Consider the following 144179-nt stretch of genomic DNA (forward strand, 5'->3'; position numbering starts at 1 on the left):
GATAAGATCTTTCTTCTCCAAGATTCTTATTGTTAAATCTGCTCAGTGTTCCGTGTTTTATTTTGCTCAATGGAATTTATAAGGATCTGTCGAATGCGAGGGAAAATAACAAATCTCTTGTATTGTTTTATGGAAAACATTTATTAAAAATATGATCCAATGGAAGGTGTAAAGGTGTCAACATATATGATCTAACGGAATTAAACGAGTTTCTAATTTATAAACTTATGAAAACAACAACTGTTAACATGAATAGATCTTATTTCAGTTATTAGCACACCAAATTACATTTTTAATAGTTACATAAAAAGCTCATATCTGAAGGGTTTCTGTTTATATGTTTGCATTGGTTATTTTGTCAATATTTTAGCCAAAAATTGCCCTTGGTAAAAATTTATTAACAATCTTTGAGTCCAAGTAATACTTATCAAAAATATCATTTAAACAAATGATGCACATATAAAAAATAGCCCTTCCTTTGCGGAAAAATTCACACGAAAATGTTTTGACGCGTAGTATTATCCTTACATACTAAATATGGTTCACTAAAAAGTAACTAAGAGTTATGCATATAAATGGCTGAATTGCGGTGAAGAATAATCGAATCATCCCACCGCTAAGGTACTACTCAGATTACCTTATTAACTAAAGCTTATAGCATTTTGATCTTAAATAAAAATAGTTTAAACAAAAATACAATGATATATTATTTACACATAGACATTCGCAAACATAAATTATACAATAAATTGTACCATGTAATAAGTAGATTTATACTGTTAAATTTAAGTGTTTTCAAAAAGCACAATATTCTACCAAATATAAGACGTATTTTGGTCACAACACCTCCAGCTAGCACATCTATATCAAATTCTTACGAGTATATACAGGGTGTCTCACAAATAAGTGCAAGTATTTTAAGAGTGGGAAGATCAGTAGTAGTCAAAAGAAGCATCTTTTTTATTTACCATTTTTAAAATAAATTAAAAAACCGCTGGCTACAATCGGTTATCAGCCACAATTACCCGGATCAAAATATATAGACTTTGCCAGGATATTATGTAGGTGGTCGCCGGAGGAATAATTCCTACCCATAGCTGCTATTTTGCGCATGAGGTCTGACTATCAATAGACACGAAGTTACACGAAAGAGTTTTGATTGCGTTGGTTTCCACTTTTTTGAATACTTTCAACATTTTTTTTGCATAAAAACCTCATGGAAGTGTTTCTGGGGTCAAACTATACTACGAGTTAAAATACTTGCACTTATTTCTGAGACACCCTGTATAGTGTAATACATTTGTTAGATATATTTCTAATAAATTATAACTATACTGCTTAAGGAGGCGTATTTTAATGGAAAGAAGAGTAATTCTGACCAAAATAGCTTATATACAGATAGCTACAAACAACGAAAGATAAATATGTATTTTTTGTATATGTATTTGGCATACTGAAATTAACAAATATATATATTTTTTAAATTTTAATTAACACATGTATATATATAGAGTAATAGTTCTTCACATAAAGAATTATTTTTTTCAATAACTATATACACAGAAACTGACTGACAAAAAATTATTCATGATACAAAAAATATAGCTAAAAATGGTGTATAAACTAAACAAAGAAAAAAATTAATTACTAAATTATTCGGATTTTGGTCACGTTATTGTTATTTGAAAGCAACGCATATCTAATTTAAACTAATTAATAAAATTTATATTTATTTATTGTAATTGACTACTATATTATGAGTATGTAACGTATGCACGTTGAGAAACAATAATAACTTCAAGTGTAACCACTAGAAAATTCCATTATATGATGTACTTTGAATTTTTTAGTGATTTTTTTTAAGGACTTCTTCAAAGTTATTTTAAAGACCTTGGTTTAAATAAGTTTAACCGGACTATTTGAGATTATATAAATATATTACATACAGTTTATCAATAAAATCATACTTTTAAATACTCGCTTTGTCAAATAGAAGACTTTACGATTTTTCAAGGTATCTCTTCAAAATAAAGTTATAGTATTGATCAGCAAAATATAATGGCAAGATAAATATTAATTATAACACCTCATGAAGATATTATATTTTGCATTATAAGATATACTTGGCTTTCATCATCAAACATAAACCATATAACACTGGTGTATCTTAGAGACAAAAACAGAAATTGTAGATTTCCACATCAGATCTATATTAAGTATATTACCCAGGCAATATTTTTCTAGAAAACTACATCTTTTATGCTTGATTATACAATTAGTAACTTCAGTTTAAAAAGTATTTAAAAATGTAATAACGATAAAAAAATCAATCTGTGAATTTGTTATTTTCAGCAAAAAATTTAAACTTCTTAACCTCTTGACTCTTGACAACTTGAAAATATTATCACAGATTATAATCTTTGTTTTTTCTTTATTGTTTTTCGTGGTTCCAATTTTCGGAATCGGGCACTAGTTAGGTGACTAGTTTGCGCACATAGCACGCCCACTTATGGCCTGTAAAATTGTGCACAGCGCCTGACCGGCACAGTTATTAGAGAGATATCGGAAAACCGAATAGCGTCATCCAGTATTTACGCGTACCTTATCATGGTTACGATATGCGAGAGTCAACGCAACACCCGCTAATAACGTTACCGCCTGACGTAATTTGCGGATCAATTACACCAAGCGCTCTTTCTAAATAACCTCTGATAACGTTTAAAAATTGCTTAAATGGGCATATGCGGATATTTGACAATCGGAGCCGGCCGGCGAGATCTTTTATTTTAGGTTATGTTTGAATTGTTTTGAATTATTGCTTTAGTTTTATTAGGTAATTTTTGATATTTAAGTAGCTGGGATTAGTTTTAATTAAATAAATATGTCCCAAAATATGGATTCCACCTCTTCCAATACTAAAGAACCTATAAAAAGTCTTAGGTTTACAGCAGATGACGACTTAGCTCTTCTAAGAGAATTTGTTGCTTGTTGTCCTAAACCTATTGGCAGACGTTGAACAATAAAGCACTGGAAATAAGCACTTTAGCCCTTTAGTTTTAAAATACCTAGTAAACAAAACAATTTCAAAGTTTTAAATTCAAAGTTAAGTTTAAATAGTGGACGCGACGCGGTCAGAATTCTTTCCGATAATATATATGAATAACGATAACTATAAATGAAGACAGTTAATACCACCTCACGTAAAGGAAATAACACCTGGCCTTTTACTTATTATATATATTATATTAACGTCCATGCACGCTATTCGGTTTAGCGATATCTCTCTATTACTCTGTTTACTGCTATTTTACGCGAGTTTATTTTTGCGCACAGGAAATTTGACTCGTTTGCACATCGTCATAAAAAACAATTTTCCTACCACGAATTAGGGACAAGATTTTTATCTGTATACTTATAGGATACCTAATCTGTGATATTATTTCATCAAGGTAAATAGATAAAATATAGTTGCAAATAAGTATATGAGAGGATGTATATCTAAGCACCTGGTGTATATCAATCATATATACGTATGTTAATAAAATATAAAGAACTATAAAAATAAATAATACTAATAATATACCACGAGCTTTATGCACTTCTACAAACATATAAAGAAATATATATCTATATGATTCAAGTAAACATAATTTTCAGTCTGTGAATATAGCCTTAAGAATAAAAATAAGGCAACTCATATACCATGTCCGGTAATAACACGAAGAATAAGACTGAATACAATACATTCTTATTCAAAAAATACCAATTGACAGTACTGTAAAATATACGGTGATATGTTGGGAAATACCGTATGGTTATAGATAAAGAAAATTAAGTAGGCTCTGGTATCACAATTCTATATCAATTTTAAATCAGTACTCATAGCTCAATGCCTGCTTAATTGTATTTATTTACAATCAACATTTTCAGCTAGTTTCATTTAGGTGGTGGTTATTAGTGGACTATATTTCCTTTCATCAAAACAGCTGGATCAAAATAAACGGTTCTTCTATTTCCGATCGTAACAACTCTTCTACTCGGTGTAAATCTAGGCATTGAATAATAATGATCATTTTGTGGGGCCGAAACTCATATGGTCTTATTTATCTTCGCCGAAGATAAACAGTTATTTGCGGGTGTTGTGTCACAAGCGGTGGTCTCTTTGAAGCTCAAAGCTAGCACGTCAGATCGGCGGAAAACTTTGACGGATCTCGGACTGGTCAACTTATCCTTCTCTAAAATTAAGGCCCGCTTCACACGTTTCACGTTCTGTTTGTCGTCGATTTTCAACGAGTAACCGTTTTTAAGAAAGCCGTTATACCGATTTATATTAATTATTTTTGTGGGTCGCTTGTCGTTTAGTTGCAAATTGGTCGATATGATTGGCGCAGTCAGTTTTCTTGTAGTGGTGAATTTCCTCACTGGGGTGTCTTTCACCTCGATTCTGTTAACAAACGCAAATTGGATAGAATGTGAAGAGACAAAACGACGCGTGCATCTTAACCTGTGTGCAATAACGGAAACATCAACCAACCACTTAAACCAAGCCACAGTAGCATGCGATAATTTCCAGTCCTATGCTAATATAACAAGACCATGATTAGCTCTACAACCTCAGTATATACAGTCACAACATGAATCAAGAAATCAAGACGAAATATTCAATTAATACTAAGAAACAGAATATACTAAGGAGAGTACCATATATTGAGGTTTGTCAAAATTTCAATTATTTTTTTGAATTTGCAATTTTATTGCCTAGAAGCAAAAATTAAAACGCGACGCATAAAGCTGAAGTATGAAGACAAATAAAATTAAAGCATTAATAAGTTCAGGGTTATGCTTCTCAGTACATATTTTTTACTACAAAATAAACATTAACGTAATGAAAAAAGGTACACATATAACCCAACCCAAAGATTTCTTAATGGGGAGGCATACAATATTAACCTGGGAAATTCCAAAAAATTTTGGAGTTTTGAACTAAATTCCTTACTATCTAAAAATGTACTTAATATCTAAGCACTAGAATTTAGATTTTTAAATTTAACAATGACTAAATTTTGCCTTTAAGTAACTTAAGGCATTAAAATTTTTATTCAAGGCAGTAAATTCATTGAAAAATTTGACTATGAAAATTTAGTTTCTTTTTAAGACACCTAAATTTAAACATCGATTTTTTCTTAAAAAAAAGAAGAAAATTATGAATGCTTTCAGAAAGCCTAAAAACTAGGATAAAACTATCTGCAAATATCTACAATTAAAATACTAAACACAGCTACAAAAAATAGCTCTGATGCATTTTTTAGGGTGCATTTATTGAATGCAGGTACTGATTAAATGCACTCTAATAAACTGCAACAGAATTAGACACATGCAAAAAACAAAAAAAAATAAAAAAAACTTCTCTGCAAGCCATGCCTAAAGTAGTATGACTAAAGCAAAAAATGACTGGCTAAACCAACCTTTTGGTCACCACACGGCTACTACTAGATCCAGTGATTCTAGTGGCTGCATTGACCATTTTTCCGCCTTTTAGTACGGTTTGGTTGTTAGTTGTTGTTGTGGTTGTTGTCACGTGGACACGACGCATTTTCTCTCTGTCAGGTCTAATAAAAAAATAAAAATTATATAACATCACTTCAGTCATATATAATTTACAACTTACAGAACAGGTCTGTTTAATTTAAGCCTGCTCCTTTGAGCTTTGATTTCATTCAGTTTGTCTCCTTGTGTCTCTTTAGTTTCCTCAAATTCCGGATGGTCTGTGGGATCATTGATTTCCATGCAATCAACTTTCCTCACTATTCCTGTTACATTATCCTGGCTCTTTTTTCTTTTCAGCTCCGAGAGGCAATATATGCCGACTGGACATTTTTCTGGTTCTGACATATAATTTACTTTTCTATACAACTCCCCTGCTTCCCACATTTGTTTCTGTTTCCTATAATTTTTCCATTTTAGAATATATTTAAAAATATTCATAAAAAAGATAAAGAACTTACTCTTGCAGCCAAACTTGTTGGTGTCCAATAATTGATCCAGGCCTACATATTCTGATCCAGGCAATTGCCTCTTCTGCAGTAAATTTCCAGTGTTTCATAATATAGCAAGCAATTAAAGACCCAGTTCTTCCCAGACCAGCTACAAGTACAATATATAATAAAACAACAAACACTTTCAATATTCTAAATAAATACCTTTACAATGTACAGCAATAGCACCAATAGAATTTTCACAAACATATAAAAACTGATGCAATATTCTATCATTAGGGATTCCCCCATCAACAAAATACAAATCTCTATGATCAAACCCTGCTTGGATAAATTTGTTTGCATCATAGGCCTTCTTATTTAAACGTATAACTGTACGGACTTTATGCCTTCTGAAATAGGCAAAGTATGTCTCTGGGGAATGTACGGGATAGCCAAAATTGGAAATCCTAGATCTGTTCTGAGGTCCACAGAAAGCTATAAACTTGTTAGGTACAATCCAGTTAAAGTCACCATTTTCAACTCTTTCATAGTGTTCATATTCAAGAAAGTCAAAGTTTTCAAAATTGAAGAAGCCATAAGTAAGAGCTTTTTTAATAGCTCTTAAACATTCCAATAGAGAAAGAGTATATAATGCTTCAGTTTTAGAAGCATCACGGAATTCCATATAATCCCTTGTAGAATCATGATTTAGAACTTCATAGGCTTTTTCTGGATCATAATTCAAATAAATTATCTAGAAAAAATATTTTATAGTTAGTTACTAAAGGTAAAATGCTTCAAAAATCATACAGAATATGCTCCAATTAAATATGCAGCATTGACCCTTTTGTGGACATCTGATCCAGTACAGTGCACAATTTTCTTATTTAAAAATGCCGGGTTATTAAGTTTCCGTCTCAGTTTAACACAATAATGATAAAGCATGGCTAAATTAAGAGGGCCAAAATCCAAATAAAAACTTTCATAACAGAGCTCATTGTCTATCGAGAAATAATGCACTGATAGAGTCGATTTTGGCTTGATATTTGTATTTACAGATACAAAAAACAGACGACCTAAAATAGAAATATTAACAATAATTTTTGTAATAAATGTTGGCATACAAATTATTCAGAATTATAATTACTAAACTGAATAACTAATTTGCAGTTTCATTCATGGTCATAATAGAAACTTATAATTCTCAGAAATATTTAGCTAATAATTAAATAACAATATATTATAATCTATGTACTCACCTTTGATAAATTCTGAAGCATTTAATAAAACATTATCAAAAGTTTCCATATTTAACAAACTTTGCCTTTTCCTTTTTAATGGTGAGCTAAAAAATTGCGTCTAACAATAATATTTCCATAAACAATTCTTTAGTTTATTATACACCTAACCTAATCCCACTTGTTTAAGTAGGTAGGTGATCATAGCATGTAGGCGTATATTAGAAAGATCTATTTGATTGATCATCTGATCAAAGTTTTTTAAAAGAACTATTAGTTTTTGTTAGTAACACAACTATAACAAAAATGCATTATTCCTAATTATTAGTTGTGTTAAAAATAAACAAAACATCAGACATCTTTTTACAAATTCTATACTAATTTTTGATATAATATAATACTACTTACGTCTTGAACATGACAGTTTATGCTTTATCATAATTTTCGTTTTTCAAATATTGTTTCTTTTATATTAAACAATTATTTTATTCAATCACAAAACACAAAACAAAAAGCCATTTATTATTTATTGATACAAGATGGCCGACCTGACATGTGAATACTACCAACCGTATTAACTGCATATGTTACCAACCATAATGAAAAAACTATGGCTATGGGATTTGGCTATGGGTTTCCATAGTTTCCATATGGTTTCCATCTTCCATGGTTTCCCCTCATATATTTATAAAGTTTTCTTCTGTAAAAATACAGACTGAACGTGGACTGAACAATCTAAGGACTGAACCAATGCTGAACATATGAGTGAACCGTTAAGCAACCAAACATACGCTCTATAGGTATATTAAACAATATTAAAATTAAATCATGGTATTAAAAAATTATTTTCAATAACAGCTATTTATTAAAGTGTGTCCTGTATATAATATTAACAAATACAAGCTTAGTTCTTTACATAATTAGAAATAGGCTGTTTATACATATTTATTTGTGTAAATTGTTCTTTCCACAGAAGTAAATTTGGTTTTGGTACTCTATTACAAGCTATTTCCATATTATTTTTCGTTGTTTTTTTCATGACAAAAGGGAGAATTGTCGTTAAATTATCTGCATTATCGCAGATTATTCCAGCTAAAGTAGTCTTTCGAATTTCGTTTAACTGGTTTATGGAAAATCCTTGCGGCATTTTAGCATTTTCATACCAATATCTATCCCCAAATTTAAGTCTTATAAATTGATCCAGTATTAAACAAGTAAAAGTTGGGCCTAAAATAGTTCCTCTAATAGGTTTTTCGCTCAAAGCCCCAGTATATACGTCGATATCTTCAACATTTCTGAAAATATATGGGTTGAGGTAAAATTTTAGGTAAAATGACAATACTGAACCATACTTGTAAATAGCTCTAATACTCTGTAAAGCCGATGATTCCATAACACCTTGCAAGTCATCAAAACTTCTGGTTTTCATTAAGCCGCAGTGCTCTCTCCAAAAAATATACCCAGGCAACGCATGATCTCTACCCCTTTGTATATTCAGAGAAACCAAATCTAATCCACATACATGGCTTGTATTACTTCTAGCTTCTTCAAATAAGTGAGACTTGACTTCGTTAGAAAAATAAGGATCAGATGCTTCAATATTAGTATACATCGCCCCTTTCAGTGCTTTGTTTAGCTCACCATCTTCGTACAATTTGAAGGGATCAAAAAGCATTTTATGCATTCGAACATATTCGGGAGTTGACGTTTTATTTTCTAATAGTTTTACTAAAGTCGGTATTAAGGAATGAGCAAAACGGAAAGCGGATGTGGAAAAAACATTTGCTATAGTTGGATCCATCGTAGGATTATACTTATAAGAGTATCCGTATTTTTCAGGGGATAACTGGTATTTATACATAACATTTTCTCCTAAAAAGTTAATATATAGTTTAAGTAAATATATTTTTTATTTTGTGTTTTTTTCCGACCTAAAAGGATAGGTAAAAATTCATTATAAGTTATATGCTGCATCTGCGCTCCCAAGATGCGTCTAGATTCTTGAAAAATCACCTCGTCGCTCCAATGAGGATTTATAATAAGTAATTGACTAGCCAAATTGTTATGTTGTCTCGCCCATATCAGATGCATACTAGTTAAGTGCAAATTTTCATTTGCTCTAGAATCTCCTATAACACAACCGCATTAAAAAAAAATCAAATAGTATTTAATAAAAAATCACCCGACAAAAAGCAATATCTTCCTTTAAGTTTTTCTTCCTCCCTATTACATCCGTCATTCATGTCTTCAGACACAGGAAGTAAGCTCCTATTTTCCTTGGTAATATACATTTTTAAAAGTCCGTTTTTCATAGACCTTAAGGAATATACAGCGCTATCATCAATACCGTAAACTACCGAACCATCAATAAAAGCTGTGGCTTGATTCATTTGCTCCCTTGCACCTTACATTATAAATAATAGTTTAATATTAATATGTTATTAATATTTCTTATTAAATATACCTAAACAACACGTGGGTGCTGGGGCAGACCTTACAAACTCCATACAAGAGACATTATGTTTGGAATAAGGGTCATCTTTAGGTAGAACAACAGGAAAACACTCAGAAGGCAAAGTATTATTTTGACAACAGGAAATACTTTCACCGTTTTTCTTCTGGTTCAAAGCTGTGGCAGTTATGTCGTGATCTAAAAACTGGCCCCACACTGCTAACATTACAGAAAATTTGGAATCGTCTCTGTAATAAGGCCTGTGGACTTCTAAACTGACAGTTCGCGCAGAAGGTAGGCTTTCCCCAGTCTTAGATCTACGTGGTTTACTGATACCTAAAGAAAACTAATGAAATACTTTACAGTAAATTTTTTCACAATAAGTCACCGTCGGCATAATCAGGAGGTAAGGATCTTCGAAAAGGTCTGTAAGCCACTCCAAATGTCGTAGGATGGTTTAAATTATTGCACGAACCATTATAAGAACGATACTTATGAAAAATATTGCAGCTGATTGTAACGAAACATAAATCCAACAACATCGGATCAGTTATATTAGTGAAACAAATTTTATTAATGGAACTAGGATTGTAATGTGTGCTGAAACAAATCTTTATAATATTTCTGTGCTATTTAAATACCAATAAATGATTTTACTTGTAAAAATATCTTGTGGCACCTTCAAATTCATAAGCTTTGCGAGAAAAATTTCTAGCTTTCTCATTAGTTGCCATTACTTTTTGATGTTTAAAACTGGGACTGTTCAACTTCAGAGGAGAATTATATTCTTCAGAAGCGTCCTTTTCTTGTAAATATTTCTGACCTTCTGATATAGATTCATTTAAATCACTGTGTAGTATAAATTTTGCTGGCTCTGAGTTATCCTCAATTGGCCAGGGTAACACTTCAAATAGTTTTAAGAAAAGATCTGAAGGTATAGAATTATTAGTAGATATATTTGAATTATCGTTTGAAAGGGTTTCATTTGACTCCTCTGGAGATAAATTGATATAAGAAACAGCTACTACTAAAGCTGTAATAATTATTATGCTACAATATTAAAAGAAAATTTTTATACAAATTAAACAACTTATTTAAGTACTTACATGAAGCTAGTACATATACAACACTGAAATTGTTCGACTCTACGCGTTCTTTCTTTAATTACATTAGATTGCAAAATGTACTGATTTTGACTGGGTTGTAGAAGTCTTGTTCGTTCATTAGACATTTTTTAAAAATAATATGCACCTTCAATAAAATATATTGTTAATGAAGGGACATATTTTATTGTATTTTAACAATGAGAAAAATGAAATAGAATATAACAAGGTAACCGAATATGAAGAAACCAATGAAGTAGAAATGAAACCTTACGCTAGTATGCCGTTTCAGAGATTAAAATGTAGGTATTTAGGAAAATCAACAGCACGAAAATTAAATAAATATTTAAACATTGTACATTGTTGTTGCATAAAACAAGTATCTTGACGAGATAACTTTGGTTTAGAATTGTAAGGATATTTAAAGAGTTTTGGATGGTATTTTAAATAAAACAACTATAATATTGCAGAAACTGGATTTATTATAAATCCAATACACAAAGAGTTATAGAGAATATGAATTGGGTATGGTATATGGTATTTGTAAAAAAGAATCACCTTCTAGGCCATACATAAATTTTAGCCTTCATATAGTAAGAATACTGCAAATTGTCAATACGAATTCCTTTAATACAGCATAAAGTTGAACTGTATATTATATGTGGTTGCTCATGAAAACTTAATCGAAAAATGCCAAGCTATAATAATTCCTTATTTAAAACGACTTAATATAAAAAATATAGTGTGTACACTACACAACATAAAACTATTTACAATGGCTTACGTATAATCCAGTAGGCCACGCGTATCTCATTCAACAGACAAAGTCAAAAACTTAAAAATGCCACGGCTAATAAATATTTCGAATAAAAAAAATATATATACCACCTGAAAATTCTAAAACAAATTAACATTTACTCCTTTGAGCTGTACGCTTTAAAAATAATAAGTCCTAACTTTCGTCGCTACTAAACTTCCACTACAAACTACTGCAGTCTTATCAGCTCCTGAAATCTTCAATATATTGTTTTTGTATAATAATAAATGAATAAATGGACATACTGTTTATCTATAGGTCATTATAGAAACAGAAACGAAAAATACAGTACCATAAAGAAGAAAACAATAATAAAAGTGATTTTTTTATTTTTAAAATATAGATTCTTAAAAGGGCTCGACTAAATATCACATACATTATTGTATTCTGTTTTTGTTTTGTTAATTTTAGTATTTGAAGTTTGCATTAAATATACTAAAAGATACATCGCTCCCAGCACTGTCTGCGTAATAAACACACCTTTCGCAAAAGTATTTCGGGCATTGTCCAAGCCAGGCATGCTGTATCTTATCTATATTTAATTCAAAGACTTATTGAAGTGTCAATATGAGAAGGTAAAATTGTTTCCCATTTTTGAATGGTACTGTATAAGATTAAAAAAACACATATATTAACAGTAACTATAAAAAATATATATTTCACAAAGCCTGTTTGTTAAGTTTCTTGGCCTAATAAAATAGACGAATAATTAAAAAACTTAACAGACTGGATAAATTTGTTCTGTTTTTATTTGACTCATTCCTACAATGTAGCCAGATCTAAGTTGCATAAATCTATTGCACCCTAAGCATGGTCAGTCGATGTTGTCGTTCGAAAATCAAATTATTTTAAAGATGAGTACACAAGGATTTGCAAAACAAACATGGTTTTTAAGTAAACTTTATAAAAAATATGAATCTCATTCTCCAGTTAGAAACGTGAGCAAGTTTCGTTTACGGAGGAAGTTCCGATTCCTTGTTACAAACCATTTCTATGGACACTGATCGTAAAGGTACGGAAAATACAGGTTTTTTGAGCACCATGGGTTTGGCTTTTGTAGGGGGCTTAAAAGTAGAGGTCGAAGTCGCTGCGCCGAGCGTTGCGTACTTCCTGTTTGGCACTGGGCTAGTGATGGTCATGAATTCGTCGTCCAGCAGAATTTTCGTATTCTTTTTTAAAGTACATTGGTTTTGTTTGGCGAATGTTTCGGCTGCTGTGGTCATTTCGGGGCTTTCGACTTCTTGCGGAGGCTTTTCTACATTGTTCGTGTCTTCAGGCGAGCTGTTCAGGCACAAATTTGAAAAAACTGACACTGAACTGGCTAGTGGTAAGTCCATGACCAGGTCCGGAGTGTGGCTTTGTCTGTGAACAAAAGGTTCTGACAGTCTTTGGGCTTTGATTAGAGGCGAGGATGCTGCTTCAATATTAGCCCTCCTCTGCCACAAATCTCGACTCTGCGAAAAATTAACGTTCGACTCGTCGATTTCCGATTTTTCTTTACGTACGGTTTGAGAATCTTCACTAATATTTTCTTTTTCCTGCTCTGTGGTATTAGAGTTTGTCGTTTTACTGACGGGTAAATCTTTTTTTAGCACCTTCTGAATCGCTAAGCCTATTTCTTCTTTTGAAATCACTGCCTCATCTGCAGGGATATGCTGCAAAGAAAATTTAAGTTGACATCTAAATATACTGAGAAATCACGATCTCAAATGCAAAATGAGTAAAAAGTTGTGAAACTATGATGGGTTAGTTTTAAACAGTAAGTGCATGCAGTGCAAAGTGTTCTTACCTTTACCAAGCCGCTTATTTATCGATTTATATTTTTGTTTTAAAAAAGAATAAAAATAAAAAAAACCTTTAGGAAAATGTTATAAAATTATTTTTGTATCAAACTTAGACAAAATGGGTTTAACTGTTAAATATTTTGATGAAATAAGCCAAGAGAACGAATTTGAAACATGCAAATGTTGAAATCAGTTATTATGCTCACCTTTTATGTAATGATGACCCGAGGCTGTTTAATTATTTCTAGGAAATCAACAAAAAATAAAATTGTAAAAATACTTCTACACTCTTAGGCTAAAAAAAAAACAAAAGCAACACTATCGCTCAAATAATATATATTTTTTAAAGCTCGGCATGGCATTCGAACAAAAAACAACAAACAAAAGCAGTTTTTTTACAGATTGCAACATTTTTTTTAAATATTCAGGATTTTGAAATATAATAATGAATATGTATCAGGTGCTTATTTGATCCTTTTATTTCAAATATATATACGAGACATATTACTAGACAGCTGTAACTTATAAAAAAAAAATTGACTAATCTTATTAATTTAAAATAGAAAAAATATATACTCTGTATCTAGACAAATACAACTACAGTGAGACATTAATATAATATGATAAACCTTAAAAGAGTTTTTATTTATTAAAAATTGTGAGTTTATCATATTTTATTAAGAACACAAAAAAAAACATGCACATGCACATCTAATTAAAAAAAATCCACAATAAAAAAAAGGCATGCAAAATTTAGCCAACCAGTCTCTAAGGGTTGGTGTCGAAAAACACCAGCGACACCTCTAGCGCGTTGTGCGATTCGTTACGGAACACAGCCAAATGTCACAACGTCACAGAACGGTTTACGTCACAAATTAATACTAAACAGTTGTCTCTAGTACCTCTGAGCTGGGCCACACCGGCCCGCCACTAGACGATAAATTGTTATGCGCATCGGTTAATATTTCGGATTCGTTGGAACTGGACGTTCTGCGCAGCACCGATTCCTCCGACGAGCTGGCCTTTAGATTACTGGCCTTGTCCCTATCGCGCTCGTCATCTCTGCAAGAAGAAAAATATATTTATACCTATTTTACAGTATCTACAGGAGTCCCCCGTTTCGCTACGAGTTTAATATTTATTAAGATATATACAGGATGGCCTATTAGTGCGAAGTCCAATATCCTCGTTGACAAAGATATGAAAAAAAAAGGTCCATATAAATATGGCATGGTTTATAATGGTGCATATCACAAAAATATTTTGTTGTATACAGGATGGATAAATCCACGAAGGAAAATTGATATTATCTAAATTTCTTTTAAAAATTCCAATTTTTTTTTAAATTTCAAATTTCCAATTTTTTTCCGCGAAAAAATCTCATAATCATATTTGTGGGGTCGAAATATACTACCCTTAAAAATATGTAAGACTCACCATGTATAGTATGTTAATATTTCCTATATAATATAGAATTAATAAACCCGCGTAAAACGAAGAACTCCTGTACAATTCAATTCCTAAAAGACATACTTAATTTTCAATGAGATATATTTATCAGGAACAAGGCCCTCTTGACCGTTAACAGCACCTCTCCACCAATCGTTTGACACTTGCGAGTATAAAGTCACATTATCCCCCCTTTTTAACGATAGCTCCCTATTTGATCTTGCGATAAAGTCGAATTGCGCTGTGGCTTCAATATTTTCTGAATCTAAAATAAAGAAAATATATAAACATTTATTTTATTTTTTCGAAAAAGAAAAAAAAATTACCATCTTCTGAAGGACATACTTCCGAATCTATGTCATCTTGAGTTTGATCTGAAGGTGAATCCCCTACATCCCTAAAAAAATATCTGATAAAATTAACTGTTTTTATTTGAAATATAAACAACATACTGATCGTCGGTGTTTGGAGAAATATATTTTTCGTAAACCGGCCCACCATCATTAGGAAAGATTTCGTCATGGTATATGATGATGTTCTTGATAAGCTCGTTGACCTGGTTCTGGTATTGCACCTGATCTTTATCGTCTGGAACTGGAACTAAAGTTGGGCCGAAACATATAGCCAGGTTATAAGGGTCCATCATGTTTTCATCGGCAAATTCGGAAAGGTGGTTCAAAAATGCAAAGAGATAACGCAAAACAATCATCACTGGTCGGGGAAGGCTCTTGACCACCTCACGCATCTTGGAAATGAAGTCCCTTTTGTTTTCTAATTCTAAATCGAAATCAAGTTACCGAACGATATTTTAAAATTACTTTTAAGCTTACGTGCTAGCTCCATAAATTGTTCAAAGTAAATGATAGGAAACAAAGGTTCTCTCAGTTCTCTGAGGTAAAGCTTGAACACTCCAGCAACGCTGTTTATGTCAGACGCATCTGTCATGTCTGCCAGAGGATCTTCCCCCCTTTCAAACCATTCCCTGAAGTTATTTATTTCGACTTGAGAACCCGACACTCTAAAGATACCTTGATGGTGTAAACCTGTAAGAAATTATTTTATGAAGCCTAGTAACAGTAGACTAAATATAGTACTATACCATATAAATTAATAACCCTAATGCAAGACCTAAGAATTAAGGGAATTTCTTGATTTGTGGCTTCTTGGTATTCTTCTATGGACCCGCCAAATAATTTTGGTTGTCCGCTTAATTGCAGTCGGCCTATTCGTTTCCTTTTGGGTGTTTTGGCGACCGGTCTGATTGTTTGGCACAGTTCTGGAGCCTCGGCTACCAAAGATTGTCGAAGGTACTCTTGTTTCGCGTCCAGTCTTGCTATTTTGGACGAGCCTAATAAATATTCCCGGAATTTCTAAAAAATAAAATAAGTCTATAATACATTAAAAAGAAAGTGTAATCTTACAGTTAAATAGAATTCTTCGGTCTCTTGTCGATCAGATCTTGCTTTGATTGAGACAGTTTCGGGAGGTTTACTCAAGGGTTGCGCATTATCGCCAAAATACCCACTGCAATCATAATCTTTCGCGCTTAACATATCCAAAAGCGTCGTTTCTGCAGTTTCCAAAGTTTTCCACACCTCTTCAGACTCAGCCCTTAAAGACGTGACCCTTTGTTGCAGCTGAGTAAGCCTGCTTTCCATTTCTCGGTGCAGTAAGTTTTGGATTTCTGGTTCTGCTGGCTCTTCAGTTTTGTGTCCTTGGAATTCTAGCTTCTTCGGGATCATAAATGCACTGTGATTGTACTCCAGGAATCTTTGTTTATCAAATCGTGAGTCCAGGGAGTTTATACAGGCTGAGAGAGTGTCCAAACCATTTTGGACAGATTTCTGTCTACCTTCTTCGGCAGTAACGTGCATTAGTAGTGCGCGAGAGATGCAGTTGTGAAAACCAAAGTCCATGCACTGAAATATTTAAGTGTTATTAAAATGAAGTTCGCATATAAGTAATATTTTCTTACATCAATGAGATCAGATAAGTCGTCAACAAAATACTTATGAATAGTGGTATTGGACGCCTCGAGACATAAAATATATTCATTTCTAGCTTTTAAAGCCTTTAATTTTGCATCGTTGTACTTATTCCTCCTCTAAAATATATACATTTTATTTTAAGAAATGTCAGTTTGAAAGAAATAACTATAGTTTACTTTGGCAACTTCTTTTTCCATGAGTTTATATTTTTTGGAACGTTCCAGTTTGTCTTGGGACAGAGAGACCTCAAGTTTACTCCTTTGTATCTCCGCTGTCCTGAGTTTGGTCTCCGTTTGTCTCAGTTCGGCCTGATAGCTGTGATATGTTTTCATTGTTGTGTGAAGTTCGTGTAAAACTCTGAGAATTTCCTCGTGCGTCTCATATCCAATTTCGCGACACTGGAGAAAAACGAAAGTGTAAACAAAGCTTTCAAATGGAAATTATGCAATTAGCGAGATAATGTTTGCTTTTACTACGTCGGTAAACAAATAAACGTACTCTTTTGTATATTCGCTGTACGTCCTCCATGACCTGCGACAATCTAGATACTAAGTGGGTTGAATATACTTCGGATAAAGCTACGTGGTCCCTGCTCAAATTTTTCGTCTGTGATACTAGTTGTTGCCAGCATGCATAGCTCGAAAATAATGGCCATTGTTCCCTTCTAGATTGATATAAACATAGTTGTTAATACGACACGTCTAGATTTACTAGTTTCATAAAATTATATGAAACTAGTAATTAAGCTACTATACTAGTAAGTTTTTAATATAACGAAACTATAGTAAATTTACTAGTATCATATTTGTATGAAACTAGTAAAATGATAAAATGTTTCTAATATAATGAGACCATTAAATCTAAATATAACGAAACTAGTAAATTTACTAGTATGATATTTTTATGAAACTAGTAAAATGATAAAATGTATCTAATATAATGAGACTATTAAATCTAACTGTTTTGGAAATATAAGATTTATTAGAAAATTTTAAAATCCCACATTTACTAGTTTCTAGGTTATTCTGATCTATTAAATTTACTAATTTGTTAAGATTATAAACTTACTAGTAATTTATTAGTCTCATAATTTATGAAACTAGTAAGTTTTAATATTACAAAATAAGTATATCTTCTAGTTTCATAAAACTTACCGAAACTAGTAAATATTACGAATTTTTATGATAATTAAAACACACTAAAAATATTCTGAAAAGGAATCTGATATGAACGCACTTTTGTTTCTGTTCTTTATGTCTAAGTTGTAAACTTTTGGCTAATTTATCCAAATTCTTCGAGTAATCCAACTCCAGTTCGCCTCTTCGTCGAAAAAAATCCTGGAGTTCTGTTAACAGAGCCACTTGGGCTTCCATGCGCATATCCAGACATCGTAATTGTTCGTTCAATTGAAGCCTTATATCTAAAAATGAAATACTACGTGAATCAAGTATTTTGTAGCCAAAATACCGAAGGTTTCCTTTTGTGTAAGGTTTACTTGTTTAATATACAGAGATTTTTACAATCCTGGATGATTCTAGGGTGTAGTATATAACGTATGAAGTTTCCAGTTGACAAACTAAGTATATTTCGCCATTAAATATTATTTCGATTCAAACGAAATGCATAATAATTAAGAAAAATATATTTCGCACTCGAAGAATATATAAATATACCTCTAAAACGGCTTACATGTGAGATAGCTCAATAAATAACTGCAGACAGGCTTGGAGATAAGGTCTGAGAACAGGTAGAACAGAGCAGTAATTACAAAACCCAATTTAAAGTCTCAAAATTGATGTAACCAACGAAGCCTATAATGAGAACGTTTAAAGCTAGATTAATTTTGAGATAAAAACCATTTTTGTACAGCTCGCAAATAGCATATAGGGTGTTAATAATACAGCAGTACATTTATTACACCTACACCGAAAAAGAAATTTTGACACATATTTTTTATATTTAGACCTACACTGAAAAAAAAAGTTTTATACAATTTTTTATATTCACTGGCCAAGTACTTACGTAATTATACAGGTTGGTTCGAATTGTATTGTGGAAACTTCGGCAGCATGTTCTATAAAAATAAGTAAAAAAGTTCGTATGTCCTAAATTGTTTAGTTTCGTAGATTTTTCCAAATAATTTCTGAATTAACGTCGATATTTGGATAAAAATTCGTGTCTGGTTGTTTTTTGACATGAGAAATTTTATTTTGATGTCAATATGACTCTTACTTGTAGGGGCGTCATCTACATGTTTTTTAACTGATTTGAAGAGTAGTAACTTTTCGTCCGTTCGTAAGCAAAAAAAATTTTCGTTCGTCCGTAAATAAAGCTACTGAGTAAAAAATATACAGTTCCGTAATTTATTACGTAAAAAATGTCTCTTTGTAAAAATTGCTACGCTTAAGCCGGGACCCCATTAGGCCACACGCCACGCTATCCCACGTGTTGCGATGTGGGAAAGAGTGTACACATGAGATCTGGGACAGACGACACATGTGTGATAGCGTGGGATGGCGTGACGTGGGGTGGCGTGTTGCCTAGTGCGTACGCAATACATGTAATTAAATGGAAAAACATAAGCACACATCTTCATGCCGTGGGGTGGCATGGCGTGGCGTGTTGGCTAATGGGGTCCCGGCATTAAGCTAGCATTACTTTTTCAAGATATTTGAGATGGAATTAGTCAATACTTGTCATTATATTGACAACATGTTGACTAGATAGTTATTTGACTAAAATTATTAATTTGGGAACTTTTTTATTTTTTTAAGCTAATCATGATTTTTTCTAGAAAAAAAATACGATAAAACAGTATCTGTTGAATCTTTGGCAAAAAAACATTTCAAATTTATTACTTCAGACTAATAACTATCCAGTCAACATGTATAATTTTTGCCATGTATAAATTATGACATGAATTGACTATTTCAATAAACTCGTAGCGATTTTTACTAAGAGATTTTTTTACGTAATAAATTACAAAAATGTATATTTTTTCGCTCAGTACTGTAATACAGGTGCGGACGAAAAGTTATCAATCTTTAAAGCAGCTAAAAATTATGTAGGTGGCGCTTCCTAAAAGTAGGAGTCATATTGACATCGAAATCGAATATTTCATTTCAAAAAACAGCCAGACACCAATTTTTATCCAAATATCGGCGTTCGAAACTCAAAATTTATTTGGAAAAAATCGAAATAAAAATCAAATTTCTACACCCTGTATCTCAGAAACAAAGCCATTTTAGGGCATACTTTTTTACTTATTGTTATCTGCAGAATATACTGCCGAAGTTTCCCGAGTACAATTCCGACCACCCTGTATATATTCTTATATCAATCTCATATATCCTATTTTCAGAGTGTATGTGATTGTAAATATAATTATATATAAAAGACATAAATATACTTCTTTAGAATGTGAGTCATGGGAAATGCAGCATTCCGTTTTAGTAGAACTGTATGTATTTTTCATGCACTTTACGAATTTTCTTGTAAGCTTTTTGAGAATTGGGCCTGTCTGAGACCATGCTAAGACGATCATTTGATGCATAACAAAATAATCAAGACAATGACTAAATATGAAGTTGGTTTCTTTTCAATATAGAGTTAACTTCATAATTCGACAAGCGGATAATGTTTCATCAGACAGTCGTCGTCCCTTGTTGAACTCATAAACAACTATAAAATACAATAAGCTAATGATGTGCCAATTGAATTTTATAAAATCACTTGCGGAGTTCGAACCTGAAGGTGACTGGTCAGTTTGAACCTGATTCTCGTTATTTTTAGTCGATTCTATAGGTAGATTTTTTTTGTTTGAGCCAAGAAAATAAGGCTGCTTTTTGTTAAGCTTTAACATACCTTTACCTGTTTCATTAGGCTGAATTGTTTTCAGTAAACATACAGCTATGTGTAAGTGTTTAAATATTTACAGATTCGGAATGTACATAACATTAAATTTTCTACGAATGCTGTCATTTTCAAAATTTTATGGATCTATATACTATTTTTTCTAGCATCTTTGTAAACGTGAATAAAATAGTTCAAAGATCGTTCAAAAAGTTCATTTCTTTCCATATATGTTACCTAGTTTCTTTACTCCATTATGTATCTAGTCATGAAAATTGCTGTTATTTACTAATAGTTGTAGAATAAGAAAATAAAGATCATTGCAGTTTTACATGAACAGTAATGGATGTAGAAGAAGTTTTAACCATCATCAATAGCAAAAAAACGGTTCAAAAAATTAATTTTCTCACAAAACCAAGGTATCTAAGCCTGCAAAGGTGGATATTATAATCTGATTATACATAAAATTTTCTACAAATACTGAAATTTTGATAACTTTATAACTATGTTTACTATGTTTCTAAGGTTTTTGAAAATGTATAAAAAATAGCCAAACATTGGCATTTTTTCGACTTTTTCCCAAACATAATATAGTCATGAAAATTAACAAATTTCGCCGATTTTGTTAAAACTGTTGTTATTTACTAACTAAAAGGTGTAGAATAATAAAATATAGGTTATTGTAGTCTTACAAGAACAGTAATGGATCTAGTAAAAGTTTTAACCATCATCAAAAATAGCTAAAAAACAATGGTTGAAAAAAAATATTTTCTCACAAAACCAGGGTTCTATCTATCTAAGCCTTCAAAGGTTCTTTATATATTCTGAATCTACATAAAATTTCCTATAAATACTGAAATTTTCATAATATTATGACTACTTTTACTTTGTTTCTAGGGTCTTTGAAAATGTGCAAAAAATAACAATGAGCATTTTTTCGACTTTTACCATACATAAGCTTCAATTTTTTTGACCACGACTACTAATTTTATAAGAGCCTTGAAGTCGTGTGACAGATAAAATATAATTATTCTAACGATTAAAATAAAACAATATAACTCAAAACCAATTTACTACAAACCATAGTAAATACTAAATACCAATGGTGCCATACGCCTCCATTTTGTAATTCAAATGGCGCTTAATGCTAGAAATTTAAATATAGTGTCATTTACATAATAATAAACCAAATAGTGGACTGGTAAAAGTAAAAGCTGTTTTGGGAATGAACATTTTAACTTATCGTATCGGTTATTATTGTTTTGATTCGATGCATTTGCCACGGTTCTTATTTATAACTCAAGCTCTTTACCAAAACTACAATTTGTTTACGATTATTAAAAAGGTTTATTCATGTAAACATATCTAAAAAAGTAATTACCATTTATTTATTATCAATGTAGGAAATAATACCGAGATAAATGTGAGCTATTACAATAATATTATGCAATTTATAGCGATAGCAGTTTCCGTATATCATTATGTCTCTTTAAACCCAAAATAAAAGTACTAAACTATTTAAAAGTAAATATCTATAGACCTAGATGAATAATGAATTCAAATACCTCACTGGACTTCTATTAACATAATGGCAAACGATGAATTACTAAAGCTATGGAAGTATTTGCAGTGGTTAACGGCAAAACTTCTTAACCAATGTCTTATCTTTGTAATTGGCTTTTGAGCCACAGAATTTATTTTATTTATTATAGTTTTTAACCTGTTAAAAAGTAAGTTAAAAAAAACAGGATAGATACGCCACTGGACACTGAATAAGATGTATATCAAAGCGTTTGACATATTCATTTTCTGTTATTAGATAATCTGGCGTTTTATTAATAATAACTGGATCGTAATGAAGTAAAACCACAACAAGACTATTGAATAGATGACAGTTCTGTTCAAATACAATTGTATTGTACGTTTGACTTTTTAGCCTGTTAAAGAAGCGATATAGCCGCACATTGCTTACATCTGTAGTTATCTTCATGCAATTCAATTAAAAGTAGGTTTAAATTATTGATGTGTTATTGATACTTAGTAAACTCTTATTTTATGGAAGTCTGGGATAGGAAAAGAAAAAATTACTGTATAACGTACACACAAATACACTTATACATTTTTAACAGCGAATATGCTAAAAGTTTCTACAAATAATATATGGCAAAAGCGTGGGATAGGCATTCAGCGCCAACTTCGATGGATAAAAACGGAAAAACAATAATATCTTATGTAAATAATCAGCAGGTGGATGCAAAAGAGATATCTGCTGTAAATAAGTTCAAATAAATATTTGCATTTTCGCTATTGAATTATAATTATGGCATTGAAAGAAAAAAGATCTGTGCCTTCTGCCATCGAACGATAAAGCTGTGTTATGGCCGGCTTTTACAAAGCTTTTTGCATGAGATTGCGTTGTAAAATTTAATGTTTTAGAGCTGGAGGATCGCTGGTGAACCTAGGCAACAATCTTTAAGGCGTTTGCAAAGGTCTATGACCCTTTATATTACAATGACCAGCAAAACATCGATGGTCAGCTATCGTGCCCTAGCAATCAACAGGAACGATAACGTTAAATTACAAAAAAGTTGTTCAAACAAAGGAAAACTTTCAGACCTTTAGTGTCATTTTTTGTGGTTTCTTCTATTACTAATTGAAAAATCGAAAATAATAAAAAGAGTAAATAATAATACTAGATGTAAGCAAATTTTAACAATCGCCAAAAATCGTCCAAAAACAAAGGTTTGAAAAAAATATGTTCTAACAACAAAACAAAAACCACAGAACTTAACAAGAAACCATAAAAAAATCATACGAGGTTTTGTAGACTGTAGGCTTCAAAACAATTAAATAGAACGCCAAAAATGGTCAATTTTTCAACTTCTTTCCATACATGAAAATTTCCATCATGAAAATTGGCGATTCACGTCATGTGACCGATTTTAATAAAATTGTTGTAAAATTTTATCAAAATTTTATTTTAATTTACTAATTAAAAGGCGCAGAATAAGAAAATTTAGACCGTTGTAAACTTAAGAGAACAGTAATGGGGGACGTTTTAATCATTATCAAAAATAGCCTAAAAACAAGGGTTCAAGAAAGTAATTTTCTCACAAAACCAAGGTATCTAAACCTTCATAGGTTTAGAGAACTAAATAAACCAACTGAATCTACATAAAATTTCCAACAAATACTGATATTTTCATCATTTTAGGACTATGTTTACTATCTTTCTAAGACCTTTGAAAATGTGTAAAAAATTGCTAAAAATTGGGCGATTTTTTCGATTTTTTTCAGACTATATTGATGAAACTATTGTTATTGACTAAAAAAGGTAGAATAAAAAATACAGCCCTTTTTGGACTTAATAATATGGTATTAGATGTATATTTTTAAAGGAAAATTTCTCTCTCCAAAACACGTTAACTTATACAGGGTGTTCCAGAAATACGGGCAAGTATTTTAAGTAGTGGTAGATCTCGATAAAAAAAACATATTTTCTCTTTATCGTTTTTCAAATAAGTCCAAAATAACGGAGTTAATTTACTTAATTATTTATTTAAATTTCCAAAAATCCTTTATTTATTTAAATTTCCAAAAAAATGATTTATTGCTAAAATTTTGAGAACAACTGGATCTTTTCTGGATTTTCTTTCTTGTAAATTTAATCTAACACCTAGGTTGCCATATTATCAAGAAATTATGTTTTTTAAAAAAAATTCCAAAGAAATTTTCAAAAAAAAATTTTCGCGAAAAAAACCTCATAGGCGTGTTTCTGGGGTTGAACTATACTACCTGTAAAAATACTTGCAGTTATTTCTGGGAAATCCTGTATAATTATAAACATATCCAAACTTTTACGCTTAAGCTTTAAATCGTGGTTTCCCATATGGTTAAACCCTCCCCCTTGCACCTGCCCATTGCAATACTATTCGAAAAACAATAAATAAAATAATCTGCCTTTAAAAATATCTAATTTTCAGACTTTATACCAAAAACAAGATTTGCATTTTCTTATAAATATTTATTTAAAGAAGAAGTTGACGGCATTGACTTTAACAACTTCTGAATGGCAGTCACTGATCATAAAACTTCAACTTCGAAGGAACAGAAAACTTGTTGCACCATAAATTTTTATGAATGAACTAATCTTATTGCTAGTGCCACTTCAGATTTTACTACAATGTAAACAGAACAGTGTTTATTTATATAGATACCGCTGCCTTTTTCCTACATAAATAATATAGACTCGGGTGTCATTAAATTTATTGTTTTATTATACATTATTTATACAATGCCCCAAACGTTCAAGTTGAAATTATGAATTTTTAATTAAACGGAAGTGGAATGATGGTGTTCCCTGAATAATTTTTCTTGTAATTTCTTTAAACGCCAGACTTAACTTTATTTAAACTGCCCGATTATTGGAGTTTATGGCATTATAATTCTTTTATAATTAGGTAATAGTTCAAGCTAAGATTGGGAGTAAAAAATATTAGATTTGTAACTTTCACTTTTTTTCCAATTGTGATTTGTGGTAAGAGTAAGCTTGTTTTTCATTCAAACAGAACATTAAAATCTAAAGATACTTTTCGATACATATTTTTTTTTTTTTTAATAATAATAGTAAACGTCTTTAATGCTACAATTAACATAAATTATCATAAAAGGCGGAATTGAGGAATATTATATACAGTGCGGACTATAAAATACGCAAACATATGGTTAACTATTGTGATAAAAACAAGGTGTCTGATAAAAATAGAATCTTTCAATGAAGTAAATATGATTTTCAGTGATTTTTTGAGAAAGAAAAATAGATTTTGGCAATTCTAAAAAAATAAAGCAGTTACAGAGGAAAAAAATGATGTTGTGGGGTCTAATTTTCGTAGGAATATCCTGTGGAAAAATTAAAAATACATTTACGGCCCCTCAAAAGTTATTTTCGAGCAATATAACAGGATATCTATTTTTAATAATTTAATATTTAAATTATGTTTATTTTTGTTTGTCCGAAATTAGGGTGCATCATGCGGGTGTTAAATACCCTTATGTTAGCCCTGTCTGTGACATTTAGAGGAAAAAAACATGAAAATATATATATAATATTTAAAAAAATGTTTCTGTTATTTACTAACCATATTGTTTATTTGTGTGTAGAAATATAGGGCCTTATGGGTTTTGTTGTTTTAGTAGATATAATTACTGGATTAGATTGATTAGCGAAGTTGTTAATTTACATAAAATGCTAATTTTGTGGTGACAAACAGAACGCGGCTGATATAATTAGGCCAGCAAAATAAATGCTGTGTTGGGATATTCAAAATAATAGCACATTGTCGCAATAAATGGAAAAGAACAACACAAAAAAATATTGTTGATATTATAGATTCGACAACATATTTTATTTGTAAGATTATATACTTTTTTGCTCGAACCTATTGAAAGAAATTAAGAATTGAACAAATAAATGACCCACCTGGAAAAACATCTTTGTTCTCCGTATTATGGGGATGAATCCAACCGTTCTTTTGCTGAATTATACACTGGAACATGCTGACGATTCGCCGAAGAAAAAAAAACTGAAGAGCGTGATCACATTTGGTGCTCCTCGATCGGCGTGTCTGTGAAAATCGGGCCTTGTTCGGGAAAACGGAAGTCACAATATAAATAAAAACCAATAAGCACGCGGCTTCTAAAAATACAACCAAAATAGACGGGAATCACAAGCCATTCTTATTCGAAATGCAGCGGCCAAGGTTGGAGGCTGTACGTACACAGAGAGCAATGGTTTTGTAGTTCGTAGCCGCTGGCTCGGCGCGTTGTTGCCGCTTCCTCAACTCGCAATTCCCTAAAATATACCCGAAAGGCACAAGGCTTCAGGGATGGCACAGTCTCGATCGATCTAACACTTGAAATATATTCCATTTCGCATGCTATTCCAACTATTTGCACCGAAGAAATCCGTCGAAACTACTCAAGAATAACACTAAAGTATATACAGGGCGTTCCAATTTATTCTAAGCACCAATCAAACAACCAATATGGTAATGTAAAATAACCAATAAGACGTTTATAGTACATCAAAAATTAATTTGATTTTCTTCAAACATTAAAAATATTAAAAATCACTATAGATAATTTGCAAAGTTCTGAACTAAACCCAAATTATTTTTTTTTAATTTTTTTCCATTTAGTTAAAGGTATTTTCTTTTTATTAATATCCCTAAAAAAATTTCAACAAAACTCATAACATAAGAACATGTGATACAGATTTCTTTTCGAAAAATAAAAAAATTAAATTTGATCTTTTAGATTCGTGCATATGTCAAGAAATACCTAATTTTTAGAAAAATAAATAATTTTTTATCGTTTGTCTATATATGCACCTATTTATACTTCAGTTTGGATCCCCTAAGAAAAATAAACTCTTAGAAGTTCTGTGTGTAGTTGGATTGAGAACATAAATTCTAGAGTTTATAAAATTTTTCCAGATCTTAAAAGAAATTAAAAATAACTTAAAAAGTGATAACAAATCACTTTTAAAGAGATATTTAACATGAAAATTCATTGATTTGTAATTTTTGAAGATCAAAATAGAATATATTGTCTTTGGATTCCCTCCAACCTACAACCCTTATTTTTTGGATAAAACCTAAAGAATTCGAGCATAGTCGAACCTATACGGTTAAATTAAATAAAATACACCCTGTATATGAAACAATAATACCCACAGAGCACAGGATGGTCAACCAATAAGTGACTACTTCCTCTGGCTTAAAACTTTTTTTAATCTCTCCAACACATGTTCCCCACCGTTAGTGTCAGGTTTCAATGTGTCGATGCATTTTTTTCGATGCTTTACCCAGACAGTCTTGTGATATAAAAACATGAAAATGCACCCAATAAATAATGCTGATAAAACAAAATTTTATGGCTAGTATTTAAAAGATACATTTTTCTTCAAAGATAACGTAATTCTATAGGAGATGGAGATTAAAAGAAATAAATTTGATGTAATTGACTGATGTAATTGAAGGGCAATTTAATAAGAACTTTGTGTAATCGATGGATTTCTGATAACTAAGAACAAAATCTACCAGAGGAATGCTTACTATTGTAAATTAACGGAATTTGTCACTAACAAGTCACAAACTGATTTAATTTTCTTATTAATATCAAGATTACCAGCAGTCACACTAAAGAAAATTCTATAAACGTTATTACTTTATCAAAAACAACAGTAACTATTCATTCAAAAATGTTAAGTCGGCTCTTAAAGTGGCCTATGAAAGGCGCTCTTTTATATTTTTATTAAGTGTTTTTTTTTGTTCCTTTATACATTTTAAACTTGTTCTACTAGTTATATTAATAGGTCTGAGGTGAATTTCTTCATTTTCAAGAACACCCTTTGGAATACGCCTCTTCAGTCAAGCATGGCGGCGCTAACAATGAAAAATATATTTTCAGGTCTTAAAGCGCTGTTGCGATGTTGTGACCAATATCTTTGTTACCCCGATTTTCTATAAATTAATACCGTATGATCGAAAAAAAAAATGATATTAAATATATTTGGGGAACGACAGTCGATGATAATTTTGGCGAGGTCAATCTCTAGACGTCATTACCTAAGAACTGTCATAAAACTTGTCAAAAATTAACACCAATTATAGAAAGATTAAAAAAGCATAGAACGTGTCCAGAACGTTACCTCATTTAAAAATCATTTTTACCCAATATAAAAATAAATTATAACCTTCTTAAGGCGAAGAGCCAGTAAGCGCCATTAAAAAGTTAAGAAGAGTACGGGCCAAGTAAATGACGTTTAGGGCTTAACCTCGCAAAAATTATTATCACTGTCATTTTCCAGCCGTTTTTGACGCCGTTTTTTTTTATTCTAAATATAAGAAATATTATACAGGGTGGTCCAAACTGTATTCGGAAACTTCGACATAAAAATGAGTGAAAAAGTTCGTATAAATGTATGTCCTAAAATGCTTAATTTCGGAGATACAGGGTGTAGAAGTTTCATTTTTATTTCGATTTTTTTCGAATAGTTTCTGAAGTAAGGTCAATATTTGGATGAAAATTGGTGTCTGGGAGTTTTTTGACATAAGAAATTTGATTTTGATATCAATATGACTACTATTTGCAGAGGGTGCCACCTACATGAGTTTTAACTGTTTTGAAGAGTAATAACTTTTCGTCCGTACCTGTATAAAACTACTGAGTGAAAAAATATACATTTCCACAAGTTTTTACGTAAAAAATGTATCTTGGTAAAAATCGCTACGAATAACCGTTCTCAAGATATTTAGAATGGAAATGGTCAATACATGTTATTACTGACAAAAAATAAACACGTTGAGTCGATAGTTATTTGACTGAAATAATAAATTTGGATATTTTTTTTCTGCGAAAAAATGATGATAAAAAACTTTTGGCACTAAAACATTTCAAATTTATGATTTCAGTCTAATAACTATTTAGTCAACATGTTTAATTTATGTCAATGATGACAGGTATAGATAATTTCGATTTCAAATATCTCGAGAACCATTACTCGTAGCGATTTTTACCAAGAGATCTTGTTTACGTAAAAAAAGTCGAAAATGTATATTTTTCTACTCAGTAGTTTTATACAGGTATCGACGAAAAGTTATTAGTACTCTTCAAACAAGTTAAAAATATGTAGGTGGCGCCCTCTACAAGTAAGAGTCATATTGGCAAATTTCTCATATCAAAAAACTCCCAGACAGCAACTTTCATCCAAATATTCACGTTACTTCAGAAACTAATCGGAAAAAATCGAAATAAAATTGAATTTCTACACCCTGTATCTCCGAAAATAAGCATTTTAGGCCATACATTTATACAAACTTTTATACTTATTTTTATCTGCAGAATATGCTGCCAAAATTTCCGGAATATAGTTTAGACCACCCTGTATAAATGGCTAAAAGTTAGTGTGCAGAGTATTTTTTTCATGATTAAAAATAATTAGGTCAAAAGTACGAGCGGTGTGGGAATTGTTGTTTAAAATTTTATGATCTTTCTATCAAAGTGATATACACATCATAAACTTTATTAACTTTACTTTAAAATTACTTTAATACCGCTGCTAACGATGCATCTGTTTACGGCTTTTACTATATTACCGATCGAGTTTTAAACTTTCAAGGCTTTTATATTGTCGAACTATTTTTGGATTCATAATAATGTTTAAACATTCGAGAGATCATAGATCATATTTCGCTGAATTGCGAACGTTTAAACAAAGTATATACTTTGAAAACAACTAAAAAATTTTGCAAAAAAATGCTCGTTGATGTGAATTCTTTTGTTATTATTTTGTTATGATTACATGCTGCATTTGTTAGATTAACAATAAAAAGTCAACAGCGACAATATTGGACTTCCTCGCAATAATGTGTCACCCTGTATATGCAACGGATAAATTAGTTTGGAAGTATCGGTATATAACGTCCAGTATTTTTAATTTTATCAATAAAATAGCATTTAATAATGCCAAAACGAAAGTGTGTAGTAACTAATAAAATTCTCAAGTTTCAATTCACTCTAAAGCCCCATACTCACACTTCGCTACTTCACTTCGTTCCTTCCTCGCGTCCCTTCGTCCAAAAATCATATATTTACTATGGGAAAATGTCGATTTTATGCGAGTGTGTGTTCCTTCCTCCTTCGTCAAAACGCTACTTCGTCCGTTTACTTCCTCGAAACTCTCCTTCCACGTACTTTCGGTTTTTGGAGGAAGTAGCAAAGGAATTATCACGAACACAAAAAAATACTAAAATATATAAAATATATAAATCGATCTTGGATTTCATTCGTAGATAATTTCTTGATTTGGCAGTACGTCTGTACAGGGTGTCCCATTTTCGTGTGTTTTGCAGGGTTTCTCGTTTATGAGTCGAGATATAAAGATGCGGTTTTCACATCACGCTGTTACTTTTTTATGAAACTAAAGATGTTACATACAGATATGTCCTAGCTCTCTTACTTCCTAAAATACAGGGTGAATCTGAAATTATTGCATTTTTCGATCCCCTTTTTATCATAACTTATCGAAAAGGCGAAAACGGTCTCCAGTACAGTTTTTCACGTAGAATGCAGTGTCGTAACTATTTCTCCGTTGGAATCTGTCTTTTTTAAATAGATTAAAATTTATATGTTTTTATGCGATATTTTGAATATTATTTTATTTTCCTTGTTACGAGCTTTCTAAAATACTTATTTTCATAAACGGGGTAAAAATGCATTATTTAACTTTATTACATAGTCGGCCGGTTTAAATTAGGTAATCAAAACAATCAACTAATTTATTCGACGTAAAATGTTGGTTATTGGCATGTTATTTAAAAGTAGCACGAGTTCAGTTTCCGTGTAGTTTATCAAAATATCACGATGCAAAGCAAAGTTATCTGGTAAAATTAAGTTAAATAAAATAAGAGCCGTTTAGCAGTACCTAAATAAATAAATATAGAGTATATTATAATTTTAGAAAGCTCATAACAAGGCAAATAAAATAAAAAATAATATAGAGAGTGTCCTGTTAAAAAAAAAGAACATAAGTTTGAGTCATTTTTCGAAATAGACAGCTCCCAACGAAGGACTAGTTTCGTCACTGCATTCTACCTGAAAAATCAGACACGTGCGGTGGGTAAGTACTCAATGGGTAGAACAAAACAAAATCAGGGTATCCGGTATATACCTGTACATTTAGATGAACAGTCTAATTATATAAAAGGTATTTTCAACGACCGCATAGTAAATACACGGTATAATACCAGTAATATCAAGGATAGAGTATATCTACAATATTCCTTATATATATATATATATATTGGTATATATATATTATATATATATATATATATATATATATATATATATATATATATATTGGTATATTTCTATTCCCGGTATTATACCTATCGGGTATTTACTATTCGGTCGTCGGAAACTCATTTTATTAAAATTAGGATGTTCATCTAAATCTACAGGTAGGTATATACATATATACCCAGATTTTATTTGTCTACAAATTGGGTACTTACCCACCGCCCATCGCTGATCATTTTCACCTTTTCGATAAGTTATTAGATAATCGAGATACAAAGATTATCAAAAAATGCAAAAATTTCTACTAATTAAAAAAATAAAAAGTAAAAGAAAGAAATAAGGAATAACTTTGAACTAAGAAGGCTAGGATAAATCTGTGTATAGCATATTTAGTTTCATAATAAGTAGAACAATGATGTGAAAACGGCATCTTTATATCTCTACTCATAAACCAGAAACCCCATAAAACACACAAAAATTGGACATCCTGTACATCTAGCAATCGCCAGTCGATATAAAAATAATTCACACACAGTAGTCTAAAAATGGAAGAAAAAAACAATATTGTCTTCATATTTGTGAAAAAATACATGTCCATATTTATGTAATCGTAGCGACAAAAATAAAAAAAAATAGAAATAGTGTGCATGATGCCTTTACAAAAATATCTGAAGAAATGGGGATTGACATCAACGTTTAATTAGTATGTCATATTTCATAGTTTCGATATAAATTACATAATAAACTTTACTCTATTGTTGACTCGCCTTGTATATTCATACTGATATACCTTGTACATGATACTAAAATATTGGGATTTATTAAAAAAAACATATATATTATTAAAATTAAATTTTTATTTCTGACACGACAAAGAATTGCAGTTTTATAAAATAAAAAATATGCGCCTTTCGGATTTTTTAAAAATTTTAGAGGTTACTAGATATTTCGTAATAAACATGTAGCTGTTATATTAAAAATATTTTGTGGTGTATTGTTGCATAATCGACTAATTTCCAAGCATCGAATGGACGAAGGAAGGAAGCGAAGTGACGAAGTAACGCGAGGAAGTAACGCGAGGAAGGGACGCGAGGAAGGAACGAAGTGTGAGTATGGGGCTTAACAGCGTTATCAGATGGAGCGGAGCGTCCGCGACGGACCGTCCGCGACTTCGAGCAAGTACCATGAGTTTATAAGAACGATTTTACATGGGTCGCGTATGCTCGGACGGTCCGTCGTGTTTTTTCAAGATAGCCGTCGGACGCACTCCGTCGGACGGAGCATACGCGCCCATGTGAAATTGTTCATATAAACTCATGGCTCATGGTACTTGCTCGAAGTCGCGGACGGTCCGCTCCATCTGAAAGCGCTGTAAGTTTTCTCTAACAGCGTTTTCAGATGGAGCGTAGCGTACGCGACTTCCAGCAAGTACCATGAGTTTATATGAACGATTTCACATGGGTCGCGTATGCTCCGTCCGGATGAGCTATATTGAGAAACCAACCGCGCGGTCGCTCCGAGCGTACGGTCCGCTCCATCTGAAAGGGCTGTTAGTCTATTAGAAACTCTATCAGGCGAACTCTGTTATATGTCTGAACTATGTTAGACAAACTTAACTAAAATCAGAATTTATTTTTTGACCAAGTCCGGATTTTGCCCGGATTTCAGAGCTCATTTGGAAACCCTATTTTGACCTTATACCTATTATATTCATGACTATATTATGGTAAAAATCAACGTTTAGCAATGTTAAATAGAGATTTTGACAGGGACTGTCTAAATGAAAAATGAAAAAAAAGCCAAAGCGTATGGAAATATATGTATTGTATATTTATTCCGTTACATTGTAGCTTACCGACGAAAACGTGTTCGTGCTTATTTAAAATTACAAAACGCTTGTTGCGTCAGTAGTTCAGGCTTTCTTTACTTTTCAGCGGGCAAATTTGTTCTTTTTTCATCTCTTTGCCGATGTTACCTGGTTTACATTAAGCAGCTTATACATTGCGTCAAGAAGAGATGCCACAAGGCGAACGCCATCGTCGTTACAACAACGTAATAGAACAATTATTCTTTGACGATAATATGCCTACGTTTTGGTACCGTTCCATACAGATTAAATTAGGCGGCAAAGTTTATTTATACTGTCTTTCACTTCGTGTTTAACTGAATTTCGCTCGGAACAGTTTGATTATTTTAATATCATTAATGTTTATTGAACAAATATTAAACGGTTGCACAAAAACCTTTTGTTTCTCTAAAATCCAGCGCCTTCGGCCAAATAATAATTAAAAAGAAATATTCTACAAAAATATTAAAAGTCAGTGAAGGCAACGTTCACGATTTTCTTTTCAAAACAACAAAAACTGCTACACAAAAAAATTTGCTATGCAAAATTGTTTCAGCCTACGCACGTTTAATTTTTTTCCGGATATTCTATTAAACTCTTGATTACAGAATTGCATGTCAAAAAAGATAAAGCAACTTTGATGTTACGAGACCAGAAAATATTTTAAAAAACACTCGGTTAGATCTTTGAACAGTGGCGTCTCGTGAGGAACCCAAAATGCCTATTTATATTCTAAATATATTTCTTTAAGTTTACATTAAAAGGTATTTAGTTAAAATAAAAAAATATATAGGGAAAATCCCTCTTAAGTCCCGTCTACATATTACGTTTTACCATTACGTTCAGTCAAAATGTACGTTATGTCTAGACCAGTGTTGCCAACTATCTGAAATAGAATTTCCCACAAAAACGTCCAAACTTTCCCGTTCTTCCTAAAAATTCCCATAGCTAGACTTGCTCAAAATCAGTATAGTCGAGAAACAATATTGAGGGGGCTTCCGTTGCTGTTCATTTATGCTTTTAACATTTATTTTCCAAAAATCATGTAACGTTATTAATCTTAGCTAATTAGTACATTAAAAGACCTTCAACTCAAAAATAAAATAAAAAATACTACAAATACATCCCTGCCGTATTCACTCAAATCCAAAACGAACGAATTGAACGAATCGGGGAATATATCCAAAAAATGACAGAAAAACAATTTACCCGTGAATTAAAATGACAGATACAACTGTCACTGTCATGGATCTTCTCGTTGGCCAAAATATAACCGCCTATCCGTCCTGTATGAGAAAAACCGAGTGAAATTTTCTTTTTACCCATTTTTTATGAATAATAAATAGACGAACTTTAGAATTTCCCACGAATATGGTATTTTGGGTTAAAATTTCCATTTTCTCTGTAAATCTCTAAATTTCCAAGGAATCGGAAAATTTCCCACGAGTTGGCATCACTTCCGTTTTAACTGACAGGCAAAACGTTATGTGTAGACGGACCTTTAATTTTAAAATAGCATTTGTCTTCCGAAGTCTTTTTGTTTTATAAATATTGATTAAATTTAAATGGGTAATGTTTGAAATATTTATTTGGCGTTGATAAAATGTGGACTCAATAAAAACGAAAAAATTGAAATTAAGTGTTCAATCATAGATTTATTGCCATTTAAAAAAGTTCCGAGAATACATTATTGTGAGCTCAATTTAAAGCAACGTCATCAGAGTTATGTGGTCTACCTACAAAGTTAAAGCTAGCTTGATTTAATTTGATTATTAAATTAATATATTAATATTAATTACATTCGTTCATCAAATTAAAAACATAAAAAAGGAACGGTAAATCTATTTATATGTAGTAGGTACTCTCACAGCACTATTAAAATTAAATTGTACTTTTGGAGAAAATTAGGAGCACGTTATTTTAACAACTAGTCATAAAATCCTGTTTAGCACATTGTAAACATTTTTACAGCGGTTGTTTTGTGATACCATGAGAATATTTTTTTTCAACAGCCCAACTAAATTTCGGCTTTAATTTTATATAAGCATTCCTACTATACCGATGAACATTATTTTTGATACTGCCGTTCAGTACTTCAGTGATATATAAAGTTTTGCAAACCTGTTTTATATAAGGATGTATGACTGGTTTTTAATGAATGATCGCCATTTCCACAGCTTGTATGTATATATGTATAATTTAGCCATATTCGAAAATGGATATTGGCATTGTGTATTACTATTGACATATGTCGTTTAAAAAAACCATATGGAACCAGACGTTGCCTTCTATCGTGCTTAAAATAATAAATTGTTTTTAATAACGTATTCGTCTCAAAGCTATTCAAAATGTTTTAGTAGTTATTATGTAGTAATTTAAAATAATGAATTTATCCGATAAAATTCACATGAGAGACAATAAAATAAAAAATGTCCAAAAACTAATCAATATTATTAGTAATTAGTAAAACAGGATAACTTTAATATATAAATAGAACATTCAGTCATGTTTATTATACAATTATTCGTTTAGATTTTTGAAAATATTAGCGCAAAACAGAGTTCTATTGTATTAAAGCAATTTGATTAGCCATGATAACCATATGAATCACATCCGTAAGTCAAAGAAATTGTGGTAAGACTTGCGGCAGAAACAAAATTTTATTTAATTTTATTTAACTTCTCTACGTACCTATTATACGTATATTTACTTCATTTAACAGATGAAGGCGATATAATCATTTAATTTTGAGGATTAAATTAATACTTAGTGCATCTGATAGGAACGTCATTTAAGATTAATCCAAAAATTTTAATTCTTGATATACGACTTCGATCTTTTCAACATTGTAAAGAAATAATAAATAACTGAGTGTAAAACTATAAATTATATATACCTATGTATATATTTATGGCTTATTGATATTATGAACTAATTATTTTAATTTCGTTCTATATGTACTTATATCTCCTTTTTAAGGCTTGAATGCGCACTTGTATGGCGATGATTTCTAAAGGATATCATAAAAAATAGACAAAAAATATCACATATGGCAAAGGAATCTTGGTCTCCAGTTTTAATCATCTCGGGTCTGAGATCTTTTCGTTTTTATTCTCCCTGAAAAAACGATTCAACTTAAAGTGAATGAATGTGCCGGTTTGCTATCGAATTACTCGTTTAGTGAGAACATTTTACGAGTGTAATTACGCTTGAAATTGTAGATTATAATTTCTGGAAATTTTTGTTTTCTCTACATTATCGTTTACGACATTTGGCGCATTCTCAAAAAATACCCAACGTGAAAATTCCTAACTCTCAAAATAAAATAAAACAATACAATACTGTAACAAAGATTATTTGAAAAAGAAGATTTTCACAAATCTAAAATTTGTCAACTTTCATGGGACACAGTTCATAAAATTGACTTCATGACCTGTATCCCAAAATATTTAATTCTTATAAAATCTTCACAAGAAGAAAAATACGCTGAGCATGATAGATTGATTTTTTATTGAACTTGCGGAATCGAAAAAAGAATGTAAAAACAACTCGCAAACGACTGGCTAAGGTCTTTAAGGCTCCCAATCCACATTTTATATCAATACGGAATTCGATGAGTCACCTCCCTTCTGAAGAAAAACACGCCATCTCCCCCTAAAAGCGAAATAGGGGGTGGCATGGCATTTTCAGTCGGCGATCATTATAGTAATTATTTTACGACTAGCTGTCTTTAATGAGACTTGAATAAAACATCCTCGAAAATGTCACATCTAAAAAGACTACGAATATTGTATTAAATCTACAATTTACTAAACAAAGATTTGTTTAGATAAAAGTCACATTTTTTTTTCACATGATTGCAACTATTAAACGATTAATAACTTAATAAAAAGCTCATATATGTTACTTCTAAAGAAATAATATTCAGAAATCCAATAATAAATAGACTAAACATCAAGACAAAGGTGATCAGTCCTATAATTATGAGTAAATATAAAGCCCCGTCTATACATAACGTTTTACCTGTAAAACGGATTAAGAACTAGAGTATATACTGCAAGTTTTATCTGCGTTTTTATCAATTATAACATTGTATTTAGTACAGATTGAGTACAGAAAAACATGAAATTTTACTACAAAATTGTATTTATTGGTTAAATGTCATTTGTAAACACGCAAATCTAATTATAAAAATAGTATCGTTGTAATGATCTTAAAAATATTACATTTTTAACAGTCGCTTATTAAAGATGCTGTAATACCTATATCCAAATTATTTTTTGTAAATTTACTTATATTTTATTCACGTCTTAATTCAGTTCGAGTAGCACGGATCGTTTTTCGTCTACAGAAGGTTTGACTTGATACGTTTTGCCTGAACAGGTAAGACTGAGAGATAAAACGTTATGTGTAGAGGGGGCTTAACTGGGCCTAATCTTTTAAATTGTTATTAAATGTTGAGTATTCTTATGATAAAAACATACCAGAAATATGTATAGACATAGAGCTGATTGAGGGATACAAATCAACTAAAAACAACTACACAACACCGAGTAAAGTTTATCACTGCATACAGGTGCGAGAATTTTTTTAATTGTCTATTGTTTTTTAAGAGGGAGAATATATAAGTCGATATATTCAGTACGCATACGCGTAGTAGGTACCTTAATGGAATGTCACCTTAAAAGATAAGATACACATCTACGTATATCTTCTTAAACATGATTTACAACAAAAAAATTAAATGTTTAATCTAACGGAGTAGATGTTGCCTCGATACTGAAAATTGATATAATTATGTTATTAGTAGTCCTCACTGCATACATATTAATTATTTCTTAGCAGGAAATTCCAGGTATTATGATTGGTAGTTAAGTCCGTTTTATTATTATAAAACATGTATTTTTAATCGTTCCACAGGCCTTCCTATTTTCAAGAATCTCTTTCAAGGCGGGGTATTTTTAGATAGAACCTCGATTAGGACAAGTATCATATTCCCGATGGAATATCTTTTATATAGTCTATCGCCAGATGGTCCTTTCGAGTTTGTCAACTATTAGTTCGTTTTTCTATCTTTTTAATGGGCTTAGACCGCACCTCTTTTAATATTGACATGGTCCAGCCTGGGTTAACCAATAAGAATTATTTATATCTTAAACAATTTGAAAAAAATCTTTAGTACAGTGCCGAGTCAATAGAAAATTGCATATAATCATTCTTTTATTTCGTACGCCGCGTGCAGCAAGGTTGTCGAACAGCAAGCAAGCTCTCCTTTTAGTTGTAAAAGCCATTACAGATTGCACAAAGTTACGGCAATACTGTATTTAACAGGTCTACAATGTATGATATTGTATAAGGCTTGTCTTTGTGGGAAAATAAAATAAAAATACTACACGGATTGTTAAATCTCATAAATCTGCACTTGCAACTGACTCTGACATCAATCACTGCTCTTATGAAATACATAGATATTTTTATATATTATATCTTTACGTTGTATACAATCGATATAGGCGATACCAACATAGATAAAACCGGCCAACAGTTGTGTTATTGTATCATAAAAATAAAACACAAATTCAAATTAAAAGATAAGAATACCAGGTACAAACATATACATTTTCTGATATGGCGTATCTGACGTTTTGCATGAAAAATTTCTTGGTATTCCAACCAGCAAATTAAATATTTCGAAAAAAATTCACGAAGTAAACATAATAAGAAAATATTCATTTCTGATATACATAATTCTATATTTAATCTAACAAAAATAAATTCAAACAGCTCTCATTCATAATATACCGAACTCTAGGAACATCTGGAAACATATTTGAAATAATATGTTTAAACAACTTTTATGGTGAAAAACCCAAATTTATATTGTAAATAATTTCAGGAGTATTGGCCTAAAGAAAAGCAACTAAAAATTTAAATATTATATTTTCTTGTGAGAATTCGAAAAAAAAACTCTGTGAAAAAACATAACTTAGATTAATTTAAATGTACTTAATTTAAAAGGAAAAGACATTGTTTTCTCTAAGCCAATTCTTTGTAATGTAGAGAGCGTGTCATTTATTTCCTTTTTACTTAAAAATAACAAAAAAACGTCATGACACCACAAACTAAATAAAAAAGAGCAATTAGGTAATTGTTCTACAATTAAATGAAACTTTACTTTCATGCAACTCTTGTGTATTTTTGTAACAGATAAATGAATAATTGAAACATAATCCTAATAATGGTATATTCAACTTTAAAAAAGTTTAATTAATATTTTTACCGAAATAGCTATATGAATCTTTCAAAGGGCATATAATATTTTAAATAAATATCTATTTGACAAAGTTAAGTTACATACTGTTAGATCATTTATTAACTACATAATACAATAGCAATTAAATCCAAGGTCAGAAGATGATTCTCAGATCAAGTTTTCAAGAATTCGGTTTAAAAATTCATTGAACTAACAAGTCTGACATTTATGGGTTTTAAGTGAATTTTCATATTTGTAAACATTAATTTTTGAAGAGTATTTAACAGGCGCGTTTTAAAATAAATAATAAATAAAGTCCAAGTATTAGAGAGTGAAAGCCTCATCTACCTGGTACAAAGAACTTTATTCTAACACACCTGCCCCTTTTGAAGGTTGAATAAATTCTACCTAGAGTTATTGAAGCTTAAAGGCTAACAAAAGGCTGTAAGTTATTGTTAAAGGTTTTCTATTGAAGATGCATGTACAGCCTGTAGGTAGACAGGCTGGGTAGGTCTTTAAACAATTCAGTTTTTTATGTTTTATAAATTAGATGTCCTGCCTGGTTCAGTCGACGTTATTTCAACCTGTCTGTATTAATTTTAAAACCAATTATTTTTTTAATCACTTAATGATTGTTTTAATTTAATAAATTAAAAAAGGGTTCAAAAAACTTTTCAAACTTTATAATATAAAATCTCTGCATATTGCGCGAGTTTCAAAATAACAACAAGAAATTATACTTTTCAACTTATAATAACTTAAGTAATTTTACGGAAAACTTACTGTTGAAAACTAGGAGTTTTCTGGTCGAACCCAACCGTCTGATAGGTGATTTAGGATCTTCATTTTCATCCATAGTGATATAAAAATACTTTTTTGTCTATCCTTTAAGTTTCACAAAAATACGGTATACAATAATATTAGACACTTTCACATATAAGTTAAAGAGTATGAAGCACCAGAAGATTTTTTTATTTTATTAAAAAATCACCTCATCCCTCGTGGTCAGTTTGTATTTTTTAAAAAGAGTTCACACACAAACTACACACAACAACTGGAGATTGAGAAATTATTAAGATCGCATCTCAAAATAGAACGGAATATTGCGCTCCTCTTGGTCACTAATATTCGCCGAACACTAGTTACTCTCTCTTATAAACAACCGCACGTTATGAAAATAAAGCATTTGCCGTAGAAAATTTCGTTTCCCCTGTTTAAAATACTTCAGGATTCATAACAACGCTACATATGGTTATATACCACATTCGTAAGTGAAAGAAGAAAACGTATTTTATGTATATTTACAATGGAAATATTAACATAAAATTTAAAAGTTATAAACACTTCGCTTCTGTCTCATTCTGGCACATAAGTTAACAAAGAATAATGTTAACCCAGTAAGGTCCACAGACTGGTACGACGCCATTTTGAGACACAACCTCCCTCTATCGAGCAGGTATACAAAATCAAGCGACGCAAAGTAAAGTTTATTTTGCAGAAACATGTATTCCAATAATTAAATAAAATAAACGTAACTGAACGTAACTATAAAACTCTATAACTCGCCTATATATGCCTTTTTAGACACCTGTATATTATATATGCATGTATATATTGATATAGGTAAGTACATCCATATACCTATATTTGGGTACATCTATACATTGTGTCGTATACGTTATGGATCTACTCTGCATAGCATAGAATAAGTACTGCCACGTACTGTATAGAATACATGTACAAAGTTGCGTAGTCATGCAACCCACCATACAACTGCACAGACTGTCATTATCATGATTTCATGATACGCACATCTAAGTTATCATAATTCGTGTACATATGATACTCCAAAATTAAAAATCCTCGAAGTTTCTATTCTTATTCTTGTAAAATAAAAAATAAACATGTTATCTGTGCTTATAGCTTAATAAGCTTATATACAGGGTGTTTCAAATCAAATGCGAAAAACTTCAGGGGCTGATTCCTTGTTCAAAATAAAGGATAGTTTGCTTCATAAACGTTGGGTGAAAAGTCAACCATTACGGAGATATCGCGGTACAAAGATGGCGGAAAAATAAAGTTTTTATTTATTATCTTGAAAACGAAAAGAGATAGACTAATGAAATTTTATGGAAGCATTACTGTTATGAAAACACACTTTCTTGTAATTTTTTCACTTTTTTAAAATGAGTGGAAGGGGTTGAAATAAACTACCCTTATCATTCTTGTTAACGAAATTTAAAGAAAAATCGTATCAAACGCATGCAAAAAAAAAATTTGGATAGTTTAGTTTGTTTAGACACTTTTTATCTCTTGTGTTTTCTTAGTAAAACATAAAACATTTGAAATTAAAAAATAAAATGTAAAGCATTACATGTCAGGACAAAAAACATTTTTGGATAAAGAATCTAGTAGGCTGCTGTCAAACAGTTTTATTTCGTAATAATATCGTTACATTTTCTTCTGAACGATAACCTCTTAAAAATTATTTACCAAGACAATTTTTAATTCTGTATTTTAATTCATGAAAATACAAAATAATAAAAAAAGTACATATTAAAAAAAAATGTTTCTTGTCCTGACATGGGGTAATGCTTTACATTTTATTTTTTAATTTTAAATCGGTGAGTTTTATCAAAAAAACACAAGAGATAAAAAAGTTTCTAAACAAACTAAACTATCCAAATTAATTTTTTTGCATGCGTTTGATAAGATTTTTCTTTAAATTTCGTTAACAAGTATAATAGGGGTAGTTTATTTCCACCCCTTCAACTCATTTTAAAAAAGTGAGAAAATTACCAGAAAGTGTGTTTTCATAACAGTAATGCTTCCATAAAATTTCATTAGTCTATCTCTGTTCGTTTTCAAGATAAAAAATTAAAACATTATTTTTCTGCCATCTTTGTACCGCGATATCTCCCTAATGGTTGACTTTTGACCCAACGTTTATGAAGCAAACTACCCTTTATTTTGAACAAGGAATCACCCCCTGAAGTTTTTCGCATTTGTTTTGAAACACCCTGTATAAATCAATATCCTCAGAATGATATTGGTACAACGATTTTTCAAAACGTCTTTAAATTTTTATTGCCAATATTAACGCACTATGATTCTAGAGTACCTTACTTGTCTTCCGTGTCCTAAAAAAAACTTAATAATAAAATACTTTTATAATATACAGGGTGGTCCAAACTGTATTCCGGAAACTTCGACAGCAAATTCTGCAGATCAAAATAAGTAAAAAAGTTCCTATAAATGTATGTCCTAAAATGCTTAGTATCGGATATACAGGGTGTAGAAGTTTCATTTTTATTTCGATTTTTTTCAAATAATTTCTGCAGTAAAGTCAATATTTGGATGAAAATTGGTGTCTGGGAGTTTTTTGACATGAGAAATTTGATTTTGATGTCAATATGACTCCTGGGCGCCACCTACATATTTTTTAACTGGTTATGAAGAGTAATCACTTTTCGTCCGTACCTGTATAGAACTACTGAGTAAAATAATATACATTTGCGACGTTTTTTACGTAAAAAATGTCTCTTGGTAACAATCGCTACGAGTATTGGTTTTCGAGATATTTGGAATCGAAATTATCAATACCTGTCATCATTGACATAAATTAAACATGTTGACTAAATAGTTATTAGACTGAGATCATAAATTTTAAAGTTTTTGTGCCAAAAGTTCAACAGAAACTGTTTTATCATCATTTTTTTGCAGAAAAACTTATGATTAATTTAAAAAAATAAAAATTTCTCAAATTTATTATTTCAGTGAAAATATCTATTTACTCAACCTATTTATTTTTCGTCAATAATGACATGTATTGACTATTTCCATTCTAAATATCTTGAGAACGGTTGCTCGTAGCGATTTTTACAAAGAGATATTTTTTGCGTAAAAAGTCGCAAAGATGCATATTTTTCCTTCTGTAGTTTTATACAGGTACGGACAAAAAGTTACTACGCTTCAAAACAGTTAAAACATATGTAGGTGGCGCCCTCTACCAGTATGAGTCATATTAATATCAAAATCAAATTTCTCATGTCAAAAAACTCCTAGACACCAATTTTCATCCAAATATTGACGTTACGTCAGAAATTATTTGGAAAATATCGAAATAAAAATGAAACTTATACACCCTGTATCTCTGAAACTAAGCATTTTAGGACATACACTTATACGAACTTTTTTACTTATTTATCTGCAGAATATGCTGCCGAAGTTTCCGGAATACAGTTCGGACAACCTACTGACCATATATACTGACCTTTACAATTCTGATATCTATTGACACTCTCTACTTTGTTCATAAAAAGACACCATAACTATCTGATTTAGTTCCATTACACAAGGTATACACCATATTAAAGTGCATTTCAATGTATAATAAATAAGTCTTCAGTTCCAATAAACACAGATAACCTATGATCTGATCTACTTAAATGAAATTCCATATATTGTACTTCATACACAAAAACCCTTTTAGTGGAAGATGACAAATACTAGAGTGAATATGGCCATCACTCGAGGTCTTTACGTATTTTTAACTATAATTTTTTTATGTATTAATATTGTTCAGATGTTCACGACGATCACATCGAAAAACTACCCAATTAAAGGAAGTAGTGAGTACTAATTAAGCTTGAGTTAAGCCATGATTTAATTTTGAATTTAATTTCTTCAGTTGTCGTTAAAGAAGTTAAAAAACCTCACCATCTCTTTATCGGGAGATGTCCGAAAAATGTTCCGATGCTTCACCAAGAGAACATCATTTTGAAGAATGACAATCAAACTCTTATTTCCGCTAACATAAAGGTACAAAATAAAATATATACGTTATTCTGATATATTATATAATTTTTTAAGGTGATTGTTGAAGGAAGAGTGAACATAACTTGTGTGAATATATATGATGAAGATCCTGAAGTACAGGCATATCCCAGTTATATCTCAGGAGGAATAGGATATAATTTTATAGAATTCCACGTAGTCACTAGTTATGGCAACGGTTTTAAATTTTATGTTGAAATATTTGGATATCAAATATGAAATGATAATTTTAAAATTAATGAACTAATTTAAGGTTGATGACAGTTACAAAAAACAACCATTAGAAGAAACATACATTTTATTATAAACACAGATAATCTACCATAACTGGTTATATTTTAAAATACTCTTAAAAGGTATCATACAGTATCACATCCATTTTATCACATACACAAAAATAGAAATCATTAAAAAAATCTAAGTAACAAAAGAGGCATTGTATGAGTGCATGCGAGAGAAAATCAACAAAATATTTCAGTTAGTCCATGGAAAAAATACAATTAAGTTTGTACCAAAAATCACTAATATGTACGCTACTTAAAATCTAACATTAACCCCAGTATTACCTGTCAACATTAATATAAAAATAGATTTAATTATTAACACTAGTTTGTATTATATGTACTTATTTATACCATTATACAATTTACAGGACATGTTTCATGTTGCCGCGATCTGTGTTTAGAAAAAACTTGACAGTTTGCTTATATAAAAACGAGATATTCATTCATAAGTAAAAAATTATGTACATTAACCCTAAGTAACCGATTTGCCTTCTCAGACACCACACAAAATATCACTAAATAAAATTAAAACATTTTCTGATACTTAAAAGTAAAGCGTCCTTTTTTCACTGGTTCAACAAAACCAATAAATTTACTTTTTCTGTGGTTTATAAAAAATTATCTATTGGTTATATATTGTATGTATTAAAAATAACTAAAATATTCTAAATAATAAACTTCTCATAAATCTTATTGTCTAGGTTTTTTAAGAGCTGTATGTAACAAACTTAAACTTAAAACCCACTTAAGAAATAACATACTTAAAATAGTAATACAACTTATCGTAAGTGAGGTTTTGTGAGAAATCTGTTGTTTGGAACATCACAAATATTGTTGTACTTGGAAAAAAATCTTAAGGAAAAAACCATCAGTTAAGATGTATCACAGAACTAACAAAATACCAAATCTATACAGACATGTAATTGCCTTTTAAAAGACCCATAACAGCTGCCACTCTAGCTTAAGTTATAATACACGTTACTTACACAAACAAAAAATTGATAATTCCTGTAGAAATAATCGTAATTAATCATTGCATCCTTAAAACAGGCATCCCCTTCCTATAAACCCAAAATATACAAATTCTCTATTCAAAATATATAGATATATAACAGTTGTAAATTGTACTTGATTTTTCCACGTCGAATAAATTTAACTACTCCGTGCTTCTTGATTTTATAAATAGTACATGACCCTCAAAATATATCCTATTTTCTTATCTTTTTCTCGATAAAAATAAATAAAAGAGCAAAGAACTTTAACAACGCAAAATATTATAAAACTGTATGATATATTTACAAAGTTTTATTCAATGTACAAATATATATTGAAGTTTATACGCATAACACTATTTTCTGTAATACCTTGCTAGAATTTTTCATAAATATATTTTTATATAGTAAATCTTTTTACATAAGCACACATAGTGCATCGTTAAATAAAGCATGTCATTGAACCGATTCGTTTTTCAACCACATCGAAGATGGCGGCCGTTAGTCTAAGGGTTTTTTATGAAGTACTTTATCTATTTATAATCGTTATATCATGGCAAAATTATATTCCGTCAATTAAAAAAATAACGTACGTCTGAGCTTAAAACTAGAATGTTTTGTTAAAGCTAAATGCAATTATTATCCCTCTCTATAAAAAGCATGAACTGTTTATACATATGTCTAAGAAACTATTTCACTGCGATAATATTATAACATATAAAACCCCAAAGACATTTATTTACTACTGTTAACACACGTATGAATGAAGTCGGATTCACACTGCAGATGTATTGTTGTCTAATGTATATTCGGCTATATATATTATTCTCCAACAACTAAATACAGAAAATCGATATATATATATATATATATATATATATATATATATATATATATATATATATATATATATATATATATATATATATATATATATATATATATATATATATATATATATAGCTTTTAGTCACTTCACAGGGTGTTATTGAAGTATGTGGCCAAATTTCAAAGAATCACCTTCTGAAGTTTGACTACGTACTTAAATACTCTGTGTAATTGCTTTTCTAAATATACACAAACGTATTTATATAAGGTACAACAAGTATTTTTTGTTAAAGAATATTTAATAAATAACGTAGAATAAATTGAAGTCCATAAAATGACCCCCCCCCCCTTCCAAATCTATTCAAGCCCTCCTCTATATATATACAAGCATAAAAAAATACATGTAAACGCTTTGAAAGATAAAAAGAAGGACTGGGAAATGTTTTACCGATAAAGAGCGACAAAATTTGTTTACTCACTCACTATCGCTATCGAAATGGATAGTTGTTAAAGAATCGACACTGCTGTCGTTGGATGAAACGCTGCTTCGTATATTTGCAAAGCGCCCTACAATGATGTCGTCTTCCGGACTTATTAGCACCTTACTTACTCTAAACCTGGATTTGGAACTTCTGATAGGAGTCGGAGGTTCCACCTTTCGATTTTCTGGAACCTTGACTATCTGGAAACGGCTTCTTGGTGATGGACTCGAAGCAGGAGACGGGAAAGGAGATCCAATCTGTCATAAGATAAAAATAAATAAAAAACGCCCACAAAAAAATAGATGTGGCGTGAAAATTGTTCGTTTAGACGCAAGAAAAATACCTGGAAAGTCTTGTCAGGACCGCCATATTTCGGTTCACAACTCAAAGACACTTTCCGAGATGCTTTTTGCGAGATGTTTAAAATTTCTTCGTCCTCGCTACTATCTTCGGCAATATTTTTATTCACGGTGCACAAACCGTTCAGTTTTTTAATCAGCTGCGAATAGGCTTCAGGATCCTAAAAGTTATATGTAAGCAGACATATACAGGGTGTGACTAAACGAACGTACATTGCAAGAGCGGTTATTTTCGTCGATTTCGATTTTTGTTATCTTGGACTTTGTTAGAGCGTCACAAAGAGCTTCCACGCCTTTTATTTGAATTGCTTTATTCCCTTTAAGATTGATTTTCTGAAATTTTAAAAGTTGATATATTAGGTTCTTAAAACCTGTTAATAAAATGCACTTACTTGCAGAGAAGTATTTTCGGGAATAGCTTTGGAAAGTGATAAGATACCCTTGCACGTTAGAAGGGTGCACTGTAAGCCTAAGCCCTCCAAAGATTTTGTTAGAGGTAACCCTTCACTGATATAATCTAATACATCGTCAGTTAAATTGTTAAATCCGATATTTAAGGTATGAAGATTACTACATTCAATCTACGACCATAAAAGTTCATATTAGAATTTCCTTTGAAAATATTTAATATATATATATATATATAACATTTTACCTACGGTCTTATTAATTATTAAAGCATGGTGTTTATAGTAGTGAAGTTGAAAAGAAAAAACGATGAAACTTTACTACAAAATTGTATTCATGGTTTAAATTTCATTTATAAACACACAAAGTTAATTGTGAAAATAGTATCGATTGTAATGATCATTAAATACCTCTAAACAATTTTTCAAGTAAAACGGTCCGTTTTTTCATCTACACACAAGATTTTACTCGATACTGTAAGACTGACAGGCAAAATGTTATGTATAGACGGGGATTTACTCACGATTATATTTTTTATAACAGGCCCACTTTTTTCAGTGATTTGATTATTGAATATAACAAGCACTGACAATCCAATTCCGGCGATTTTCTGATTACACAATCCTTTCGCCAACGTCTCCAGTCCTCTATCGCCTAAACTATTATTACTAATATCCAAAACTTTTAAATGTGTATTATTTACAAGAAATCTTTGCAAAGCATCGGCTTCTTTAGTATACAAACCCGTGGAAGGAAGATAGAGTTCTCTTATAGTAGAATTTGTCATAAGTGCTTCAACTAGAATAGTAATGTATTGTCTAAAAAGCATAAACAATTTTTTTTTGTTAAAACTTACTTAAATAGAACGTGGGAAGCTTGACTAGCATACACCCATCAAATTTAAGCGTAGTGATGTTGGAATTATTCTTAATCACATTGATAAGCTGCCTTGTATAAGGTTCAGTTATATCCATGCCCTTGAAAGACAGAGATTCTAACACCATTATGTTGCTACAAGCACAACAAAAACACTTCCATGTGTCGTCGTCGTCAAAATTCATCGCTACTTCAATATGGCAAGCCGATTTGTAATACTCTAGCATATTCAGGAATTCTGTCATGGTCTCAGGTGTGAATTGGCACTCTTGTAAAATTAAGGTGTGAAAGTTGGTAACTTTTAATATATCCTCTAACGTTTCGTTCACGTCAAAAGTGATTTTAATGCAGTTTAATTTAAAAGTGGCAGAATGATTCATGTTATTTTTGATTTCTAGTATTTGAGATTTGACAGCGTCTAGTTCGATAGTGTTGTGCCTTTTACAGGAATCCTGGTAAATTTGAAGGATTTCCTCGGGTGCTAGATAGTCGTCTAAAGAGTTTAAATAGTTAGAAATTTAATTATTTATATAAGTACGAACAAAGTGACTTACTGATCGTCCATGGATAGGAATTTTCTGGCTCTCTGCAACTTACCAAAACCGAATCATCTTTTGGGAAAAACACACGATGTTTAGGCGTTGATTCAAAACAGGAAGATTTCCGTAAAATTGACGCCCGGGGAGTGTCAGGTAAGCTGAATTCTTCCCTATCTGAATTATCTGTTTCATTTTCGTCTTCAACAGTTTCTACAAAAAAAATCCTATGTATTTCATAATTTCATATTTAATAAAAATATATCATAAATACAATAAGAAATTGAATTATCAGTAATGATTGTGAATATAAATATCTTCAGCTTCTAAATGTTTTTCTTTATAAGATAAAGTTTTAGTTGAATTGGCAAAACGTTAATTCAGGGTTATTCATATAGAGTGAGCTAGTAATGCGTTTTAAAGATTTAAAGAAGTTCCCACCCAAGCAATATTTATTTAGCTATTAGTGTTATATTATTTAAAGGTAAGTAAAGTGAATTTTACAGATTTAACTAACCGAAAAAGGTTATTAGCTCTGCAGAACTATCATCTTCTTTATCGTTTAAATCAACCTTCCTTTTGAATGAGTCCTCCAAAATATTTACGTTATCTTCAAGAACCGCTTCCTGTTCTGTTTCCTTGCAATGCTTATCCAGATCGATATGATTAATATCTTCAATACCATCGTCTTCTTCGGATGTTGTTTCTTCAGGTGTGACGCTGTTTAGGGATAGGGATGAACCAATGAATTTAGAAATAGGTGTCGGTTCCAGGGGTGTACCTAATTCATCTTCGTCTATGGAAAATGATTTGTCTAGGAGAGAGGTCGATAACTTTACTTTGGTTTTAGTATTTGAGGTATCTGTAAGAAATATCATTCGAAGAATATATCTGAAGATACCATTATAAAAATATTCAATAATTTCCCTGAAAATATTTGTTTATAGAATCCCAAAGTATCCATGGCTAAATTAATTACATTTTTAATTAGAAAAGCATACTATACTTTGAATGAACTTTTCATTATGATTTGTGTTTCTTCTTATTAATTGTAGGTGTTCCCTGCTTATTAGGCTGTGTAACAATGCTCCAGGATAAATAATATATCTTTCACAATGCATATAAATAATGGATTACATAGAGTGCAAAATAGAATTGGCTTACCAATTTTAAGGTCACACACAGTGGAGTCATCGGAATGTTCTGTTTCCTCAGCCAAGGGGCTCTCTGTTATACTTTCTGTTCCACTATCAATTAGAAAAGGAGTGTCATTTTCATCCACACATGGGGCCAAATCCATTACTTAATGTTTAAATAGCACTTTCTTTCTCCTATGACCTTAAATTTTCGTTATATTTATAAGGTGTAACTGCTTTATATTAGAGTACCTACATCTTTTGCGGACCATCCTCCTCGAAATATAAGAAGTCAGATACGAAAACGTTTTCCCTTTAAATCATAGACGATCCTTTTAATTGTTCACGTTTTTGTTTTCAATTAGTTTTTACTTGAACGTCAAAAGGTAGACATAAGAGATTTTTTGTTATTTTATAGATCTTGATGCAAAACATGAAAATTATTTGAATAAATATCTTCTTAATAGGAATTTTGCTCACAATCTATGTTTTCTATATTTTAATTACAGGTTATAATAAATTAGACAAGACACAAATTATATAAAAAATGGAAAAATATCATTGAGTAATGATTTTCAAATTACAGGTAACTGTACACTGTACTGTACATGTCAAATGTCAAATGATGTCAAATAAAATTAGGGAAATAAAATGGAAGATTGGAAAATATTGGTGTATAATTAGTTGCATATACACTTACTATCTTTCATGCTAAGCTCAGTTGGGAACAGTAATTTGAAGTAAACATAAAGTAAAAAGAAATAGAATCATATACATTATACGGTAATATTTATAGTAAAAAAGATAATTGGGATTTGGTATTAAAAGTTGGTGCGTATGAATTATCATATTTAAAGTTTTAAAGATAATGCAACTGAAGGTTTGACTTTCCCTTCTTGGTGCTTAAATTTCTGAAAGATTTCCTAGTTCGATAATAATTTGCATATATTTTTACAAATTGTGACGCATACACAGGATATTTTCTAAAAATCAACCTCACTCATACGATTATATATGGATTATATAACTCTTCCAGACAGGGCCTTAGCGTGCGTTTCCTAGGTAACCCATATGATTCAAATTCACCATATTCACCCTTGACATTAATCTAAGGTAATATTTTGACGTTTCGATTTTAGAGAAACAACAATTTAAAACGATATACAAAATAGGAGATATCAGTGCAATATAAGAGGATTTTTTGTGCCTTAGTTTTATAGGGTTTTATACTCCTCTACCAGTTTACGTAAATACATTAAAACTATTAAAATTGATGGTTAATTTTTGATTTTATAGTACCAGCAGTATGGAAGAAAACCATCCAAGGGGTGCAAATAACGTCAGGGTATATGTAAGGATCAGGCCCTTTAACGAAAGAGAAGTTAAAGAAGGTAATAAAGGAATTATTGTTTGTGATTATGAAGAAAATGTGGTGCTTTTAAAGAAGCCTCCAGAGAAGTGTACTGGAAAGGATCTTGACAACAAATACTTTAAATTAGATTACATTTTTTCTCCCACTTCGGCTCAGGTAACATAAGTGAAATATTAGTTATATAAATTTTAATTTGTAGTAAATTTTAGTTGGATGTTTATCGCATAGTTGCTGCACCCTTAGTTGAACAAGTCTTTGATGGGTACAATGCAACTATTTTTGCCTATGGTCAAACTGGAACTGGAAAAACATTTACTATGACAGGAAATTATCAAGTCTCAGAGTTGAGAGGAATAATACCTAATACATTTACCCATATTTTTACTCAAATAGCTAATTCAAGTGAAGATAGGTCATTTATTGTAAAAGTTATGTATTTGGAAATATACAATGAAGAGGTTCGAGATTTACTGGGGTCTGATCCGAATAAAAAGCTTCAAATTAAAGAAAGAAAAGATATTGGGATTTATGTAAAAGATTTATCAGGATTTACAGTGGATTCTGTAGAATCAATTACACAATTGATGGATAGGGGAAATAAGAACAGAATAACCAGATCAACAATGATGAATAATGTTAGCTCCAGGTCTCATGCAATATTTACAATTGTTGTTGAGTCTAAAAACAGGCACACAAACAAAACAACTGTTGGAAAATTGAACCTTGTGGATCTTGCTGTAAGTTTATTGGTTAAATGATTATATTTATTGGTAAATTTTTATAGGGTTCTGAAAGGATTAAGAAGACAGGCGTTACTGGAGAAGGTCTGAGAGAGGCAGGCAATATTAATCAATCTCTTTCAACCCTTAGTAATGTCATCCAAGCATTAGTGGAAGGTAAATCATTTGTTCCGTACCGAAATTCAAAGTTGACGCGGTTATTACAAGATTCATTAGGTGGCAATTCAAAAACTTCAATGGTAAAAATCTTACAGCATTTATTGGTTGATATATTACTTATTTGGCTTTATTGTTAGATTGCAATGGTGAGCCCAGCAGAGCAAGATTATGAAGAATCCCACAGTACACTGAGATATGCCCACAAAGCCAAGTACATTAAAAATTATGCTAAAATCAATGTTGAAGAAAGCGGTCTTATTGAACACTTTGAACAGGAAATTGCTGAACTACAACAAAAACTATCCCTACTTACTATGGTTTCTGAACAACCAAAATCTGTGAGTGACTCTAAAGATATTTTTGAGGAAGTTTTAGTAAAGTTTTTTTTTAATTTTATTAGAGGAAAAAAGCAAAATCGGAGCTAGATGTTGAGAAAATTAAGAAAGCTGAAGCGGAAATGGAAAGAATTGAGTAAGATATTTAATATGTATTACAGCAGTCATTCTTTTTGATAATATTTCTGTTTTTTAGGCATGAAAAACGGGAATTAGAAGATCGTTTGTCAATAATACAGAAGAAAATCATTTGCGGTGGTGAAAACCTTTTGGAGAAAGCTCAACAGCAAGAATTCCTACTCCTAACATCTGGACAAGAATTAGAAAATTTAGACCGTAGCCACCAACAACTTGAAGAGCAATACAACAGAATGACAGAAGAGAAAATTGATATTGAAGAGAAATATTCATCTCTCCAAGAAGAAGATGGGGCACTAAATAAGAAAATCAAAGTTGTACAAGAAAGAATTAAAGAAGCAAAGGAAGAGTACGCCGATAAAGAGCATGAATACCAAAGAGACATGGAAGGTCTTAACGACAACAACCGTCTGTTAGTCAGAGAAATGCAGTTATCTAACTTGATGATTGATTATTACATACCTGCAGAATATAAGGTATTATTTAATATAGATTTTCTATAAATATTTATTAATATATATAATTTTAGAAAGTGATACAGCAGTACTGTATTTTCAACAATGATACACAGGAATATCAGCTGCAGGGAGTAGCATATACTGGCAACAACATGCGCAAACGTCAGATGGCAAGTGAGGAAGCTCCTGCTGTAAAATTCGAGATGAAGCAGGTTTACCACAAGTATCCGGATAAGAAAAAAGTGACAAGCAAAAGATCTCTCCTGAAAGCTTACTCTGCTGTGCCAAAACAAACTAGATAAGTGATATATGGGCTTAGAATTTAAATCCTTTGATTCCAAACGCATACTGTTCTAGTCTATGCAGTATTTTTCTAATTATGATATTATGAAGTATAGTATTTTTAATCAGTGCTTTGCTGACCTAGTCCTTTATCAACTGTTATTTTTGAGTCACGTTTGTTTGTATATTTGTCTTATTTTTGTATCGTTGGCTATTTTTGTTACAGAAATGCAAATTTTGACTAAGTGAGGTCATCAAAATAATCAAAAATATACATTTTTGTTGGTTTTATAAGGAAAGTTATTTTGTTAATATCTCTAGCTAGTCAATTTCTGCAAAAAATGATTATTTGTAATTGTTATTAAGTTTTATTCATTTTTAGAAAGATTTTTATATATATTTCTTCTTTTATTTATAATAGTCAATAAAGATTACTACCCAATAAATAAAAAATACCTTGTTTTAGTTTCTTATTTACAATATTGAACAAATAATTTTTAATTAATTAAACTAAAATAACTAAATTTTAATGACGGGTAAATGGTGGAGGATCCCAAAGTTTTGGCGTTATGGCAAAAATCCAGTATTATAGCTCTGATATTATTAAAATTAGTATTACTTTTCTGAAGTATATTTCTTGTATATTTCACAGAAAAAATGAAATTATTAAATAGAACTCTGGAAGCACTACATTATTTATGTTATCACAAAAGATTCATTGAAATTAGAATGAAAACAAACGGATATAATGGATTTAAAATAATCAGTAATTTTTTATCTAGGATTTGGGATAAAAATAACAACTGCACCTATCTTTGTAACTAAAATATATTTTTAAGTGGCAAGAGCAATATAAAAATATTAAGAAATGTATATTATGATTTATTTAATCATATAGAATAGCTTATATTTAATAATAAATATCAGAACCTAATGGTAGTGATAATTTGTACTAGACTCTTTGATTTTTGCAAATTGCTATTTTATAAACAGTGATATAAAGAAATATGCGAAAAATGTTACGTCAACGGTATTATTTTCGAAATAATCACATAACATGTATTTTTGAAAGACTTTTTTTTAATATATGTACAACACATAGTTTAAAATAAATTAATGTAGCATTTTACAATAAAATAAATATGTATTTTTTTATACAGTTTATGTACAAAGGAGCAATAGAGTACTGGAAAAGTACTTGCAAATTTTTACAAAAAAAAATTCTAGAGATTATTTTAATAAGTCACAATTTTTATGGCAAGAAACATTTTAGATTTTTCGTCAATATATAAAAATAATTCACTTAAGCCCCGTCTACATACAACGTTTTAGAGTATTTTGACAGACTTAACGGTTCGTTCTACGTGGGCGACAAAAGCGGGCGATACGGGCGATATTAGCGACGCGACTTTATCAAAAAACGTTTTCTTATGAACACTGAATAATTTCTTATGAAACTTATGAATTAGCTCTGTTATCTATGCTTATGAAAGTGTCCTGCATTGCCGGGGCAGGACGACTTCATAAGAAAACGTTGTTTGAAAAAACACGTGTCGGTCAAATCGCCCGAATCGCGAACTTTTGTCGCCCACGTACGACATGTGTTTTTTCAACCAACTTTTCTTATGAAATCGTCCTGCGTCGGCAATGCAGGACACTTTCATAAGCATAGATAACAGAGCTAATTCATAAGTTTCATAAGAAATTATTCATTGTTCATAAGAAAACGTTTTTTGATAACGTCGCGTCGGTCGTATCGCCCTTATTGCGCGCTTTCGTCGCCCACGTTTCGTAGGACGAAGCGTAAGACTGACAGGTAAACCAATATATGTAAATGCGGCTTAATACCTTTTCCCATATAAGAAAACAACAAAAATAAAAATTTAAAAATATCGACAAGAGATGGCTAGAAAAAAGTTTTAACTAAACTAAAGTTGATAATTCATGTGGACTATTCGTGGTAGCCACACTGCTGATATCGATGGTATTAGTAGGCATACCAGGACTGACACTACCACTAGCCTCCCTGGGATGTTTGCTGATATTCAAGTTCTCACCTGAGGGCGGTGTAGTCGTTGAGGGCCTTATTATATAAGGTCCGTTGCTATGAATACTTGCTAGGGGGTGTCCGAAACTCTGATTAAAATTGCTTACATAGGATTGGTTTAAATTGGTTTGAAGCGGTTGCGAAGTGATGCTATGAAAAGAATTGTAGTGTTGCTGGGTAGTGTCGTGCTGTAGTGCCAACTCTTTCACAGCATTCGTCTTTTCTCTTTGCCATATAAAAACGTTATGTACCATGGCGCACCCGCAAAATATTATACCGAGACCAATAAAAACACTTGTCACTATCGCCGGAGTCGAGTGGAATTGGATAAAAGTATACAGTATTATACCTACAAAAAATAAATATTTTATTCAAGCCATATACATACTAATATGCTTAGTTTCGTACCTGTTAGAAATACTGGTATTGATATGAAGAAACCCCCGACAGCACACACTCTGCTGATGGACGACTTTTGAAGATATTTATTAGTTCTGAAAATAAATAATTTGAATAAAGATATTTGAAAATGTTTAGAGGGTGTAGTATTTTAATAAATTTTTTTCTATTTTTAAAATACTTAAAGAACATATTCTTATACACCAAAAACCCATTAAGTAAGGGCTATATATCACTCCAATTCTCTCTACAACATTTTTCTAAATATAAATAACTTAGGAAACAACTCTAAAAACATTGAATTATTTGTAATTTATAATAGGAAAATAAGTTGGAAACCTTTTAGTTCAAGAATATAGCTTCGAGCACTTCAAATACTAAACTATTAAAATAACGTTTCTCTTGATACAGAATACTCAATACCAACAAACGTGGGAGTGCGGTTTAAAACACAATTTACTTTATCTTTAGTACCTACCATTCTATTATACTGTATAATGTAGTACTTATAGTACCTCTAGTAATTAAATTTAATTAAAATGTAACCCGAGTTTATCAAAAGCAGAGGGTAAATTTTGTTGTTTAACGCATAAAAACTGACATCAACAGATAAAACCCAAACGTTTACAGATGTTAAAATTTTAAAACAATAAACAAAAATCTATTTTTAAATTTTTTTAAGAAGCTTTATACATGCTTCGAGTTCTAATTGGCACTTCAATATAAAATTATTGCCACTTATATTTCCATTTGCAACAATATGAACAGCTGTAAATGTTAACACAAGACTTCACACATGACAAAACATAAATTGTTTATAATATATGACAAATTGTTATGATTTAACAGTGCTTAAATTAAATTAGAACCAATTTGAAAAATAATAAAATAATATCTACAAATTTTATCAGTTGAATAGAACGAAAAAGAATAATATCTTGTTGTCTATATTTTATGTTCTTAAGAGCTGGGAATCCATTTAAGAGAGAGTTTCCAAAAGCCTTTGAAAAATGCACCTGCTCTTACAGCGATGCATCGCGAATACGTTTTATACAGGGTGTTGCTTTTATTTTTCGCATCTGGCAATAATTACTCAAGAAAATGCAATTTGATCTTTTTGTTGAGCTTTAATATGCGACTGACCTCGTCATGGTGTAGGGTTCCAAGCCTTGAGAAACTTAACTTTATATCTATATGTATAAAGAAACTTAACTTAATAATATTGTATGTCAAGTAAATTGAATTTGCGATATAGATATATAGATACGTAAAAATATAAGGAAATACCAATATCTCTCGTGGTAAGGTCGTGGGAACATTAAAAATATGCCGGATAAAAGATAAACAGAACCCCAGTCGTGTTAAAACAAATATTGAAGAATATCTGAGAGCTTTAAGCTTCGGTTTGATGTTCGTGTTATTGTTTGTTAGCTTATTGCTTTACCGGAACCATTCTTGGAAAGTATCTTTAATTTTACTCCAAAATAAGTACGGACACACATGCTCCATTACTTTTAAATGCTCATAAATTTGAAAACGCACCATTAAGATTGATTTTTGTTTAATAAACAGGTTTCTACCAGTGCCGTAGTATACAAATATTTGGCTTAAAAAAAAATTGAAAAAAATTCCTGAAGTAAAAATTGCGTCTTATCAATCGATCCGTTTAGCAGGAAAAGGTTCAAAATTTTAATAATTAAATTTTATGATTTTAATTCCTAAATTCACTGGGCTGTGGTTTTTGATAGTATAAGGCACGCCGCTGATTTGTATGGAATTTTAATAAGCAACCTTCATATTACGACATTTAAATCGCTTAATATACGCATCCTCTTCTGATGTGACTCGTAGAAATCACACAAAATATACGCACTTGAATTTGCATATTGTGACCTAATAATATTCATTCATTAAAATAATAGATATAGTTAAAAACCAGAAGCAATAAACACAGGAAGTCTTCTTTTAATAATACGAAATATTATTATTTTCGTAGATTTTTTATTAACAAATTCTTTGACTATTTTTAGTATATTTTGGACTCCGGAACAGATAAATTCAAACATATGATTCATAAAAAACTAGAGACGTTAGTAGTAACTAATTATTTAAAGAAAGTGTTGAAAAAAATTACAAACGAAGACCCTACTAAACGGATTCGTTCGAATTTTCATGGTTGAAAATTTAATGGTCTCTTTTTGTTTGGTCCATAACCATACGAAATGGCTCCCTTTGTTAAGGAAATTATCGTTAGCATTGCCTGCTTTACCGTCATCAATCAAAAAACGTCCCTAGTCAAACATTATGCAGAAACGCTTTTCATTATATTTTTAACTTTAAGTATTGACCATAATATGACAGAAAACAGAGCTAGAGAGTGATAACGTGTAACATTATAACGTATATACGTATTAAAGTGGCCGGTATCTTAAAGGATCAGTTTACATGACATTAAAAGCAACACCTTTTTAAGTGCCTTAAAGTCAGCTTAAAGTTCAAAATACTCTCCCATAAGAATTTCCTCAATACTGGAACTCTCGAGCATGGTAGAGCAGTAGAGACGCAATCTTTTTATAAGATCGTATCTCAGGACATTGATTTTTTTAGAATTTTAGAGGACAACAGGTTTATAATTGACTGACTAATTTTATGTTAATTATCAAAAGCGCGCGTATAAAATTATGATTCAAATTCTTGTTTATTATAGGCCTATGTATAATAAAGAGGGCTCGAATTCTTTTTATTAAAGTCGAGTGTAAATATTAAAGAATTTAAACGCTTTAAAGGTAATTTAAATCCATAAAAGGGATTAGCTTACGTTTTTCAGATTGTGGTTGTTTGTATGGGTTCTCTCAAAAAATATATAGGCTATTAATCAATTAAACACATAAGGGTGAAGTCTTATGACGATAGGTCACCTTGAACCCTAGTAAAAATAGTGAATAGTTAAAAATCTTAACAAAACTCTTATACAGGGTCTGGCAAAAATGCGTCGGGCATCTGTAGTTCCCATAATAAAAAAACTTAGGATTTTTGTCTAAATGCAGACCTAAAGTATATATTAGGATGTATTTCAGGAACATATTTTAACTGCTACACAGTGGCTCAAAAAAATGTGATTAAATCGCGATTATTTTTTTTAATTGAAATAACCTGTGTATTATTGCATTTTTGGCTTCCTTTCTGCTCACTTTACATAATTCTAAGATATTATTAAATATGTTTTGATAGCTTCAGAGATGTTAACAAATAAATAAAAAAATATTTTTTCAACGTTTTTAAAAAAAAATATTAAAAATACAAGAGATACCCTGAAATCAAAACTGTACTAGGTATTTACTATAGTTGGCTTGTACTTACTTTCCTATAAATATCGTAATCTTAAACCATACAGGGTGTTCAAAACTCTATGCCAAACTTTCTAAACTATAATATAGCTTTTCTTCGATATTTTAAATGGAACACGTACTCTGTGTGTTATTCCTTTGTTAGATAGAGAATTAAAATATGAACATTTTTTGTATTTAGAGTATTTCAAAATGTTATACCTAATGATATTTATCTGGCATTTTACCGTTGAAAGAGCCATATGTAATAAAACACGAATATTTGCGAAACTGTTTTTTGTGAATTTTGCGAAATGTTCATTTTTTAATTCTCCATCCAACAAAGTAATAATATACAGGCTGTTCCATGTAAAAAAACGAGGAAAAATTATTTATATATTAGAAAGCTTGGCGTAGGATTTTGAACACCTTGTATGGTTCAAGATTACGATATAATATCTTAGGATTATGTGTTCCATTTAAGAAAGTCATCCCAATCCACTCAGACTTTTTTGAGCCACCTTGTAGAAGTTAAAATATTTTCCTGAAATACATCCTTATACCAAAGTTTACAGAATAATATACATACTTTAGATCTGCACTTAAACAAAAAGTTTTTTTATATGAGCTACAGATACCCGACGCACTATTGCTGGACACTGTATAGTAGATCTAACTAAAATGTGAAAAATTTTATTATTTTAAATTATTAAGAAGTTATATCCAACAGTGATATACAGTATGACGCCTCCAGTGGATGATTATATATACAGGGTGGTCCGAACTGTATTCCGGAAACTTCAGCAACATATTCTGCAGATAAAAATAAGTAAAAAAGTTCTTATAAATGTATGTCCTAAAATGCTTAGTTTCGGAAATACAGGGTGTAGAAATTTCATTTTTATTTCGATTTTTTCCAAATAATTTCTGAAGTAACACCAATATTTGGATGAAATTTGGTGTCTGGAAGTTTTTTGATATGAGAAATTCGATTTTGATGTCAATATGGCTCCTTCTTGTAGAGGGCGCCACCTGTATATTTTTAAGTGGTTTGAAGAGTAATAACTTTTCGTCCGTATCTGTATAAAACTACTAAGTAAAAAAAAAATACATTTCCGTGATTTTTAACGTAAAAAAGATCTCTTAATAAAAATCGCTACGAGTAATAGTTCTCGAGATATTTGAAATCGAAATTATCAATACCTGTCATCATTGACATAAATTAAACATGTTGACTAAATAGTTAATAGACAGAAATCATAAATTTGAAATGTTTTTGTGCCAACTCATCACCAATCATCATTTTTTCAAAAAAAATTTATGATTAATTTAAAAAAATAAAAATATTCCAAATTTATCTTTTTAGTCCAATAACTATCTACTCAACATGTTTATTTTTTGTCAGTAATGACATGTATTGACTATTCCCATTCTAAATATCTCGAGAAGGGTTGCTCGTAACGATTTTTACCAAGAGACATTTGTAAGAGACATTTTTTACGTAAAAAAATATGAAAATGAATATTTTTTCACTCAGCAGTTCTGTACAGGTAGGGACAAAAAGTTATTACTCTTCAAAACAGTTAAAACACATGTAGGTGACGCTCTCTACAAATAGGAGTCACAATGACATCAAAATCAAATTTCTCATGTCAAAAAATCAGACACCAATTTTCATCCAAATATTGACGTTACTTCAGAAATTATTTGGAAAAAATCGAAATAAAAATAAAACTTCTACACTCTGTATCTCCGAAACTAAGCATTTTCGGATATACATTTATAAGAAGTTTTTTACTTCTTTTTATCTGCAGAATATGCTCCCGAAGTTTCCGGAATACAGTTCGGACCACCCTGTATAATAATGTTATTAAGTATAATAAAAAAAGTTTAAAATTTGAAACAAAATGAAACATACCTATCGCTTCCTCCATGTGGACTCTTAACAAGTTTCACTGCAAACAAGAACTGTATAGCGCACACCAATAGACAACAAAGATTCAACGACAAAGTTAAGGCACAAAGGGCTAAAGTCACTTCATATACCACGACATACTCTTCTGCTGTAATGACTGTGAGCTGTTCAGCTCGCAAAAGTTCCCTGATATCGTTCGCAGTGACTGGGGAAATTTTCAGTAAGAAAATCAGCGACAACAACGCTAATAACAAGCTGACCAAGCATAGCAGTCCCAGGCTGACCAGCATCTCTTTCACTCCCACTTGTTTCGATTTGGCTATGAATTTGTTTACAGTGCTTTGGTTCCTTATTCGCGATATGTTCAAGCCTCCATTGAGGACCTTGTTGCCTGTGGACAGCACAGCTGCGTTGCTGTAGATTGAGTGCTTGGAGTTGTCCAAATTTGGGGTGACATTGTGCAGCTGCGTTACGTTCAGAGGATACTGCTGCGTGGAGATTCTGGAACTATTGGCGTTTGGTGATCGGAACCTGTGGGACTGCTGGTCCCTTGGTTCCATGATCATGGAACTATCTGGACGGGTGCCTCGATTTGCGACACCTACAAAAAGAGAATTACGCATTAATGTTGCGTTCTGATCAAGTTCGCTATTACTATTAGTTCATTTGAAACAGGAGTATATTAAAGTAGCCATAAACATTCAGTTTTTCCTCAAAGTTTGGACTGCGCAGTCCAAGCTTAAAACTACTGTAAATAACTGCGCAGGCTGTGTTAGTGTCGTAAGTTATTTTGCCAGTTTATGCGCACCACGATTACATTTCGAATATAAACCGTCAAGGCCTGGCTGTGCAGTTTTGTTTGAGGAAAAACTGTATGTGTGTGGGTACCTTTAGATAGTCTGTATAAAATTCAATTGAAAAAAAATCAGAAAAAACATAGTTATATGTAATTTAAATTAGAATCTCGAGAATACATTTACCAAATATGTACGTTGATTCATGTAGGTATATGGTTAATGCGGAAATTAACTAATACATTATTTTTAGAGAATAAAATTAGAAGATATTTTTAAATCTTATTGAAGGCCAACACCATTCGAATACGTACAGTTTTTATGGCTAAATTTCAATAGATCAGAAGCTCCATTGAACGTCAAAATTTTAGGCGGACTACCAGCTTCGTATTTTATATTAATAATATATTTTTTATTACTAAAGACAATATTGTGTATGTACTTACCGCCGTTTGTAATATGTTTCAGCATTTTGCTTTTTTCGTTTGTCTCTCATTTGTTTGATACAATATTGCGATGTAGAGTTAAAGGTATGACGAAGATAGTTCATGTGTATTTTCCACATGTTCTTTCTTCATTTTCACATTCCTTCTTCACTTCGGTTTTAATCGTCATGGTATGGATTTAGAAGTTTAAGCTTTATACTCGATGACATGCTTACTTAATCGTATAATACTTTCGAAGGGGTAATAAATCATTATTTTTAAGACACATTTTCTGTTGAATTGGAAATATCAATTCTGTAAATAGTATAAATTTATATCAGAAAAAAAAGATAAATATGTTTGAAACAGATTCTTCTAAAGAGTGAGCGTGAGGAATTAAACGATTTTTTTTATAAGTTTTGTTTGTTTCTGAAATTTCAAAAGTAGGTTAATTGAGTTAAAAATATTCATTTAAAGAAAACTTTAATAAGATGTTACAGTAATTAGCTTTAAGTATCTCAAACAACTACATCTTGACATAGATTTATATTCTCCATACATTATTTACTTACTTACTGGTAAGTTAATTAGATACAGATATTCTCATATTTCGAACAGTAGTATCGAAGTAGTAGATATCGACACAAATGATTAAAAAATCACAAATTTCGTAACCCAAGTTGTTTAGAAATAGGTACCTAACTCGGAAATCAGCAATTATGGGGCCTATTTTATTATTATATACATCATTAGCGAATAGAATGAAATGAGCACCTACCTAAATCAGTCTGAGAAAATCCATGTTCCAATTTGAATGTAGGATTGTCAAATGAAGCAAATCCTTTTGTTACAATCAATGTCAGATTATTTATTTAGATTGACTGGAATAACATACGAAAACAATAACTATTGTTCGTAATATTTTTTTTTAAACTTTTGATTTTGCGTAAAAATAATTCAGCAAAAAAAACTCATTTAGCTAATTACCTGCTGCATTAATCAGTCAAAGTAAAACTAAAACGAAGACAGGTGAATCTGTATGAATTAATTAAATAAAGTACCTACCCTGAGAAAAAATCTACGTGAATGTAAACAATAAAATTATGTTGTATTAATTTGAATATAACTTTTTCAGTTTTTATTTTCAAAAAACGCAGCAATAAATCTTGAATAAGCAATGCACTGTGTTTATTTAAATTTTAATTAAGGAAATTACGCGGACTAAGGCCGATCACCCCTTGGGGAAATATTTTAATTAAATAATTATGTAAAGTGTTTATTGTACTATTCCCTGACACTGACATATATTTATTTATGTTCGTTTATTAACTACAAATTACTGAAATTAAATACACTACATGGAATTTCATTGTCAGCAAAAATACAGAATGTTTTAAAAGAGAGCCAGGTAGCTGTTTTATCTAAAAAAGAAACCCGGCAAATGTCTATTTTAACGATATTTTATTTCCGTTTGGATGTAGTTTCACCTGCCTTTTCGCTTAATTGGGGTTGAAACTCAAACACCTGACGCTTGTACTTTTTAGTACTAGGGTCATAACAGACTGTTTATAATAATACAAAAAGGAATAAATATGAAGACGTCTAATTTTACATAAAATTTGGCACAAGGAACTCAAGCTCTACAGGTGACCTTACAAAATATAGATACAAGCCCTACAAGATAGGCAGAGGCTGAAAGAACAGGTAGAATTCCTACACATGTATCCCTCTCAGGTTTTTAGACACTTAAATTATCGGAAAAGGTTTTTAATACCACCTCCCATTAGCTCATAGGCGTGGATTATGTTTAAACATTATTTTTCATAAATAAATCAAAATAAGCCATTTCAGTTTGGCTATTAGTCCTTAGCGAACAAAACTGAATGTTCAAATATATTCTTAGCCACAAGGGGGACAATTTTTTTACTTGTAAATTATTGTCTATAGCTAAAATAGGCAAAGGTATTTATTTTGAGATTTATCAAGATATTAATGTTAATGGTACTGAAAATGCGATATTTAAATAAAATTTATGCGCTTAAAATTAGCATATGACATAAATACTTCATTCTATTTAATTATGGCAGTACACAACTAATTGGCTCCAAATTTGAAATTGGAATTGTATATACACTTAGTTTATTTTATAATTTGATTAATTTTGGATACCTATTTCTTATCCAAGTCTTCATGGACGAAAATATAGAATTATAAAAGTTTTAAAAATCATTTTTAATGCATCAATAATTTGATACAGTCCACTCATAATAGTCTATTTTGTGATTTTATAAAATTTTTAATAATTTTTGTCAAGTTTTTATCTTGAAACAACATGTACAACTATATCTTGGAAATTTGAGATAAAAAATTATGTCTGCCTGAAAACTTATTTGAATTTTTATATTTTTATTATAACGGGTGAGTCTTAAATAAGTGCAAATATTTTTGGGGGTAGTATATTTTGATCCCAGAAAACGTTTATCAGATTTTTTCGCGAAAAAAAAAATTAAATTTAGATTTTTTCTATTTTTTTTTAATTTTTAGTTAATAATTCCTTGATAATATGGCAACATAGGTAGTAGATTAAATTTACAAGAAAGAAAATCCAGAAAAGATCCAGTGGTTCTGAAAATTTAAGCAAATTTTTTTTCAAATTTTTAAAGTAGGTACATTAATTTTTTATTTCTTATAATTTTTAAAATTTTTAAAATAACTCGATTATTTTGGACTTATTTGAAAAACAGTAAAGAGAAAATATGTTTCTTTTATCGAAATCTACCAGTTCTGAAAATATATGCACTTATTTAAGACTCACCCTGTATAATAACTAGAATTTTTCAAATTAATTTTAATTTAACAATTTTTGAAACAATCCATGTTCCCACAGAGGAGTAAAACTTAATTTAATTCATAATTATTAATGATAAAAATCATGCTAAGTTCAGAGAGATTAAAGGTGAAATAGAAGATGTAATTTGTAATTACTTCTAGAACGAATGGGAAAAAATAAAGTGAAGATAATACATCAATAATTAACTTAATTACAGAGTTCGAAAAAAAATGAGTTTTTAAGGTAACAAAACTGCGCTTTTATCTTGTTATCAATGAGTCTAGAACTGTACTTTGACTAAGAATCTGAAAAACTATCCGTAATCTTGCTCGTTCTAGAGAAGAATCTGTCTTGAGGTGATATGATACGTGGCTGGGGCACTAAAATTATATTTTCACTAACCATGAAAGTCAGACACTGATTCACATTGAACTTTCAGTCACTCGGACGTAACTATTTATCGATGTTTAATAACAAAACTTTAAAAAGACATGTAGTATATAGAGACGACGCATATAAACCCGTAGGTATATACACCTACTCTTACTTAACTGAAAATGAATTCACGTCCACATTTTTGTAACGGCGGTTTACCGCTCCTTGCGCATTGTGCGCTGTGATGCCGGACTTTATAATTCTTCACCGCGAAGCAAGAAGCAAAGATATAATACTCTCTCTGTCTTTGAAGAACAGAGAGACCTCAACTTGTATTTTGAAAGAGGCACGAATGAACGGTTGTAAAATTTTAAAACTGACCATCCGGCTCGAAGGACCACGACCATGTTTATGAATCGAAAACTGTTTCTAGAAGAAGGTCAGCTCTTATCTTTTATTTGCAGCTCAATTTAGACATTATCACCTTTACAGTTGCTTCTATTAGATATAAATTAATATAGCGTTGCTTGTCCCACTCAATACGACGATAATATGCAGTTTAGTCTATCTATATTGATTTTTCGCACCAGTTTGCTTCACATTTTGTACCCCGATTGAGATCTGGATAACAAAATAATTTTTGTTTTAAAACTTATTAATACGTTTTATTCTAATTCTAAACTTTTAATATTCATAAAAAATATATGTTTAAACTTATTTTTAATTAATTTTGATACTGTAATTAAAAGCGCGTATTTAAAATCTTGTAAGTTTCCTACAAATTTTATTTCTAATTTCATAGATCAGTGTATTACAATAAGGTATTGTATTTATAGTTTAACCATATGTACCCAGTTGATATGGATCAATATACTTTAAAAACATAAACTTTTTTATGTATATTTGTAAAATTAAATTATGTTGTGCAAAAATTTAATTGAAAATATTCCAGAACGCGCTCTTTTCACGACTGTCATTCAATTTATACCGCATTGCCAATTGTTATAATTTATAGTTTCTTTAGAAGTAAAAAAATATAAATTAATTTAATTTGCATGAATTAAATAACAATCGTTATGTGACTAACAAAATATGATATTTGAATTTATATTCTACTGATATATATGTAAACAAATTAACATGAAATAAAAAAAAATATTTAAAAATATCTTAAATGTTCGGTAAAATATTAATTATGGCAACGCTGTCACTAACTTGATATTTATTTGACATTAGACATCCGGAGTGACGATTTCCTCTAAAAACTACGTGTTCTCGTAAGTTTTATTGATATATTTTTGTGTTGTGTCATGTTATATGGGTTTAGAATATTCGAGGTGTCGAGAAACTATCGTTTATAATTACCAGTTGCTTTTGTGGGCGCAGTAGTGCGCTCAAACTAAAATAACTAGTCATTGCAGGTAAATATGGCGGATGATGTCCCGGTTGACTCAGGGCCCGAGAAAGTAGTTGAGGAGGAACCTCAAAAAAGCGATGGGGAACTGAAAGTAGAGGCCCAGCCTGAACCAGAACCCCAGACACAACAGCCTACAGAACCCAATCCCGAACCCCAAACTAATCAAGAGATAGAAAATGGAGCAGAAGCTCCTCCCAAGAGAAAAATTATAATTCACGTGAAAACACCAAAGGAAAAGGAATCGGTTGAGGTTGACGAGGATATTCAAGTAAAAGATGTAAGTTGAACATTTACATACTGCTTGTTGTAATCACTAGAATGTTGTCATAACATTAATTTCTAGATAAACATATCAATGTTTATCATCTTTGAATTACAGATTATAATTGAAATGTATGTATTTTCTATATTATAGTTTAAAGAATTCATAGCCCCAAAGTTTAATGCCGAACCAGAGCAGTTGTGTTTGATTTTTGCTGGCAAAATAATTAAAGATGGAGATACTATACAATCTCATGGCATTAAAGATGGACTTACAATACATCTGGTTATAAGAGCTGCTCCTCGTACTAGCGATAACAACCCACAACGTCCTCCAGGTTTGTAAAAATGTGAGCGATGCTTTTATGAATTTACATACAATATCTATTTTCAGCTGATATTGGTGCAACACCTTTTAATTTAGGCAGTTTGGGAGGTCTGGCCGGCTTAGAATCATTAGGTTTAGGTTCAGCTAATTTTATGGAAATTCAGAACAGAATGCAAAGTGAACTGCTTTCAAATCCAGATTTACTTAGGTCACTATTAGACAATCCTTTAGTTCAGAGGTTAATGAATGATCCAGAAAATATGAGAGCACTAATAACTCGCAATCCTCAAATGCAAGACTTGATGGAAAGGAACCCGGAGATTAGTCACATGCTTAATAATCCTGAATTGTTAAGGCAAACTATGGAATTAGCTAGGAACCCTTCAATGTTGCAGGAACTAATGAGAAGTCACGATAGAGCCATGAGTAATCTGGAAAGTATTCCAGGAGGTTACAATGCACTACACAGAATGTACAGGGATATTCAAGAACCGATGTTATCAGCAGCAACTGAACAATTCTCTCAGAATCCATTCTCTGGAGTGTTGGATAATACTCAAATTAACAATCCACAACAAGGTTAGTTTTTATTTTCATATATAACAACTTGGTTAATAATCATTTAAATGAAACTTAGGTACAGAAAATAGAGAACCTTTACCAAATCCATGGAGCAGAGGATCTCCCAATCAACAACCCTCACCCACCACACCTGGAAGGAACGTTGTTAATAATCCTCCTATGTCGAGCTTATTGCAACAAGTATCAGAAAATCCTTCTATGATTCAAAACATGCTTTCTGCTCCTTATACTAGATCTGTTATGGATGCAATGGCAGCTGACCCCAACATGGCAAACGCACTGTTAGCCGACAATCCTCTGTTGTCCAGATATCCACAGTTGCAAGAGCAGATGAGGACCATGATGCCTCAATTTTTGCAGCAGTTACAAAACCCAGAAATGCAATCATTGATGACCAATCCACAAGCATTGAATGCTATTTTACAAATACAACAAGGTAAATAAAATGTATTTGTTAGTGTTTTTGTAGGAAATACTAATCTTTGTTTGCAGGAATGGATGTTTTAAGGCAACAGGCACCTTCTTTAATAAACACGTTTTCGCCACAAATGCCTTCTACACCGGGCACTACACCAACTACCCAGAGTAGTACCACTGAAGGGAGTACACCAACTACAAATACACCAACTGTAACTAGTGCAACTCCTGGTTCTGGAACTGGTGGTGCAGCGAGTAGTGGTGATCCATTTTCTGAGGTAAATATTCCATTTAATATCATAAAAAAAATTATAAGAAGATATATTTCTTTATTTTAGTTTATGGCACGTATGGTGGCAGGTATGACAGCTGGAACAGACCAATCACTACCCCCTGAACAGCGCTATCAACAACAGCTGGAACAATTGACAGCCATGGGATTTTTGAACCGAGAAGCAAATTTACAGGCCTTAATATCAACGTTTGGAGACATAAATGCTGCGGTGGAGAAGTTGTTAGCTTTGGGTCAGTTGTCTATGAGCTAACCTTTTTAATATTACTTTATATTGCGTTAAGGATGTTAGTCTCCTTTTTTAATTATCTTTCGTGCGTTATTCCAACTCGTTTCCGCTATCGAAATTTTTTTTAAGCTGATTGTCGTTGACTTTTTTAGAGAATAATTCTTTTTTCTTGGTGTTTTTGCTATTAAAATAATATTTATATTTTTTTTGGTCCAACGAACATCAATTATTTTAAAAGATTTAAAATCGATTTATTTTATTTATAGATTCTTAAAAATACTCTTTAAGTATTCAATTTGGGTCAAAATTATGGGAGAGGTCAACAAGAAAAATATAAAATATAAATAAGAGGTTTGCTTTGTTTATTTATTTTGTTAATTTCAATATAACTGCTGCGAAGGTATTCAAATTTATTTCGATAGTTGTATTAGTAAGAATATTTTACAACTACACATTTCAACCGCGATTTTGGTTGTAGTTATTTACTCATTATTTTACATGAATTTCGACTGTCGAAATGAGTTAGAATAATGCTTCAGGTGTAGTGCTGTTTCATGTACTATTTTTTATCATCAGCTTTTTTTTATTTGCTAAAAGTCAAGCCAAACATTTTATCTTTATATTATATATGTAACTACATAGAGTTCAGTTATAGGAGTGAGTGAAAATATATTGTGGTATTAGTAATAAATATTTAATAGGTATTTTGTAGGCTACTGTAAGTTCGAAATATATATTTTTGATGCCTAAATAGCAGATGTAGTATTCGAAATTCACTAAATTTGTCTATATAAAAGTGATCATTGAATAAATAGCGATACAAAAAGACTGTGTAGCTAAATTATTCTGTGATTGATCTCTATTAAAATATATTAACATTTTTTATCGGTGTTTTCTGATATTGTTGGGCCATGCTTTTAAATGTCAATAAAGAAATAAACATACTTGCATATTTTGCCCTTAGAAAGAGAGATCCAAGTGCACGCGAATACCCTCTTGTAAATATAAATGTAAAATGTAGTTTATATAAACTACATATCGCAATAACTATCTTTGATATATTTTGGAGTGTTTTTAGATATTCAAAATTTGTATATTAACATTGAAAAAAATTTTCTTTGTACATATATATTCAGTTCTCAAAATTTGAAAGAAAAAAATAGTAGGTTTAAAGATTAATCTATTTTCCATTAAAAAATAATTGAATTTTAATAACTTTTAATATTTCAAAGCTATTACTTCTACCACTATTTTCTAAAATTTATTCCATATTTATATAATACCTATAACCACCTAAATAAAAATGGACAAATTAACAAAGAGAAAATATTTGCAAAGGTTTAATTGTTTCGTTTTTTTATATTATATGCGTTTATAGTCTGTATGATTTTTAGTTAGTTCAATATATCTTTTAGTACAGTGGTTATATTGTGTAATTTTTAAATATATCAGCAAACTTCTGACTACATCCGGAAATAAATTATAATATATAATATTCACTTATTGTGGTATTTATTCTAATTAGATTTATTGTTTTGTGTTTCATTATAATGCATTCCTCTGTACATCTTTTAAGTTCAATAAAATGTTATTGTCTTTATAAGTCGTTTTATTTTTATTTAGATCCTTGTAACTTAATATATCATGGTAATTAACTTAATATATCATGGTCATGATTAATTATTACAGTAATTCTTATGCTTTAAAGATTTATTCATGTACTAGTTGAAGCCTGGCGCATCCGCCACGACGACAGAAAAAAAAACTTTATTTTATTTTTTTAATTAAATGGAAAAAACAAAAAATCAGCCGACGACAGTTTTTAGAAGAGCCAATTATCTTTTAGAAAAAAAAAACAACTTTCTAGTGCAAGTCGTTACTTCAGTAGAGACGACAGAGATAAACATTAGCATTTTATATATTGTAGATTTGTAAGAATAACAGGAATAATAATGCATTTTTAATTTCAAATCAATTTGTAGTTATTCTAGCACTTACCTTTAACTGCTCATTTTTCAAAAGTATCACATACCTACACCTGTTAAAATATATATGTATATATATATATATATATATATATATATATATATATATATTTATATATATATGTATCTTAACTACTTTAAAAATGAGAAGATTCTTTATAAATCTTATTCGATTATGGATATTGTGACACAGTGATCGATTTAAACCAACTCATACTGATTTTAGAAATTATCTTTAACTGAACTACCGCTGTGTACTTGAATGGACCTGTATATAATACACCATGCGTTCGAAAAAACGGCGGAATCAGAGATAGTTTGGAAATTAAAGTCGTTGTCATTTTATATTTCCAATATAGTAAATATCATCAATCGTCATTTTCAAGCCAACTGGACGTAATCTTTTTTCGATCATTTAGTATATCGGCTGCAAGTACAAGTAGTATGTCTTGGATATAAGTCCTGCACAGGAATACGGTTTATATTCTTTAGCTCACGGTTTATATTCTTAGATCATGGTGGATTCATCCAAATTCAAGATGATCCAAAAATCGTAATAAATTTTTGAAAAATCCAACTTAATTGGAAGGCAACATAATTATTCAGGATTCGGAACCTGGCCGCGAATATAGCGATACTCGTGACTCTGCATATTGCAAAATGTAGATAAACACTTAGTCTTTGCTTTTATAACGAATTTTCAGTATTTTATCACTTCTTAACAATTAAATCTTAAATATAATTAACATTCAGTGTAGCGTCCATTTGAAGAGACGCCACAATATGACGACCTACCGGAAAACAAATGGAGATCGCATCTCCCCACAACGCCACCTATAGAAAAAATGCTTAGGATTTTGCTAGAGTTTTAAAATTTTATACAATAATTTTAACTTATTTCTAAACCAAATTATGACTTAATATTTATATTAGGGTGGCTCCTTGCGGTGGCTGCAACCTGAGGCTTCAACGACGTCCTGTAATCCTGCTGTTAATACATAACAATATATATAAAAAACAATTATTATGTTTTAACAGCAGGATTACGGTTGCAGCCACCCAAGGATATATAGAATAAGGATATTCGACTGGCCCAAAAAAAACGTGCCGTATTTTGTCGAGGAAGACGATTTCGTCACGACCAATGGGCGTCGAGTATTTGAAATTGAAAACATATAAATTGACGGTAACCTATGTTTTTTGACTCATTTCACTGACAAATGTGATGAGATTGTTATTGTAATTTATAGATCCAAAATCCAAACGTTTTTGAATAAATAATTTATTTTAAAGTTATTTCCTAGAGGTTTGGTTTGGCCTTCTATATTCTGGTATTTGTCTACTAATAAATAATATCTTATTTTGTATTTCGATGTATGGAAATCCGCAAGTTTTGTATCTGAAGCCGCAAAGAAATTTCGCTCTATAGTGAGAAAAATGTTATATCTTTTTAGACGCGTAGAATAACAAAATTTCTTATTTTAGATGTTCTAAATGTGAGTGCTTAATGTCAAAAATTAAAAAATATATACTTGAAATATTTCAAGTTATACCCTTTTGCCCCTTTGAAGTAAAACAAATATTGAAGAAAGTGTTGTGCCTTCACAGAATTTAAATTAGCATTAGGAATAGATTTCCTTGATTTAGTAATGGTATTGCTCATAGAAATTGATAATATACTATTTTATATTCACTCGTTCAAGTGCTGATCTATTTTTAAATTGAATATTTATGTAAGTATTATGTATAACACGATATAAATAATTTAAGGACATCGGAAATTAAAATTTCAAGTGCCAATATTGATTATTTTTCCAGTTTTATTCAAATATATTGAAATTAATATGGAAACAAAAGTCCATAAATATTAGTTTGAAAAGCCGTGTCAGAAGAGTAGGATTAAAGACAAAGTATTAAGGTAACATATATTTGCATAAAGTTTTAATAACACTGACAATTTTATTTGTTTATGTTTATTAATTAAAATTTAGTTGCAATTTATTTCATATTCTAATATTTTTGAGAAAATTTTACTTAGATACATACCTGAATATTATGCTGCTTTTTTATTTTAAAGTGTGCCGACTGTGCTGTTATTTTTATACTAGTAATATTGTATACTGTAGGTATCGTATTCATATATAGTTATATATATATATATATATATATATATATATATATATATATATATATATATATATATATATATATATATATATATATATATATATATATATATATATATATATATATATATATATATATATATATATATATATATATATATATATATATATATATATATATATATATATATCAGTAGTATAGATACTTACTTTCTTTCTATGTGTACTTATATCCTTTATAGTCTTTCTAAGTGCATATAATACTACTTTTTTAAGAGAAGGCAGTTTTTAATAATCTATTGTTAATTCCCTTAATTCTGTGTCCCCTGGTTCTGCTATACAACAATTATATATTTATCATTACTGATTTTAAAAGTTTCTTTTCAAAGAATTTGACCATATATTTTTTTTTCAGAGTAATTGGGCTGTTCCTGAACAATATTGAATATAAATATTCAAAAATATGATTGATAACTGCATATCCTACTAAGTAGATCAATACCAAAATCCCATTAGAGAAATAAGTTAAAATTATGTTTTACTTGTATAATTTTCTTGCTATTTGTCCACCATTATTTGTGACTTAGAAATTAAATAGTCAAAAAGAATTTAGTACCAGTTTTTATTTCCCAAAAAAATTGTTAAATAATTACCTATTGCTTAAGATACAGTATATTATATTGTGTTTATAGTTGATAATTCTAGTTCTTAGTTGTTTATAGTTGATAATTAACAATATTTCTGATGTTAGATATTATATTAGATAAAAAATTTAATTACCAATAGCTACCTACCTATGTAGCTGCAGATTATATATTGTGTAGTAGGTACTGTATAATTCTTTAGTTCAAGAAACAAATATCAGTACAAGTATATAACAAAAAAATATAATAGTTGATGCAAATTCTTTGTATAACATACGTACCCCTATGGTATTCAACTTTTCATTGTTCTTTTAATTAGATACACAATAAGCACATTAATTCGTTTATTAAACAACCAAAACTAACTACTTAAATTCACAATATAAATATCACAATAAATGTATAAGCTTTGATCAATTCCTATTATTAATACCTGACGACTTCATACTTTATAACTACCAATGGCTATCCTACTAACACACTAGCCAACTAATAAAAAAATACAACATAAAGACATCGTTATTGCAATAATATAGAAATATATTCCATGTATCATTAACTACCTATAAATACAATACCCACATCTTCTTTTACGCGAATAGTGCGTTAGGAGGCAGAAATATTGCCTACATTGTACATCGTACAAATTGGCTAGAATTTATTAATATCCATTGCAAACATTTCTCTTTCAAAGGGTCTAAATGTTTTGTCTTTTTACTGTGTCCCTGTAATATGTTATCAATTAACAACAGTTATCAAATATGACCTGGACAATAATAACTGTTTTACCTTTTTTTCAAACTAAACTCTTTAAACAAACTATATAAATAAAATTTATCTCATAACCTAACTTGCTGCTAGAGTTTCTTTCTTGTTATTCTATGTTCCTGTATTGTTATTCTTCACATTATCAATTTCTATGAGCAATATCATTACTAAATCAAGGAAATCTACTCCTAATGCCAATTTAAATTCTGTAAAGGCACAACACTTTCTTCAATATTTGTTTACTTCCAAAAAATGTCAAAGCATATAACTTGAAATAATATTTCAAGTATATATTTAAATTTGTGACATGCACTCACATTTAGAACATCTGAAATAAGAAATTTTGTAATTCTACACGTCTAAAAAGATATAATAACATTTTTCTCACTATGGAGCGAAATTTCTTTGCGGCTTCAGATACAAAACTTGCGGATTTCCATACATCGAAATACAAAATAAGATATTATTTATTAGTAGACAAATACCAGAATATAGAAGGCCAAACCAAACTCTAGGAAATCACTTTAAAATACATTATTTTTTCAAAAAACGTTTGGATCTATAAAATACAATAATAAAGTGATAATAGTCTCATCACCTCATCACATCTGTCAGTGAAATGAGTCGAAAAACATAGGTTACCGTCAATTTATATGTTTTCAATTTCAAATACTCGACGCTCATTGGTCGTGACGAAATCGTCTTCCTCGACAAAATACGGCATATTTTCCAACATAGCCCGCTATAGGGAGTTGAATATCCTTCTTCTATATATCCTTGCAGCCACCCCACGGATGTATATTTTTATATATACATCCGTGAGCCACCCTTAATCGGCTAATTAAATAATTTAAAATAATTTTATATTTAATACAAAGAAGAGATAATAACAAAAGATTTTTATGCAACCAGTAATATATTATCATGGCTTACTATGAGAAAAATATTAGTAATAATACAAATACAGAATTATTATAATTAAATTATAATTATTTTGGAAGCTAAAAATAAGAAAATTGTAATAAAAATTTAGCAATTTTCCAATAAAAAATTGCAGATTTCTTTATCCATTTGTTTTTGTGTATTGACCTTGTATTGATAAAAATTCTGATAATATTGAAATGAGCTGATAGATGGCACTAAAAAAGGGTAATATTTGCATTCCTGGTTGCCTGAGATAGAGGGGCAGCATTTTAGCGCCTATTTCTAAAATTTAAATATTTGAAATTTTGTAATGCATTTTGCAGTAATTATTTCTTTTACTTTGTTTTGTCAATAGTTTTTTTATTATATTGAGAAGTAACTAGATGTCAGCGGTATAATGTACTATTCAACTTTTATAAAATGTTGAAAAATACGATAAAGGGTTTAAATTAAATATATTAAAAAAAAACAATATATTTTTTACGCGTCACATCGTGACCGTGGGTTTAGGGATATTCTTGTAGTAAATTAGGTTTCCTTGTGCAGCTTAATGCCTCTTTCATATTGAATTTGTGAGGCGACAGGTATAAAACCAGGTAGGGGGCAGAAAACAAGAAATATATCTTATGTCATGAATGTATTATGTTGTGGAGCTTTATTTTACCTCTTGTACCGCACTACTATTTGAAAGTACCGGACTTGAACGAAAGTACCCGATCTCCTGAAAGAAGACTTAACAGTAAGAGAGGATACCAGTGGAGACCACGCTCATATAGTCGTGTGGTATTAAGCGTGTTTGGTGACGAAGTAGTATCGCATCGTATATTTCAGTGTTTTTAACCAAAATATGAATTAAAAGGACTCGGAATTAATTAATTCAATATTAAAATAGACAATACAGACAATAACGCGCATTTCCATAAACTTTTCGAGTGCTTTTTCCAACTTTTTGGCGCAAAACAAACAAGAACAAATCAAAATATCCCACTGTTTGGAAATGATTCTCGTGCGTCTACGAAGATATCCCGTCTCAAAAATGATTTTTAGGTAAGTAAAGTTCAGTAACTATATTTAAGGAATTATAAATATTTAAAAAAAATACGAAAAAATTACCGTTAGGTTTTTAAAACATTTAAACACCTAATCTTTATAAAAAAAATATTTATATCCGTAATTTAATACTAACGATAAGGTATAATAACATTTTTCAGTTTAGTTTTAATGGTTTCGACCTTTTATAAATTCTCTACATATTTAAAATACTTATTATTATTAGGGTAGCTGAGCTAGTGCAGTATATTATAGTAATTTAAATAATGTGGTTTGGTCTGTTTTTTAGCGCATTAGAAAATTTATTTTTGCTTATTTCGCTATTATAATAACATAAATACAATTAGCGTATTATTATTATTTGTTGTAAACAACGCTTAAAAACTGCATCTTTGATTAAAAAATGTGGTATTTAAACACGCACAAGTAAATATTGTTTTCATACATCCTTTGTTTACGCGCTACACCTACAGCAATGAGCAAGTGTATTAAAATAACGTAACAGCATTTTTTTAAGAATAAAAATACGTTGTAATTAATTAACAACTTACTCACTTTATGAGTGACGAAATATATTATTCAATGGATGAGCGCTGAATGTCAAAGGCCATAGTAATTGTGACTAATGTGTTTTAATCGTACTATAGCTTAATTGTTTTAGCAAATAGCATCGTTGTGATAAAGACATTTTTAAAATCTTTTTGAAGCTTTGCTATTTGCTTTTGGTGATCAGTCGTCAGAGAGAATAAGCTATCGAGCACGGAATTGTTTTCTTTAAAATTCCTTTATCATCAACTGCATTGGGGTTCAAAAGGAATTGATAATTCTAGTAGTAAAACCATGAGCGCGCAGAAAGCTCGGGTTAGAATTTGAATGAATTGAGCTTTTACAGTTTTATGACTTAATATCTTATTCTCTTTGACAACAGATACTATCCTTGTTTATATATATACAAGGATACTATACAGGTATTTTCGATATTAGAATCAAGAACTAGTAGGTACTTTTAATTCAAAATGTTTCAACAGTTTTTTTATTTTTATAGCAAATTCCAGTAGTATAATAATTGAATTGGTACTACGTAATACAAAAAAGCTGTTGTTAACCATACCGTTATTAGGAAGTAATTATTTTTATAAATGTCATTTGATTTCTTTTCTACGAGAGAGCTACTGCAACTATAGTTGATAAAAATAATCCCACAGTTATTCTTACATTATTTAACTAGACTTTTTAAGTACAGTGAATGATATTATGCCGGAAATTTCATCTAGATAACAAATAGAATTTATATCTTCTTATTTTCGAGATAACAAATAGGCAAGTATGGCAATGTTATTGCTGGCGTAAATCTCTTTAAACGTCCTACCATTATACAGTAAAAACTAATTAGAGCAAAATATTTATACGATTCTTTCTAAGCTCCTTCTGTTTCCACAATTATATACAGTTATTAACGCGAATTAAATATAATAAATACCATCAAAACTATAATTTATCGAGTTATTTTGTTGGCATTAACTACAAACTACATATTGTTTTATTTCCTTTATTAAATTTTGTACATTATCAACATCAATATACAGATATTGAAATTTTCATAATTTTACCACTATGTTTGCTAAAATATCCAAAAATTATCAAGTTATTGATTTTAAAATTTTTTTTCGTAAAAATTTTTACGTTATTATTAAATTCAATATATTTCAATATTCAACAATGGCTGACCCATAAATAACGTTTTGTTGTTGTCCAGTGTAATAAATTAAATAACTGTACAGGTTTTTCAGGGTACATCTTGAATTTTTACTGTAAACTATCATAGATAAACGTGAAATCGATTATATTAGATGAATGGAGCTTTATTTAAATTAAAGGAGAGAGAAAGAAAAACTATCGTCGGCGTAGCGGGCAAGACTTGTTTTAATTTTAGATTTTCGAAAGCTCCTTTGTTGTGCCTCGGAGTTTTTTGCTAAGCAAAGAACATCTTCTGCGACGAACTATTATGGCAAGCTAGTGGAAAATTAATGTTCGATACGACTTGGCACATTTTTAACTGTAAACTCTGCTCTTTTCATTTTGTATCGATAGGCAGAAATACGATACCGGCCAGCTACTTTTAGATTGCAATAATTGCTTCGCTTGATAAAAAATACTTTGTAATTAATATAACAATAAAGGATTATTACATGCTAGGGAGCCAAGAAAATTACAAATATTAAAGATTTGCTTTAAAATAGTCCAAAAATGGATAATTCTTTAACTTTTTTCCATACATATACATATTCATAAAAATTGGTGGAAAAATTGGATTTTTATGAGACTACTTGTTATTAACTAACTAAATATGTAGAATATAAAAATATAACCCTCTTTGAAATTAGGAGTGTAGTACTAGACATATAGATAGTGTTTTAAACATAATGAAAAATCGTTCAAAACCAAGGGTTAAGAAAATATATTTTCTTAAGTCGGTCCCACACAGAAGTGTCTAGCCCTAGCAGTCAACTTTTAAGCTTGACCAATTAGGTTGGTTAGCGTGGTTATTTGAAGTGTGTTAATTCATTTGTGTTTGTCAAAAACTCTAACGTGATTGGTCGGGCTTAAAAGTTGCCTGCTAGGGCTAGACACAAGTGTCCCACACGATGTGTCAAACACCTTCCCAACGTTGGAAGGTGCATGAAAATTTGCCACATCGTGTAGGAGGCACACTTGGAACCAACGTTGGAAGCATTCTGTAGGACCGGTTATGCAAACCCCAAAATCTAAGCTTTTGAAGCTTGATATATTCTAAAAGTACATACATAAAAATTGTTTAAAAATCATCAAAACAAGGGTTTAAAAAATCCATTTTCTCACATAACCAAAACACTTACCTTTAACGGTTTGTATATTCTTAAACTGCATAAATTTTCCTACAAATCCTGAAGTTTTCATAATTTCCTCATGGTGTTTATTATTTTTTTAAGCACCTTCAAAACATCTCAAAAATTATAAAATGAACCACATATTTCACTCAAGACAAAATCCGCAAAAAAATATATTTTTTTTCAAGCTTAACAGATTCAGAATAATGTTCCTCTACAAAATATATATGGAAAAAAATCTTCACTCTCACTTTCTCGAAGAAAAATTTGAAAAATATTGGGAACTGCACGAAAATTTAATGAATTGGAACCCATTTTGCCATATCTGTCATCCTGACAGCGACACCACAGATACTGAACAAAAATGTAGAACTACTGGGTATAGATTATTTTTAAACTATTAAGCACCGTTTACATAGATCTTACTAAAAAATTGTGTTTTTAATGTTTTATCGTACAATATCGTACTAATAGTCCCTTTTAACCTTAGGAGCACCGTATTAAAAGCATACAAAGTCAACCCATCATCAAAAATCGTACAAAAACAATGCTAAATGATAAATTAACCAATGATGCCAACCGTGACATTAAAAGAGCTAGTTTTAAGTAATTATTTAGGCTTAAGATAGTTCTTTTTAAGGCTAACGTCCATCTCTGATCTCCAGCAAATAATATGGATTATCTCTGACTCTTTTACCTTCAACAAAATGAAAATTGTCACATTGAAATCGACAAAACCACTTTCAGGTGTACTAGATCCACTCCAGGTAATTTTTACCATAAAGAGTGCATAATTTACGCTACATTTACGGCTTGTTGTTTTACTCAGGATTTTTTTTAAATAAATAAGTTCTCGTACGTTTATTTATAGCTACTTCTTTCAAGTAAATCAAAGTGTATTATTTTCGCAATCTTGGATATTTTTATTACGGTAAACCCTGCTGGTGGAAAATGAAACATTTCCGGTAAAAAACACATCAAATTTTCTTATAAATAGCCGGTGCGGTGCAAACATAAGCTACTTAACTATTCACCCCTTTGTTAGTCACATGTCGTGATAGAAAACGTTTAGGAAGCTTACGAGGCGGGCTGAGCGATGAATATTGCAAAAATTTACCATGGAAGCCCTTATTTCTTCCAGTCTCAGCCCTCCATGACTTTCGTTTTTCTATTTTTTTCATTAATTAGCTGAGTAAAACGTCTGCTGACATCATTTGAGGCGTGCAACGCTAAATTAGTCACCTAATCGTACCTATTTGGGCGTAATTTTTAATGAAATCATTTTCTATTTTACAATCATTATATAACCTGTCCTGAAATTACGTTTATTAATTACATGTAAATCTTTACGAAAGAGCTAATTTAAATTAAAAGTATTTTGAAGCCTGATTAGCCAAATTTGGTAATAAAAAACGTCTTCCAGACATTCAGGGCTAGGCCTAAGCCCAAACTAATGCCTAAGTCATTTCTAAGCTGCTCGACTCTTTTTTCATTTGATTCTTTTAAAGATAAACAACCACCAAGCTATTTTTCTTCCACCAAATTTGGTTAAGAAAGGGTGGAGTAATGTATATGTTACGCCCGAAGTGTCTGAATAAAGTTCCAGGGAAGGACTAATTCAATTTTCTATTTAATTTCATTTCAACCATTAATTATTCGCTTTATTGCTGTGCTTGTTAACATATTTTATGTTTATTACACCTACCATATTTTATTAAAGCCGTTTTCTACATCCAGTGACGCAAGTGTTATGTTTATTTATAAAATAAATTTTTACGTATAATTTTGCAGATGAGTAGCTTAGATAAAGTTTATTTTAATAAGTAGGTACTAGAAGTTGATCTATAAGAATATGCCCCCTGACAGACAAACTTAATTTTTCACTAAATTAAATATTCATTTCAGGTGGTTACTGCGACGTTTTTTTCTTTTCGATCGCGGAGCACTTTTAAAAATAAGTGCTTTATTTTCTGTAGGTATAAGAAAAAGTTCGAACAATTCAGACTATTTGCAGTTTTAGTTTTATTATTCCCCAGAGTTGGTGGTACAGTTAGGCAAAGAAAAGCGCAGGTTTCTTGAATAGTAACTATGAGAATCGCTATAGTTACGGTGTGGGGAGATATAAATTATCTCTGAGATGTTATAATTTGAGTACTGTGTCGGTATTTCAAATGTAACACCTGGAACTATTGTTTCAGTGCGTTTTGACCAGAAACAAATTATGTTTTGCTTCGCACTTCATGTAATATCATATTTGTTGTGACATTTTAATTATATTTTTGTCACATAGAACTATGTATTTACAGAATGGGACAAATAAATTGAATAAGTCGATGAAAAATGAGTATTAAACGAAATATGAAATTAATGGCATTGGTGGGAATTCCAATAAGAGCAAAATATTTTCATATAAAAAATCGGTTGAAGAAGTAGGGTTTTCAAAATTATTTTTCTGACAAAATTACAGCATTTAAGCATCTAAAGTGACCGATTTTCATTCAACGTACGTTTACTAGGTATATGAAATATAGCTAGCAGCATTTTTAATAGCTAACTGTTATTCGAAACTAGCCATAAACTTCCAGATTACATTAAAAAAGGGGAAATTGCGGGAAGTTATCAATTATGATTAAAATCTTGTAATAACAATTTTGTAAAAACCTGATGCTGGGTATTTACAGATTTATGATCGCCGCCTAACTGTATTCCTGTGCTCGTTGCTATGATGAAACGATTTTTTTTAAATTGCATTATTTCAAAGTCTTGGAACTGAACAAAAGCATTGTGCAACGAAATCATTATGTTTTTATAATTGGGCTTTTTAGCTTACTGATTTTTTTGCACAGCACAAAATAAACGAGATATTCAATTAAAACTACGTTGAAAATCTGTTTATGCTGTATGTAAAATAAAATTTTGCTGATATAGGAAATTAGGGTAATGCGTTAATATTTTATTGACGTTGTTTAAATGAAAGTGCTATTTTAATTTAATTGTAATATTAATAACAGCTATATCATTCAAATAATTAGGAAAATTGGTGATTTTAGTTAATTAAGAGAATGTAAAACGCAGAATATAAATATAAAGTCCTTCATTGATCTTGTGCAGAATGTAGATTTTTTTTACAAATATATTGTATCTTTCTTGAGTTACTCATCATACAGTCTCAGGGTCCCAAACCAAACCAAACCAAAAACCAGTATCTGAGACGGTTTTAGAGAGGTTAGTCCTCCATCACCGATTTCAGTAATACCTTTGCATATATAAAGAAGGGCGGTACTAAAGTTCGTAACAAGAATTGTTGTCGTCTCGGCGCACTCAGTGATGAGATATTCGGGTTTTCCCCATTTTCCCCACAGCATCAGCATTCGCGGTTGTTTCATAGCTTCAATCTACTGAGGTGTTCGTTGAGGAGACAGTGTCCTGTTAAAACTTCATGACAATCCGAAGATTTTCTCTTCCCATTCCAGGTTCTTGAGGTCTGCTTTAAGTTAGTTTCCACTTTGGAAGCAGAAAGCAGGAAGAAGTGTTCGCTCCTTATCCAACTATATCGTTGCATTCGATGCCCTGGTGGGCTGGTACCCAGAGTAGGAGGATCTTTGGCTAATTTGTTCAGTTTCTCTAGGCTCATTCTTTGAGCAACCTCGAATTGATGGTTACTGAGTTGATCGCTTTTAATGCCGCTTCACTATCGGATAAGGTGGCTATTTCTTGTTTCCGATAGTTCCTAGCTACGATAAGTTGTATGCCTGTTACGATAGCTTCCTTATTGATCTCAGTGTAGCACTAAATGTTGACAATCCCTCAAAAGCAAGGGTTGAGAAAATGTTTGTTCTCAAAAAATCTCAGTATTTAAACTTTTGAAGAATAATTTATTAAGTATGTTGAACTGAACTGAAACGTTCACTATTAATCTATATGTTACGGTTAAAGTCCGATGTCCGGTTAATGTCGACATTAACATATTAATGTTTGGGTTAGGTTATGTTTTTGGTGGTTTTGTTGTGTGTTATTCTCGAGATTAACCGGGTAATGTCGACATTAACTGGACATCGGACCTTAACCGTAACATATACACCTTAAAACCTATACAGAGATGTGAATTAGTTGAGTAAGTGTCCATCAAGTTGTCAATGTCCAGTTCAAAGACAGTTGCAAATCGCCAAAAATCCAAATACTTAAAGTTTTATAGGGTGAAGTCATTGATCGTATTTGTCATTCGGCCAATCTAATAGTTTTTTACGCATCTAGTGTCTAAATAAACTTGACTTAAAGTGTTTGAAATTAAAAAAGATAGCTATCTGCAAAGAACTTTGATAACGTCTTTCAAATTTCTACGTTGGTTTATTTAGTCCACTATTGTCCACTATTAGTCCACTATCCGCAAATTGGTTTATTTAGTCCGCATATACTTAATGTAGAATTGCTGAATGGAGGAAGGTAATCGATGAAAGCTGCCTGGTGAAATTAATATTACTAATTAAAAGAAAGTTGAAGCCCCTCCTGGCGTCTACACCCTTGGCTGTTTACACGTGATACCTGTTCCCATATTATAGTTAAAATTGCGTCTGATTATTTTACACCCCAGCGGCATTTCAAACTAGTTTGGTGTGTGTGTATACCGCGCATGTATATGTGTTCTCTTGTGAAAAACTTGCTTAAAATTACCAATATATTCAGTTACAAGGCTCACTGTGCGAAGCCTTAATTCCACACGAACCGGTAGGAATATTCAGTTTCTTTTTAGTTGCGTCGGCTTTTGTCACATAGGCCGATCATTATTGTTATTACCTGAGCGTTTCTACGCGGCGTTTTCATTTTTTTCGACCTTAACTGGTCGTACATTTTAAATTTTACCGAGAATTTCAATTGCATGGTATTTAACAACACTAATAATACATCTTGTTTAATATACCAACTTGTTTTATTCCTACACGAAATGATATAGCGCGTTTCGTAATTAGGAAGTGGACGTTTTTATGCTAAGGCACAGTAATTTTACTAATTTCTTATACAGGGCGACAGTTTGAAAAATGGCAATCAGGAATTTTTAATTACCTGCACGAAAAACGGACGCCTTAGGATTTTCATGTATTTTGATTTTAACGTTCAGTATATTTTGTTCTACTGGTCCCATTTTGATGATTGTTGAAGCAATATGTAGCTAAATTATTGGATTCATTAGCCTCTTTTTAAATTCAAAATTAAAGCCCTCCTCTAACACCCTGTGGCATGGTCTAACAAAGTAAGAAATTTAAAAATAATTTTATCATCAAGGTGCATCTTTAATCTATAGTTTGATTTTTGGTTCATCTCAATAGCTCTATTTTTCTTGGGGATATTCATTTTTGAAGAAGTTTTGAAGAAATTTGAGCATTCAGAGCTTTTGGTTTTTATCAACGCACTTAGGAAATTGTATTCTAATGTTACTCTTATTGAAAAAGTCAAATAATTCAGAACACATCAAGCTATTTTCAGTTTTCATCCTGTAGAGAAAGTTATTTATAAAAATATGTCTTAGTCAGTCTAAGGTTGTTAAACGTAATTTAACAAAGATTTAGTCAGCATAGTCAAAACACACAAAACAACAGCCCAACGGAAAAGATCATCGACTGTTATTTCAAAGGCTACTGTGATGCTGTTTTTTTCTTCTGATTGTATTTATTTACATATGTGTAATGTACTATACATAGCCCTTAAGTAATATGGTTTAAAGCTTTCTCTTTATTGTGCTCGGTAATAATTAATTTTAAATACAGAACGGGAGTGTTAATATAATAATTAAAATTGCTAAATACCGCTGAGTAATTATATGGAAATTATAATTGGTATATGTGGATCAAAACAATTTGATGAACTGTTGTGATAAAAGCCAGCCTGATTATTTTATCCAGTCAAAAATTCATTACGGCTACTAATTGTATAAAGCTTTCTGTATTTAAATTTTCGCTCTAACTGAATTTATGAATATATTCATCAAGTTTCTAGAATATTTGTTATTCTTTATGCACCCCAAAAAACGTGCTTGCTTTAATTGTCTCTATGGCTACCGAATTCAATTTTTTTTTCCAAAAGAATTAAATAAATTTTAATTAAAATTAAGTGGCTTTAAAAAGTTGTTCGCCAGAATTTTTTTTCGGAATAATTTTTGGGTTTTAAGCCTTGCAGAGTTTCTAAAATTCTCACAATTAGATAAACGAAAGTTATTTTCGCATTTATCATTCTATCCGGAAGGTTTTTGAGGCTCTTTGTTTGGACTAGAGTCATGACCTCTTCAAAAATATCGCTCCTTTTTTCCCCTAGTATGTGGCATCGACACGTTTGGGGTCGTATAATGTTCACTACCCCGAGAATTCTGACAAAGGCCTTTCTCAAAATCGAATTTTAAAGCATAACTTCAGCGCTAGGATCACGTACTGTCACTCTGCCAAAGCCAAATTGTCGTTTATGGTTAATCCCCAGGAATTTTATTGTGTTGGAATTTTGATCATGACAAAATGACGCTTTAAGTTATTTACACATGGCGACATTTTTCTTTAAAATACCGCAATTACTGTTTATTTTATTCTCTTTATAGTAGTGTATATATATTCTCTATATAGTAGCGTATTGTGTTTATATGACGTGTGTTCGGAAAAATATATTTCTGGGTTTTTAAATTTACTCTAAAAACACACAAAATATAAACAACTCAAATTATAGTTTCCTGAAATTTCTAATGAACTGTTAAACTATTGTTTAATCTAAATACATTGGTTACACAATAAAAAATTTCCAATTTTTATGCCTACATGGCAAAAACTAAAATTCAAAAATATTTCATCTCAAAAAAAATTATTAAATTATTTCTAAAATCATCTAACTCCGATACAGCTTTATGAAATTCAACAAATTACACAAAAATATCAACCGAAACTAACAAAATTTTACAGTTGTGAAAGAAAGTCCTCCAGCTTTTTTCTTTGGCAAGCTGATAGCGGGCTACGAAATGATGATCGACGGAAATTGAAAGCTTACCAATTTTATTTGCTCATTAAGTTTACGTATAAAAAATCAACAGCTGCTATTTCTAGTGTTCAAGTGAAGCCAATTGAATTAAAAATAAAACAAACAGATGTAAGACCATGTGGAAGGTGCAATAATAGATTTCCAGGCTTTTTTAAATTAACTTGCCACGCGCACAAGTAATAAATCGAAATCTAAACAATCTAATACACTAAATTTTTTGAATAATTCCATACTTTAATATATATTGATTTAATTTTTTTTCGTTCGATATTTAAACTACAAGATGAATACCAACAATATAAGAAATCTGTTCGTGCAGAATTATCTAGCATACATCGAGAAAATAGAAGCCTGCAAGGACCTATAACGACCTAAGAGTGATGTTTGATAAAACAGGTAAATATGACAAAGAGATTAAAAACGAATAACACAAGCCAAGCGGAGAACAACTGGCTGTCTGAATGGGATATTTTTAAATAATATAATGGGGATAAAATGGAAGATATCTATATGCGACTCTTGCAAACAGCTCTACTGTGCAAAGATATGGGGAATAACGGAAGTCAACCGGAGAAAACTGAAAGCAGTAGAAATAGATGCCTACAAAAGAACTTTAGTAATTTCCTGAAGAGACAGAGTTCGAAACGAAGAAATCTGGCAGAGGATATATAGAAATAGAGGAATCTTTGGTAACATGGCAACCGACATCGAATGCAAACAACCTGTACTGTTACAGTATGGTACTGATATGTGCAGAGAATGGATCACATCAGACTTCCAAAACAAGTCATGTAATAGATATCTCAAAACCGAAGATACAGTGGAAGGCCCAAGAAGACTTGGAAGGAGGGTATAAGAAATATAATGAGTTTGAGAAATCTAAGTGAGGAGAAATTAAATGACCGAACGATGTTAGGCATCAAAAAACATCGCAAGACGTTCTAAACTGATATATTATTATTATTAAAAATAAACTGATATAGACAAACTGGAAGAAACACATGTACGAACACGTGCATAAGAAACAAAAATAGAAACTCTATCAGGCTGATTTTTAAAATCAATTTTCTGTCTCGTGGAGTGAAAAAAAAATAGGTGCGATGAGACGATATTTATACAAAGTTAATTGGCTTTGGTCTAGCACTTTCTAAATCCGAACTCTCGGTCTCCATTTGAATTACAGATTTAAAATGGGATTTGCATTTAGTCGAGTTGCGAGGAAAATATAAATCTCGACTATCCTATCTGTTGAAAATACGATATGAAACGCTAACCCTAAATCACCGCTCCACCGCATGAATAATAATTTCAAATTCGTCCTCGAAGATTCATCTTTTAAAAAGGCATATTTATACGGGCCGATAATTGCTTGTCATTATTATACCGATTTAAATAAGAGTAGCGTAATTGGTAGGGTAGGGAAATTGTCATCCTCGGGCGGGACAGTTTGCACTGTTCCTATCTCAATTGCGGATGCAAAACCAACTGCGAGAAAAACAAAGAACTCCAATTTTCTTCTAATCTGCCTTGATTTCAAGGTTTCGCATTTTTATAGCTTCGGGTTTTACTTTAAGCTTCACTGAACTTACTATAATAATAATCTTTCGTTTGGTCTCGCTCAGTTTCGTCCTTTTTTCCATGCAAAGTAAAACTGAGGCTTCTTGCTACTTATCGTTATTGACAATCTCTTCTTTCTAACAACTATAATCAATTCTGACTCTATTATTTATTTATATATAGCTATGGATCTTTTACGAAGAAGTTTTTAGTTTTTTATTGTACAGCAAGCTTTATCTACTTCAGTTATTATCCAGTTTAAAGAAAATCCACTGTATCTATTCATTTTTTGATCAAATTCATTGTACACCACACTAAATAACTTGTTATCTTCCTTTCAGTCTTTTGTTGATCAACAAGCTGTGGAGAAGTAAACTTGGCTAAGCTTACACATCTTGGTAAAGTTTGTGTTCATGTCTTTCAGCAAAATACTGTATTTTTATTGAAATTAATTCAATGATATTCATATATGCTTCTTAATACCTTTCTTGAATAAATTTGGAAGAATTTTCTTCCTTATTAATTTTTTTGGCACTTTCAGTGCTAAAATTCCACAAGACTAAAAGTAAAATAATCCTTTCATGCATTTTTCATGAAGCCTGTTTTCTATAAGCGTCTCCTAACTTAAATTTTATCCGTCCGGACTTTTTAGGAGGATTTTCGAAAATATATCACTTAAAATAAAACGAAAGAAAATGTATATCTTTCAGCGGGCCATCTAATACTCTTGATGCGAACAAAAAGAGCTTTGAGGCGTTGTGGAAATAAAAAATACGTCTGCAGTTGCTCGTTTAGAAGTCTGTCGTCTTGGATTTATCGCTTCGAACATAAGCATTAACAACGGTGGTCTTTTAAATTTAGGAATAAGTGGCATCACCGGAGGCTAAGTCTGGTCTAATACACAGTCTAGTTTTTAAAGTAAATTTGATACAGTTTCTGATTAAACGCAATGTTACAATGTTACTACTTTTAATATTAATAAAAGACGCGAGAGTATACATCTTCGACTTATTTATAATTAAACCAGGTCGTGGTGTAAATCTAGTTTAGCCGTTTCTTATTCCATTAAGTTTACACCTGCCCTGTTTAATACATCATCGCATCCGCGAAGCAGAAGTGAATATAAACCGAAAATAAACAGAGGCATTTTTCACACTCTGTACATTATGCCGTCTCTCCACTAATTCAAATTCATTTATTTTTATCGTGGCTTAAAAATAAGCGACGCCATGTGGATGTTGCGGAGTGTAGAAAATGGCCCTAAGACTTGCGTTAAAATCGTTTCTTGGTAAAGTCGAAAATAACACCACACGAAAAAATTTTACGAGATACGTAACGGGCTTGAAATAAGCGTTGTTGCGATTGTTCTTTAAACATTTATTTTTAATGATGGCATTGGAAATTTAAAACAATAACAAGAACCGAAAAACTCATTAATATATTGATTCCCTAACGATGCTCATAATACGTTATGAATTGAAATCGTTTCCGAGAATGAAAACTACGTACCAATGGAAATTCCGTTTAGTCTACGGATCGAATTTCAATCTAAATATGTTCTTAGAACAACACGAATGATATGGCCAGGTAAAGCGTATAAATTTATCGATATAATACGCATACCGTAGTTGCAAAGTGTCTTGGAAACAACATTGTTTGTTAGAAAGGTACAGGGATAGATACGCATGTATAGGTTTCGGTGGTCAGCATTTGCTTTTATGTAACAGATTAGAAAGGCTGTAAAAATTACAATTTATAGCCATTCAGTCAATTTGGATTGAATGGACGTTTACAGAATCAAACATTCTTATTCAAATAGCTTATTGATAAAAAAATATGAAACCAACTTCAGCTGATTCAAAGTACTTTTAGTTTTATAAGTTTTTACCAAATATTTTATTTAATTCTTCATTATATCTGAAGAATAAAATGAAATGGAAATAATGAATTGATTCTGGACAACAAGGCCAATCGGTGCCATATATTGGCCCAGAATCCTTCTACTTACTACGGTGCTGGAGAAGCAATAATTACAAAAATGGCTACAAAACAATGAGTGACCAACAACTTGGCACCAGGATAGAGACAGGCAAAAAAGTTGATAGAACTCTCATAAACAAGGAGAAGGCAACTGTCAAAACTGTAATGTGTCTAATTGAGTATTGGGATTTATAAGAACTTTAGCTGATGAAACCATGTGAAGATACTGTCAGTCAGAAGAAAAATGAGTAGGTAGTGATAAGCTATTGACAAAGAACTAGAATATGGAAGGTTCAATCTCCAAGTTAATAGACTTTCTGAAAAGTATGTAACTGGAGAATATAATCTGGAAATCAAGTATCAAATGAATGCATTTGGGTTGTAAAAATATTCATCGTAATTGACATATGTGTAAAATTTTGTGAGATTATTAATTATTTTTGATTAGATAATGAGTTAAAATTAGAAACTGGACGCTATAAGAAGAGTAATGAATTGAAAATTGAACCCAGCTAGTGGCGCCTCTGCCCACGGTTTTAATATTCATGGGTTCTTGGCACATTAAAGGAAGGTAATCCTGCTTAAGTTGCTGCTACACAAAACGACCTAAAAGTGAGACGACGATGAAAAATAAAACTTGTTAAACGTATTTACAGATCTCTTAAAAGCGTCAAACGGGTTTTGCTCTTGAGCAAAATCGCTTTTGCATTTTTATCAGGGCATTTATCAAAAAATACGCTAGGGCATAAAATATACAACTCGTTAAGCCTCCGACGAGAGAGGGAGAGAGATATAATTATAAAAAAAAACAAATCGCAGTGAGAACTAACTCCTAGCCATTTTACGATCAGACAAAACGTTAAAAAATCAAGGTTGGCGCACCTGTCGCGACCATTGTCGACTAACTTCAGTCGCTTCGAACTATTAAAGAGGCCAGCAAACAGACACACCGGTCATCTTGCTTGTGTTAAAGCCGCAATGGCTGGCAGTACACTCTCTTATACAAGTCCACCTCTTACGCAACGGCCACAATTGTCCATACTGTCCGCTATATATGTATCCTGCATTTAAATCAACAACTAAGAGTCCCTACTTTCTTCAGCTGGCATCGGACTTAACAGCCATCATTATCCTACCACCAGCACTTCTTCATTCTTAAAACAACTTTTTTACATAGACAAAACTATTACTTCTATTGAATCAATTGGCGTGTTAATATGCATTTTTAAAATACATTAAGTACGTTTGACTGAGATAAGTGAGCTTACTATGCGCTGCCTCTGCAGATAAAATCCCTAGTGCTGTGTATTAGCATGTGGGTGTTATTTTAAACTGCAGAAGAGATATAAGTTGATAGCTATTCATAAACGTATGTTGTTTATGAATATAGGAAATTATTAGACGACAAGGTTAGAAGTATGACGCGAATTTAGAAAAAAATAGATGCGTATAAGAAGTGTGAATAAATATATGCGCCTTATGAGCTATTATTTTTTTATGCAAAGAGCATAGCGGCTAGCTAGAGAGGTGTCCTATCAAAACTAAATTGAAGTATTCAATACATTTAAAAAAAAATACTACATGCAAATAAAGCTTGACCTCAGTTTACTGCATGACATAATATGCCTACAAGAGAACGTAGAGTTGGTAGCGTTGGTACTTTCACAAATCTCATTGCCTGCCACACTATTCAATACCTTTCTGTGTTTTTATTAGAGGCTACTTCTGTTCCGATAGCCACAAGATAAAAGCAATTCTCGTTTGGTCAATTTTCATTCATTGTCTATGTTTAAACAAGCTTGGGTTTACCAAATTTGGACTAAGCAGATTTTTATCTACCACTCTTAAATATTTTTGCTCGATGTTATCGTTTTTTATGCTTGCGAGTAGGGACATTTTAATACGACTTCTTTTTTAATTTGATTTCTTTATTTATTTTTTTTATAATTTGGTAACAACAATAGTAATAGTAGTAGCTTTGTGTTGTAGGTTCATTACAGAAAAATCTAGAGAATCTATAATAGTAGTAGATGTAAATGGCATTTTTGAACCATTGTTTTCTAGTTCCATTTTTGATAATGGTACCAAATTAAACAAAACCAAACATTACTTAGATCTATTATACTCGAAGGAAAGAATGAGTTATATGTTCATATTCTACGCCTGTCTATAAGCACATAACAGTAGTTTTACCAAATTCGACAAACTGTATTACTATACTAAACTAAAAAAATGATAATAAATCTTAATTGAGACGTCAGTGATATTACAATGACGCAGAAAAAATAAGGAGACGTTACGGGACTCTTATTCACGTTAAACCAAAGGTTTTACCAATAATATATAACCTGCGTGATCTAGAGAAGGAAATGATACGGTGCTTCTGTAGGGGGGCATAAAAGACAGACACGCTTGACCTATGGTCCGTAAAAATTATTTGACTCATCCCGACATAAAACTCGAAGGAAGTATTGTTTCTGTTTTAACAGTTAATGACTTTGGGAACATAATGTTAACGTTGTGCGCGTAATATAGCACATTTACCTTACGAAGACTCGCTGTCTATACCGGTAAATTATTTATAGACACTCCATTTTGTCTAGTCTAGACGATACAAATATTGATGCGGTATCATACAATGTGCTGTTTTGTAAGGATACGTTCCCCTGGAATAAGAATAGTAAAAATACACTTTGTAAATATATTTATATATGCTCACAGGCATACGACATGTACTCATATATTTATGCACTTTACAAATATGGTTTAACCTATACTTTATTAAAAATATATTAAATCTGCAAGTGTTTTGTCCCTTAAATACCATTATTAGAATTTTTATGGTAGCTGAAAATCTGATATATACCAAATCTCGCACTAGCTCGGTGTACGGAAGCAGAAAAACTGTCTACAATAAAGAAGTAATAATTTTCTGAATCTTATCTGTCCAGATCTGGAAACTACATAAAATTATCTATAGAAACTGTAAGTTTTGTGTCGTAAATACCGGTATTAACATTTCTATGAAAGCTGAAACTTGATATATACAATATGTAAGAACTTTTATTATATATTTTGATTTAAAAAGGATTTTAGTTTTAGATAATCCCAGAAAAGCTTTCTGTAATGAACTAGGTACAAAAATAGTACTTCCTCTGGGAAAATCTGCCATTGTAGTGGATCTACCACGAGATAACAATAGGCACCTTGAAACATCGTGTAGATTTGGAAAAACACATTGAATATTAAGCTGTAATATTTCTCATTGAGCAAAAAAGTATGTTGTAATTTGATATAGGTATACACGCATATCTGAAAACTTCAAAGCACTGTCTGTTATTGTTTATTAAATCAAGAATTTTTATGAAATTACCTAAAGCTGTGTATGTATATTATTCAAATTCGTTGTAAATACGGCGTACTCGGAATGTATTGAATTATTTAAACTTTCCACCACTTGGCTGCTTAATCGTTGGAAAAAAAAGAAACTAAACACTGTCTACGACGCAGACAGCAACAAGAAATTACACAGAATTAGAAACATATACGCGAATGTAAAAATAACTCTCGATCTCAACGAACCATATCAAATGAATCTGAGGTCCGTTTTATACATCTAGCTGTCAAACAACACCCTTTAATTAATTACATTTCCAAAACAACAGCATGGAAATTAATTAGGGTTGAGGCATTTTTTCCATAAACTCGCTCCATAGAGTTGCAGGTGGTCTAGTCGACATCCTCTGGCTCCTTCATCTCGCAATTATTCAACATCCTTAAGCCGTCTTCATATTAAAAGTGGCAGATAGGCGGTTAAAACGAAGAAAAAATGCCATAATCTACGCAACACTTTGCAGCCATTACGAGGCATTATGAGGAAGTTAGTATTAAGTACGGTTTTTGTTGGTGGAACTTCATTTTAGAAAATTGAATCCCGCATTCTGACCTGTTGTCCCGCGCTAGCCACTGGCCATTCCGTCAAAGCTTTCTATTTTGCTTTACCGTTTATAGATAAGATTTGCCGAATTGAAAATTATCAATTGAGGCAATCAAATTATTGAATAGAATCACTATTTAGTATAAGCATTTAAAAAAAATCGATCCTGGGGTAAATGTGTTAACCTTCTACTAATAGAAGTTTAAAAACGTGACTCTATACATTTAACAGACTATTAAACCTAACAATTCCTCTAATTTATCACTTTGGACCTCGCTACCGAAGATATTCTCAGAAAAAAGCCATTAGTAATAGTACCAATTAAGATTTTTTAATCTGTTTTTTATGTCGGGTTAACCGACTTAAAAATAAATAATAACTCTGGACAATCATCTTGTTTGGCTGGCACTTCGTTTCTTCAAATCATTTTCTATTATTCACTGTCTACACACAGATTGGTCTAAAAAGGACTAGTTGTAGTACAGTACTTCCTAACTAGTTCTAAATCTCGTAATTTTTTTGTAACAATGTAAATTCATTCATTAAAACCAAGTGCCTTATTTGTGGTGTTAATTGATGTTAAATATCGTATGATCATCTAGACTCTACTCAAAATAATACGTTCTGCATTAGCGTGTACGTAGTTACACAACTAAACAAGCTAGGTAACGGTTTCTCTGTAATATATCTTTGCCAACAAACTGATAACGATAAAAGTGTACGTAGCTATAAAACCCCAAATCTCAGCTAAGATGTCAAACAGGATAAGAATGAAACAACTTCTAAATTACTCCAGCTAAAATCAGATGGCCGAAACAAATTTTTAACTAAACATCGCATGATGTCGTATATAAATATCAAAGGGAAAAAAATAACATGGGATGATGGCAAAAAAAGTTAAAATATATATTCGAATATACAAGATGCTCATTTTAAAATACAGGTTCTGAAAATGTTTCTATTAATATTCTCGCCCACATGAGTGGCAGAATGCTTACGAGGGTCATTCAGTACCTTTTTAGGTTCTTCAAAATATATACTATTATGTTCCCAAACAAATTATTTGTGTGTAACATTTATTTCTTCTTAATGTTTGTATGATGTGTGTATCAGTACTTCTACGTCTAACATAACTTTAACAATCATTTTTGAGATATCTATAAATTCGCCCTCGTATTTACCATCTGTATACAGAGTACTTTGTGGTTTGATGAAATCTGACTGTGGCAGAGTTGATTTGCCTGTTTCTGAAGAAACCAGAATGCGTCATTGAAAAATTCGCATCTTACGTCTTCTATTTCCGGTCAAACTAGATATTATTGGTCGGTCAACATGTATGGTTTCCATATAAGCGCTAAGTGGACTACTTACCACATTGATACTGTTACTCCGGAATATTAAAATTCAAATCGGTTTCGCGGATGACCGGATTTTATAATTAAAATTTACAAAAGTATTAAAAATGCCGTGTAATAGTAATTATTTTTTGGAACTTTTCTACACAGGACATGTATTGCATACATATATACCAATATTAGAATTTTTATGATAGCTCAAACAGATATACTTTGGGGGTGTAAAACTAAAAGAGTCGATAATAAAGAAAATAATTTTTTATTGAAACTTCTCTATCACAGACCTGAAAACTATAAAAATCCTTTATAGAAACTATTAGTACCGGTTCTTAAATACCAATATTAGATTCTTTTGATAGGTGAAACTTTATATATAGCAGATCTGGCACTGGTTCCGTGTACTTCAGCAAGAAAATCGAAAAAACCTATTAAGTTTTTGAAACGTCGATACGAAAAAACCTATTTACCAAACCAAACTTGTCTATCCAGAACTCAAAACTATATAAAATTATACAAAAAAAACTGTAACAGAAAATCTAAGTTTTGTTATTAAATACCAATAATATTTTTTAAACAAGAGATGAAACCTGATATACAGGGTGAGTCTTAAATAAGTGCAAATATTTTTAGTGGTAGTATATTAATTGTTTTGAAGAGTAATAACTTTTTGTCCGTACCTGTATAAAAGTACTGAGTGAAAAAATATACATTTCCGTGATTTTTTACGTTAAAAATGTCTCTTGGTAAAAATCGCTACGAGCAACCGTTTTCAAGAAATTTAGAATCGAAATAGTCAATACATGTCATTATTGACTAAAAATAAACATGTTGACTAGATAATCATTTGACTGAAATTTCGAAATTTCGAAACTTCTTATTTTTTTAAACTAATCATAAATTTTTCTTCGAAAAAATGATGATAAAACAGTTTCTGCTGAACTTTTGGTACAAGATCATTGCAAATTTATGATTTCAGTCTAATAACTATTTAGTCAACATGTTTAATTTATGTCAATGGTGACAGGTATTGGTAATTTCGATTCCAAATATCTCGTGAACCATTACTACTCGTAGCGATTTTTACCAAGATACCTATTTTACGTAAAAAATGTCGTAAATGTATATTTTTTAACTCATTAGTTTTATACAGGTACGGACGAAAAGTTATTACTTTTCAAACCAGTTAAAAAATATGTAGGTGGCGCCCTCTACAAGTAGGAGCCATATTGATATCAAAATCAAATTTTTCATGTCAGAAAACTCCCAGACACCAATTTTCATCCAAATATTGACGTTGCTTCAGAGATTATTTAGAAAAAATCGAAATAAAAATGAAACTTCTACACCCTGTATCTCCGAAACTAATTATTTTAGAACAAACATTTACACGAACTTTTTTACGTATTTCTACCTGCAGAATATGCTGCCAAAGTTTCCGGAATACAGTTCGGACCACCCTGTATATTATGATACTTTGTAAAATAATATGAAATTGAAAAATTGTAAGAAATGTATCACTTCCAATATGAAAATATTAAATGTGTTCCTAGATAAGAAACAATTTAGTATTTCATATGAAAAAGCTATAAAAATTCGCGGAATTGCATTCGATTGCAAAAATGATCGAAAACGAGAAAGAACCTACAAACAAACGATCTACTTTAAAGAAATCTGCGACTTGCATTGATAGCTTGCACAAGAAACAATAAAGAATCGAAAATAATCAGAGCAAAACCTACACTCACGTTAAAACGTACGGTGATGTGTCCGTGAGTCCCGAATGAAAGTAAGGCTAAGTAGCTTACGAACATTGTCCAATCAAAATAGCCGGCTAATAAAATATCACCTATATTTCTTTATGGGACAGTCCATAGGAGTGTATGGGCGGGTGAATATGGGTGAGAATACAGGTAGAGAAACTACATACACAGCCCCAGAGCAAAATGCGTGGTCACCAGATTATATATGTTACGCTGTAACGTCCAAACAGCTTTTATTGAATCATTACGGACACTTCGTTGCGTAATATATATATTTAATTATGCGTCTTTGCATTTGCTGTCTGTATATGTTTACAGGAAACGGTAGAACAGGAAATATTCACTCTTAAAAACTTGTTACTTAGGTGCTAATTGGCTCGGAAAATGTTATTGTCTTTTTCTACAGAGCATATCGACACAATAGAAATAATTGCAAAAGAACCTGAACAGATTAACACAGCTTCAGATCTTTTTTTTTTAAGTTTCAATATACCCAGCGTGTCTGATGTTTTGGTATATATCAGGTTTCAGCTATCATACAAATTCTAATATTGGTATTTAAGAGGCAAAACTTACAGTTACTGTAGAGAATTTTATGTAGCTTTCAGTTCTCATTCTCTTTCAGTTTTATTATTTTTGATAATTTTTGAGACGTATGAAAATTTTGTGTTTATGAATAAAACTCAGTCCTTACCAATGACTTTTAATGAAAAATAATCCATATAGCAATAAAAAAAAATCAGTTCCCAAAATAAACAGAATGGTATTTTTTTGGTTTCTGAAACGAAATTAAGATTTAAATATTTAATGGCTAAAAAGCAAAAACAAAAAGAAAATTGATAATTTTAATATTCCTTGTTGCCACCTCTAGCCCTTATGCAAGCTTCTATTCGCGCTGGCATGCTTCTTGTTAAATTATCAACGTTGTCTTGGGGTATGTTTTACCCTTCTGCTAATGCTGCATCAATAAGCTGTGCAAGATTTTCTGGATTGTTTCGACGAGCTCTAACCCTTCTTCTGAGCTAGTCTCACAAGTGTTCGATAGGGTATAGATTATAGATCTGGTAAACATGCAGGCCAGTCCAAAACTATGACACCTTCCGTTTCAAGACATTCTCTAGTCACTCTGCTGGTATGGGGAGGTGCACTATCGTACAAGAAGTTAAAATTATAACCAATTGCAGCTCTCCAAAGAGTAACGATTGGGTCTAGCACCAAGTCAACATATCTCCGACCCGATAAAGTTTGTTGAAGTGGTAACAATGGAGTTTTTGCTCCCAGTATAATGTATCATATTATACCTTCCCAGAACATTATAGTTCCTCCTTTGTATCTTGGTACAGATTTGGCAGCTTGAAGTCGCGTTCGTCTTTCTGGAGCTCTGAGAACCCGAATTCGATGGTTATCTGATCTTAGGCCAATTCTGGTCTCATCCGAAAAAAGAATATTTTGCCAATTCTCAGTTGTCCAGTTTTAATGTTGAAGGCATTAATTTAGCCGGTCAATTTTATTTTGCCGAGATAACTGTGGGATCCGTAACTCTCTCTTTCTGTAAAATCATCGAGCACAAAGTCTTTTTGTTATGGTTTCAACTAAAACGTTCACACCTGTAGCTGTCCGAAGTTGTCTTTGTAGCTCTGGATGAGAAACATTAGGATTTATTCTAGCAATTTGGCCGACAAGGCGGTCTTGTTGTTCAGTTGTGACTCTTTGACGACTTTGTCTGGTCCTATCCTCCCTGGTCCTGGAATTAGGAACACACAATTCCAAGTACCTTGCATATGTTTTCGATACAACACCCTGGGTAACGCCTACTATCTCTACTACATCTCTTGGGAGCATTCCTTGTTCGGTGAGAGCATTAATTCTTCCCCTCTGTACATCTGTTAATCCAACATAAGGCATTTTTTTTTGGATCCAATGAAAATGTACCGGACTTTACCACTGAACACAAAATTCAAAAGAAAATAAATCGCAGCAGTCGTTTATTCTTTATTATCATGTTTATTTGCAACAAAAAACCTTATCTTAAAGTCGTATACCAATTTTCATCCTTGCAAGAAATTTAGTCAGAAATAAAGAGTGATTCCATATAAGTTTGGTTGTGTGTATATACGATTTGTCCTTTTTCTTATAATACTACATCAGTGCTATACTGATACAACTCAATAATTATTTTGGATTCGTTTTAAATCCCAGTCAATATATTTCAAGATAATAGCTTTTCCCATTAACACTCTATCACGATTCTTAAAAAAATGTCCAGGGAAGATTCTGTAGCATTTCTGTTTAACATTTTTCGGAATCTTCGAAAATACGCGTCAAGGTAGCTCTTAAATTATTGCCCAGGCCCCTATCTGATCTTAATTGACTCTATCTGGTTTTAAAATCTTTTCGTTTATTCGGTTATTTATTTTTAACTCCTCGTTTATTAATTTTGACCATTTATAAAGGCAAAATCTTTTAATTAATTTATACAAAATCTTACTGTTTATAGTTATAAATATTGAACGATCCCAAGACAATATTATTTGTAAATACAAATGATTGGCCTAGTTATGGTTTAAGTGTTTAACAAATAGCAGAAACCTGAGCTTTTTAAGAAAATGAACAAGAGATTTAAATCCTTGCATGTTACGCAAACGTAAATTGGCATAGATACACATTTACCCAAGCATTAAAATATCTATTTTGCTTATATTTTTTCCTTCCTTGTGTTATTCACGGTTTACTGAAAGCGTTACGGCCATAAAAAAGCAAAAAAAAGTGCGTGTTCGAATTTATATCAATTTTTCTTAACCAAAACCGTTGCGAAAAAACAAAATTGCGGCGATTTTTTTCTAAAAGGAAGTACATTTCAACAATTAAATCAAAATAGTTTCAAAATTTATCATAAAATATCGTTTTTGGGACCTGATAGGATCTCATAAATCCTATAAAAATACTCAAGTGACCCTCGTTTGGTATTTTAAGAGTTGCAGATGGGAAAGAACCACTTCAAGTGGTTACGGAGAAAAAAGTGTGAAATCTTTTAACGTGTGTGAATTCTTCGCTTATTCAAATTTGTTAGATATACCTAACTGTATTTTAGGAGCGTTAGACGGTGGTTAGACAACTGTCGATATAGTTTTTTCTTCAAGTAATTTCAAACTGTTTTTCGAATAAATTGGACTATTATGTGGTATTAAATTTCGAGAATCATCCGCAAATTATGGTGTCACATTACAGCTTTAATCTTTGTTTAAGGCGACTTCTTACATTATGTTCTGGTGAATGAACAGGGACTAGTTTTTCAAGACTTTCATTAACTCATGCGTCTAATATCTTCGATTAAGTACAGTTTATGTTCTTGGTAAAGATTTATTCCTGTGGGAATATCGCCACTGAGACAAACATTAAACATTGGGATCGAGCTGCAGGTGTCAAAAACTCCAGTCATTCGACAATCTTAATTACATTCTGATTAATAACTACTTCTTATAATCTTTATTAGCTCACGCTTGTGTTCAATAAAGTTGCTTTTAGTACCTTTAGCTATCGCTTTATTTAGTTTTGATATCGAAAAACCGTCAAGCGAGGGCTCATAAAATGCAGTTTCTCGGAATTTGGCAAAGAAAATCGAAAAGTCGAATTTTATAGTGGCGCATAAAATACTGCTGTGTGATTTTTATTTTTCCTTTCATCCCAGATAAGTTAGTTGTTGAGTTGGATGACGTGGAAATGTAAGGTCCCAGCAGTATTAAACTACTCGTGACGAAAAGAGAGTACAAAGTATTTTATTACTCTATTTGTGAAATCCATGATATGTGAAAGACTAGCTTTGTTTCCTTAAAGATTTTGTATATATACTATTATATTAGGAGTCAGCTACGAGGGTTGTTTTGTATATTTTGCATATAGAGCTGCAACCAATTGTGAAAGCAGTTATCCCAATCGTTTGTTGCTACCTTCAGAATTGCGTTTTTCAAGGCACTGACTGCATCTTCTGTGGACTGGAACCTTTGACTACGCAGTTCATTCTTAACTTTTGTTAAAGTAAAAAAGTCGTTAGGACTAAGGTCGGGACTGTATGGAGGATGGTCCAACAATTCGTTGTTTTCTTGCTTTAATTTTTTTTTGCCATTGAGGTATTTGAAATACCCAACAATTCTTTAATTTCACGATATGTGACAGATCAGCTTATGTACAACATCGACGTATTCCTGGGTGATTGCCATTGTTGGTGCGCTTGTTCTTGGATCGTTGCTTAGATTAATCCGTCCACGTCCAAATTCTCCATACCAACGAAAAATTGTCGAATGGTGTGGTGCTTCATTGATGAAATCAGAAACCAACTCCGAAAGTCATTCTTGTTGACCCAAGTGCCTTTTTGAGTGACTCGTCAACTTCAAAAATTCAATTTTGGTACAGTTTAAAAAGAAGCGATCTCAAAGTTAATTAAAGATGACAGTTAATTTTGACATTCGATATATGCTGACAGGCGCCTACTATGTTTCTATATGCAAAATATAAAAGACATCCCTCGTAGCATGAAATTAGTAGTAGTAAATAAAGTAGTAAATAAGATGATATTAAGCGGAATGAATAAATATGAGGTAGTGTAAAATCTAGTTGCGTGTCTGACGAAGGAAACAAATCTATATTTCTATTTGTCAAGAGGCTTTATTTTAAGAATATACAATTTATAAAGCGAATGGTTCGAGAGCGGTCTGAAATTTATAGAGGAAGTCGAAACCCACGCTGTGGTCAGTTCTAGCAGCCGCAAGAAGTGCAGAGGCAAAAAAGAAAAAACACCAATTATGATGCCCCGCCTTTATTTAAATCGAGTTTCCTTTGCAGCGCTATTTTTCCGGTTTGCTTCTTTATTTTTCAGCGCCCTGTGCATGGTGGATGGCGGAGTCGCACGCACAGGGACTGGCTAGATCAGCTTTTTCCATGCGGACGTTTTGATAGAAATAGCACTTCTTTGACGTAAAAATAGTGAGAAATGCTAATAGGGCGGCTAAGTGTGATAAAAATGCTAATTTGTCCGGTTCTTGTTTGATAACGTCCGCGTAGACTGCCTTTTATAAAAACAGAATTTTCCGATGGCCTGCTTAGGGAAAAAATCAAACTTGCTATTACACTAATGAAATGGCCTCGTCAGAACTATTATGTATCTTCTTTATTCTCCTTTCTGACAATCTGAAAAAAATAAATATATTTTTTAAAACTTCTGTATACAGAACTGTTATCTTAAACGTTAAACAAATAAAATGTTAACATAAAATTCTCTGTAAAATGATCACGAAATATAAGTGTCATATCTAAGTGTGTTTCGTCACTTAAAGTTTTGTCCCTTAAACACTAATAGTAAATTTTTGACAGGTGAAACCTGATAGATACCAAATCTCACACTCCTTGGGTGTCTATTGGAGCCTAAAAATGATCAACATTAAAAAATCTAATTATTTTTTAAAACTTGTCTATACAGAACTGAAAACTTCATAAGATTCTCTATAGAATCTGTAAATTTTGTTTCTTAAATATCAACACTAGAACTTTTATGGCAGCTGAAACCTGATATATATCAAAACCTCACACTCTCTTAGTGTCTTGGAGCAGAACTGGTCCACACTAAGAAATCTAATTATTCGTTTAATAACTTCGTCTATTTTTTTCATAAATTTTATATAGGGGCACTCTTCTACTTAATAATATCTTAATATAAAAAAAGAAACACGGATTTATTCTTATTGTTCATCAAGTTACAATTCCTGAACAGTTTTAAATTATTAATGCATTGTGTTTTCACAAATTACATTTACCTACAGCAAAAGAAATAAAAACACTAACTCAACAACTTTCTAATACACATTTAATAGTGGGAATTTACTAGATACCTAATAGATCATTAAGTTACTTTTCCGAAATGACATGTTACTTAAACAATTTATAATTGTTTTTATAATCCTAGTTTCATTCTGTCGTTTATATGATTGATACCAAGTACTCTCTATAAATCATTTGTCTATTAAAGAAAAATAAACGATTCAATATTTCTTTCAAGGGGGTTTGGTATGATGTTATTTTGAATAACTTGAAGTGTTGTGGTAAACTGTTTCTGTAAAATTAACCTATAGCTCAACTAATACCAAACTCTTTAAACCAGAACAGTTTTCACAAACTTTGTATTAAGATTTTACTTTTTTCTTTTGATATCAAACGCGGTCAAATGCCAAGAACCGTATAATAATAGCTTTTGTCAATTTTACAGCGGGTTATATAAAAAAATCATTGCGACTCGCAATGCACGTTTTTTTTTCGATTATTATTGTGTTTCAGTGAAAAATTGCAAACACCACAATTATTTTGTACGGGTATAATTCGCCATAAACCTCAGAAGGTCGTGCTTCGAATAATTCATAGGACTAAATGTAAAGGATTTTTTTTTAATTTTATATACCCTGGAGATGTGGTTGATATGATGAAAAAGGAAACTAATGAGATTTTCGTTGTTTAGATATGTCACTGGATAAATTTCGAGCATCGTTTAAGATGCCAATTAAAAAAAATCATCCAAGACAATCTTATCTTTCGAGATCTTACGTAATTGAAATTGACCAATGGCAAATTAGTAGTATGATCCGGACTGAAAAACCATACAGCATACAGGTTTGTCTCATTACGTAGCATTTAAATTCCTAAAGATATTTTTTCTCTCGTGTCGCAAGGTATCTACGAATAGATTAGAACACCTGCGGTTCATATATGTTTATTAAAGATTTTCAGGCCGAACACATTGTAAACAAATCGCGCAGTTGTCCCTCAAGTGAGGTTTCTACTCATTCTATGGTTTCGAACAATAGGCGTATGAGTTTTTCACATATGGATATCTTTATATTCCTATTCAGCGACCTACGGGAGCTTTTTGAAAAATCAAATTAGGGTACTGAGCTCGTGAACACTTGTTATTGTTATCCGTCTATCTACAATACACGGAAATGCACTTCTTAAGATCCTAAAAGATAATAATAACCGACAGATAAAGCGAGATAAAATTTATTTATATTTTGTCTGCGTTCAGGAAGTGTTGTATACTAAGGATGTTTTAAACAGAGTTACACGTTTTTAAAAGCTCTTAAAAAAAGAGGAAACATGATTATAAAAATTTCTAAACTTCAGTTTTTCTAGGTAATTATGTAGATTTAGAATACATCAAACCTTTAATAGTTTTAATGCTTTGGTTCTGTGAAAATATGTGTTTTTCGAACACCTGTTTTGAACAAATTTTGAAGATGGTTAAAACAATACCTACACCTAAAACTGTGATGGTAAGGCTAGAATGAGTTATATTTTTTTATTCTACGTCTTTTAATAAGCAAATAACAGTTGTTTAGTCAAAATACGCGACTTTGACTATATGTCGCAAAAATGTCCATTTTTGGCTATTTTATTTTAAACATTTTCAAAGGCTTAGAAAAATAGTAAATTTACTCATAAATTTATGAAAATTTCAGAATTTGCAGAAAATTTTATGCAGATTTCGAATATATACATGTTTGAAAGCTTAGGTACCTTGGCTTTGTGAAAAAAATAATTTTTTGAACCCTTTTTTTTCAGCTATTTTTGATAAAGGATAAAACGTGTCGTGTGTCCATTACTGTTCTCGTAAGACTACTATAACCGATATTTTCTTTTTCTACATCTTTTAATTGGTAAATAACAGCAGTTTTAACAAAATCGGTAATTTTCGTGACTATATGTATGGAAAAAACTCGAGAAATTGACCATTTCTTTAATTTTTTTAAACCTCTTAGAAGTATAGTAAATATAGCCATAGTACTGTGAAAATTTTACTATTTGTAGAAAATTTTATGTAAATTTGGGACATGTAAGCATGGGACAGGATTGAACGATTTGGTTTTGTAAGAAAATAACGTTTTTAAACCCTTCTTTTGAGTAGTTTTTGATGATGGGTCAAATTATACCTACATCCTAGTACTCGTAAGACTAGAACAGTCTATATTTTCGTATTCTAATAAGTAAATGACATTGGTTTTACCAAAATTATACTGTTATTACTATAGGTATACAAAAAACTGAAAAAAATACTTATTTTTGGCTTTCCGTTCATGACATCTATTTTTTTCTGTACTATTCATACCACCCACTAGAAATCAATTTATTTTATGTACGAACATAATACTAATTTCATTAGCTATATAAATACCTCAAATATAGACTTATGCCGCTAACGGAGATGGGAAATCAATGGAATAGAAATGTACTTTCTAAATTACAAACGGAAATGCTTAATTAATGTTTAAAGTTCGTGCCAGAAAATTTCGGTTTCCTCGTAAACAGACGGTTTCATTTTATCGTCATCAATATTAAGCAAATGATCACAGACTTTGGTATAAATGCCTCTCTTTTTATAATCCCTAAACCAACACAATACTGTATATTGCTTTTCCAATAAACTTATATACGGAAAATATAAAGTTTTAATTGTTAATTTCCAAATAATTAAAAGAGTCTATCTACATAATATATTTAGGAACAAAATTTTGGAACCTTGACAATATTTATTTTATCGTTGTCCAGAGAAATTGGAGCATGATTTCCTCCATATTTTTTCATTATTTGAGGACGAATTTCCTGTCAAAAATAATCACACACGAACACTTTAGTTAAAGTAATTTTCCCATAAAATTTTCGCAGTCATTACCACATAGTTGCTGCTAATGCAAATCTTTAGTATTGTTTAAATCGACATAACCTGCGACTAAATATACGTTTGCGAGCAGAAATCTAACGGTCTTTAATCTATCATCGATGGCATTAACCCAGATGCCTCAAATATGCCAGCGCCGAGTAGAAAAAAATAGATAAAAATATCCTAGCGTAATATCTATAGTAAATAATTTGCCAACAATATATTTTCATTCTAAAACTTCCCAGGCTAAAATTAGTTTAAACAATTTTCACGTCTGAGAAGCAAGCGGTGATTTTCGCGTTTTGTTTTTAGCTGGCATTTGTTTTGTCTGATACTCCGTCTTGTTATAATAGCTTTTTATATGCGTAGGCTGTGACGCAGGATTTCATAGTAAACCAAAAATAAAATTCAAAAAATTCTATATATAATGCTTCTACATCACTCATATCGGTTTTCTATTTGTGTTAAAACTTTCTCGCTGAGATCCAGTTTGTTTGGATCTGGAAAAAATATTAAGTATTAGTAGAAACAAGGCTTATCAATCCCATTCATAGACCTAGAATCCTTCAGCGGCAATGCAAAAGCAGTCGACAAATCTCTAGAATGGTGGAGAAATTTACCAGGGCAGAGACAGGAAAAAAGTTCATAGTAGAACGGTTAGTGTCAACAAAAGTTCAGGCAGACCTGATAAGCAAAGCCAGAAAGACAGTCAAAGCTTTACTGAGTCTACCAATAGAGCATAGGAAGATGTATAGGCATCTAAAGCTAATGGGATTGATGGGCGAACCCAGGTGCAGCTTCTGCCAATCTGAAGAAGAAACGAGAGAACACATGTTATGTCCTCGCGATAGCCTGGCAAATGTGCGGTTGGCAATGATAGGCCATTGACAGAGAGCTATATGGATATAGGACTGGAGATCAGAAGAGGACAATTGATCTGCAAAGGTCGCAGTGGATCAGGCCGAATGCTCAAAAGGAAACACTAGAAAGGAGAAGTTAAGCAAAAAAAATATCAAAAAATGTTCTTTTACAAAAATAATTTCTAGACAGACCAAAGGTCAGAGTTCTTCGAGGAAGAAAGCCAAACAAACTGATTGTTAATTCTCACGTAATGATGCGATTTCGTCTGCGTTAATACGAAAAAATGACGTCGTCAGTTATATCTAACTGCTTTTATAGATAGCCTCAATGGCAAATGGGTACACATGAATTTAGTTATCCTCGCATACTAATGCAAAGTAAAAGGCAGGCCTGAAACTCGCTCTAACGGCACAAACTTTTAACTTATTCATATTTAAATTGTGTCTTATAAATTAACGGTTTAATGAGAATTTAAATTTCGATTAGACATAACCATATTACATAACCCCGTTTAACACGAACCGATTTTGATTTTTCCAAAATTTTCGCAAATTTTTTTTACGTGCGACACTGCAAGGGCTGTTGACATTTTTATTGCTAGCTCTAGTTAAAGGTGTTTATGGAAACTATTAAGTTAACTGGTGGTAAATTATAGCGTAAATAATGAAGTTCTAAAGGTTGTTACTTGTTCACGGACGACTAAAAGTAAACTAATTAAAAATGTATGAAGAACGTTCAGATTTCCAGTTACTTATTGATGCGTTTTCCTATCTAAACATTTGAATAATAAAAGTCTTTAGTATTGGCTCAAAATGCAATAAAACAAGATATATACGTCTGTAATTTTACCAAAAATTACCATCAAATGTATGGAGAAAAAACTGAAAAGTTTGAATACTTTTGAATAATTTTATTTTTTTTTAAATTACTGATAATCATGGTCATAAATTTTTGAAAACTTGACTGTGGCTAGTAAATTTTATATAGATCTGGAATATATAAACTTTAAGGTCATTAAATGCCTTGTTTTGTAAGAAAAAAACGTATGTATTTTAAACCCTTGTTTTTGGATAATTCACCTACATCTTCTACCGAATATCAATTTAGAAAACACGATTCAAATTTTTATTCAGTCCTTGTATGGTAAATTTTAAATATTACTGAACCTCTGCCAATATAACTCCTGGATGTAATTATTTTTTTATGCAAATGTAAAAGAATTACACGCGCCATTTTACAATGTCTTACGCGTCGATAAATACAAATAAATACAGTATGGGCTTGTTAACATTCATAACATTACCCAAAGTGGATTTTGTCAAACCAAACGACGTATTTCTTTCTATTCCGGATTCAGCTCACGTAAACTCTTCGGTACATTCAAAAGTGTCAGTCGCTGTTATGTATTATAAACAAGATATGCTAATGATAGTCTGCAAAGATGATGATTGTTTATTTTAACAAGTTATTACCACTGACGAGAAAAAAATGTATTCTTAAACGAGCTATAATAATTACTAAATGAAAAAATACGAAAGATTTTCTTGTTCTCAAATCTTTCAGAAAAAAGCAGTACACATGGTCATAAACTTTTAAAAGTTTCAATATCTATAGAAAATTTTATGTAGATTTAGAGTATATAACCTTCAAAGGCTTTAATTGTTTGTTTCTTTGAGAAGATTTATTTTTTGAAACCTTGTTTTGAGTCAAGTTTTGTTGACTTGTAAAACTTCACCAACATCTAATACTGTACTCGTAATACCAAAATGGGTTGATTTTGGGCGAGAATAACAGTGGTTTTATGAAAATCACCGACTTGATCAAAATAGCCAATTTCTATGACTATATATATACCGGGTGCGTCTCAAAAGTGGCTCACTTCTATAACTTTTTTATTTTTTCAGATAAAAAAACGATATTTGGTTTGTTAGTATATGACATAAATTGGGATTGATTGACGTATCCAATTGTTTTCGGTCACTTCCGGTTTCACCGGAAATGACTACAACTTTTGATTTTTAATTGGCACTCTCGGTATTTTTTTACTTTATTCGCTAGAAAATCACACTTTGAATCGAATGACATATCATGTGTCAAATTTGGCATTTTGGCATATGGTTTATTTGAAATTGTAACATGCGGTTCTTAACGACAATTTAACTCAAAATACCAAGTGTGTGGTATCAAATTATTCGTAAAAAAATGCTTTTTCTAAATATGCTAATGAGCCACCCTCGTTCCATTTGAAAAAATTGAGGTATGATTAAAAATACGATTTGGGCATCTTTTAACCGGCCAGGACAAGACACTAAAAACATTAGATGATCAAGTCTATTTTTCCAAGGCTCCTTGATTAAAAATTAGTGTTTTTAACACAGCCATGGCACTCTAGATTGAAATTTAAAATAGAATTTGTTTTTGAGCGACTTTGTCAAAAATTGACATATGATATGTCATTCCATTCAGAGTGTCATTTTCTATCGCATAAAGTAAAAAAATACCGAGGGTGCCATTTAAAAATCAAAAGTTGTAGTCATTTCGGGTGAAATCGGAAGTGATCGAAAACAATTGAATACGTCAATCAATCCTAACTTATGTCATATACTAACATACCAAATCTCGTTGTTTTATATGAAAAAATAAAAAAGCTATAGGGGGTGAGCCACTTTTGAGACGCACCCGGTATATATATATATATATGGAAAAAAGACGAAGACTTTGGCACTTTTTGTTTTCATCTTTTCAAACCTCTTATAGAAATAGGAAATATGGTCACAGATTTATAAAAATTGCAGATTTTATAGAAAATTTTATGTAGATTGAGTATGTATAAACATATAAAGGCTCAAATGCATTGGTTTTGTGAGAATTTTTTGAACCCTTCAGCTCACCTACACTCTCAACATTCTCTAAACATTCAAATACCAGTATTTTTTTATGTCTTATAAAGAAAATATGGCCTGTCGATATGATGATTGTTTATTTTTAAAAGTTATTACCCTACTGGCGATTAAAATTTTCAAATAAAAAAATCTGGAGGTCTGCGAAAATCATATCGGATTTCTCAAAAAAATGTGGGACATGTTAGGCATAGTTTTTAAAGCTGTGCGCTTGACAGATGTCTGATGGGAATAATCGAGTCCCCTAATCACTTGTTTCTGTCTAGGGGATGTTTTAAAAAGGGGCGTGCATGGCTTGCTTATATACAGTGAACCAAACAAATAAGAACTGATTTATATTCTAGTACTTCACCAATAATTACCAGTTTAGATCTCTCACTTGAACACGACATATTGAAATGTTTTGGAATAATTGAAATAATAGCTGGTATTACAGAGTCCTATTTAAAAAAATACTATTTATTTAAATCACTGTAGCGTGTCTTTGTATTACTCTATTACGTGACAAATATAGAAAATGCGCTGCAATGTAATATGACAAAATATAGCTTCTATATTTCGCTTTAATATATAAAAAATAATTTACAGATAGTTTATTATTAATTTAATATTTTGAGATAAGCGCAGAAACTGATTTAGATAAGCTGTTTTCTCTTTCCCCCTGTATATCGAGTAAAACTAACAAAGGGGAGTATGAAATGAGCCGTCAAATGAATTGATTTATTTCAGTATAATGGTGGTATACAGATATACATCCATACAAGAAGGGTAACCTCTAGAACACACAGACCATGTATCGGTGTATATTTTAAACACGACACTTGGATAAATAATTATTTAGGTTTGGGAAGTGTTTATTTAACAGTAAGCTTACATTTTAGTTAGTTAATTTTAATGGAATTTGAATTGATACTGGCGCTATTATATATATAACTTATTTATTTTACGTAGACAGGCCTCTATAACAAATTAAATTTTGGTTTTCTTTGTTTAGTGTCTACACATCCTGTATGAAAATCCTTTAAGTCTCCAAGAACTATTATCCACTTAAAAATGATTAATTGCACTAGAGTTAATAACAGTTCATCCAGTGATGAACAATGGCACAAAGAAGATCATTTTGCTTAAGTAGATTATTTCACATCATAATAAGTTCCAAAATATCAAAAATACTGACATTTAAGTTCTAATAAACTCGAGATTTATTATGGTTATGATAAAGTTGTGATTATGTTATTTCCCAAAGCTTTTCAATCGTTTTGTAATAGATTTGACCGTCATACATTCGAATTTAGACATTCAAAAGTTAGTCTCAAGGAGAAGTATATTTTTTCCGTTAAAGACAAACTCAAAAAGGTAACTGAGCAATTTTTCGTCGAATATAAAACACAGTTGCTAAAATTAATGGTACATTAATTAGTAGGTATTTTATTTTAGATGGTAATTATTGCCAAAATGAGACTGACCTTCGTATGTCCGGTAAAGAGATATGTTCTAGGTGGATTACTTCTTTAATCGTATTTTCAATGACCTGCATGCTCAATCAACAATGGAATTATAATTATTGAATTTTATTTTCATGTTCATAAAGACACTTTCTTTTATATCAACCCTACTTGTTTCCGTTTTATTGTTTTTTATAACTGTATTCATAGCGACATTTTTTGGTTATTAAAAAAGCCGTGGATGGTCTCAGAAAGGCCACGAAGTTGAGGTAAATAAACTATAATAGACTCTAATTATTGCTTCCCTCAAGTAATATATGTATGAAGTCAAAGATGCTGAGACCAATCTACCTATTCAAGTACTATTATGTGCTGCCTTAATTATAGAAATGAAGTAAAAAACTTCTTATATACGTTATTAAGTTAGGATTATAGTTAGAGGTCATATACGTAGAACACGTATTTGAATAACAATGGAACTGATGGTTCGAAGAAGCAACAAAGATCATTGTAATAGTAATTTATGTATATGGCTATGGACAATTAATAGATCAGCGATGGTGAATGTACCAGTCTCTTAGAAAAATCGTAGTGAATATGAACGCTATAGGTAGTTTATCATGCCATATAAGAAATGTTTCAAAATTCATGATTATAAATGGAAGACTGAATTAAAAATTTAAATCTTCAAATGCGGTGTTTTTTTTTGAAAAATTGTTTTATTTTTCATCAATGTTCAATTATTGTTAAAGCGAACTTTACCGAACTCTAATAATATACTAATTTCACTAGAATTAAGAAAATTAGAGTTCTAAAAAATCGGCATAATACATTGAAAATGTAAACATTTGTAAGAAATTTTATGTAGATTTCGCATATGTAAGCCCTTTATAGACTTAAATGCTTTGATACGGTGAGAAATTCGATTTTTTGAACTCTTGTTTCGAAATTATTTTTGATGATGGTTAGGGTTATAATGATGCCGACATCTAAAACCCGAAATTTAAGTCAAAAATGCCTTATATGTTCATATTCTACGCCTTCTAATTACTAAATGACAGTAGTTTTATTAAAATTATATATTAAATAGTATGGACAAAGTTTAGTTGATATGGAGAGAAGTAGAAACATTGATCATTTTTGGCCTTCTTTTCGTATATTCAGAACTCATAGAAAAGCAGTAAACATGGTCATAAAATTTTGAAAATTGAAGAGTCTGTAGAAAACTTAGCATGTATAAACTTCTAAATACTTAAATGCTTTGGTTTTGTAAGAAAAACTTTTGCACAACTTGCTTTTGACCAATTTTTGATTTAATGCCCAGAATAGGCCATATTTTTGAAAAATAAAAAAATAGTAAACATGATTATAAAATGTAATCATGGTTCGCTTTAAGAGTAGCGATATAAATATTCGTTTTTTAAAAGTGATGCATCTTTGGGATAAGATTTCTAAGAAAATTTATTTTCTGTTGAAAGTTATTACTGAATAATAGTTTACTATTAGATTATAGTATCTTCTACGGTAAAGTGGATGTTTCAAGGTTCTTCATTGTTCGCTGTGACATTTTAAAGTGTTACAGTATGAACGAAAAAGGTTAAACGCGAAGATGAGCTTCGCAGAGGTTTTTAACAGATCCTCGATTGGCCTCCGGCCATCCAACTTGGGAAATATTGTCGAAACAAATTTAATATTTAAATTTTACGTAATGCTGTCGTCGTGCAATTATTATTAACAATCTTAGCAAGGAGTGCTAAACGAAGTTTTACAAAAAGAAAGTTGGCGTACGAAATGAAGAAGATAAAACAACAAATTTTCGTCGAAATAATCAATCATGCTAATTTCGAAACGGGGAACAACGCGTGAAGAAGAATTAAGAAAGCACAAAATGATTTTTGCTTGTTCTAATCAATCTTCTGTATGTAAAACGAGGCGTCTTATAAAAAACCGGTTTTGTAATAAAACAAGTGATAATAAATAAAAATCAATCAACGAACGTACTTGTCGGCCGGTATAAAATATAGATTAGATGAAATTTTATAAAAGTGGGCACCTTCCTGCAATAAAACACGCCAAGTGATTGGTTCACGATGGCCAGATGGCACTGTAATAGAATACTACAGGAAGAATTATTTATCCTTTACCATAAGATAGTTATTTACGGATTGTTGATTATTTTATGAAATCTAATAATTTCCCGGTTTCGCCGATAAGTTGTATTAATAAAATTACTATAAAATTCCCATAATTTCTCTAAGAAGTTACAAGTTTTAACCGCAACATGTTAAACAAGTTACAAACATATCCTTCCCCACAGGGTCGTACTTACCGAATAAACAGTATTTGTAATTTCTAGTAAACTATTATTTACTAATTAAAAGGTGTATAGAGTAAGAAGATATAAGCCATAAAATGAGTGAAAAATATACAAGGTGAGTATTAGATAAGTGTAAATATTTTCAGGGCTGGTAGGACGGTAGATCTCGATAAAAGAAACATATTTTCTCTTTATCGTTTTTCAAATAAGTACTAAGTAAGTAATAAATTTCCAAAAAAAAAATGAATCACTACCTAAATCTTTTCTGGATTTTCTTTCTTGTAAATTTAATCTACTACCTATGTTGCCATATTATCAAGAAATTATCTTTTCTTAAATCCAAATTTTTTTTCAAAAAAATTCCCAATTTTTGAAAAAAAATTTCGCGAAAAAAAACTACCGAAATATACTACCCCTAAAAATATTTGCACTTATTTAGGACTCACCCTGTATATAGTCATGAAAATTGGCGATTTTCCTAATGTTTTTATTAAAACTGCTGTTTTGTTTTACTAATTAAAAGGTGGAAAATAAGAAAATACATACCATTGTGTAGTCCTATGAGGACAGTAATACTTATACAGATTGTTAACTAGACAGTTACTTATAGGGGAACAGATTGGCAACACTGCCTATTGAGAACGCATGCACTTATTATAGGGTTTTCTGTCGACTCGTCGCGTGGCGTCGTCTATCGACGAGCGGGCCGATGTTGCCATATTTCAACCATAAAGCTCTTGCCGCGAGTAATAAACAAATTAACAACCTGTAGGTATATCTTATATCACTATACGAGTACTTGTATTGCTGAAGTATTAATCCGGACCTGTGCTGTAGGAGATATTTTTTCCGAATAAAATTGCTAGTTAATTTTTAAGTCCTTTCCCCGTTTGTCATAAATAATAAGCCCAATTAAAACGAAAATAATTAAAACAACAAAACGGCTTTAGAGGAAAAAACTACACGGTTTAAATTTATTTTACCATCTTTCGCTGTCAGGTCTAATTATAATCATCGTACAGGCTACTTTGCTTATTTTTATGCATCCATAGCTAAAGAAAGATCATTTTAATGATAGCGTACGGGGCACTAGACGTAGTGTAATTTAATGGCTTGCAAACTATTAAAATTTAATAAATAATTAGTTTTGATTATACAGTTGGAGGTGTAATTAGATAATATACCTTGCGCTAATAACAAGTGGCTCGTATATTGTAGAGCAAAACTGTCAGGAGGCTGTTTCTTATAAAAAGACAGCGTACGCTTAAATCAGGTTTAGGAGTTAATTTAAACCTGAAAGTGACCGCGCGTAGCTCTAATGCCTCCAAGAATACAGATTTAAGCTCGACACTTTTCTTATTTTTCAGTCTCGATTTCTAAAAATAGCTAACAATTTTATTACAATCTACACTAAAAACTAAAATATATGCAGAGTGCAGCGTGTATCTTGTTTCCATCAACTTGATAACCTATAAATAAAAAAACATGTAAGGGAGGATCTGGGCGAGATAGCCATAGTTCGGGTAATTTTGTCTCACACTAATAAAACAGTACGAGTTACTCTATATACTGTTAAAACATGTTAATAATAATCTGAAACAACCAAAAGTTACAGGAAATATAAACATTTTTATAAAGTTTTAGCAATTCGGAGAAGCAATTCATATTTTATGTATGTCATATGTCGTATGTTAAATTTTATATTCTTTCAGGATCTGTCTTCGTTTGATCTGATTTGTTAGTAGTTTTCAATGAGGACTCGGGAGAGACAGCCATAGTTCCGAGAATTTTGTCTCAAGCTAAAGAAAACGTTACAATTAAGGGATGTTTCGAGATTTAAGCTCGACACTTTTCTTAATATTCAGTCCCAATTTCTAAAAATAGCAAACAATTTTATTACAATCTACACTAAAAACGTATCCATAGTGTATCTTGTTTCCAATATGCGCGTGCATCAACTTGATAACCGTAAGGGTTCAGGTTGTAAAGAACATGTGAGTCTTCAAAGCCAGCCAACTGGCTCTAACTAGGCAAAGAAAGGAAGAAAAAAAAACCGTCCACAATAATTGGCCCTGCAATATAGAAAATATTTACACGCCTTTAATCTTTTTTATGTTCTTTTGCTCTGTGTAATGGAATATTGAATATTTAAGCCAGTGAGGGGTCTACAAGCAATTTAAAGTTTTATATTTGCCTCGTACGAGGGTTAAACGGAAACTTGCCTCTCCCGCAGACCAAGCAAATCGCATGCAGACGAAAAAAGGCGAAATTCAACTAGCAGAACGCGAAACGTGTGGTTGGTTCGATTAAAATCTTGAAAATTTTATGCAAAATTGATCGTATAAATTAACTATCAACATAAAAATTTGTTCTTTTCTAACGCTTTCACTTGTTTTTTTTCTGATAGACTAAAGTTTATTAAATAACCCTACATTATCAAAAATCTCTCACAGTATTTGTAGGAAATTTTATCAATTTTTTTCTTTTGTTATCTTTTTTAACACTACATAATTAACTTATAATTTATTATGTGGCTTAGGATCAATTGCACAGTACAGATGAACGCCACTTAAGGTTTGGTTTAGGTTGGGTGGGTTCTTTCACAGATTAGGTCTATCTTAAGGAAGTTGACAATGAACAAATACAGGAAAAATCACAAAACATTACTCAGTCAGTTTATAAAGAAAAGGATCGGTTCTTTTAAAAAAATTATAATGGACGTTCGGTACAGAAGACGTTCTGATTCTAAATGAGAATTATTAAAACAATATCTAGTCAGGTTTAAAATTTCAAGTTTGAATGTCAATTTAGAAAGTTCGTTAATTGTTCCCATTAATTTTCAATTTTCGTTTACTTTGTTGTTAGCGTAGTTACAATACTAGCGTTGGTTTCTGTTCAACACGATAAGTTTCGGCTACACAGGTTTATACATAATTTCATGCTATGCATGTACGTATCGCAAATAAAACATACCACAACTTTATGTGCCTGTTTGCTTTCAACTAATGAACATTTCAAGTAAGTTACATAAAGTCCATAATATTGACACAGTAATCTTGTTGGCTGACAAAACTCCACGATTCTTTGAACGTGTTTGCAAGTAAATTTTTAATATTTGTTTGGTCACAAAGGCTCCGACTTTTAAGTAAATTTCAATTCAAACATCGCGTTCTCGGATTATGTTCCATCCAACTAAGTTATTTTTTAAAGAATGCCATAACGAACTTCTTAAAAAACACAACGCAAATAAAATAACTAAAAATAAAGTTTGATCGATATTTTTATTTAGTCTGGGAACAAAAGTGCTTTATATTTATACTCTGATGCAATAATATTTCTTACTAATATATCTTTAGTATGTTAACATGTTTCCTTTGAATTGTCTACATCTTTTCGATAAAACTCAACAGGAAAAAAGAATATTTTCTATGTCCCAATTACGTTTGCTCTTGACAAATACCAATAAAAATAATTGGGCATAAATAAGATATATTTCAAGCATTAATTTACGTGGGCGAAATAGTTATTGTGTTGCTGCTGATAAATGATATCAATTACTAAATAAAGATGACCTTTATGTCATTTTAAAACTTATACGATTTTTATTCGGTTTGGGAACCAAATGCTCTTGTTAGACCTTTGTAGAATATAACATTTTCCAGCCTTCGTCTGTCAATCAAACATTAATCTAGTATTAAGATTTAACAATACGAATTCTTAGTAAAATAATCTTTGATAATGTCGTTCCACTGTCTTCGATAGGTTTTAACAACTGTTTGTTTGTTTCAGACTAAAAATGGATGAAAAATAACAGAAGAGAACGTGAGGAGGATCCAGAATCCAGAGGATCCAGAAAAAATGTCTTCGAGTGCCTTCCTGTGCCTGAAAACCAACGAATATCTCCCAATATTTATATTGTTTTATATAATAAACGCTTGTCAAGCATGGCTTCCAGACACGAGCACAAAATTAATGAACAGTGCAAACAAAATATCTAGTATTAGTTTTCGGGGGAATGGCAGCAACATTCCCGACCATTTTACTGTCTTGTATCAAGACAAAGATTCCATCCTGTTGGGCGGAAGAAATCGAATATACAATTTGTCGATATACGATTTTAGTGAGCGAAAGAACTCAGAAATATTCTGGCCTTCATCGGAAGCCCATAGCCAACTATGTAATCTTAAGGGTAAAAACGAAGACGAATGCCAAAACTACATTAGACTGCTCTTCTTTACTAGTCCAGGAAAATTATTGGTGTGTGGGACCAATTCATTCAAGCCCCTCTGTCGAAACTACGCACACAAGGTTAGTATCATAATATATGCACGGCTTTAATCTAATTTATCTTTATTGACCCCTCTTTTTATTAGATTACTCTAAACAAGTTTTATTCTTTTGAGGCGTTGAACTTCCCGCTCCATACGTAATTTCATTTTGCACTTTTCAATCTATAATAAGAACTTGTACATACCAGAAAATAACTCGCAATTGTTATTTTATATACAAGAGAATAATATCTCAAATAAAAGAAATTCTTTTTTAATAATAGAGGAAAGTGCAATTATATCTCTGAGCTAAAATATTAAGAGTTTTAAGAGCAATTCGTATTATATAAGCACTAGTCGTGAAACTATCCAGATATTAAAGGTTCCTATATTTATCATTAAAAAGAACATTAGAAACTGACTAAAATAACTGAAACTATACATGTTGTTTTTAAAATTTTATATTCTTTGAGAATATACCTTTGCTTGATCTGAAATGTCAGAAATTTTAGAGAGGACCCGGGAGGGACAGTTCCGAGAATTTTGTCTCAAGCTAAGGAAAGAGTACAATCGACAGAGGTCTCGGGAGGGTTATTCCCATCACTGTAAAAATTCTACTACTCCACTAAAAACCTACCCTGAACTTGCCTGAACCAAGCCTGTATTTTCTCTTAAGATTATTATAAAGCTAACCTTGAATTAAATAAATAAATTTTATTTCGAACAATGCCTATATGCCATGCACAAACACATTTAATCTCTCATAATTAATTTAACTTTACTATTAAGTAATATCTACTGATAAATATCATACGGTACGTATATTCTCAAAATAAACACATACGTAGCCTTCGTAGGGGTAATAAATATTATTTTTTCTACCAATTAACTACAATTAACTTATGATTAAAACATTACCAATCAATATGTAAGCTAACGATGTAAAAGTGAAACAATAAATTGCTAAAATGTAAAGGTTAAATAAAAATTAACATTAATGCTCCTGCTTATTTAAATGACATGGAATAACAAGTTATTTTTATTAAATATAAATATAATAGCTTCTTGAGGTTTAATAAAGCATTCGACTCCACGAAGGATTTTTGTTGACATTTACAAACAAATTAAGGAGGTTCTTTCTTTTCGGCTTTGACATACAATCTAAAATAATTACTTGCTCGACGTGCTACAATACTGAAAAGCTATATAGCTTTTTTAATTTGCTTTTTATATTAAAATGCAGAAATTAATTATTAACTGCAAATTGCATGGGTTAATTATTTTATAGGAACTGTACCAGAAAAAAAATTGAACAATGAATGTATATCAAGGAGCGAAGGAGCGGCTTTAGTGGCGTATATTTTTGTTTAAAAACGTTTTATTTAAAAAAATATACTTATATAATACGAAATAAGTTCTGCACTGTAAACATCAATATATTTAAATTTATTGATAGAAATATTTTATTTTAAAATTCAAATAGATTTGTGACTATCAAAAAAAACGTAATGAATAAACATAAAAGATTTGAGGTTCTAGAGGTCTATAATTAAATTCCATCCGTTTTTAGTTGATTCACGTTCAAATTCACTTCTTCGGGTTTATAATGGGCTCTTTCAAAACTGAATATATTTCCCTGTTCTGTGCTACACTTCTTGTTCTTTGAAGGCAGACTCCTCGGCAGACACGAGATTTTTTTTAATCCTAGACTCAGCTTGGGCTTAATATAAACGAAGTTGTTTATTCAGATTTCGGTTTCCGACACGACAGGAGAATTAAGAAATCGCTTAAAATACACTTAATATTTCTTTGATTCGTGTTTAGTTATGTTTTCTCAATCTACCGCTTTAAGAAATATTAGTAACGGTCCCAAAAAAACTGAAATAAACTTGACATGAGTTAAATTCTATGTTCCTTTACGACTCTATAATTCTGGGCTAAATTATTAATAACTTTAAGTTGTGAAGTGCGTATTTCAGAAGATCTTGGAAATCTGGCCAGACATTACGAGTTCATATACATATTTGCTGGTTAAAAAAATAGTAAAATCTTAAATGAACTCAAACTATGTTTGTCGTTTGTAAAATTTCATATTCTTTCAGGATATATCTTCTTTTGATCTGAAATGTTAATAGTTTTAAGACAGCTCCCCGGAGAGAATGCAGTAGGTCCTTGGATCTTCTCTAAAGCTAAAGAAACAGTACGACTTTTTTTATTTCCCATAAAAAATATTAAAAAGTTCTTATATACATCGTTTAAAAAATAGTAAAGCCCTGAAAAATGACTAAAACTACTGAAATTAAATATAAAAATTTACGAATATTTAGAAAAACTAATAGTATTTCTAGTGTAATTGAGATTACTTTCTTTATTTTTGAATTTCCGCTTTGGCTTGATATTGTTAACCATCAAAACGTTATAATAACTAAAATATAACAAGAACAATGGCCGTAGATAGAGACCTAGAATGAAAGAAAATCACTTGGCTATTACAGGTCAGTTTTTACACTGGCCAGTTTCTAGTTAGTTACAGAAGTAACGGCTCATGTATTGCGAGCTCCGATTGTCCGTTTGATTAATAATTGCAATCAAAATATTCAATAATAAATATTATTGCTTTGATAACGAATCAATAATCAATATTACTTATGCAGATATATAGTGTATGATAACTGTTTAGACAGCTGCATTCGATTTTTCAAAAAAGTTCTAATAAAATATTGATTTTTCATTTATACATCGAGACGTAGTAAATAGTTTTATGACCTTTTACGTAACAAAGTTAGCTTTACTGATTTATTCCTACGATATTAATATGTCCAGGTAGTTTTATAGCCAGGAATAGACTCGATAATCAAAAAATAATTCACCTCCATACGACACAGCTTGTCCCTCTATTTGTGTTAATTAGTATCATGCCTCTTAGTGGTAATTTCACACGTGTATGTGAAAATTCACACCTATCGCCTAGAACTATAAAGTTCTTTGTAGCTGCCTTTAAGTAAAAATCTATTCTAACCCTTGCTAATATATTTTAGCCGATTTAATTTAATTAAATGTGTATTTTTTTCTATGCTGTATTGTTTTGAACAGGTGAAAGCATATTATTACTTAAAAACACAATTGTTCTTAGTGTCTCATTTTAAACATTCCATTTCGCTAAAACTGGTTAAAGCTTAATTAAATTAAAGATAATTTTTCAAACAGTATTGCTTTCTATTACAACAGTTAAATGTACGAATTGAAACAATCAATACTGATTTATTTGAATCTCTGATGATTACAGAACTTCTTGTTCAGATTCAACAACTTATTAGAGAAGTTTTATATGTCAAAACATGAATAGAACGAAAATTATGCTTAAATATCCGATTAAAACAGATTTTACGAAATTGTTTCGATATAATATTACAGTATTCCTCTTCATGTACCGATCTCAAGTAGCCTCTAGACTGCTTACACTCTTTTTTATAAATATATCCTTTGTGTACGGTTGATTTTCTTCAAATTTATTACAACAACGCACATTTATAATGACGCAATTTGTTTCGAGCATAGTTTTTGAAGTAGTTTATACAGGGTGAGTCTTAAATAAGTGCAAATATTTTAGGGGTAGTATATTTCGACCCCAAAAACACGCTTATGAGGTTATTTTCACGAAAAAAACATTTTTTTGGAATTTTTTTTAAAAAAAATTCGTAATTTTTTTAGTTCTCAATTAAAAAATATAATTTGTTGATAATATGACAACATAGATGGTAAATTAAATTTACAAGAGAGAAAATCCAGAAAAGATCCAGTGGTTCTCAAAATTTTAACAAAAAATTATTTTTTTGGAAATTTTCAAAATAAAATATCTCGGTTATATTAGATTTATTTGAAACAGTAAAGAGAATATATGTTTCTTTTATAGAGATTTACCAGCCCTGAAAATATTTGCACTTATTTAAGACTCGCACTGTATATACAAAGTGATTCTAACTCGTCAATTGCGTTTGTGTGAAAGGAATCTACAGTTTTGGATATTCATATCTTCATTTGTATCATCGGTCATACTTCAAGCACACTAGGTAATATAAATTAATATAAATTTATCCTTGATGACGTTTTCTTGAATACGGTGTTAATCCAGTTCGAGACTCGTTTCTTTTTCACTTTTCTCGCTCGAGACATGTCCTCGAATTGAGGTGAGGAGCGTTCACATTTAGTCCCACCCAATCTAGTTCAATTAAATTAAATATTCATTTTATATTATGGCGGGACAGCCCGCTTGCTTTTGTCCCAGACACATGTATAGCGTGCATTAGGGATGGTCATTTTTCAGTATATCGATGCATAACGAAAAATCAATACAAATCTATTGACTTATCAATTAAGTCAAAACGTCTCTTAATAATACAAAACAGCCATAATATCTGTATTGAGCCAATCGATCAATTTTTCTCATTAACTTTCCTTTATAAGGATTTTAACTAGTCTTAACTCTCAAGAAGTAGAATTATAATAAAAATTATCGACATTTCATAATATCGATACCAATTCCCTCATCATTAACGTATATGCACTGAGACAAAGTTGGGACACTCCTTCGTATGAAACGAACCTTTGTTGTAAGCTAAGTACAAGCGCGCAAGATTTTCGAATCATTTTACATTCATACTTCTTTGCGGTATGAAAAGAGGAAAAACATAAAAGTTTGGAGCTATTTACATTGCTCCCGTTTTTCCTGGAGCATAATAGAACCCTTAGCTTTATAGACATCTTATTTTCTTCTGTGAATATTAAGAACTAATTTATTAATGTGTTATTACTCATTTTTGGCAAGGTGCTAAATGACCCGGTTTGTTACAAGAAATAAAGAAAAGCAGCATTGTTTTGACATTAGCAAGTTTTTTATTTATATGTATATAAAAAATCTAGTTATAACGGTAAATGGAATATTTCCAATCTAAACTATATCAAGGCTCTGACTTATATAATCTCATTATTTTAATATCATTGATTTTAATTTACTACAACTATTTTTTTCTATCTAATTTGCATGGTAATAAACTAGTACACCAGTTATTAACTAATAGTACAATAAGTGAAATAAGTCTGACTGATATGTAGTAATTTAAAATAATGCTTCTCATAAATCTCCTTTTGTTAAGTGATCTAATTATTCGTTAAATTTACGAAGAAACTTACAGCTTCTTCTTTTATGAAAATACGCAGAAGTTTAAGTAAAAAAGGGCCTTGTAGAGTATCGTATTTCTTGGGAGGTCTTTCAGGTCTTAAAAACAGGTTTAATTAAAACAACACCAATAACAATAAAAGAACTATTTATATTATTGGTGCGGACAAGTATAGGAAAGACAACGTCCATGCAAGAAGATATTGGTCTGAGTGCTCTTGTTCTGGTTTTGTGGCCACCTGGCCTCACGTTCATTATTTTTATTTGCAAACAAGTAAAAGTAAACCGAACTTGTTGGAAGGCCTATAAAATATGCAGGTTTCTGAATATAACTCTTCAATATGCTCCAAGGTCTCAGTAATTATCAGTAATTTTTGTACCTTTATGACACGTAACGAATTTTCAATAATATTCTTCAAAAAATCGTTTTAAATTTAATAAATTAGGGTTTTAAATTTCGTCGTAAAATCTCAAATGCTGCATTACATGATTTATTTTCAATGGTTTCCCTAATATCGATCAAACTGTCTGTATAACAATCATTTATCTTATTCTCCAAACTTTTAGTATATTGACTAAAACTGGATATCAGAAAAATTGGCGTGTGTTTCTTAAATATTCATTCAAAGTTTATTATAAAAAAAAACACTGGACTCTTCAGAATCTTAAAACATTGTGAAGCTACAAAAATAGAAAAAAAAGTAATTTATTGGAGAGCAGAATGGACTTTTTGGTAGCGAGATTAAAAGAAAGGCTTTGTACTGTTGGTCGGTACAAGCTGGTAACAAAGACGTGAAGAAAAAGGAACGATGTTCATTATTAATAAGTGAGCATTCCTCTAGATCGACTTCCCGTTGGCAACTTACGTTTTGTAATGGAGAAACCGCAAACAAATTGAGAGAAGCACAAGAAAACCATGGCTTCCCGCTAGACCCATCCGTAAGTGAATCGACTGATAAAATTGAAGTATTATTATCTATCTACAATTGTACAGAGTGAGCCAACGGTTGCGTAAACCACATCTACATCGTGACCATAAAATTTGATTGAAGAAAAACTTTAATAGACACAAAAACTCATCACAAAGTAGACATGATGTCCTAAAATTATTCTTAATAAACGTATTTGTGCGAGGATAACACCATAAGGAAGACTGCAGTATAACGTTGCAATATATTGCATATTTGAATGAATTATATTAACTAACTGCCTTTCAATCAAGGGAAACCTTTTTCATCAAGATTATGAAAAACCTTAATAATTAAAACGCATTTAGAGGAATAAGAAAAGTAGCTGGCCTGCATAATGAAGATTTATGGGTCTTTTTCGTTGGCAGTAAAACGCTTTTTTGATAAGCTCTGATATTTATTATTCCTTGGAAACGAATAGTTTAATGTGGTTTGGACTGGAAATACCAGTAAATATGATAATTTGATAGTAAAAAGTCTAACCTAACGGGTCTTTATCCTTCTTCAGCTTCTTATTGAATAATATCGAGAAGAGGTGACCATTATAAAATAATTTTATGCCGAACTGGTTTGCTTTAACAATATTTTCACGCCAATATACAGGTCAGGAACTTCTACAGGAAAGTATTGCTCAAATTCTGTTTACAACCATAAGTATATTATATGAAGTTCCTGAATATCTTGGTAGAAATCCGGCCGAATACCAACTTTTTCAAAGGAAATTTCAAATTCCTCACAATTTTCACTTATAACTATTACGAAATTGCAATTAATTAATAATAATTTAATAAAGAAATTAGAAGCTTTCTCTCATTCCAATAAATAACTTCAGAGAAATTAACTGCATTATTAATCTGAATGATATTTAACTTTAGCTTCTTTGTGATGAGGTATAAATGAGAGGAAAATTGTTACTGGTTATTTATATTATGTCATTATCGATATGGATATGTAACTCTTCATGGTTTTAGCAATAAAAGAATGGTAAATAGAGGTATATGATGAGTATCAATTAGCTATAATATACTGCAACACATTATGTCATTGAAAATAAACCTGAAAAGATTCTTGATTTAAAAAAAAGTAAAGAAAATTTAAATTTGATTCATATTACTAGACCGTGATTAATGTTTTATGGCAAATCTTTTAAGCTAATTAAGTTTTTTTGCGAAAGAATTATACATATCCGTAGGTAGTGAATAAAAAAGCTTTCTATTTTATTAAGCAGCTTGTTATAATCTTCAATTTTACGACATAAGAAGCGACTATGGATGGGAAGCATTAAGCACAGACGGACTAGAAATAAATAATATATGCAAATCAATCCAAATATATTAAATAATACATAATGTATGAATGGTGAAAACAATATTCGAACGCGGAGAAATAGTGTAGTGAAAAGGAACTAACTGGTTTATATATGGAGTAAAACGTAATAAATATTATTTCAAGTTAGAAAAACTAGACATTTCCGGTGTAGGCTATAAGAGTGAAAATGTAGGTTGTATTGTCCACACCAGTAAAATACATATACATACAGTGGTCGCTTTAAATGGACTAATAAGCTTGGCAAACAACAAAAGGCGTTTATTCTGACTCAGTGTTTAAATACACGTAGGATATAAGCATAAAATTATGGCTTGCTTTCCAATATGGCCTCCTCTATTGCACTTTCTTCCTAGAACAATCCTAGACTAGTCAGTTATATACAAAATATCCTTCGAAATTTTCAAATATAAACGAATTCACTAGAATTTTGTTTCTGAAAACAAGGAAATGCTTAAAACAATCCTATGTTGGCGTTTCTGAAAATGGTCAGGTTGTGCGGGTAAGTCTGTTTGCTTAATAATTAATTACTCATTGAAAATTCGGCTATGCAAATCAGCCAGGCGTCTGTCTCTGCTTTTATGGGTAATTTTTCTTTAACGCGAAGTATAAACAGGTGCCTAATACCGTTTGATTGTTTATAGTAGGTCCGTAAAATGCTCATTAAATATTCAGTAAGAAACGTTTAAGTAATATATTAGGTAAGAGAGCTTTGGTAATTTCTACATTAGAATTAACTTATAAACAGTCTCGTAGCGTTTTATGTACGATTCATGAAATGAATATTCATAAAATTTATTGGTTTTGTTTTTAAAATGCCATTATTGAAAAATGCATTATTTGCATATGTATATTAAAGTAGGAAATCTCAATAACATTCAAGATTTACCCAATACCCCCGGTTTGGAACATGAATAATAGTTCCGTAATGATTGGTTTGCCAAAGAAAATAAGAGAAATCGTAGCAAAATTGCATGTTGAGTTAGAGATAGCAAAAAAGGACAGACTATTGTATATAACAAATATATAAGAATATAATATGTTCTTGCGAAATTATATTATTATTTTTCGTAATGATATAATAATTATTACGAATATTTCTTGTAATATAGAGAGTGTTTCGAATTGTATTCGGGAAACTTCGGCAGTATATTCTTCAGATAAAAATAAGTAAAAAAAGGTACGTCCTGAAATGCTTCGTTTCGGAGATACAGGGTGTAGAAGTTTAATTTTTACTTCGAAGTTTTCCGAATAATTTCTGAGTTAACGCTGATATTTAGATGAAAATTGGATTGCAAATTATTTGGATGAAAAAATACCTACAAGTGGGAGTCATATTGACATCGAAATCAAATTTCTCTTGTCAAAAAACAACCATACATCAATTTTCATCCGTATCTCCAGGTTAATTATTCAGAAATTATTTGGAAAAACCCGAAATAAAAATGAAGAAACTTCTATACCCTGTATTTCTGAAACGAAGCATTTTAGGACATAGCTTTATTAAGTGCCCCCGACTCAGACTAGACGTCCCAAACTAAAGATAGCATTTTCCATTTTAGACGCTTTAACAATAGACTAAAAAGTTCAAAATTATTTATTAACGTTGGCAATACCGCAATATTTACATACAATAACACTCCGTGAATGGACGAAGCAGCCTTCAAAATTATTACAGTATTATTAACGTAATTATTCATAACCCTAAAAAGATTAAAATAAACTTCTTTATTACGAAGCGGGGTATACAGTTACTGAGTAAGACGTTGTTTTATTTTGTGACCCCTCGTTCCACTTATGCACTTTACGTAACTCGACATAGTGCATCATTATCAGCGGTCTCCAACATACTATTACAACAGGAACTAAAATGCACAACGATAAGAAATCACGCTAAAAAAATGTCATTAATCAATTATCAAAGGAACATAATGCGACTAGTTTAAACAAACGAATTGTTATTGTTGATAAAGTCTCTTAATTTCCTCTGAAACAGTTTTTCTGTTTGTTGTTCTGAATTTAATTATTTTTAGATTGAAACAGAAGCTTCGGGTATCAATTAACACAAAAGCTTCTTGTAAATATTTAAATTTCCTTGACTGAATGCGGGTCTTTTTTGATTTCCCTAATGTCTTTGATTACAGTCAAGTGAATAGTCCTGACACAAGCTCCTTTTTAGAAATAAACGCTTTCTGTTTGGGTGGTTAATGATAGTGAATTAGAATGTAGCCCACCTACTAAAATGAAAATAACCATTGTTAATATATACAAAAAATAAACGGGAAATTGCGTATGGGAGCTATTAAATAATTTTTCTATTAACCTAATTCGTCCAGGCTCGTGTAGTCGTGTATACGAACCTCCCAAATATTTTATTAAGTAAACAATATTTTAAGCGAGGTAAACAAAGGAGTGGACAAGTTAAATAATTTTTCCTCATAATATCATTGAATGATATAATTATTAGTTACTCAAAAATCAACGTAGGTGCAATTCCTTTTTGTTATCGGTTAAAAATGAGAAGTTGGAATAGCTCTGTTAGCATATAAAATTATGTGGACTGAACTAGGTCATATTCTAATTATCCCCTTTCGTTTGCTCTACGTAAAGATCTCTTTCTATTGTTAGTATTTGTATAGTTTAAAATTTAAACCCCACCATTTCACTTTTTTAATGGTTTTTGCGATGATTTTTCTGTTTTTGATATTAGAAATTAATTATATTTTAATAAGAAAAATATTTTCAAAGCGATTTTTAATGGAGATAGTCTTAAAGTTCTTTTCCTATATAAAGACATTTAAATTAGATATTAGACAGGTTTTTTTGTTTTGTTAATATTTAAAACCTCATAGTGTCGATAAGAAAGATAGCTTTTTCATTGTTATATCTGTTTACAACATTTTCTGCATACATTCCGAAATACTGCTGTCATTAAAAATTAATCATTTCGGTTTATAAAAAATGTAAACTCGTATAAGATTAATGGTTAAAAAATGATAATTCCATAAAATTCTAAACGCCGCAAAATCACTCTTACGTGAAGGACACAATAAATCACAATTCAAAATAGAATAGAATTGTTCCAGTAGTATTTCCTTTTTAAAAAACCTAGGTTTATATATGATAATACATTTTACAGTAAATAATATTGAACAGGCATGATTGGTGACATTGGTCAGCTCTGAACAATAGCCAATAGCCTTGCGACTTTAGATAGATATTTAGATATAGGTAGTAGATAAAAAATACAGGGAAAAGGTTCGTGTTTGGATTTTTGCATTACCCAATCCAGTTAAAAATCGTATAATAAGATGTTCGATCCGGTTTTATTATTTCAACATAACGTCGCTACCGAAGTTAACGCTGCAGAGACATTTCTTTTTCTAACGGGATATGTATATTTAAAATAACTGGCGCTTATAACAGTGATTTTATAGTTATTAAGATCAGACCTCTTCCCTGTAAGCCTCATAAGTGATCCTAAGAGCCAATCTATGTTTATCTGGTGCAAAATAAAAAAAAATGTCGATGTTTTCTTGCTTAGTGCCCACATACTCTGCGTTCTTCGTGCTTTAGTTGTCGTTAAAAATCGTAACTTTGTAACAGAGCAAACCTTTCACTACTCAAACGTTCATTGTGTTGTAGAAGTCAGGTCATGTAGAATATCTCAAGAACATAAAATTTTCAACTGGTACATACAGTAAAAAATGATATTGATTTATTATCTTTGCTGTCAAATATGAAACACTAGCCGTTAGTTGAATACTCGTTATTACTCAATATTTTTATATTAAGCCTGAAAATGCACTAATTCTACTCCTATGCTTTGTCAAAAAATCTCTTCATAGGTGACAACTATTAAAATATTTATACATGGTGGTCTTAACTAAGTGCAAATATTTTTAGGGATAGAATATTTCGAGCCCAGGCCCAGAAACACGTCTATGAAGTAGATTAAATTTACAAGAAAAAAAATCCAGAAAAGATACACTGGTTCTCAAAATTTAAGCGAAAAATCATTTTTTTTATTTTCGAAGTAAAATATCTGGTTTATTTTAGAATTATCCTTGTCTATATATAATATAGTCTGACAATGAGGGGTATTGTGAGCTGCTGCCACCATGCAGCCTTTTTTTGAACCTTAAACATGAATGAAAATCGCCAAGAATTTTACCCCTCAATTAAAATGGTGGGAGATGGGCGGATCTAGGTTTAATAGTATATTTCTGTATATTTTCAACTTTCTTTTCTAAATCCGAGTTCCGAGTTTTTAACCTTGATTTAACCTTGGTCGGGCTCAAATTTTATTTCCATGTAAAAAAATATATAAAGAAGCAATTTTTGATAGATAAATTTTTATTTTAATATTATTATATCTTTAAATAAAATTTTGAGCTAACTTCCAAACAGATACACAAGAAAGAATGTTTTCAATAAAATGAAATTAAATTGCACAGAATTTTTTTCAATATTGAAGATTATTTTTATCTATTAATCCTTGTATATGAATACAAGATATTAATTAAATTAGATCTGTATTAGAAACATAAAAATAAGAATTATTTAATTATACCTCTGATTATACGCATTGAAAATAGTTTTAGTTTTCCTGAAGATTTTTTCTACATATTTTAATAGGTGTAATCAATGGAAAAAAAATATTGTTTTTTAATTTTGAATGGTATTTTTATTGTAAATATGAACAAAAGACCATATTTATCTATATAAACAAAAGAAAACAATTTGGAAAATTTGCCTACAGTATGTCCCCAAGTTTTCTCTAAAACAGTGTGGAAATTTGACAAAGAATAGGTAAACAGGATTAACCATTTAGACAAGCAAAATCTTTTATGAAAAATGCATTTTTTTAAATGTTAATTAAAAAAGTGCTTCTGTAAAGACAATCCAGGGATATACTGTATATTAGATACTTCGATAATGGTTCAATAAGGTTTATAGGGAAAGGAAGAACGACTGGAAAATTGGGGATAAACTGCAAGTATTTTTTTCTATGGGATTTTTGTATGAACTAAAGATCATAATGATAGTTAGTGTATGAACTCGTAAGTTGTTTTTTTTGTTGTAAGAATTTATAATATGTTTTTAAACTCAATTATTAATTAATAAAGATTTATTCTGAAGTTTACAATTAAGAATAAGTCGCCAAAATTGCTAATATTTATTTCTTGTGTAGATACACTGTATTTTTTTTTTTATAAAACTTTAGGAGGTTTAAAATTCTATTTATTCACTAGGGTTGCGATATATGTATGTATGTATATTTTTTCTTTGTGATGTTCATTGTGAAATTATTTTCATTAAAAATATTTTTCAAGAGACTAAGACAAACAGAAAAAATTGAACAAATTTAAATACTAAAATCTATTACTCCATCAATTTGGTTCATAAACTTGTTGTAGTAAGTATTAGTAGGTATGTAGGTATTATATTTATGTGTTTAAATCAAGTAAAATTTAGATGAATTTAGATATCGGTATCTTCTCTTGGATTTAGAATGAGTTTAAACTTGCAAAGAAAACATTTTCAATAAGACTATGTAGTTTTATTATTTAATTTTATTTTTTCCTAACCAATTGTGTATATCAAGCATACCTTATACCGTATGATCGAAAAAAACGGCGCGTCAGTTGGCTTGGAAATGACGATCGAACTTTTCCCATATAATTTTACATATAAAATGACAGCGATCTTCATTTTATAGCCATCGCTGACGCCGTTTTATTCGATCATACGGTATCTTTGTAGAACAAAAAACCTGCTTCTTTAACTTATCATCATAAAAAATAAGGCTTCCTTCGTTCCAACACACAAACCAAGTTTCTAGTTAATCATTAATTTATCACTAGAAAACAATTACATATCACATTTTTGCACTGATAACCACTGTCAAATCACTATTTAATGTTAGCTGTCAGTCTCTTAAGACTTCGGCTGCAAATGCACTAATGGATATGCATGAGCACATTAGTCCACTTTTTATTTAATATTGCATAGAGTAGATCTTCCATTGTCTTAAGTCCCATCCACTGTCTGATGTTGACGAAGCCATGACATCCTCTCTTTCCCTTAATCTTTCCTTCAATGATCAACTGAAGGAATTGGTATCTATTATTACGTATCACGTAACCCCATCCTCTGTTAATACACTTGTATGCATAATACCGGCAACTTTTTAGGAACATCCGGGTTTGTAGTCCTAATTTTTGGGGCATCTAGTGGATTCAATCAGCATGTCCAGCTTGAAATCATTCATAGTTGACTGGTTGGTATATTTTCTAGCTTGCTGCTTCTAGCAATATATTTTGATATTGTATGCACTAATTTAACTGTTAGGTCACTAATTCTATGACAATGGCAATCGTGTTAACCTTAAAACAGAACATAATTGATATTAAAAAACGATAAATACGATCAAAAACATACATAGATTTATATCGAAGAAATGTTATAATTTTTGCTACAGTAGATTACAGTACTTACCAGTCCTATTATTTTCGGTAGTTCCACAATAGTTCTGAACGCAATATATGCCTGGAAAATCAATATTGGCCTAGGAATTTCTGAATTTCCCTTTTATTTTCAGATTTTGATTGTTTGTTTTGAAGTATCGCGTGAGGTTAGGTTTCATCTTTCATCAACAACAGTTTGCGCGCGCTCCTTTTTCGTTCAAAATTTGTTCGATTGTTTATCGTCTCTATTTTCTTAATTATGCAGTCGAATTATTCTTTTTGGTAATAAATGGAATGTTGGGAATTTTGTTATTACTCTGATTTAAATATTCAGCCCAGAATTTTTTTTAGATACTCATTGTTTTTAAGAAAGACTCTAACATGACCCCAACTAACGGAAAGTAAAATCATTCCTAATAAGGAAACTCTAGTAATCGACCAATTAGAGAGTGAGAAATCCCACCTTTCCTAAAAATTCGAAATCGTAGCGTAGGGGAATACGAAAACTTCTGAGGAGCCCTCGCCACCTGGTGAACAGAGCCCCAAAGCATCCGATCATTGTATATCTATATCATCTATAATCAAGGGAATTATTTAAAAAACGGTAAAGAGAAAATATGTTTCCAACTCTCAAAAATATTTGCAGTTATTTAAGACTCACCCTGTATAACGATATGAAGCTAGAAGAAAAAAGTTTTTTTAAAGAAAGTTAATTTATTAAATAAGAGTGATTATCGGTATAAACAATAAATTGTTTTTATTTTCAATAGATGTATGTAACTGATTAGGAAATTCATGAATATTGTCTCTGACAGACAGCACAGGTGCTATTAGAGCATTTGAAATTGGTGAATAGAAAAATAACCTTGATGTATTATGTATTATTATGTATCTCTTTGTCTAATTTAAAAAGTTATATATCATCTATTAGTCAACATGAATGTTTTATGTTCTCCGGCATAATTTTCGATGTTTTTCTCTGTTCGAAACAACGTAGTAGACCTTGGAAATATTTTTTGTCCATTATGAGCTCTTGTCTATTAATCATCAGATGGACTAGTTAAACGTGTGCGTGCCCATTTGGATTGAACATCATTAACCAAACCGAATTTAAAAATCATAAAATAACTAAAAAGGTGTTACTGTCAAGGTGAAACAGGTTGACAAAAAAACTTGTCCGCTATCTAAGGCGGCGGTGATTTGATTTAACGCATTCATCATGTTCGCATTAAATTTCTATGGGAAGTGTGAAATATCATGGCCGACATCTAACTAAACACATTATTAAAACTATATTAAAACAAATTAGAATTGATTATTCAACTAACCACACCCTTTTAAAATAAATATTTTAGATTTGTTTTATTGACGTCCATTTAGCTTACATATAATAATTTATTTTATTATCTAAGAATATATAAGAATAAAACAAAATAGTTGCTAGTCTGACATAAATTTTCATGGTTTTTGGTCTTAATTGAAATGTATTTTTTTCTCTCTTTGGCATTGAACTTATAACGAAGCTAATCAGAACCAGACACGCACATTTTGTATGTTTTTTTCACACCCATTACAAAATACAAAGTTAAGAGAGAAACAAAAGTAGCCTTTAACAGGCACTACTTCAGAATTAAGAATTAAGTACTATATGATCGAATAAAAACGGCGTCCAGTTGGCTGGGAAATGACGATCGATGACATTCTCCATTATAAATTTTCATATAAAATGACAGCTATCTTCATTTCATCGTTATTTTAAGGTGTTAGTTACATATACAATAGTACCGTCGTACAGTCAAAAATAATTCTGACCTTCTTGACAAAATGATGAAGGTTATGTTTTTAAAAATGCATTTTTCTAAAATAATAATTAATACTACGAATAATGAGCTCGAAGAGTTAGATCTTTTTAAACGTAAATATCTCAAAAACTAAGAAAAAATACCTGAAAATTTGTATTCCATTCGATAAGGAATAAAATTCTCTATCTCTATGCAAAATTTCAGCTCAATCGCAGATACTAATTTTTTCGGTCAACCTTAGGTGTTTTTAGCCGAAAAATTAAGGTTCTCTCCGATTGAGCTGAAATTTTGCATACATACGGAGAATTTGATTCTCTATCGAGTGAAAAAAACATAGGTATTTTTTTCCTAGAAAAAAGTTATTAAGGGTTATAGTTTATTGCCAACGAGGTCCAATCGTTAGAGATCGCACATTTTGTGGAAAAAAATTCGCAGCATCAGTTTACTCAGTTTCTACCACCATTTATCACTACGGGCATCACTTTAGACCATTTTAAACTAAATTTAGTGTACAGGGTGTCCCATTTTCGTGTGATAGAAAAATGCGGTTTTTACATCACTGTGCTACTTGTTTATAAAACTAAAGAAACTACACACAGATTTATCCTAGACATCTTAGTTCATGATATACAGGGTGAATTTGAAATTGTGGCATTTTTGTTACTCAAACTTGTGTTTTTAATGGGATATCCTATACATTATTTTTTCATTTTATTTGTCTTCTTATGAGCTGTCTAAAATATAATATTCTCTACTTATTTTCTCATAAATAACGTAACAAATGCACAATTAAACTGTTTAACATAAATCAACCTAGTTTAAGATAGTATTATTATTTTATTTTATTTAAATAGATAATTCTGTTTATCATCGTGTTATCTTAATAAACTACACTGAAAATGAACTTGTGCTGCTGTTAGCTGCTGTCGATCAGAGACATTTTCACCCCATACTGTTAATCCATAAAAATATTAAAGCTGCTCTGAAACAATAGCTTCACACCTCTGCAAATACATACTAAGAAATAGCGCATCATCATACATAGGCGTAGCCTGAGGGGACATAGCGGGATATTTACCCTTACCATCCCTTATAAATAATAAAATTTAATCGTACTTTTGATCCAACATTTAAATTGTCTGTGTGCCGAGCTCGAGGACAACCTCTTTCATAATCATTATTCTTCTATAGGTTTGAAGAAATAAACACATCATTCATTATTTATAATTTTACTTTGACTTATACGACACAAGTGCTGTCGATTTTATAAAAGAAATATAAGTACTCTCAAGATAAACTAGTTTCTGATTATAATTTATGTCGTTTTTCATGAAGGCGCGCAGGTGTACTGAAACATGACCAAATATGTATGTATTGTACTTGCTTTTTTTCATGTAATTTTAAGTGTACGTATATAGATATTGTATGCCACTTACCTTTATATCTGCTTCCATTTTTCTGCAAAAGACAATTGTCAGCCTCAAAAAATGCCCATACCTGAAGAAATAAAGAATTTTATGTGTATTTACTTCAAAAGAATTTATATGGTTTTTGTTAAAAAATATCAAATAAATTAACAGAAAAATTAATAATGTCATTAAATACGGATCTGCTAAAAAACTGTTAATATTTTAGCGAATACGTCTTCAGCCTCTATAAAATAAGTATATATAATTCTATGCATATTATGTGAAATTCAGATTTTTAAGAGCATTAGAAACATCTTTATCAAACATGTTAATTGAAAAAATCGCATTCTTTAGCTTAAGAATGGTTTTCTTTGTTACAGAATGGGCTCTTCATCGCTGAAAACGAGTCAGATGGTATAGGGATATGTCCCTACGACCCTAACCACAACAGTACAGCGATCTACAGTTCGGGACATTTATTTTCGGCGACAGTTGCTGACTTCTCAGGAGGAGACCCACTTATTTACAGGGACCCCTTTCGGACGGAATTATCTGATCTCAAACATCTCAATGGTAAATTATGGTTTTGGGCTCGATTTCCCTTCAAATTGTACCTCCAGCCAGCTGGGATAATAGTCAATTGGACTCAGTTTGGCTCGACGAATTTTGTAGTATATAATCACATTCATATATTGCTAATAAAACTACTATTCAGTGGTCTGCAAAATATTTTAGTTTTAAAATCCTAAATATATCAAAACCTGTGAGCAATAATAATTACTTTTTTCTTGTCCATGACTAAGCAATGTTTAATTTCATGCAGCAATAAGCGAATAATTTAAATAAATAACTGGTAAAACTATTTTCAATATAAAATTGAATACCTTTTATTTATTTTTGCATAATTTTTAACTATTTTTAGTTGAAAATTAGAAAACACAAATCAGATCTTCAATTTCTCTTTAAAGAACGTTAAATGATCGTGTCGAAACATTTTTTTTTCGATAGTAATAGAATAATTATTGATTTTATGGTTTAAAAATGACTCCGAAATTGCTTTTTGTTAGAATATAATTAAAAATAAATAAACAGACTTGAAAGAAAACGCGGTTCACGGTCGTGAACAAGTGCACATATCGCGATGAATATTTTCTGCATGTGTAGGCAGATTCTGAAAGGATCTCTCTATGTCGAGTTGACTATCGTCCCTCCAGCTCCTTATCTAAAAAAAGGTCTCTTTTAAAAACGGATCCCGCCGTGATATAAAGGCCCATAATGAGCTATTCTTCGTAGGCCACCGCACCGCAAGTGGAAGGCCATTTTGCTCCTATTTTATATCTTTTCGTTCGTCTTAAATACGTCGGGCGTTAAGCAGCGGCAGCGGCCGCCATTTTTGAACGGGCGCCGCCATTTTACTTCACCGGAAGTAACGTTTTAACTTAATTTCGAGCCCCCTGGTCATCGAGCAGTGGCACGATCTGCCTCTGGAGATCTCTCGGTTGCAAATATGGTTGTTTGTAAATAATTTGTAACGGTCGCTTTTTCACTGAAAGCATTTTACGATTCGAGTACATACACTGCTTAAAGAAATTAGGTGGGCGTCAGGTCAATATACAGTATTATATGTTAAAACTTGGAGAAACCTTCTCTAGAATGGTGGAGAAATTCACAGGCTAAAAAGTTCATAGTAGAACATTCGCCAAAATTTGGCAGGCCAGATAAGCAAAGACAGAAAGACGCAGTCAAAGATGTATAGTGGATCTACCAACAGCGCATTGTAAAAGCTTATAGGATTGATGGACGAAGTCAAGTGCAGGTTCTGTCAATCTATAGAAGAAACGACAGCACTGGGAAATATGCGGTTTAGGTGATTCTGAAGCTATAATAGCTAATATTAAGATGACACAGCGAAGTGAGACTCATAACAGTAAAGTGAGAAAGACAGCCCTTCAAAAAATCGTAAGCTTGGTATTCGCCGTGGAAACTGCGATAACTAGCTTTTAGCCATATTGGAAAGGTATCTTTACTTGCATAAGACAAAAGTAGAAACGAAAAATTCCATTCCAGTTCTTATCCATATGACAAAGATGGCCCTATTGTGAAGCTTAAAAATGTATTATTAACGTTTAGTGGGTTGAGGAAGAGACAAATAACTGTTGAGCCTTACCAAGCCTTACCAAAGAATATATTATGATATTCTTTGGCCTCACTCTCAAAAGATCACAAACTTGGAGTCACTAGACATATATTTATTTTATTGTTGTACCTATCTTTGTCACATCCATCAATATGACAAAGGCCGAAAGGTGATCTTATTGAGAAAATTCAGATGGTTCGGAAACTTGTACAGAAATTAACAGTGAGAGACTGGATATGTTTAAATTATTATGTTAACTCATTATGCTAAGCCTACGTAAAGTCGTATTCTAATTAAAAATCAGGAAGTGATTATGTTATATACTCCAACATATCGTATTACCTAAGCACCACTCAAGTCTACAAAACTTAATTTAACAGATATTTAGACTAGTATGGTTGCGAGTAGATATATGTAAAGTTGTTTTGCATTGAAAAAACATAATTATGCGCACCTGTTTGCTAAATGTTGCGATTATTTTTTTTTCTCTCTTAGAGGCAAGACGATGATTATAATTCATTATGTTTTTGCAACGATTATTAATATAAATCAAGGTAACATCCCATTATTGAAACAGCCAGATGTCTGTCGGCTTTCGAAGGTTAGAGGACCCGGTAAGAGAATACCAAGTGGTATTTAATTTTAATATATTAAATCAATTAATTCCAACTTACACGACATTGTTCTTACATATAATGATGTCTGAATCACATTCCTGTGAAACACTAATATGTACTAGAAAACAATACTAATTTTATATGAATCATATAATTAAATCAATAATTTTTTTCTTAAGAAAATCTGTTGTTTCAATAAAATGTAGGGTATTAAATATGACACAAAAACGAATTTATATTTCGTTGTGCCCCCAGCAGCGGGTTAAAACCAGAATATATTTTTCTTTAGAAGCGGTAAATGTAAAGAGAAATGCCTGTAGGCGGTTTCATGAATTTTTACGCGAACACACAGTAGCTTATAACTACAATTATTCCAATTCAAGATACTAATGTCGGACCTTTTGAATCAGACTAAGATATAATCTATTTATTTCCAAATAACTTGTTTGCAACCGCTAATAAGCTGAAAAACTGTTATATTTTCCGAGTTATTTAAGTAGCGGTAGTGGTAGCAAGCTGAAAGCTCTTTCGTAGTAGCACTATTGTATATAGAAGCGACTATATATAGCCTTTGGTACTGGTCATATTATGTTTCTTAATGATTTAATCAAAGCAACATTCTCCCGGCTATGTAATAAGCTAGGAAAAGGTATCATCATCACTTCAAATATTTTTCTTTTGCTCTGCTTCTAACAAGGAGGGAAAACAGTGGCGTATCATCTTCAATATTTACCTAATTATTATCTATTTAATACAAAACTCAGTTCAGCATATTTTACTGTTACAAATCTCAGGAAAAGCAATAGAAACACCGAAACGGAGTACTTATTTATTGACAAATATCTGAAAACTCATTGGTTGTTTATTTATTTGACTAAAACATATTGTAACAGCCAACAAACGGATAGCGATTTATCTGAGCAACTATACATTCCGTAGCACAGAGTTGGCCTTGTTTTAAATCGCACCGATCAAATATTTCTTAACATGCAGGGCAACTAATTTTTATTAAATTCTGGTATATAATAATAATGGTCAGTATTAGTTATTAGCCTGGTTAAAATTTCTTTTTAACATTTATATTCATGTAAAACAAATATATGATAATATTTTTCATTAAATAACTATATACGGTTGTTTGATAATTGGAACAGAAATAACTGGTTTGAATTTGAATCACTGTTCTTTCAAAAATGATAATATAATGTGATATATATCATATATATGAATAAATAAACAAAACAAAATTAATTAGTACATTAGGTAAGTCTGTAACTCCGGATTTGGACTACATTCCAGAGTTTAGAAAGCTCAGATATTTTAACAGTAAGCTTTCTAATAATTCAATTAGTAAAATACTGACTTTGAATATAGACAATATAATTACGCCTATACGTTTTATAACGCCTATATATGTTTTATAAAATTATATTTCTTTCAAATTTCAGCTCCGAATTTCGTCAGCTCAATCACGCACGGAGAGTACATCTATTTCTTCTTCAGAGAGACGGCTGTAGAGTTTATGAACTGTGGCAAGGTAAGGATCGAGAAAAACGTCGAAAAAATCGAGTTCAAAAGGCAATTCCTTATTTCTTCTTCCAGATAATTTACTCGCGAGTGGCCAGGGTTTGCAAACACGACAAGGGCGGTCCGCATCAATCAAGGAGTAAGTGGACAACATTCACAAAGGCAAGACTGAACTGTTCCGTACCCGGGGAGTACCCATTTTATTTTGATGAAATACGTAAGTACCAGGCAATAAATTTACACGTAATTGGGACTAATACCGCCGCTCCGTCCACTGCCCGTAATGATTTAACCATAAATTAGCCTCCTTCTATTATCTAAGATTAAATATTTAAATGTTTACGAAGGGTATTATTAGAATTTTTTCTCTTCCACATGTTGTTTCGCAAGGACTTAAAATGTCATGCAAAAAATAGGTTACTTTAACAAGGCTGTTAAAATATTTATTAATATTTTTGTTAAGGTTTTAATCGTATTAATCTACCACTGTAAGACTTCCTACTGCTTGTAATCTTGAAATGAAAAATTACTCTAATAGAAAATCGGGCTCTTTTTCCATTAAAAGAATTTTCTGCAATTATGTCTCAGATGATTTATCGCATTTTACTCTGGCCGTATATGTAGCCGGTAAAACTACAGAAATATGAATAAAATTTCAAGTATTGCGGCATTTTTATAACGAACCACAATGATATGTATCTTGACAGTAAAACAGCTTGAATTTATAATTGTAAAAATATGAAATCTATTTGTACAGTAGCGTCCTACAGAAATATTTTTGTGGTCCCCCTTAAAATGAGTCGCCGCTGCTAAAATATGTGTAATAATACGAACCTATCCAATAATGACAAATCTAAAAGAACTAATTATTACATAGTGAACAACTTGCTCGATATTGCGTTCAATTTAAAATTGGAAAACTCACAAGCAATTACTATTATTGGCCTGATAGAGGCAATTAAAGTTCTATAGATTAATAAGGTATATCTATCGCTCATCATATTACTAGAACTTTTTTCAGAGTCTATAGGAAGTCAACTCAATTCATTGGCCTTTTACAGCGCAAAGTTCTTTGTGGCCCATTGTTAGCAGTTTTTATTCTATGTAATTAGTTTAAATAAACGAAAAAAAGTCTCAGTGAGTCAGTTCTTCGAGTCATTTTCGTCTAGTTCGCGTCTTTGTTTCTGCGTGGGCTACTAAATAAATGTTAAGCGATGTTCTCTGCTTTATATTTCAATTATTTTCTGTCACACTTAACATACATTTAACGGTAAAATCAATAACGTTTGTTATAACCTGTACCGAGCCTACAAAAATTTCCATATGAATCGCCCGGCTTATTTATTATTCTCAGCGCTTTTTGACGCACCTTGTACACCAACATTTAAATGCCCAGACTACTCCTATTATTAATTTTTGACTTAATTAACTACTACGAGATATATGAACCGTAATTAACTAGATAAGCACTGATTTACTTTGGTTTCCTGTTGGCTCTTAATATACAGGAAAGCGATAGAAGTGTTCATAAGTTTTTGTTGAAAAGGAAAGTTTATTTATCTATGCATATCTAATCTTCTATAGTGTCATTTTAGATTTAAGAAACTGTAAATCTCCGAAGATTTTCTTCTACATATTAATTGATTAAGGGAACCTTTTCTCACGATGCCGAGGAATAAATTATGCAACTGTTATCATAATCTGTGGTGTTTCTGTAGTCTACAAGGTGTGCTTTGATAATTTTTTCTTTTAATCCCGACGTATCTTAGAGGATCATTTATTCTTTAATTGCACACTTAATCAGTCATGGTTAGTATCATTAGCAGATGACTAAAAATGAATAATACTATAGATCATCAACAGTTTTAACTATCCGCGGTTGATGGTTAGGAAATGTAATTTTCTGTGGTAACACCTAGAATTCCAGCTTAAATAAATCTTTCCTTGCATGTTGACGTTCCAGAGTTTTATAATAAACCAAGATAGCTTATGGTTAGTCTCAGAAGTTTCATTTTCAGTCATTGGAGCCATTATAAATGCTCTTAGACTGTCTGAGTTCCTCCAGTCCTATTATAAAGATAAGAATTGAACAATTAATCTTTCCTGTCTGAATTTCTTGTTGAATAATTGAATATAGTCAAAATGATGAAAATTGTGTTACTAATTGACTAACATATAGTTTTATGTATTGTAAAGTCCTATTCTTCGTTTTAAATGAAAGAGAACAATAAAAATTTGTTTAGTTATCTACTATTGATGCTAACATGGTTAGGGAATGTAATTTCCTGTGGTAACACTAAGGTTCCAACTTAATTTTTATTTTTCCTTGCAAGTTGACTGTCCAGCATCCATAATAAACCAAGAGAGATTTTGTTTAGCATCAGAAGCTCCACAGCTTCATTTTTAGTCATTGAATCCATAACAAATGTTAATATACCGGGTGCGTCTCAAAAGTGGCTCACCCCTATAACTTATTTCTTTTTTCAGTTAAAAAAAACGAGATTTGTTATGTTAGTATATGACATAAATTAAATTGATTGATGTATTCAATTGTGGAAATGACTATAACTTTTGATTTTTAAATGGCACCCTAGGTATCTTTTTACTTTATTCGATAGAAAATAACACTCTGAATAGAATGACATATCATATGTCAACTTTTGACATTTTCGCATATGGTTTATTTCAAATTATAACTTGCGGTTCGTAACGAAAATTTGACTCGAAATACCAAGTGTGTGGTACCAAATTATTCGTAAAAAAATGCTTTTTCCAAATATGCTAATGAGACACCCATTTGAAAAAATTGAGATACGATTAAAAATACGATTTGGGCATATTTTAACCGGCCAGGACAAGACACTGAAAACATTAGACAACCAGATTTATTTTTCCAAGCTTTTCAAGTCTCCTTGATTAAGATAATTAGTGTTTTTAACATTTTAACAACAATTTAAAACGATTACGATTTTTTATTAAACGAGACTGTTAAAAGTTGGTATATGATACATATGTCATTCTATTCAGAATATCGTTTTATGTAGAATAAAGTAAAAAAATACCGGGGGGGATTTAAAAATCAAAAGCGGTAGTCATTTCCGGTGAAACAGGACGTGACCAAAAACAATTGCATATGTCAATCAATCCCAATTTATGTCATATACTAACATACCAAATCTCGTTTTTTTTATCTGAAAAAAATAAAAAAAGTTGTAGGGGTGAGCCACTTTTGAGACGCACCCGGTATAATAAAGACCTTCTGAGGTCTTGCAGTCCTTGTCATAGAGATAAGAATTGAACAGTTGGACAACAAGACATTAAAAATGTGAAAATTGTGTTACTAATTGGCTAACGTATATTTTTATGAATTGTACAGTCCTCTTCTTCCTTTTAAATGAACGAGTACATTATACATTTCTTCAAATAACGAATTTAAGGATTAAAAGTTAAGCTTATATAGTCATTAAAAAGATGGAAATTGTGTCACTAATTGACTAACGGTTATTTTTATGAATTGCAGAGTCAACAAGTGCGATAATTGAACGCAAATATGGCGAATCGAGCACGAAGATCATCTACGGGGCCTTAACAACCCCGGACAACGCGATCGGCGGTTCTGCCATATGCGTCTTCCAGATGTCGGACATCGAGGAAGCATTTCGAGGACCTTTCAAGCACCAAGAGAGCATCAACGCTAATTGGTTGCCCGTCCCGGACAACAAAGTGCCCGAACCCAGGCCAGGGGAGTGCGTAAGGGACAGCAGGATCCTGCCGGACGCCAATGTGAACTTTATTAAGACGCACCCGCTCATGGAGAGAGCGGTTCCCTCTTACCAAGGCAGGCCCATTTTGATAAGAGTCAGCTTGAACTACCGGTTTACGGGTATAGCGGTCGATCCGCAAGTTAGAACAGTCAACGACAAGACGTACGACGTCATTTACATCGGAACAGGTGAGTGTGGAGAGTGCACAGGCTCATTGTATTTCGTTATCGTGGCTTCCTTTTAGATCTCTATACGGACCGTCGCGCGTTCGTGTATACCGGGCATTAGAAAATCCAACGAATGCCCTAAGATGCTCAACTAAGAAACTTTTTGTTTTATATTTATCTGTAGAGCAGGGTGCAAAAAAATCATGATTTAAAAAAAAATCCATTTTTTTATTTTAATCAATTTTTTTTTTATTTTAATGAGGCAACTCTGCCGGATATTGACAATATTAGCATTTCTACGGCGCGTGTCGTTTTTCTACATCGGGACATCGGTCACCGATATATTTTATTCTGTAAACTTTGCCGATACCCCTATTTTCGCAAAAAAATCGGCCGCTTAGATCAAAGGGATTTTTTTTTAAATAGTCATGACTGGCTTAAGTCGAGAATAAAATTAGTACCATCTAATGTTCAAAGTGCAAAGTACTTATTGCAGAAGAAAATGTCGGTAGAAATTTGGAATGAACTAGAAGATAAATTAGAGAAGGCGGTTAGCTTGATCAACGTTCAGCTGTTTCAAAAAGGTATAAAACAACCATGACTAATTTATCTTTTGACATTGATTAGTCCTCGGGAACAAAAATATAACCTGACATCAGAAGAAACTAGTTCTGCAATAGAGTTTGCGAATGAAATGTATTCAAATACCAGATTTCTGGCACTTCAAAATAAATCTCTTTCATTTAGAGGTGTAATGGCAACCACGAATCACACGAAATAACTTCAAAAATCGGTCCAACAAATCAAGTTGATTTAAATCATTGCACCCTGCTGTAGAGTCACCCACTGAAGTTTGGTACACTATTTCTTTTATACCCTGTA

The 144179-nt window shown here is 31.2% G+C and overlaps 9 protein-coding genes and 1 long non-coding RNA gene across 20 annotated transcripts in view; 5 read left to right on the top strand and 5 right to left on the bottom strand.

Annotated features, from left to right (window-relative positions):
- Positions 1–3370: 3370 nt before the first annotated feature.
- On the bottom strand, positions 3371–7781 carry LOC115882143 (dual specificity protein phosphatase CDC14C-like). Its single transcript, XM_030900008.1, has 8 exons — positions 7625–7781; positions 7238–7323; positions 6789–7054; positions 6201–6732; positions 6006–6144; positions 5669–5944; positions 5466–5609; positions 3371–4444 (listed from the first exon to the last, which is right to left on the bottom strand). Exons 1-8 carry the CDS (start codon positions 7633–7635, stop codon positions 4090–4092), a joined length of 1809 nt encoding a protein of 602 aa, XP_030755868.1. The 5' UTR covers positions 7636–7781; the 3' UTR covers positions 3371–4089.
- Positions 7782–8061: 280 nt separating this feature from the next.
- LOC115882142 (peroxidase-like) lies at positions 8062–11057 on the bottom strand. The gene is made up of 8 exons (XM_030900006.1): positions 10775–11057; positions 10326–10718; positions 10057–10268; positions 9681–10004; positions 9399–9620; positions 9148–9345; positions 8569–9088; positions 8062–8511 (listed from the first exon to the last, which is right to left on the bottom strand). Exons 1-8 carry the CDS (start codon positions 10897–10899, stop codon positions 8121–8123), a joined length of 2385 nt encoding a protein of 794 aa, XP_030755866.1. The 5' UTR covers positions 10900–11057; the 3' UTR covers positions 8062–8120.
- Positions 11058–11235: 178 nt separating this feature from the next.
- Positions 11236–40909, bottom strand: LOC115882309 (SLIT-ROBO Rho GTPase-activating protein 1-like). Of its 4 annotated transcripts, none has more exons than XM_030900297.1 (13): positions 40407–40909; positions 18046–18229; positions 17308–17473; positions 16986–17207; positions 16797–16925; positions 16243–16740; positions 15921–16191; positions 15652–15864; positions 15274–15598; positions 15148–15218; positions 14906–15086; positions 14275–14434; positions 11236–13243 (listed from the first exon to the last, which is right to left on the bottom strand). In XM_030900297.1, the coding sequence occupies exons 1-13, from the start codon at positions 40477–40479 to the stop codon at positions 12542–12544; spliced, it is 3195 nt and encodes a 1064-aa protein (XP_030756157.1). In that variant the 5' UTR covers positions 40480–40909; the 3' UTR covers positions 11236–12541. The 4 variants fall into 4 exon arrangements, with proteins under 4 accessions (XP_030756157.1, XP_030756159.1, XP_030756158.1 ...); XM_030900299.1 differs by lacking the exon at positions 40407–40909 and adding an exon at positions 37855–37943; XM_030900298.1 differs by lacking the exon at positions 40407–40909 and adding an exon at positions 26141–26446 and having other exon boundaries at positions 15274–15592.
- A 166-nt stretch (positions 40910–41075) lies between these two features.
- LOC115882312 lies at positions 41076–45294 on the top strand. The gene is made up of 4 exons (XM_030900307.1): positions 41076–41246; positions 44116–44254; positions 44314–44444; positions 44496–45294. The coding sequence occupies exons 2-4, from the start codon at positions 44122–44124 to the stop codon at positions 44676–44678; spliced, it is 447 nt and encodes a 148-aa protein (XP_030756167.1). The 5' UTR covers positions 41076–41246; positions 44116–44121; the 3' UTR covers positions 44679–45294.
- LOC115882310 (protein phosphatase 1 regulatory subunit 37) lies at positions 44942–50940 on the bottom strand. 2 transcript variants are annotated; one of them, XM_030900301.1, is made up of 10 exons: positions 50617–50940; positions 50389–50562; positions 49742–50038; positions 49243–49437; positions 48669–49181; positions 48336–48610; positions 47797–47985; positions 47618–47737; positions 47389–47565; positions 44942–47302 (listed from the first exon to the last, which is right to left on the bottom strand). In XM_030900301.1, exons 2-10 carry the CDS (start codon positions 50522–50524, stop codon positions 47039–47041), a joined length of 2166 nt encoding a protein of 721 aa, XP_030756161.1. In that variant the 5' UTR covers positions 50525–50562; positions 50617–50940; the 3' UTR covers positions 44942–47038. The 2 variants fall into 2 exon arrangements, with proteins under 2 accessions (XP_030756161.1, XP_030756160.1); XM_030900300.1 differs by having other exon boundaries at positions 49742–50086.
- Positions 49259–54297, top strand: LOC115882311 (kinesin-like protein KIF3A). 4 transcript variants are annotated; one of them, XM_030900302.1, is made up of 9 exons: positions 51077–51422; positions 51500–51606; positions 51657–51888; positions 51942–52469; positions 52517–52711; positions 52769–52969; positions 53032–53102; positions 53163–53580; positions 53634–54297. In XM_030900302.1, exons 3-9 carry the CDS (start codon positions 51667–51669, stop codon positions 53862–53864), a joined length of 1866 nt encoding a protein of 621 aa, XP_030756162.1. In that variant the 5' UTR covers positions 51077–51422; positions 51500–51606; positions 51657–51666; the 3' UTR covers positions 53865–54297. The 4 variants fall into 4 exon arrangements, with proteins under 4 accessions (XP_030756166.1, XP_030756162.1, XP_030756164.1 ...); XM_030900306.1 differs by lacking the exons at positions 51077–51422; positions 51500–51606 and adding an exon at positions 49259–49380; XM_030900304.1 differs by lacking the exon at positions 51500–51606 and having other exon boundaries at positions 51077–51473.
- A 421-nt stretch (positions 54298–54718) lies between these two features.
- Positions 54719–79873, bottom strand: LOC115882341. Of its 3 annotated transcripts, none has more exons than XM_030900365.1 (5): positions 79855–79873; positions 62772–63065; positions 61535–62132; positions 56300–56385; positions 54719–56240 (listed from the first exon to the last, which is right to left on the bottom strand). In XM_030900365.1, exons 2-5 carry the CDS (start codon positions 62794–62796, stop codon positions 55768–55770), a joined length of 1182 nt encoding a protein of 393 aa, XP_030756225.1. In that variant the 5' UTR covers positions 62797–63065; positions 79855–79873; the 3' UTR covers positions 54719–55767. The 3 variants fall into 3 exon arrangements, with proteins under 3 accessions (XP_030756225.1, XP_030756223.1, XP_030756224.1); XM_030900363.1 differs by lacking the exon at positions 79855–79873 and adding an exon at positions 65983–66374; XM_030900364.1 differs by lacking the exon at positions 79855–79873 and adding an exon at positions 63529–63776.
- On the top strand, positions 67157–70421 carry LOC115882338 (ubiquilin-4). Of its 2 annotated transcripts, XM_030900359.1 has the most exons (7): positions 67157–67232; positions 67377–67649; positions 67788–67971; positions 68028–68540; positions 68599–68979; positions 69036–69238; positions 69299–70421. In XM_030900359.1, exons 2-7 carry the CDS (start codon positions 67383–67385, stop codon positions 69503–69505), a joined length of 1755 nt encoding a protein of 584 aa, XP_030756219.1. In that variant the 5' UTR covers positions 67157–67232; positions 67377–67382; the 3' UTR covers positions 69506–70421. The 2 variants fall into 2 exon arrangements, with proteins under 2 accessions (XP_030756219.1, XP_030756220.1); XM_030900360.1 differs by lacking the exon at positions 67157–67232 and having other exon boundaries at positions 67253–67649.
- On the top strand, positions 73300–74613 carry LOC115882342. The gene is made up of 2 exons (XR_004050177.1): positions 73300–73384; positions 74008–74613. It is a non-coding gene; the product is annotated as an uncharacterized LOC115882342 (long non-coding RNA).
- Positions 79874–108864: 28991 nt separating the features above from the next.
- LOC115882337 (semaphorin-1A-like) overlaps positions 108865–144179 on the top strand; it is a 38671-nt gene continuing 3356 nt past the window's right edge. Inside the window, 7 exon segments of the mRNA XM_030900358.1 lie at positions 108865–108874; positions 109326–109330; positions 117450–117974; positions 135466–135658; positions 139288–139376; positions 139442–139583; positions 142887–143318. Coding sequence (XP_030756218.1) covers positions 117525–117974; positions 135466–135658; positions 139288–139376; positions 139442–139583; positions 142887–143318 — 1306 coding nt within the window. The 5' untranslated portion in view covers positions 108865–108874; positions 109326–109330; positions 117450–117524.

The sequence above is a fragment of the Sitophilus oryzae genome, unplaced genomic scaffold (assembly GCF_002938485.1).
Source record: "Sitophilus oryzae breed Bouriz unplaced genomic scaffold, Soryzae_2.0 scaffold_177_pilon_pilon, whole genome shotgun sequence".
Classification (NCBI taxonomy): Eukaryota; Metazoa; Arthropoda; class Insecta; order Coleoptera; family Curculionidae; genus Sitophilus; species Sitophilus oryzae.

Bases quoted from the DNA above. Each gene is read 5' to 3' on its own strand.
- LOC115882312 (XM_030900307.1), top strand. From the start codon at position 44,122: ATGACAAATACTAGAGTGAATATGGCCATCACTCGAGGTCTTTACGTA. The intron at 44,255-44,313 runs GTGAGTACTAAT...TAATTTCTTCAG, and splicing joins CTACCCAATTAAAGGAAGTA to TTGTCGTTAAAGAAGTTAAA. The intron at 44,445-44,495 runs GTACAAAATAAA...TAATTTTTTAAG, and splicing joins TTATTTCCGCTAACATAAAG to GTGATTGTTGAAGGAAGAGT.
- LOC115882310 (XM_030900300.1), bottom strand. From the start codon at position 50,524: ATGGATTTGGCCCCATGTGTGGATGAAAATGACACTCCTTTTCTAATT. The intron at 50,087-50,388 runs GTAAGCCAATTC...TATTTCTTACAG, and splicing joins TGTGTGTGACCTTAAAATTG to ATACCTCAAATACTAAAACC. The intron at 49,182-49,242 runs GTAAGTCACTTT...TAAACTCTTTAG, and splicing joins TTCCTATCCATGGACGATCA to ACGACTATCTAGCACCCGAG.
- LOC115882341 (XM_030900365.1), bottom strand. From the start codon at position 62,796: ATGCTGAAACATATTACAAACGGCG. The intron at 62,133-62,771 runs GTAAGTACATAC...CTCTTTTTGTAG, and splicing joins GAAACATATTACAAACGGCG to GTGTCGCAAATCGAGGCACC. The intron at 56,386-61,534 runs GTATGTTTCATT...ATTTATTTTCAG, and splicing joins CCACATGGAGGAAGCGATAG to AACTAATAAATATCTTCAAA.
- LOC115882309 (XM_030900296.1), bottom strand. From the start codon at position 26,216: ATGTTCCAGTGTATAATTCAGCAAAAGAACGGTTGGATTCATCCCCAT. The intron at 18,230-26,140 runs GTGGGTCATTTA...TTTCATTTTTAG, and splicing joins GAACAAAGATGTTTTTCCAG to ATATAAGGCTTCAATTGAAC. The intron at 14,435-14,905 runs GTATGTCTTTTA...TTCTTCTTGCAG, and splicing joins TATATCTCATTGAAAATTAA to AGATGACGAGCGCGATAGGG.
- LOC115882143 (XM_030900008.1), bottom strand. The intron at 6,733-6,788 runs GTATGATTTTTG...TATTTTTTCTAG, and splicing joins ATTTAATTGGAGCATATTCT to ATAATTTATTTGAATTATGA. The intron at 6,145-6,200 runs GTATTTATTTAG...TTGTACTTGTAG, and splicing joins TATTGCTGTACATTGTAAAG to CTGGTCTGGGAAGAACTGGG.
- LOC115882311 (XM_030900306.1), top strand. From the start codon at position 51,667: ATGGAAGAAAACCATCCAAGGGGTGCAAATAACGTCAGGGTATATGTA. The intron at 52,470-52,516 runs GTAAGTTTATTG...AAATTTTTATAG, and splicing joins TGAACCTTGTGGATCTTGCT to GGTTCTGAAAGGATTAAGAA. The intron at 53,103-53,162 runs GTAAGATATTTA...TCTGTTTTTTAG, and splicing joins GCGGAAATGGAAAGAATTGA to GCATGAAAAACGGGAATTAG.
- LOC115882338 (XM_030900359.1), top strand. From the start codon at position 67,383: ATGGCGGATGATGTCCCGGTTGACTCAGGGCCCGAGAAAGTAGTTGAG. The intron at 67,650-67,787 runs GTAAGTTGAACA...TCTATATTATAG, and splicing joins AGGATATTCAAGTAAAAGAT to TTTAAAGAATTCATAGCCCC. The intron at 68,980-69,035 runs GTAAATAAAATG...CTTTGTTTGCAG, and splicing joins TATTTTACAAATACAACAAG to GAATGGATGTTTTAAGGCAA.
- LOC115882142 (XM_030900006.1), bottom strand. From the start codon at position 10,899: ATGTCTAATGAACGAACAAGACTTCTACAACCCAGTCAAAATCAGTAC. The intron at 10,719-10,774 runs GTAAGTACTTAA...TTAATATTGTAG, and splicing joins TGTATATGTACTAGCTTCAT to CATAATAATTATTACAGCTT. The intron at 10,269-10,325 runs GTAAAATCATTT...GATTTGTTTCAG, and splicing joins GCCACAAGATATTTTTACAA to CACACATTACAATCCTAGTT.